A 144,179-nucleotide genomic window follows, 5' to 3' on the forward strand; every position below is an offset into this window, starting at 1 on the left:
AAAACTGTTAAATATGCTAATATTTTTATTACAAATATGCTAATATGTTTTAATCTATTATAACAACTGTTTTTGAGGTCATAATATGAACAATTTTTTTTGTATTTCTGTTTTGAAGTAACTTAAGCATCAGTTACATTACTTTACAACTTACTATATTTAATTGAACAACATTGTCAATTAATATTTATGAGAAGTAACAAAGAAATGATAAAGCTATATTTGAATAAAACATCTCAATTCCAATTTTGAAACCTAATCAGAAAAAAATAAGAAAAAATATATGATAATACAATAATAGTCCATTAAATGCACATCACCGTTAGGCTGTATCTGTTATGAAAACATTCATCAATATTAATAAGAACTATTCAGCTGACAATGGAAAACAAAATTTTCTTTAAAATAACTGCATTTTATCATTGCAATAATGTAGGTTTTTAAAAAAGATTTTATTTATTTTTAGACAGAGGGGAAGGGAGGGAGAAAGAGAAGGAGAGAACATCAATTTGTGGTTGCCTCTCACGTACCCTCAACTAGGGAACCTGGCCTGTAACCCAGGCATGTGCCCTGATTGGGAATTGAACCAGCAACCCTTTGGTTCACAAGCTGGTGCTCAATCCACTGAGCCACATCAGCCAGCGCTAATATAGATTTTTTTTAAAAAGCTATAAATATGTGCTTTGGAGTTAAAATGACCAAAATTACTTCCTGAAACTATTTTAACAGGTTTTACATGCTAAATAAAAATCTTAAGAAGTGACTCAGATTTTGAGCCAAGCAACTCATTTCCTATTAAAATATTGAAATATAGAAAAAAAAAAGTGACTCAGGAGGTAGGAGTGTAAAGATTTCTTCCTGAAACTATTTGACAACCTCAAAATGCCAAATAAAGATTTATGAAATCTTTAGATTCCCTAAAGAACTTGATATAAGATTCCCTAGTATGGTCTAATGGAAGAAGGCTTAGAATGAGAACCAGGTTCAGTTAGGAGAGTCACATTCCAGACCTAATTCTGTGAGTGTAGTGGGTTTAAAAATGTACTACATAAATATTCCAACTCAACCGTAAATATGGCAACTCTAGGAGAGAGTTGCCATTTCATGCTCCGTTGCAGGCATGGACACCAATATTATGTCGTGCCCAGGTTTGATCTTTAAAAGTCCTCACTGTCATAGCTAAAGAATGGGCTAACTCGATCTGAATAACTGAGTGTAGACCCCATTCCAGATGCACACGCATCCCAGGTCTCTGCTTTGTCTGCTCTGAAGGCAGCTGACTCTTGAGGAAAAGCCACAGTAGGTCGGATGGCCCTGCAGTCTCCTGGAATTTTCAAAGAAAGTGACATTGAAGGAGAGGCTGCCCTGCTGACTGCAGCTGGAAAGTCCAAGGCTTCCGGATAGATGGATATTGGGGTGTTTTCAGAAGCATAGTTACAGGCTGAAAGGTTCTTAGCTTCCCGTACATTGTTACAGTATTTCAGAGCAGGGGGCTGGTAGGCCTGGTAGGACACTTTGGTGGTGGTGGTGATCACGGTCTGTAGGGCGGGAGCACCTGGTGGGGGAGTGGTGAGATACCTGCAGGGAAGCTCAGGGTTACAGTAGGGGCGATTGGCTATGGCCTGGAGCTGCCTAGGGTCAGTCCTCTCCCCAAGGCCAGGTTTTCCAAGAGCTGGTTTCCAGCCATGTTGTTTACTGGTGAAATCACAGCTTTTCTGGAAGCTGCTATATGATTTGATGTTATATTGTAGTGCATTCAGATGAACCCAGTCTGATTCATTAGCATTATTGCTGGAATATGGGCTTATATTTGCATCATCAGGACCTGCCAATTCATAGCTGCAAGGTGGCTTAGGCAAATAGATTCTTGGGTTTGGATATTTCTGAAAGGGTAGCATCACATCTCCTTGAAAGGTGGCTGGGTCACAGGTAGCCTTGTAAGTATCAGAGTTTGGGCAGGAAACACGAGACTGCCCTACCACTGGAAAGCCAGTGCCAGTAATTATATCAAGTTCTTCTGTATTTTCCAGGGCATGTAGGCTGTTGAAATGTCCACTGTTGTCTTGATCCTCTCCTGCCTAAAAAGTGATATAAATTTTTATTTGTAAATAAAATGCAAATCGTATGGACACTCTCACCTGTAACAGAAGCCAACCAACCAAATGAAAATAAGCTTCCAATTGGTGGGTTCTGTGTTGTGAGCACTGCACAGCTCAGGTGCATGATTTGGGCACATGGGCCAGTGGTTGCATCACTTGAGCTTGCTCAGCCATCAATACGACACTGCTGCAGAGAGGAGTCCACAGCAGCCAGACAGGGTGGGTCTGAGTGTCACATTATACGGAAGCACAGGACCATTTGCTATACCATGTTCATAAAAGCGGAGACTCTGGAGTCTGACACAGATCAGGGTTCAAATGCTGACTCTGTTCCTCATTAATTGAACAAGTTACTTAACCTCTGTGAGTCTCAGCTTCCTAATATTTAAAATGGGGCTCAATAATAGTAACCTCCAAGCCTTTCGCAACATTTCATGTGTGAGACTTTAGACCTTATGTGCCTGGTACATAGAAAGTATGCAGACGGTGTCAGTTTCTCTTCTTATCCTCAGACTAACACTCTGCCTGCTTGGCATGCTCTGGTTAAACAGCTAACCTGGATCAAGTTGCATACACAAATTTGATCTGTTCTATGGACATAGTGTAAAGGATTCTCTCAAGGGCGAATGTTAACTCACTGTTGGTATGCACATTTCTTTCTTTAGAACCACTGCATCCTCTCCTGCCTAATGCCCTTGTATCAGGATGTCAGCATACATCCTCACTATATTATTATTGACTGTGGAGAGTTCGCTTTTTTTTTTTGAAAAGAAGATAAAATTAAAAAGACTATCCAAAATGTGGATTAAATGACACTTTGTTGGAGATATATAATTTTCACAGATAATCAAATCTTTAGAGTTAATGTATGACATTAACATTTTACGTAATTACACTGTATATTGTGATGAAAATAAACATAGATCAGAATGTAATGTCAGCTCCTCATTACCTCCGGTTCTTGAATTCTCTTTCTCTGGGGTTGGTAAAAAGAGGCCATTTGTCTCTTGATGGCATTTCTCCTAGCTTCTGTCTCTGATTTACTCTCTGGTCTTGGGTGATCATGAACTCCCTTGGCCTGCATAAGGAAGGTGGTAATGTTGGTCAAACGTTATCTCTTTCCCAAGGTCCCAAGTTGTTATTTGTCTTTTTCAAACTGACAGGGAAAAAAATTCTTGAACTAATATAACAGCATCAATAATAGACATCTTAAAAGATTACCTAACAGTCCTTTCACCATATTAAATAAACTATAACTACTACATGGTTCTTGATCTCTCACATTTCTGGAGCATATTCCTTCCTTTCATAGTAAGGAGCACACTAATTATCCTAGGAGCCTGGAAAGGCCCTGGGGGGCCCAGCACCCTTTTCTGGCCACGAGAGCTGTATTTGGTTTGGTCTAGAGTTCTTAAGGCATATCGCAGGTGGTTTGGTCCCTACTGTGTGATGAAAATATACATTACAAACAGTGGTGTCACCCCAGCCACCTGAAAAAATATGGCGTTGCCTTCAAGCCTCCAGAAGTTGGTTACAGGGTAGCCACTGTGCCCTCGACAAGGAATCAGTTCCAAAGCAGAATGGCAGTTGGGGCATGCTCTCTCTGCAAAGACAGAGGGGAGAAATATTAATAACAGCCCTGACCCCAGACCCCTTTGAAGGAAGAAAAGGTAAATGAGTTGGATAGAGGGAACTCAGGACTGCAGGGCTGCCCCACCCTAGGCCCATGGCCTCACTCTGCTGCTTCAGCCGCGCCTTGTCGCAGATTGCAGGCCGCAGCTGCAGGCCTGAGCCATCTGGCAGGGAACAGGCCCGCGCACACACCACCACGCCCAGGCAGGACTTCTTGAGGATGTGGCCATTGTGGTTGTTGGTGTTGCGCATGGCCCAGCCGCTCAGGTGGCGCTGCGCCTTCTTCTCATCGCTGCGATAGACGAAGCGCACATAGCCATCTGGCCACTCGCAGAAGTGGTCGAAGTGGGCTGGCTCCTGGAAAGGCACACAAAAGGAAGGATGGTCAAGTTCACCAAGACCAAACCCAACACATCGCACTAATAATTTTCTCAAGGACAATAGAATAAAAATTGGTTCTTTTTAGATCCAGAAATGTTGTAAAACTCAGAAACTATGCCATCACAAAACGCTACGCATCCTGTCTGCAATGACTTTCTGACAGTTGGCCTAGCTGATGTTAATACAGTGCTATCGTCTAAAGGCTGTACACTTATCAGTTCATCTATACTTCATAACACACAGACAGTAGGTGATATTATTATGCCCATTTTACCTAATAAGAAGTGGAGGCCAGAGAGGTTAACCAACTGGCCCAAAGTCACACAGCTAGTAAGACCTAGCTCTAGGATTTGAGCCCTAGCAGTCTGACTCCAGAGCCTGTTTTCCTTATCATCATGTCATAACACTTCTTGTGTGCTTCAATGTTGAAATCATTTTCAGATTAAGTATCAAAGTGCCAGGGCAAAAAGTGATTGGGATGCTCTCTCACTGACATGCAGTTGAATCTGTAAATAGCTTTACTTCAACGCAGCACTTTTTCTTCAAATGCTCTTGTCTCTCTCCCAAACCTGTCAGTCACTTCAGCAAGTGATACCCAGAGCAACATTAGAGGGGCGAGAACAGCTTCCCTCTTCCTCCCAACTTAGCTCTTCAAGTTTACAAGGGCATTGCAATGAAGGGCCTAAGCATAAAGGTAAACCCCGGCATGGAGAACTAGACCTCTACCCAGAGCAACAGCGATTGTCATTCTCAACAAAGAGCCACATGGCTCCAATAATAAGTTATATCTGAAATGCTGATCACTGCTTTACTGTTCATGTTTGGTGGTCTTTGTCCACATTATGCATTACTTATACTGCAATGTTATTCTTATATATAAGTTTAATATGAAATTACCCTTTAATTAGCACTTTCCGCTCTCTAAAGAGTACCTGGTACAGGGGTCAGTAAACAAGAGACCCTGGGCTAAGTCCAGCCTGCCACAGGTTTTAGTACAGCCTGCAAGCTAAGAATGACTTTTAATTATATTTTTATATAATTAAAATTTATTTATTTATTTATTTTTAGAGAGAGGAGAAGGGAGGGAGAAAGAGAGGGAGAGGAACATCAAAGTGTGGTTGCCTCTCATATGGCTACCACTGGGGACCTGGCCCACAACCCAGGCATGTGCCCTGACTGGGAATCGAACCGGTGACCCTTTGGTTCACAGCCCACACTCAATCCATTGAGCTATACCAGCCAGGGCTAATTAAAAATTTTTAACTATATTTTTAATTATATTTTTTGACATGAAAATTATATGAAATTCAAATTTCAGTACCTATAAGTCAAGTTTTATTGGGATATGGCCATGTTTATTTGTCTATGTATTGCCTGTGGTTTTTTTCCTACTACCACGCAGAATTGGGTGTTTGGGACAGAGATAGTATGGTCCACAAAGCCACATTATGCCATACTTATAATCCTTACAACAATGTTGCATGACGGGCATTGTTACTCTTATTTAATAGATAAGGAAATGGAAGAGAGAACCCTCTACAGTGGCATAGCTGGGATTTAAACAGAAGGCTGTGGCAGCCAGGCCCCACTGGCTTCACTGGTATGATGGAGGCACCGATGAGCATTATCACAGTAATAAGACATTTGCAACTTCTCTCCCTTCCACCACTCCAAGAAAATTAGATCCAACATTTGCAAAGTAAAAGTATTCTCAGTTGGACAGTTTGGACTTGTGTACATCATCAGCATTGTACAGTCTAACAGTAATAGGTAGGTAGACAATTTTGTGTCCAAAACCACAGGGGTATTGTTGAAATCATTATTATTATTAATAGGCACTATTATCTTTTCTAGAAATATTACAATTGGCATAAATTAATAGATTGACTTAGGATCAGTCACAAATGAAATATATAATGATGTGCTATCAACTCTAAGTTTATACTAAATGCTAATATCTTTGTTGTTAAAGTGAACATTAAAATTTAAAGAGCTTAGTAACAAATTGACAATTCTCCAGAGCAGAGTATTTTTTTAGTGCTGCCCTGTAAGTGTACCGATAGGCCCCACCTCTCACACCAGCTACCAAAGTAATGACACCAAAAATTAGGCTGTAGAGATGGTGTTTTTAAGTCAAAACAAGAATGGAGGACTCCAGGATTGGGTTTCATTTGCTCTAATGTGTGGGCATGTGTGAGTGCATGCACTCACACACAGACAAGCATGGACACACTGAACACGACCGCCCAGAGCCGAAGATTGTTATCTAGTTTTGCCCCTTGATGACAGGTGAGTAGCCTGAGACAGGCCAACTCAGTAACTATCTCAAGGTCATACAGCCGGTTTAGCTCTATTTCCTTCAATTAACCAAAACAGGGCTAGAAGCCTAAGTTTTTCCACTTCTCTTTATACAGCCCAGTGCACCTGCCCCTTTTGAGATGCCACACACACTCCCTGCTTAAGAACCAATCTCCAAAAGGAAAAATTACTCACATTCACATAGGAAGTCTAGAAAATGCTTGAAAGAGAAGCCATCTTTTCATTACTTGGATGTGGCTCTTTTCTAAAATACAAAATCACATTTTTTCCTATGAAGATTTGTGTGGACTAAAGTCAGTGAGAATGAGATGCCCTCGTTGTACTATGGTCCACTTTCACAATAATGGTAGTGTGGCTGTAAAGTAGGCAGACTTTAAAACAAACAAATAAAACAAACTTTCTACAAAAATGACATTCAAAACAGTGTTGATCTCTTTGAGAGGTTACACAACTTTGCTAATTAACTGCTATCCGTGCAAGCATCTACGTGGTGCGTAGTAGCTGCTGAATGAAGGAAAAGTCTCTCATTCCGGTGCTGCAATACTGTGGGGACTCCGTCTTTGCCAATGCTTGGGAAGCCATTCCCATGCTCTCTCCAGAACTTTAAATTTATTATAGGACCCAGAACTTTAAAGTCATTCCTCAGTTTTTGCCCCAAACCAGTATAACAAAGCATAAATTCCCTGGACCTGGCTTCAAACCACTTTGTTCCATTAAAACAAAACAAAACAAAGCAAATCCACCCTAAAAAGATAGAAATTTTCTTGTCATTAAAGAAAATTATTTTCTTGTCATGTTATGTCCAAAATCCGGATTCCAGGCCTCTAGGCACGGAAGACTTGGTTAGCATGACAATGCAGTTTCCTAGGAGCTGTGCTTCATCCAGGTATCCCCGGGCATCTGAACAAATTGCCTAAATCCTAAATCATGCTATTTAAGATTTCCGTCACGGTCACTGCGATTACAGCCTGTCTCACAGTTTTGCTGCATGAGAAGCAGTGGTATCCACCTTGGCAGAGATTCTCCCCTACCTTTCTCGTAGATTACAAAGAGTGGATGAGGAGAGAATCGCTTGATTTGTCTTAGTTAAAGGAAAGTAAGGGACGAGGCGTTCCCCTCCAGAGGACTGGAAACTTGGAGCCTGACTGCAAGTTTCCACTGCTTTCAGTGTTTTCCGACAGGCTCAAGGAAAGAGCTGGGTGAAGATACACCTCTAAACCCAGCTCTTCCCTTTGTAGAGTCCATTTACATTTGAGGACTCTCATCTGTTTGTTGGCGCGCGCGTCCTCTGTCCACAGTCTCTGCAAGGACTTGAATACCACCCTCCTGTAGTCAGCAGCACGTGTGCGCTCGGGCTGGGTATCACACACCTGAGGCATCTGCGGATCGTTGATGTCCCAACTGAGCTTCATCCCATAGGAGCGCACACAGTCCGCCTTCTGCCCCTCTCCCGTCGGCATCTGCCCACCTCGCTAGCGGTCGCTGGCAAGGATTCTGAAAGATAGAAGAGGAAAACAAATCTAGAAGTGCGCCAGGTGATTTCCCCCCTCTTTTAAAAGAAAGTGGCAAACGGGAGAGAGGGCGAGAGAGAGAATCAGAGAATGAGAATTAGGAAATCCACGGGGATTAACGACCCTGGCGGAGCCCTGTTCAGGGTGCGGTGCTGAAGGAGCCAGGCAGCTGTCCGCACACTTATAAAGATTCACCTCCCCCTGCTCCGCCTTTCCTCGCTCACTCTCCAGCTCCCACGCTCCCCGCACCAGCAAGCCTCGCTCTCCAGCTCCCTCTCCCCGACAGAACTAGGAACAGAGGGGAAGGTTGACCCGAGCCCTTGGGTGACAGAAAACTGAGGCCTAGATATTAAGGGGCGAGGGTGGGGGTGTGGATGTTGGAATACCTTGTTTAAATTGAAATTAATTCGTTTCTAACCTCGCCCTGCCTCTGGGGTTTCGGATTGGGTTTAGATGGCGGTTTTTTAGACGGAGGCTTTCGAGTCACCCCTGAGAGCCAACACTCAATTCACAGGCTGCTCCGGAGCGGAACTTCGCGGTGCACCCTGGTGACTCTGCCCACGCTCTCCGGGCTGGGGTCAGCCCTCTTTGGGCATCTACTCTAGTCTTTTGCTGTAGCCGGTGTCCGTGTCTGGGAGTTGTGCTCGTTTGTGTGTGTGTGTGGGGAGGGGCTGGGGGACAGGGTAACGTCAGAGAGCGAGCCCAAGGTCCCTGTGGGCTCGCAGGCCTAGGTGCACACAAGCTCCCAGGTTGAGGAGCGACCCAGTGGGCAGATAGTCTTGAAAGGTGGACCTGGAAAAGGTGAGGGAAGACTAGCTAGGGGTAGGTGGAGGAGGACGGAGGAAGTGACCTCTGCGGCCCCAGGCGCAGGAGCTCCCGCAGAACCCGTAGCCTCCTCTGTTGCCTTGGCTCCCTCTGAGCCAGTTTCCCTATCTGCTTACAGGAGGGGTCGGGGCTCGGCGAGCTTTCAGTCGCCATCTACCTGACACGACCCTTAACAAAACTTTATTGATATTGTCGTGGACACACCAGACAAAATCGTATTTACCCCCATTCCATCTCGGGAGGCTTTTCTAGAGGCTGCCGTGGCCAGGTGAGGGGGGTCGAGGTGCGCTCCTCGAGTTGAGATCAACCCTTCGTCTGTGTTTCCGTTTCATTAGAGTGATTCCAGGACCTGGAGGCGTCCATAAAAGAAAACAATTGAAGTGACTCAAGTCGCTCATTGTCCACTTTGGGCGGAGAGAAGATGGGTTCCCGGCATTTATTTTGTTTTGTGGGGGGCGTGCTTCTGTTCCCAGCCCTAGCCAGAGAAGAGTCAGCCCCTGAAGACCATCTCTGTTAGAGGAGGATGCTCCAAACCCACGTCCTTCTAAACCCCGAGACAAGCGCGCCCCACACCCTGGAATCTCCGAGCGCACGCCCGGCACCGGACTCCTGCCGCGCGGGGCGGCTGGGAGGGCGCCCAGGCCTGCACCTCTCGCAGTCTCGGTCTCCCGTTTGGCGAAAAGTGGGAAGAAGCGGATGAAAAACGCACTACCTGAGAAACCATCTATGCTCCTGATCCTCTTAACCTCCTGGGTCAAGGGCACTGGCAGGCGTGTTAGAAAAGTCAGTCCACGAGTGAGGTGCTTTTCAGAGCCGCCGGCCATTGGCAGCTGATTAGCGGAGAACTCTCGGGACGAGACGTGAAGTGGGCGTTTCCACCACTTACCTTCTTTCTCTAGGTTCAAGCTGGGATACCCCTCCCGAGTCTCCTCTGCCCCATCGTCCTTGTGTCCTGAGAGGTCGTATGGGTCTGGGTTTGTGACTAAAATCACTCTCACACAGTCCTCAGGAGGTTCTGGGAGGGAAGGGAGAGTATCCGCTCTTCACCTACTGGTTTCGTCCTCAGACTTTCGTCGTGTTAACCGACTGCCGAAGGTCACTGCGACCCTTTCATTCAGTTGCTTTTTATGCTGTTTTGTCTTTTAGAAGTTAAAATATTTGACAGTTTATTTTTTAAATAGCTATTTTGTTAATTTGATAGTGTAACAATGTATACTTTAAAATATTTTAATATAACTTCAAAAATAATTTAAAGTAACATCTCAGATGCATAGATATTAATTTCTAGTCTTCTTGTAAACATTTTAAGAATATTTCGTGTCTCTATAGTTTTGGAATATTCCTAGAGTTATATCCTTCAAAGACATAAAGAAATTCAGTTTTTAATGTTAAAGCCAAATCAATTAATCATATCCTTTTTTTCTAAATGGATTCTGGTGCCCAAAGAAATGTCATATGGTCTCCACCATATTTAGTTTGAGAAGAATTAAAATATACATGTTATAAATTGTCCTAAAATTGTGTCTGCATAAAATGTTAGTGAAACAAATCAAAGTGAAAGTATAAAACAATAAAAATAAATAAATGGAGGTGTTCTCTATTATATTATTTTTAATTTCTACTAAAAATTTGAATGCATTAACAATCATATTGTTTGGAAGGATATATTTTTCCTGAAAAGCCTGAAAATAATGAAATATAAAGTTTTAAAATCTAATAACTTTATTATATTATATGCTATATTATTACATTGTTTTATTTCCTAAAGTAAAATGTATTTAAACCATGTTTTGATTATTGCTTATTATCCTTCAATTCTTTCCTTCAGGAATATTTGCACTGATTCAGAACACTTTATATTCAAAGCTGGCTCTTCCTTAATTACTATTTTGATACTGTAAAAGCCAATTAATTCAAAAGTAAGGAAGAAGGTTTGAATTTGCTAGGTTGCGATTAATATAGGTAAATTAATGAAGTATATTTACCTCATATTTGCCAGTAAATGGATATGATGAGCTTTGAAATAAATATTTGGATTGGAGGTGCGTGCACAGTCTTGGGCCAACCCGCTGAGACTCTGATTATATTATGTTTTGCCAGGCTGTAAACAAGTATCTTCTGTAAATGTCAGAACATGAAATAATACCCTGAGCATCTAGTTATAATTCAAGTTGGTGTTTGAGTAAGGAATGTTTGGATTTGAGGGGTCATTTTTTTTGTTTTAATTAAACACCAGTCCAAATTATTTTTGCCGCGGTGTTCACGTGACAGGCCACTCGCTGGCCTAACGCTGGCGGTTAGTTCACATTCGTGTCCTGCTAAAGGACGTGGGCAGAAAACAAACTGGACGAAAACATTTGTTTGCTTGCTTTGGTTTTGTTTTGTTTTGACTGAGTACACCAAGGTTTTATGTTAGTTTGTTTTTATTTTGGGGTTTTTTTTTTACACTTCCTTTGTAATATCAAGAATACACTCAGATTTCAGGTACAATCTGGTTCTTGTGGTAAAAGTTCAGCTTTAGTCTATATTACTATTAATAGACCAAAAACAGCTCAGCAGCTGTTAAAGATGGAGAGCAAACTGCCTGCTGCCTCAAAGGGGACACCCATCAGTGTAGAAATTTGCACATGTAGAACGTTTAAATGACGTTTACATGCTTTGAGTAATCTCTTGAACTATGTGCCTGCGTCCAGGTGGCCTGACCAGGATGCTAATTGCCTGCAAGCGTACCTTCCGTCTCAAATACTGGATTCTGGTGGTTTGGGGGGGCGAATTCAGCAATTAGTCTCCTGACAAAGATTGGAATCCGGGAGCCATCGGCCTCTCCGGACGCGCAGCATCGCGGGAAGTGGAGGGCAGCGCCGGAGGGAGCCTTGGGATGCGGGAGGTGAGTGACACTGGGCGGGCCGGGCACCCTGTCAGCTCTGGCCTCCTCTCCGCGGTCCCTCCCGCTCTCGGCGCGGAGCCCTGCGTGCAGGCCCAGAGACCGGGGCTGGCTCCCATCCCCGTGCCCCGCCGGCCGAGGACTGGCCCTTCTCCGGGACCTTTCGGGCGCTTGCACCTCTTTAGATTTCTCTGGAGTTTATTGGAAGCTTTCAGTGAGACAACAAACCAGGTTAGAAACCTCTGGCCCCTTGCTGATAGAGCGCTGGGGGAAGGATAAGGTGTAGAATTACTGCTTGGAAGGCAATAATTAGTTCTTTTCAAGTTGCTTCGTTGTTTGCCCAGCCGAATGCACTGCTGGTGGGGGGAACAAAGAGTTTAGGTTTGGGTTTTTGAATTTAGCCTATTTTTCATATTTATGTTTAATGACGGTAATATTGTAAAATATGCTGACATTTAAGGAGTTGGGGGCAAGAATATATAGAAATAGGACTGTTAGCCCAAGCTAGGTTTTTAAAAAACTTTAGAAGACATTTAAAAAATATTTCTTTTTGTTATACTTTCCACTTCAATTAATTGTTGGGATGAAGTGAGCAGATGAGATGCTGTTACTGCACTGTGTTGTGGAAAACAGGACGGCACACCCAGGGGTCACTTTCTGAAGAAAATCCGTAACAACCCACTGCCGTTTCGTAGATTCTCTGTGAGGGGTGGTTGTTATTTGATCCTTGTAGTTTCAGTATAAGTCCTAGATCACGTTTAAAATTCATGTAAATCGGAAACATGAAGTTTAAACTCATGACTGGGCTTGAAATGAATCTTTTAAACCTTTATTTTACAAACTCTTGTTCTAAAATGTTCATTAATCAAAGCCTTTTATTTTATAGTTGTCTCTATACAGCTTAAATATACCTATTTTGTGTGGCTGTTTATTACAATGATGTTTGCTTTGCTTCTTGTGATAGTTGTGTTATAGTGCTAAAGAGTTTGGATAGATTTTTTTGTTTAAAATAATATCAGACTTAGACATAAAATCAGGGTCATGAGCAAGCAAAAAATGTTTTGTTCAAGAAAATAATATGAAACACTTAAAATGGGGCACAAGCAAACAAAAATATTTTTGTTTAAGAAATTAATATTAACTTTTATTTCTTTTATTTTAAAAACTTGAACTGTACTTGTTTTAAATAAAAATAAAAAAACTTTTTTACTGTACACAGGAAAAGGAGGGTCCGTTGCAGCCTGTTCAGGAAGATGATGGGAGTGAAATGGCCCTGGATGCCTTCTATGTAAAGATGAAGTTAATTTCATGTTCTGTCTGTCTGTCTTGTCTCTCTCCCTCCCTCTGTCTCTTCCTCTGCCCTCTCCCCTCCCAATATGTGTATACTCTTCCTAGTTCTCTGTTCCCTGGGCTTTCAGCATTGTTGTTCCTCTAGTTGCTCAAACCAGAGGCAGAGAAATCATCTTCACTGCTTCTCCTTCCCTAATTTCCAATGTCCAATTTAGCGTTGTGTCTTGTGATAAGTCTAAGCTATTTTGTGCTAGCCACTATTCTAAATGCAGGTACACAGTAGTGAACAAAGCAAACAGAGTCTGTGCCCTCTTGGAGCATGCAGCCTGGCACTGAGCCAGAGAAACAGGTTACCAACCAAAGGAGAGTAGAGGGAGGAAAGGAACAGGGTATTGTGATGGAGAATAATTGAGAGTGAAGGGAGATACTTGGCTTACTTTAGGCAAGGTCCTAGAAGACATACCTGAAAATGTGATACTGAAGCTGAGGTTTGAGGGGTGACAGGAGCCAGATGGGTAGAAAGTGGTGGGGAGAAGCAGTCTAGGCATTCAATAGCCAGTGCAGAGGCCCTGAGACAGGGAAGAGTTTGACTACGCTGGGACTCATTATAAGGGAAGTCAAGCAGAGGAAGCTGATAGAGAACAAATCGGGCAGAGCCCTACAGACCAAGGAAAAGGTTTGGGGTTTATCAGAGTGCAGACAAGCCAGGCAGAGTGTTGAGCAGACAGAGGCTGAGGTTCTGACTCAGAGAATCAGAGTGTGGATCTCAGCTGGGTGATCTCATTTGAGTTCTTGACCTTTCCCAGCCTTGCCATTATTATCCCCAGATAAAGAATGTAACCTATTAGGGTGGTGATGAAGACTAAATGAGAACATCTGCAGAACACTTAACACTTGGCTCAGAAAGGTTCACTGTGTGGTAACTTTATAAAGAAAATAATATTTGAATATTTAATTTCAAATGCTGTCTTCCTATTTAAATCAGTACTAAGGGTAAGTAGAATTTTGGGCTGCATGCAGTAAAATACCTTCTTATTAAAATAACTCTATATTGTAATTTAGCCTGTAGAATTGGACTGGATTTTTAAAAATAAAAAATCATATCTCCGTAGTACCGATATTTAAGGAAGAGTATTATTCAAGTATATAATTAGAAGTATGTCTTGGCTAATGTTCAGGCAGGAAAGATCAGTTTCATCATGGAAATTTGCATATTTATCAGCTTTCATGATCTGAAGTTACTAGTATTGGAGTCATTTTCTTCCTTTTATGAGCTTTCATGTCACTTAATGAGTGACAATAGGCTTAAAATTTTCAGTGTTTTAGAATTTCTAACATTATTGAGGATAAATGCTCTGCACCCCCAGATATCTGTAACTGAAGTGCAGGTTTCCTAAAGTCAGTGTTTCTCAGACTTAGCATCACGTTAATCACCTGAACACCACCCCGAGTTCCTGATTCCTAACGAGCCTCAGGTGGTGGCCATACTGCTGGTGGCTGGGGAGCCAAGAAACTGCAGATATAACTCAGTTTATTGTGTTTTGCTTTATTGCAGTTTACAGGTGTTGTATTTTTTACAAACTGAAGGCTACATGACTATGTGCTCTTCAAGATATAACCCTCTGTTTTATATTTACCCTAAAATATATTTAATATTTTCACACTGAATTATCATTGATAATGGTAGTTAGAAATGTTACTATGAAATAAATGTTCTTAGAGAAAAATAGTAATTTGCAAACTATCAACCTTTCAGCTTCAATCACTTATTATTGATGCATTCCATGGTAAAGGATTTCAGAAAATAAAAGAATATTTTCAACAGAGGGCGAGCCATATTCCTCAAAAATATAATCATCTGGTATTATACCATCTTGACAAATCAATAAATAAGGCAAGTAAGTTGTTTTGTTTTTTGACCAGAATACCAATATGTAAATTATACTTTGTAAAGCTTTCCCCCAGTTTTGTTGTAATTAACATACAGCACTGTGTAAGTTCAAGTTGTAGCATAGGGATTTGACACATGTATGGAGGTAAAATGATTGCCACAATAAGTTCAGTTAACATCTGTCATATAATACAAAAAAAAGAAAATTTAAAAATAAGTTCCTTTTTCCTTGTGATGAGAACACTTAAGATCTACTCTCAACTTTCATTGTAAGACTTTTAATTTAGTGTGGTCTCATCCCTAGGAACTGGACAAAAGTGAATTTCAGTATGTTTCACTGTTGCTGAAATGCATTCAGCGTTTCTTCATTGATGGCCTCAGAGAAGATGAGCCTTTGCTAATTCAGCAGGGACTGATCCCAAAGATAAGTCATGTTTTAATTTTGTATGGCTTTGGGTAACTTAAAGAACTAGAGAGGATTCAGTAATCTAGGTAAGTTTGGTATTTTCTGTTCCTTTAAAATCAAATTTGAAAAGAAATTGGTAACAGTGTTTATTGCCCATATCCAGTCAAAAATTGAGGTCAGCATATGTTTCCTGGTGTATGTTGGGCATGTACTTTGGGAGGCACAGCAGGAGTCAGACACCACCCATTTCTCCCCTTGACAAGCCAAAGCAATAATCACATGTTTTTATTATTTTAGTGAATTTGACTTAGGAATATAGGATGAGTAGGTGGTGGACTATTCCACACTTCTCCCCGCAACCCCTGCCAAGGCTCTATAAGTATTTTAATACACATAAACAATAAGATTGGACTTAAATAAGTTATCAAATACTTCCCCCCTTGCCACAGTCCACTTTTCCAACTTTCTAAAATCCCAGTTAAAGCTGAAAAAACAAATGGCAAAAACATTTTATATTTATTCTAAGTCATCCCAGTTATGAAGTTCTGTTCTGTCTTTTAATTAACTAGTAGGTAATATTACGAGTACCTTTATAATGGCATCTGGAAGCCAGCAGAGTTTGCAAAACCTCTGGCTGCAGTTCCCTTTTCATGATGAGATTTTTCATTCCTGAGACGATTTATTTATTGGGGAGGAGATGGGAGGAGGTAGAGGGCAGAAGGGTGATCTGGCTGGTAATGACATCTTTGATTTACCCCCTGGACTCTACTGCCTAAAATGTGTTCAGATCTGGTTGTGTCAGAAGATTTGTCTCTGCCTTTTCTTTAACTCGAAAATGCCTCTCTGCAGCTGCCTCTCCATGGGAGAAATAATAAACACCAGACTTTCCTTAAGTCCTCTCAGGGTTGGGAGGGGGTGGGGGTATAAGAAGTGCTTATACAAACTGTGTATATTTCATTTTGCACTTAGCCTCACCTAACTCCCTGGTACACACTCATGCAAGTAACAGGAAGTAGGGAAGAGAAAAATCGAACTTCAAAGGAAATGGAGCAGGACTTCCCAGGGGTACCTTGGAAACTTAAGCTGGTTATTGGGGGGATGAGTTGCCATCTGCCCCAACCAGAATTTCCCATTTTGACTTAAGAATTCCCTCCCAAAGGTTTAAAGTGTCAGATCAGATCTCCACTGGAGTCTTGAAATCATAGACATTTCTATATTCCATTGGAATTCTGATTGGTGATGGAAATTTCATAACCATAATTTAGACACATTTAAAGCAAGTGCTGTTGTTTCATGTAAGTTTTGGCCAAGAAGAAGAGACTGATATCAAAGTGGATGGGATATTAGGTTCTGTACTTCTAAACCCAGTTGTGTTTGCAGGTCAATACAAAATGTGCTGGGGTGTTACTCTCCACAGAATAAGAATTTCCTACAGAAAGGAATGTATTTAGTCCTGTACCCTAAGATCCAGGAGGATTAGACAACTTGTCATATACCATATACATAAATAACTGTATATACCATATACAGTTATTTACAGTAGCTACTGCATCTGTAAATAACTGTTTGTTGGGGCGTCTGGTAACGACACAGCTGTGGAGGGCAATTGGTGTTATCTCTTAGACCACGTAAGACCATGGCATGTAAATGGGTTCAGGAGTGACTTCCTGGTTCCAAGCCTTCATCAAATAATGTGGCATTTCCCCCACTTCTTTGTATCTCTACTCAACCAGTATATTTTCGTGGTCTTGGAAGGGGATAGGATTTGGGGGGATAAATGGCATGGTGGCAAAAATGTATTTAAAAAACATACACTTTTGAGTTTGAATATAGGGAACAGAAACTGTCACCTTAGCATTGAGTTCTGCTGCATAGAGGCACATTTCTTTACTCTGGCTGTTGGAGAAAAGTTTGCTTCAGAAGTGAATGATCATCAAGTCTAATACAAATATTTGTCTGATTTGAGATAAAAGAAACATTACTTGTAACCTAGTAGTGGCTCCAACCTGCTGTGCATTAGAATCACCTGGAGAACTTTAACAAGTACTACCTGGGTACATCTGCAGAGATTCTGATTTACTGGGTCTGCATGGGTCCTAGGCACAAGGGTGTTCCACAGCTCCCAGGGGTTCTCCTAAGCTGCAGCCAAGGGTGAGAGATGATTGATTTGTTCATGGTCTTTAGCTGGGGGTTGCCTTGTATTCTTGGCTCCAAATTGAACAGTATTCAAGGCCCTGCTCCTGATAAGAGTCAATCACCATGAACTCATGTTACCAACTTTGTGTTCAGCTGATGATTTCTAACTATGGGTGCAGAATTTTTTCCTCTCTTTTTCCTTTTTCTTTTTTATTAAGAGTGACCAGTCTCAGCAGCACTGGTCCAAAGAGGGCCTTTGATTTACTGAATAAATATGTTGTAGGAGGATTTATGGAAGTTTATTTTAAATCATAGTAATCTTAGCAACTTAATATGAGCTTGAAGATGTATGTCCTTATGGAAAGGACAAATTTTCAAGTAGCTGGAAGCTTTTGGCAAAAGAAAGGTAGCGAGATGTGGGCATGTTTACTATACTACATGTACTTTTGGAGCATGTTCCAAATTCTGCATCTCCTTTGACAGCTTGTCTTCTACAGCTTCCCAGAGGATGGGAACTTCTGTGTTGGGAGGCTCATTCTGTGTTGGGAAGGTCTTTACCCTTCCTCACTAGCCCCTTTATGTGGCTTTCTAGCCTTGCTTCATGGCCAAGTGTAAACCATTCTTGCTGGTGTCTGAGAATTTACCTATTGCAACTCTAGCAGTATGATTACATCCTGGAGTGTTCTAGATTGAGGCCTCAGAGCCAGGCCTAATTGAACTTGGTGATGTAATGGAGAAAGGTTTTTAAAATTATTTTGTTCTAGTGAAAGAATTATCTCATGAAATGTTATCGAATAGGGAGTAGTTATGCAGTCATGGGGGTTCCATCTGTGTTTCTTGTCTTGTGTACATGGTTACCTGGTTTGAAAGAACAGTAGGATTTCTGACCATGGAAGATCTAGCTTCAGACACATCCCTGATGAATGTTACAGAAGACTTCTTTGACACAGCACTGGTAAGGGTGGGGATGGACGCTTCCCTGAACAGATACCATTGGTAATTTGCAGGAATCTTTGAATTATTTCTAAAACTTGTATTTTTCTAAGATTGGGTTTTACTAAAAAAACTCCCATATTTTATTGTTAGAATATTATATGAAGTAGAAACAAACAATATAGGTAACCAGTGTTATGGAAAGATGACGTGTTTTATTCTCATACATAGCAATTTAATATATTATTCACCTGATAGTGATATGCTGATTTTAATAAAGTGATTGAACTTCACATAGGATTTCTCTAAATTTATTTCTGCTGTATTTAAAGTCAACTCCTGCCTGTTAGAGAAATATCAGTATTAGTGTATTAACATTATAGTTTATAATACTTTTAAAAAATTATTCAAGCCTCACTTTTTTTTCTTTTTATTAGATTATTTCCAGGAGGAGTAGTAAAGGTAAGTGTATTACTAACCACTAATTGGGTATTTACTTTTCATTAATAGACTATTCTGGTATAGAGAGAATATTTGTCTATGTGATATGTAAAAGTAAAGTGGGTTTAAATATTGTTTGGATTTATTGACCATATATGGTATTCAGATTGTGATGTTGAACTGACTTTTGTTGTAAAGTATGTCTCAGTTTTCCTCAGGTACATCTTAATTTAGCCACTCCGGTTGCCATTGGCTACTGTGCTCCATTCCAGTGTGGAGAGCCATCTTTGTCATTCCAAAGCAGCAAAGGCTGAGCTGTTACTGATTTAACCTGCAGCTGATTCAGATGCCTTCTCTGTCTTTCAAGAGTCTAGAAGGCAAATTTTTAGAATGTTTGGCAGTTAGAGTGCTGATTCTCTTCCATGTACTGAAGTTAAAGGTAATTTGATATCTTGAATTGTAATACTATGGATTAAAAAATACTGGAACATTCAGAAATTGACCTCATCTTAAATTGGGTATGTCCTCTTACCATTGTTTGTCTTCTTATTTTTCTCTTGAGAAATAAGCTGTTATTAAATTGACATTACATTCTACAATGGATGGTATCTCATAATTAAGGAAATTCAGTGCTAGAAACTTACATATACATGGTGCTTAATTGATATTTTTTTAAAGGTCTTCCTATTCTCCCCATCCCTCCGCCCCACCCCAGCTGAACCCACCACCCTCTCCCACCTCTACCCTCCCTCTTGATTTTGTCCATGTGTCCTTTATAGTAGTTCCTGTAATCCCCTCTCCTCACTGTCCCCTCCCCACTCCCCCCTGGTTATTGCTAGATTGTTCTTAACTTCAATGTCTCTGGTTATATTTTGTTTTGTTTTTTCTTCTGTTGATTATGTTCCAGTTAAAGGTGAGATCATATGGTATTTGTCCCTCAGCACCTGGCTTATTTCACTTAGCATTATGCTCTCCAGTTCCATCCATGCTGTTGCAAGGGGTATAAGCTCCTTCTTTCTCTCTGCTGCATAGAATTCCATTGTGTAAATATACCATAGTTTTTTGATCCACTCATTTGCTGATGGGCACTTAGGTTGCTTCTAGTACTTGGCTATTGTAAATTGTACTGTTATGAACATTGGGTGCATAGGTTCTTTTGGATTGGTGTTTCAGGGTTCTTAGGGTATAATCCCAGTAGCGGAATTGCTAGGTCAAAGGGCAGTTCCATTTTTAGTTTTGTGAGGAAATTCCATGCTGTTTTCCACAGCGGCCATACCAGTCTGCATTGCCACCAGCAATGTACTAGGGCTCCCTTTTCTCCACATCCTCTCCAACATTTGTGGATTTGTTTAAGTTGGCCACTCTGACTGGTGTGAGATGGTACCTCATTGTGGTTTTAATTTGTATCTCTCTGATGGCTAGTGATGCTGAGCATCTTTTCATATGTCTCTGGGCCCTCTGTATGTCTTCCTTGGAGAAGTGTCTGTTCAACTCCTTTGCCCATTTTTTAATTGGGTTGTTTGTCTTCCTGGAGTGGAGTTGTGTGAGTTCTTTATATATTTTGGAGATCAGGCCCTTGTCTGAGGTATCATTGGCAAATATATTTTCCCATACTGTTGGTTCTCTTTTCATTTTCATGTTGTTTTCTTTAGCCATGCAGAAACTTTTTATTTTGATGAGGTCCCATTTGTTTATTCTTTCCTTTATGTGCCTTGCTTTAGGGGACATGTCTGTGAGGTTGTTGCTGCGTGGAATGTCTGAGATTTTCCTGCCAATGTTTTCCTCGAGGACTTTTATGGTGTTACGACTTATATTTAAGTCTTTTATCCACCTTGACTTTATTTTTGTGTATGGCGTAAGTTGGTGATCGAGTTTCATTTTTTTGCACGTAGCTGTGCAGAGCTCCCAACACCATTTGTTGAAGAGGCTATTTTTGCTCCATTTTATGCTCCTGCCTCCTTTGTCAAATATTAATTGACCGTAAAGACTTGAGTTTATTTCTGGGCTCTCTGTTCTGTTCCATTGGTCTATGTGCCTGTTTTTATGCCAGTACCAGGCTATTTTGACTACAGTGGCCTTGTAATACAGTTTGATATCAGGTATTGTTCTTCTTTCTCAAAATTGCTGCAGCTATTTGGGGTTGTTTATGGTTCCATATAAATTTCTGAAATGTTTGTTCTCTATATGTGAAATATGTCATGGGTACTCTAATAGGTATTGCATTGAATCTATAAATGGCTTTGGGTAATATGGCCATTTAGATGATGTTAATTCTTCCAATCCATGAGCATGGTACATGCTTCCATTTGTTTGTGTCTTCCTTCATTTCCTTCTTCAGTGATGTGTAGTTTTCTGAGTACAGGTCTTTTACCTCCTTGGTTAGGTTTATTCCTAGGTACTTTATTTTCCTTGTTGCTATATCAAAGGTTTTTTTTTTCCCCCTGATTTCTGTTTCTGCTGTTTCAATGTTGGTATACAGGAATGCCTTTAATTTCTGAGTATTAACTTGTATCCAGCTGTTTTGCGAAATTCATTTATTAGGTCGAGTAGTTTTTTGGTGGAGTCCAGAGGATATTCCATGTACAGTATCATGCTATCTGCAAAGAGTGACAGTTTTGCTTCCACCTTTCCAATTTGGATGCCTTTTATTCCTTTTTCTTGTCTGATTGCTGTGGCTAGGACTTCCAATACTATGTTGAATAGGAGTGGTGAGAGAGGGCATCCTTGTCTTGTTCCTGATCTTAGTGGGAAAGCTCTATGTTTTTGTCTAAAGACTATGATGTTGGCTGAAGGTCTCTCATATATGGCCTTTATTATGTTAAGGAATGCTCCCTCTCTTCCCACTTTGCTGAGTGTTTTTATCAGAAATGTGTGCTGTATCTTATCAAATCCTTTTTCTGCATCTATTGATATGATCATGTAATTGTTATCTTTCATTTTGTATTATGTTTATTGTTTTGCGAATATTGTACCATCCTTGCATCCCTGGAATGAATCCCACTTGGTCATGGTATATGATCTTTTTAATGTATTGCTGGATGCGTTTTGCCAATATTTTGTTGAGAATTTTAGCGTCTATGTTCATCAGCGATATTGGCCTGAAGTTTTCTTTCTTCGTTGTGTCTTTATCTGGTTTTGGGATTAGGATGATGCTGGCTTCATAAAAAGAGTTTGGGAGTCTTCCATCAGTTTGGATTTTTTGGAATAGTCTGTGAAGGTTAGGGGTTAGCTCTTCCTTAAATGCTTTGTAGAATTCTCCTGTGAAACCATCTAGTCCAGGGCTTTTGTGTGTTGGGAGTTTTTTGATGACTGCTTCAATTTTCTCTGCTGTTATTGTTCTGTTCAGGTTTTCTGCTTCTTCTTCATTTGGTTTTGGAAGATTATATTTTTCTAGAAATGTGTCCATTTCACCTAGGTTTTCAAATTTCTTGGCATACAGTTCTTCATAGTAATTTCTTACAATCCTCTGTATTTCTGTGGTATCAGTCGTAATCTCTCCTCTTTCATTTCTTATTGTGTTTATTTAGATCCTCTTTCTTTTTTTCTTGATGAGCCTGCTTAAAGGCTTGTCAATTTTGTTTATCTTTTCAAAGAACCAGCTCCTGGATTCATTGATCCTTAGGATTGTGCTTTTAGTCTCTATGTGATTTAACTCTGCTCTGATCTTGGTTATATCCTTCCTTCTGCTTGCTCTGGGCTGTCTTTGTTGTTGTTCCTCAAGTTCTTGTAGGTGTAGGGTTAGGTTGTTTGTTTGAAATGTTTCTATCTTTTTAAGGTAGGCCTGTATTGCTATGAACTTCCCTCTCAGGACTGCCTTTGCTGTGTCCCATAAGTTTTTGTTGTTGTGAGTTTGTTTTCATTTGTTTCCAGAAACTTTTCGATTTCTTCCCTAATCTCATTCTTGACCCATTCATTGTTTAGTAGCGTGATATTCAATCTCCATGATTTTGAGTGTTTCTTGGGTTTTTTCCTTTGGCGTTGGTTTCTAGTTTCAGTGCCTTGTGGTCAGAGAAAATGCTTGATATGATTTCAGTTTTCTTGAAGTTGTTGAGGCTTGCTTTGTGTCCTATCGTGTGGTCTGTCTTTGAAAATGTTCCATGTACACTTGAAAAGAATGTGTATTTTGCTTCTTTGGGATTAAAAGCTCTCTATATATCAGTTAAGTCCATTTCATCTAGGGTATTGTTCAGTGACACAATATCTTTGTTGATATTTTGTTTGGAAGGTCTGTCTATTTTTGACAGTCGGTGTTAAAATCCCCTACTATAATTGTGTTGGTGTCAATCAATATCTTTCTTGAAGTCCTCCAAGATTTTCTTTATGTATTTGGGTGCTCCTATGTTGGATGCATATATATTTACAATGTTTATGTCTTCTTAGTGGGTTCTTCCTTTGAGTATTTTGAAGTGGCCTTCTGGGTATTTCTTTGTGTACCTTCTTTTGAAGTCTATTTTGTCTGATATGAGTATTGCTACCCTGGCCTTTTTTCCCTGTCCGTTTGCTTGGAAAATTTGTTTCTAGCCCTTTACTTGCAATCTGTGTAGGTCTTTTGTCCTCAGGTGGGTCTCTTGTAGGCAGCATATGTGTGGGTCATGCTTTCTTATTCATTCATGTATTCTATGTCTTTTGATTGGAGCATTTAATCCATTTACATTTAAGGTTATTATCGATAGGTAGTTATTCATTGCCATTTTTTCCTACCTGTGTTCCTCTCTCTTTCTCTTTTCCTTCCTTTCCTTAAAGCAGTCCCTTTAACATCTCTTGCAGAGCTGGTTTGGTGGAGGTGTATTCTTTCTGACTTCTTTTGTCTGGGAAGCTCCTTATTTGGCCTCCTATCTTGATTGAGCGCCTTACTGGGTAAAGTAGTCTTGGTTGCAGGCCTCTGTTTCTCATTACTGGAATATTTTTTGCCATTCTCTTCTGGCTTGGAGCATTTCCATTGAGAAGTCCGTTGCTAACCTTATTGGGGCTCCCTTGTATGTTACTTCCTTTTTCTCCCTTGCTGCCTTTAAGATCCTCTCTTTGTCTTGGAGATTTGCCATTTTAATCATGATGTGTCTTGCAGTGGGTCTCTTTGGGTTCCTCTTGCTTGGGACTCTCTGTGTTTCCTGGATTTGGGTGACTTTTTCTCTCCTCAGATAAGGGAAATTTCCCATCATTACTTTTTCAAACAGGTTTTCTATCCCTTGCACTTCTTCTTCTCCTTCTGGTATGCCTATTATAGATATACTATTATGTTTAGTGTGGTCCTGCATTTCCCTTAATCCCTCTTCTTTCTTTCTGAGCCTCTTTTCCTTTTCTTGCTCTTTCTGGGTGTTTTTTCTACTTTGTCCTCCAGCTCGCCGATCTGATCCTTTGCATCATCAAATCTGCTTTTGATTCCTTCTACTATGTTCTTCTGTTCAGAAATTGTATTCTTCATTTCCTCTTGGCCCTTGTTGATAGTTTCTATTTCCTTTTTCATGTAGATCTAGTTTGCAGTGAGTTCATTGTAGTTTCCCTGCAGTTTCTGGTAGTTCTCTGTGAGCTCAGTGAGCTTCCTGGTAACCATTACTTTGAATTCAGTATCTGATAGTTGACTTGCCTGTATTTCATTTAGCATTCTTTCTGAGGCTTCCTCCTTTCCTTTCATTTGAGGGTTGTTTCTTTGTCTTCCCATTGTTTGTGAGACTCTTCTTGTTTGCCTCTGCCTCTTAAATTGATCTGTTCTGACTCCCTGGGTTTATGGTATGAACTTCTGTGGTAGAATGCCAGTGGGATTCAGTGGTGCCGTCTCCTTAATCTCCTGAGCTTGCTGGTCTTGGGCTGTCATTTATGTTGGCTCTCTGTATGTGTTTGGGTTTTGATTGTTGTTGGGTCTTTATTTGACGGGTCCTTCCCTCGAGCTGGTTAATTGAGGGTCACTCCATCCACCGTGTCTTGTATTCTGTTGTGCAGATGTGGATAGTTTTTGTTGATGCTGATTCTTCTGTGTGTTCAAGGTTTTGAGGCTTCTCTCTTGCTCTTGTTCAGTTGTTTGTTCTGAGTAATTTCTCCACTATTTAGTTATATTTCCAGATCAGTCCTGGATTGAGGTTAGTGTGGCTTCCACTCCCTTCTTCACCTTCTTCCGTTGTTATCTGTTGGTGGGTTTCCTCTTCCAGTAAGTGTACTGGTGTTAACCGCTTTCACCTTGCAATTTCTGTGGAGTGCAAAGTGAAATTTGTCTTACCGTCTTGGTTATTAGGATGACCCCTGATTTGTTCTAACTCTGGTCTTTTCAGAGCTCTAGGTTTTATTGTCTCACCTGTGGGAAAAGGAGGGAAAAAAAGAAAAAGGGAAGGAAGGGGAAAGGATTAGAAAAGGAAAGGAAGAAAGGAAGGAAGAAGGAATAAAAAAAGATTGGAGGAAAGAAAAGAAGAAGAAATTTTAACAAAAATTAAAATAAATAAAAGAAGGCAGTAAGAAGGAATAAAAAAGTACAGGAAGGAAGGAAGAAGGAATAAAAAAAAGAAAGAAGGACAGAAAGGAAGAAGGAATTAAAAAAAAAAAAAAGTCTTCTGCTGGCTTTAAACTGGTCAGGTCAGTTCTGCTGGTCTTCCTGTCTGTGAAACAGGAGGGGGTGGGTGGAGGTATTGGTTTCACTTTTATCCCTTCCTGAGCCACACTCTTCCCTGTTGTCCATCCTCTAGTTCCTCAGGGTCCGTTTGCTCCCCCTAGGCCTTTAGTCCACCAGTTGTGCTGTCCTTGAGGTGCACCAATTAGGGGCAACTCACACTCCACCTTCTTGCTCTTTGGTGTCTTAGATGCTACAGGCTCTCAGTGCTCCTTCAGGGTAGTTCAGTCCCCTCCTGAGTCAAGTCTTTCCGGGGACTGCAGTCTCCCCTCATCCTGTAGCTCCCCTCTGCTGGGCATTCTGTCTTCCTACTAGAGAGTGAGTAGGCCCTGCTGGGCTCTGTTTGCAGGGGCTAGGTGGGAGGTGTTCAGTCCCTGGTGTTTCAGGTGCGGTCGCCCACAGGCTGCCAGGCCGTCCATTGGGGTGCGCACCCACCTGGGGGCTTTGGGTCTGTGCGCCCAGGCAGCCTGGCCGCTGATCTGGGTGCGCACAGACCTGAGCTTCAGGTGTGTGCTGGGGCTGCTTATCCAGTGTTCACAGTCCAGGGGCTGAGTGAGTGGGGGCACAAAAGACCATGGCTGCTGTGGAGAATTCTCTAAACAGCCGCTGAGTGCCTCTCTTTTCTCTTTTTCTTTTCGAGAAATTCCTCCTATTCAAGCCCCTCAGTCCAAACAAGCACCTGGCCTCTCACACAGCCTAGCCTGGCTCTCTCCCAAGAATCCTGCAGCAGACCCTATGCCCAGCCAGGGGCTTCTGCTGCCCTGGTCCCTGCGCTGGTCCCAGGGACCTTATTGTCCTTAAGCACTCTTCTTACTGTCTGATTTTTCAATGTCCTCTACAATTTTTGGTCTCTGATGTTCATATATGCTGGAATACCGTTGGCTATTCTCTCTGATCCTCAGATCAGCTAGGCGTGTCACTGGTGCTGAGGAGAAGTGGACTCTGCTCCTACCTATCTCGCTACCATCTTCCTCTGCTTAGTTGTATTTTTTCTGGAGCTTCGATCTGTTCTTTTCTTTGGGCCATGTGTGTGTGTGTGTGTGTGCGCGTGTGTGTTGGCGCACCTATTATGTAACGGGGAGGAGCCTTAGGTGTTCACCAGGGTGGGGCAACCCTTGGCTCTGTGCTGTGATGCTGTACATGGGAGAGGGGTCTAAGAGAGAACAATGGCGCTTGCTCTGCTCTCTGCCAGCTTTCAGTCACTTCCCCCGCTACCCACAAGCAAAGTGGGCCCTTCTGGTGTTGATTCCCAGGTGGGTGGGTTTGTGTACCTTCTGGGACCCTGTGGGTCTCTCCAATGAACTCTCCTGTGAGGCTGGGAGTTTCTTCAGCTGCCACCTCAACCCCCAAAGGGTTTTCAATCAGTGGTTTGAGTCTTTATTTCCCCATGCTGGAGCCCTGGGGTTGTGCTTTTGCTCCCCCTTTGTTCCTCCTGGTTTATCTGCATGTAAATGTGGGACCAGAGGGTCCACCAGCCACTGCCTGATGGGGTCGGCCAGCTACCATTTTGCCTCAAGTCCTCTCTGCCCAGCTACGCCTCTCCGCCCCTCCTACCGGTCTGGATGAATGTTTCTTCTTTAACTCCTTGGTTGTCGGACTTCCATACAGTTCGATTTTCTGTCAGTTCTGGTTGTTTTTTGTTTTTAAATTGTCATGGTCCTTCTTTTGCTTGTGTGAGGAGGCACAGTGTGTCTACCTGTGCCTCCATCTTGGCTGGCAGTCTCCTGGCTTCACAACTTTTAAAAATTATCTTTGTAATTAATTTCCTGTATTAAATTCCCTCAGATTGAAATATCTAGAATGGTTTTAATTTTCATATTATGTATTTCTTTCTCATTTACAATTGTATTCTCTATATTCATCTTAGACTGTTAGCTTTTCTTGCAGATCTATGTTTTTATTTCATAGAATTCATGTTCTTTTGAGATTTGAGATGATAAATCAGATGCCTCAAAAAATTTTGTTTCCTGAAAGAAGCATATTTTCAAAAGTCATTTTTCTGCTACTGCTTGACTTAATCTGCTTCTCTTTCCTTTTCCATTGGGCAATGTTCATTAGTTTTTCTTTATTACCCTTTAAATTAAAAGGTCTAATGATGGCTGATATTTGCTAATAGGTTGCATAAGTATCTTTAGGATCCTGGCTGTCAACCTGGGTTCTGTTAGAATCTTTCTCTCCAGTTTTAAGCTGATAGGCAAATTATTGCCATAGCCCCTAGCCAAATACCTGGTTTCTAGAGATTATCTGGCAGTACTAATCTGGCTGCTTTGGAACTGAACAGTGATCTTTTAAATGTCTACTTTCTGGTTTGGGTTTCTATAGTTTTCATCAGTTACTTAGGGGTTTAAAAGTGTATGAAATGTGATGAATAATTCATATATCAAAATTGCATATCTGAGCCTGTCAAAATAATGCTATGATCCTAGTATAAGTTTTTGCAATGTACCCTAACACTGTCATTTCATATCTTAATGTAATATGCTTAAGTAATATCAAAATAATAGTTCACTTAATATGCATAAAGTATTACCACATAGCTTTTCAAGTTTCTGTGATTATGTTATTTAATAAAGGCCAACACTTTAAAGAATTCCTGTTTCTGTTAGTATAAGACCTTATAAAATTTTAATTTATTTAAAACATGTAAATGTAAGAAACAGCAGGACACTGTGTGAGGAGTTGCTCTTTGCCTGTGGCTCAGTCTGGACAGAAAAGTAGCTTTGTTTGAGCTGTGAGCATCACAACAGGTGCACTTGGCACATGCCGGTCTTATTTTCCTTGGTGGGATCTATGCAGTGCAAGGGTGCTGTGGCCTGCTGGTTTCTAGACCTCAAAGCACGCTGTCCTTTGTCTCTTGCCCTAACTATACAACTTCTGAAATGTTTACTGCTCTCATGCCTTTTCCAGTCTTTGCCTGTTCCTGCTGTGTGGGAGACATTTCCTTATTCTTTCTAGCATCAATTTGATTGTTTTAAAATTATGCTTTCAGGGAAAATTCAGATGTTGGGTTCCTTCATGTTTACCTTAGGATTTCTGGTGACAGAAAAGATGGTAAATCATTTGATTCAACAAGAGGTGAGTTGCAAATAACAAAACAGGAAACTGTTGCTGTAGAAACCTAGGAGAAGGTTGTGCACTGTCCCTCTGTGTTTCTTCCCCGTGAATGCCTTTCTTCAATCTGACCAGGCTTTGAAGACTTTGAACAGCATTTTGCATGCTGTACCTCGGGAGGAGAGAAAACAGCTCCCCTCGTCAGAAGGAGTGTGTCAGCTTATGTAAGTGACCTTGTACTTAACTGTGTGATGATGTAAAGTGCAGTCTCTCTGATTGCACTGCCTCAGTCTCTGTTCTCCTTAGGCCTGATTGCATGATGCCTTCCTTCAGGAAATGCTGTTCTTATTTCCTTATGCTAAACAGTGAAGAAGGACTGAGGAAAAAAGCCAGACTTTGTTAAGCTCTTCTTTTTTAGCACTATGACTTTTTGAATTTTTTTCATCAAGTTTGTGAGGTAAAAACTTCCTCGGGCTATAGATTATTTTTTCACTGTCACTGTGAACTAAGTTAGTTATTATTCATGGGGGAATGTTGAGTACAAATCCTGCTGGTAAACTGCTTGGCTTCAGACCATGGTTTTGCCATTTATGCTCATTGCATTATCTAGAGCACAGTCTTAACCTCGCTGTGTCTCAGTTTGCTTGCCTGTGAAACGAAGCCAACATTAAATATATCTGATTGATAGGTATGTACAGGTTAAATCAGGCAATCCATTGAAAATGATTCTCACATTGCCTGGCAGAGAGCAAATATCCAAAGGTTACCAACTATTAGCTATACCAATAGTGCATGAAATTTGTATTGCTTTTCAAGTGATAGATTTTTTAAAAATCCTCACCTAAGAACTTTTTTATTGCTTTTAGAGAGAGAAGAAAGGGGGGAGAGAGAGTAAGAAAGAGAGAGAAAAACATCAATGTAAGAGACAAACCTTGATTGGTTGCCTCTTGTAGGCTCCTCAACCTGGGATCAAACCCACAATGTAGGTACATGTACTGACTGGGAATCGAACCTACAATCTTTCGGTGTACAGGATGATGCTCCAACCAACTGAGCCACACCAGCCAGGACTCAAGTGATTGTTTTTTTGTGTGTTTTGGCGCCCTAGTCACAATTATGTAGTTCTGGGACATTGAAATTTGGAGGTAGAGTTGTTATGTGTGAAGATGGAAAGAAGAAAACAAGCACCCTATTTTGAAATTTGAATCAAAACCCGTGGCTGTGAGCCAACCACTAACACACACTGATGACACTGTTGTAGCACCCAGTGATTCATGGGACACGCAGCCATGACTGTGTGAGGAAAGGTGACCAGGTTTACTATAGTGTAGGCCTGAGAGGTGGCTGGTGAACATGGGGCTCATTGCTGTCATATTTGTCCATTTAATGAGTCTGTGCAGGATTCAGCTTTTTGCACTGAATTTTTCCTAAAAAATATTTTTTGAATACATTAGCAAAATCACGATTCTTAGTAGTGTATTTAGACCTGGAGAGTAGCTGACTGGAATTTTCTCCTAAGTTTTCAGTCTAATCCTATGGTCTTACCTTATTGCTTGTGTGTTCTACCAAGTCTGGAATATTCTAGACTTCAAGTAAAATGTGCAAGTATAAAATTAAGCAGAACTCTCAGTGGTGCTGTTTTAAGGCTTCTGTTTAGCAGTAACAAATCAATTGTTTATTATAAGAAACTGAACCACTAGAAAATTTCTTAATAAATGTGTTCTCTAAAATGAGAGTTATTTCAAACATTAAAAAAGATCTACATCACATTTAATTAAAATTGTTAAATAAACACAGATGCTCCTTGACTTGCAGTGGAGTTACATCCCATTAATCCTATGGTAACTGAATATGTTTTACGTCGAAAATGCAGTGAATATATCTAACCTACTGAACATCATAGTTTAGCGTAGCCTAGACTTTAGACTTATGTTAATCTAAAGTTGGGCACAATTATCTAACACAAAGCCTATTTTGTAATAAAGTGTTGAATATCTCATGTAGTTTATTATGTATATCATTTTCTGTCATTGTGAAGTTGAAAAATCGTAAGTCAAAGAATTATAAGTTGGAGACAGTCTGCATACAAAATGGGAGTCTCTGTTTGTTTCAATAATATAATAACTTAGTTTTTAAAATAAGTTCAAAAAGCTTACTGGAAAGAATCTCCGCACCTATTGTTAATATTTCTTCCTGATGTTAAACTATGTAAAAAAGGGGCACACGTCCTGACAAGGCAGGTGAGGTGATTACAAAATTCTAGACTCTTAACTTTTGCTGAATCCTCAGCCATCAAGTTGAATTCACTTTACAGATGGAGAAGTAGAACTGCAGCATTTTTTGAACAAAACAAAGTCAAAACATTTAAGTCATTAACATACAAACTTGAGAAAATTTTTCCATTAAAATCTATTTTGGACATTGAAAAAATGCTGATGCTGAATTTGAAATAAATAATTTTAAAAATATATATGTTGGTTTAAAATTTTAATGCCAATATAATGAAGTTTGATTATTTAGGTTGATTTTAGTAACATGCAGTTTATCTAAATGTTTTTCAGGAAAGATCTCTCAAGGACAATTTTGACTGTGGGTGGTAAGAAATGTTTAGAATTTTAAGTATAATAATATTAAATATTGGACATTAGGGTTTTATGAACATTTTGGAACTATGGGGAATAAATTATGGTCAAATGGGAAATAGGAATTAAGATTTTGTTTTTGATTCATTATGATAAATTTCAGCATGCTGAAAACCATAAAAAGTAATTAATGAATACTCATTTACTCACCAACGAGCTTAGTCAAATTTTATCATTTTGCTACATTTGGTTAGTTTTTAAAACTAAATCTGTGCCCATGACCCTGATCCCAGTCCCCTCTCCACAGGGAGGGGTAGTCCTTGACTTGGATTTGGTTTTCATTCCTAAGTATATTATTCTACTTTTTCACTGTGTATTCAAAAGCAACATACATCATTGTTTTGCAGATTTTAAAAGCATTTTATAAATTTCATTCTGTTGTACATATCCAGCTGCGACTTTCTTTTTATCCTTAAAATTGAGATTTAAACATGTTGGTATATGTAATTTTTGTGTTTCTGCTGTGAAATGTCACAATCGATGTGGAAACTTCATCTTTGCAATAGAAGTATTTTTGAAAGGCTATTTGATGAGCTGTTTCTGATGAATGTTTTAATATATGTATATATATGTATATATATATACATACAATATAAAATGCAGAGATATCATTTATTTAAGTTATATGCTGACATACTGTTTAGATATTCTCCTAATGTTTCTTAATGTTGAATTTAAATAACTATAATTACTCTGAGATATATCTTGCTGCTAATAAGTCACAATGCTAGTCTTTTAAAGTGGGATTTCTTTGAGTGGGTGCTAATTTCTGGAACTCATTTCTACCTTTGCTTTGTGCCCAGAATTGTCCATATTTTTAATTTCTAGATTATGGTCAGCAGGTGGCTCTTTCTGAAGCATTGTGCAGACTGACAACTAAAACATCAAGAGATGACCTTGTCCATCAGTGGTTTGAAGATGATGTTATTGCTGAATCTTTCAAAAAAATTAAGGATCGAGAATTTGAGACGGTGAGGTGCCGGATCCTCAAAATTCCATTTAGTCTATGCTTACTGAGCATCCTCTCAGTAGTTTTCCTGTTCTGGGGGAGGGTTTTTCCTTAAATGTGATTAAGTTACCATTCTTAAACTTTCTGTTTCCCACCTACGTGAAACAATTTGAGGACAGTACAAATAAAATTTTTGTGGGTCAAATATGTGGATACAGATAGGACTTCTTTATAGGTAACTTAGAAGTTATTATATGTGAATTTGATGGATCCAGGCAGAGAAAATGTCATGGCGTGGGAGGAGCAATTGTTCAACGAACCTCAAAGAGTGGGCAGAGTTGGAGGAGAAAAGAAAGTGAATTTCAGCCTTGCAGAGAGCAGCCAGTACGATAATAGGAGGCTTAAATTGGTACCCTGTACTCCAGTGGTAGAGGAGTGACACAGGGTGTTTGTGTTGGGACAGTTTGGAGGGACAGTAATTTTCAGTGTGTCCCATGAAGCTGGGTTCACTGTGACTATCTCCTCAAGTGGCACAAAAATAGCTTATGGCTTTGTTTCATACTCACCTTCATCTTAAATAGCTAAAATGTTTTCCCTCTTCTTTGTAAAAGTTCTGAAAATGAGGGTTGGACACTTAGGAAAAGGTAATGAACAAAGGCTCTTAGGTTTAAACAGTTGTGCAATTAGGATTCTATTAAATCCAAACCTTTAAATATCATTAAGTATATTACAGTTGACTTTGAGGCTATTGCCAGATCTACAATAGCATTCAGTTTGTTCTAAATAGAAAGACCATGAGCCCTGGGAGTCCCCACTCCCTGATCTATATGTATTTTGATGTTTGCATTTTGGGAAGTTGACTTACAAAACCTGAGTCCTCATCTAGAAAATGGAAATGAAGCTGACCTCAACATTTGGAGAATTAAATGAGAGAAAATGGAAGTGCCAGGCATGTTTCTTTTCTCCTCTGTGTTGTTCCCTTATCAGTGTGGAAGTTTGATGAAAACAGGACAAAAGTAGTTACCTAGTTTTTTAAATCATACTCGCCACTCCAGAGCTATCAATTTCTTAACGGAATTCCTGTTGTTCCTGTTGTCTACTTAGTGCTCAATATAGATACAGAGTGTAGGACTCAATACTATCAACAGCCAGTTCTTGCTGGCAAGAGCCTGGATCAGAGTCTCCTTGGCTTTTGAATTCTGGAGGCAACAAATTTACCTTCCTAATAGCTGTAGGATAGGAGAGCTCTAAAAGTATTCTTTATTATTAGAACATATACTGGGAGAGAAAATCCAGGAAGTAGCATCCAGAGTGTTCTGGATAAGGAAAATGGCAGGTGATGTGTAAGTTTTATGGGTTTGTGGTTGGTTTGTGCTGGACAGGTGTTAGGGAGATGGATGCCCAGTGGGCTAATCAAATACTGTAATCTGTCTCCTCAATAAGATGTAGTTTCTATTGCTACTTTTCTAACCAAGGGATACATAATTGTGCATGGAACTTTCAGGGATCTATACATTCCTCAGCTGAAAATCTACTGGCTCAGGAATTCCTTCTAGAACATATGTCTGGGGCCTCCTCTGTTGACATAAAGTATTGCTTTAGTTAACATGTAATACTGAATCTCTGTGAAGCCTTGTGATGTTACTAGATACTAGAAATTTAGAGGCAAACACTGGCTTCTAACATGCTGGTGAGGATAGTACTATTTAACTAAGACATCTTGATGTTTTATTTAAAAGTTTGCATTATTTACTTTGAAGGACAGTAGACTGTTTCTTAATTACCTGAACAACAGACTCGGTGACCAAAGAAGGTAAGATGTTTCCCTGAGCCTTATTTTATTGACTAGTTATATTCTGAAAATGTTTAATATAAAAAAATCTAGGATCTATTTTGTAATATTTTGGGACAGAATATACTGCATATGAGTGAGTTACTCATTGCATAGAAACCTTAGAAGATTAGACACATTCTGACTATTGACTCATTTGTGTGATTAAAAATAATCTCTATCAGCCCTGGCTGGTGTGGCTCAGTGATGTGAGCACTGGCCTGGGGACTGAAAGATTGCCAGTTCATTTCCCTGTCACGGAACATGCCTGGGTTGTGGGCCAGGTTCCTGTTGGTGGCAAGCAAGAGACAAGCAATCGATGTTTCTGTCACACATAGATGTTTCTCTCCCTTTCTTTCTCCCTCCCTTCTCCTCTCTCTGAAAATAAATGTAGATTAAAAAAATAATCTCTATCAGTCTTTCATCACATTTATGATTTGGAATATTTTTAACATACATCCTCTGGGAAGATTTTATGAAGAGTGATTTCCTACAGCCTAGAGGTCTCAAGGGGAAGGCACATTATGGACAGTAAAGTCCTTGATGGGAAGATATTTGCTAAATTCACTCCTTTCATTGGTAATTTTGCCAAACGACTGGGCTGAGGTATAGTACCAATAAACCTGGCTTGTAGACTGCCAGATGGAGACTTCAACTCTAGCCATAGAAGATCCCCACTTGCAGAGTTGAGGTCCCCTTCCATATCTTGCACAAGGAGACTTGATGGCATACCCTACTCATAAATGTTTGTCTGTGGAACATCTGTAGGTTGTGCTTGGGTTCCACCCATAGTTTTACTTTTCAATTGTGAATTGTTTTACAGGGTCTATTCATTTCCATGTATTGCCGCTTTTGCTGATGGGCATGAGGTATGTTTGTATTTCTTGGGGGTGGTGAGGGTGGTGTGTGATGAAACCCAGAGTTAGGTTTACTCGGTCAGTAAGTGGCCATGCTGCTTTTGCCACTCAGAAGGACTTTGTAGAAAAGGCAGCTCCCTTCTGGCTGAGGCCTCAACTCTGAAGCTTATTGTTCCTTTCCCCTGTCTTCTCATACTGTAACTGGGGTGCCAGTGAGTTTAAGGGTCCTATTGCTACTACTAGATAAAGAAATTTTAGGATTTATATGTGTTTATGTGGTGAATTACAGGAATCCAGCCTTTATTTTACTCTGTTAGTGGGTAACATTATTCATGTCTGGGTAAAAGGGAAAAAGGCAATTATTTTGCTTCTTCCCACACAGTTGATGCTTCTTACTCCAACCGCAGCAAGTGGGGCCACTTTCCTTTTCATAGATAATTCTACTATGTACTTTATAGTCCAAAGTTGAGCAGCCACTTTTTACTCCTTCCTTTGGTTTCTAAAGGAACAAGGTCCTTCATGTATAGGTGCCCCAATCTGCAATATCTCAATTTTGGTGTAAAATCTTAAAAGATCTCTGAACTTTCACCTTGTTGGAGGTTTTCTGAACCATGTCTTCAGAGTTTCCTAATTAATGATTTCTTTGTTTTGGGTTCAAAACATGTTCTTGGCCTCTGTGAACTGTGTCCGCAACTCATGACCACTCTACAGATTTCCCTTTAGAACTGATTTTGATGACTTGATTTCTGTATCCACATTCTATTTTTCCTTCTAGTTGTCTGAGGAGTTCAATCTCTGCTTGGTTCTTCTTCTTTCTTGGACTTCTAAATTTCCATCAGCAGCAGTCGGAGCCTGTCCATTGGATTCTAGTAACATACATTGTGGGTTAAAACCTTTATTCAACTCTATAGCTGTAAAAAAGTAGGCATGTATGATGGTGTCCAGGAAATACTATTTATTGGAAAAACAGGAGATGGAATAGTAAGTCTAGTGTTTGCTTCATTGTTGTGGAATAAAAACTGTATTTCCTGCTATATGTCTACAGTACATCTGGGAGAAAACAAAGGCATTGTTAATGGTGCCTATGGGAAGGTACCTATGTACAGTAGGGAGGCAGAGAAGGAGAGGCTTGCTGTTTCTATAAACACCATACTGTTTGACTCTTTCTTTTTGCTGTAAGCATATATTTATTTTGTAATAAGTAAGATGAAGGTAACTTGAAATCTTCAATCTTAGCTCTATCCTAATAGTAAGTTAGAAGACAAATCACCACTTCTGTTTAATCACAGTGCTTCCTTTGCTAGAAGTTTCTATCTGTATGCAGTGTGGATTGTCACTGCTTGAACAGAACTGTCATCTCTGTGATTTCACTAGGAAAACAAGTTTGTGTGGATAGAGCCATCTGACATTTTTAAATATCTTATGAAATGGCTAAAGATAGTGGACTTTTTTTCAGAAATAGCTTAGTTGTATAAAATTGACATCTTCCTTTTGTTTTGTTGAAATGGCTAAGGCAATAAAGACACCCTATAATATTAGGGTAGTGTTTTAGGAAAAGCAGAAGTTCTGTTTTTAATGGAAAAGTTTTCATCTGAACCTTTGGCATAATATTTATGTGTGTAATTAATGCTGAAATTTTATTTTACAGATGAGAAAACCAGCAGATGAAAAATTAGAGAAATTTTGGATTGATTTCAACCTAGGAAGTCAGAGTGTAACTTTTTATATAAATAGTACTGAGGTAATCACATTTGACTTCTGTTTAAACTTAAGCACTTAGAGATTGTTTATATGCAAGTGGTGTCATGTGCTCAAGAATTTCACTTATTTTTCTTCCAAGAGTGCTTTGTGGGACTCAGTAATACTTTTGAAGGAAGACGTGATTAACTTCAGCATAATAGGTAAGATGATAAACTATCCAACATTTAGTTCAGAGTATTATTTCTGTTCATAGTTGTGGTATGTGTTTAGTTACTTACAGAGCAGACTTTGTGCCTTGATGTGGGAGTGTAGTGGGAGGAGCAGTGGGCTGAGGACCAGGAGGCAGGGGCACGGGACTGCTGACTCCTTCGCTTTGTGACCTCTGGGTTCCATTACTTGCCTACTTTTTTCTACTTGTCTGATTTTCTCATTGTGAAAATGGTCTAGTTTTTCAAAATATTAAAAATAAAACTACTATGTGATCTAGCAATTTCACTTCTGGGTATATATCTAGAAGAATTGAAAGCAGGACTTGAAGAGATATGAGTATTTAGGGACCCATGTTCATTGTAGCATTATTCACAATACCTAACATGTAGAAGCAACCTAAGAGCCCCTCAGTGGATGAACAGATAAGCAGAATGGGGCATATACATACAAGACAATACTACTTCAGCTTTGAAAAGGAAAGAAACTCTGACACATGCGACAACATGCATGACCCTTGGGGACGTTATGCTCAGTGAAATAGGCCAGTCACAAAAGCACAAATACTGTATGATTCCACTTATATAAGGTACCTAAAGAACTCAGATTGATAGAGACAATAGAATGGTGGTTACCAAGGACTGTGGGGAGGGGAAAGTGGGAGTGGTTGTTTAATGGGTACTGTTTCAGATTTATAAAATGAAAATGTCCTGGAGAGCAGTTGTACAATGATATATACTTAGCACCACTGAACTATACACATAAGAATGCTTAACTATATGCATAAGAATGGCTAATATTATTTTTTGTACCACAATTTTAAAAAAAGGGTGTAGTACCTGTCCTTTCCTTCCTACAGATTTATAGTAATAATGACTGCATATGCCATGAGTGTATAAGCACAGAGGTGGTTATGTGCCACCTCTGTCTAAATATCATTCCCCTGGTGCCCTCCTCTTAAACCTCCATCACTCACCTCTCTTCTCAAATTAGGTAGGTTTGAGAGACATGAAATCCAGAGCGATCCTTTTCTGGGTGGATACAAGTAGCCTGTTAGTCCAGTTCAGCATTTCAGCTATATTCATGCTTGAACAGCTATCAGGATTCCTAAACTGGGTCTTCAAAAAATGAAAGCATGTTTTTGAAAGTAATTTAATATATTTAACATTTGAAAAGTAATTGGGTTTACTAAAGATTGAAAACTAAATATTATGTGATAATATGGATATTATACTTTACTTCTTTCCACAGAGAATTTAGGCCAGCTTGCATATTTATACCAAAATAATAAAAATGGAAAATTGATAACACAGACAGGAATAAAAACGTCTGCCATGAAGGCTAGTCTAAAGTAGCCACCATGGAGATTTAGATTTGGTGCTTAGCTTCTTGAAAATAGGGTGAAAAGTGAAACCTAATGTGTAACACAATTCTTTCTCATCATACAAGTCCTGGAGAGAACAAATCCTTCTTAACCTTGAACCCATAACTGAAGGGTCTCCCATGGACCACTTAGGATGAGGTAATTCTTTCTCAGCCCTGAGTTTCCCTGAAATTTTTTGTGTACGTAAGGTAAATTCATCATTTTGTTAAATGATAATTTTTGAAAAGATGTAATCATGATCCTCATACAAATTTATTAAATGAGTGTGAGTTGCAGATTTTATTTAATTCACTAATTAATGAGGAAGTCAGTGAGATGTAATAAATAGTTCAAAGGAGAATTCAAAACCACACATATATAAGCAATGATGAAATTAGTTTACAAATAGATTTAAGACTAGGCAATTGCATTCCACAGACACAATTAATTTGAATTTCTAAGGACAAGAATCCTTTTCATTATTACCAGTTTTCTATAACTCACAGATTTGTAAAATAGCTCAAAGACCATGGAAAGTACAAATAATCCAGAAAGGATTGTAGACAGTCACCCAGGAACTTTTTGGCCCATTTGAAATATTTCATTTTTCTATATTCTTTTCAATGCATATGAGAGTTTGTTTTAATGTGCAGGCATTTTTAGTTTCTCCTGTTGGATATTATTAGAAAAAGAGGGAAACTTTGGGACTGTGATATATGAAGTGGTAAAGTAGATGGTAGAAGAGGAGGAGAGACTTTTCCAGTGGAGCTCTGGGAAATGAAGGGAAGATAAAAAGAAGGGAGCCTAGTTTTTGGAACTCTACCAGTTGACATCTGAGGAGTCTGGGCGTTGGAAGAACTGAGAGAGAGGGTAAAAGAAAATTCTTCACTCACAACACTTCTGACAACAAACGTATAGTTTCTCCCTCACATTAAGCAATTCTGAGGCTAACTACCTGGAGTTAGTGCAGACCCCACAGGTTGAGGGCTCAGTCCCACAAACTGCTCCCGCTAATCATAAGGCCCAGGTGGCCACCTGTACTTCTGACCAACTAGCTACAAATTGGGGTTCCCACAATCTTCTCCTCAGGTTTTATAATTTCCTGTAATAGCTCACAGAACTCAGAGAAACACTTATTTAAATTACCAGTTTACTATAAAGGATATATTAAAGGGTATAGATGAATAGCTAGGTAAAAGAGGTACACAGGGCGAGATCCAGGTGTGTCCTGAATACAGGAGCTTCTGTTGCTGTAAAATTGGGGTGCTCCATCCTCCAGACCCAAAGATGCATTTACCAACCTTGAAACTCTACAAACCCCTATCTTAGGGATGTTTGTGGAGGCCTTATCACATAGGCATAGTAGATTATTAACTCAATGTCTGGCTCCTTCCCCTGGAGCTTGAGTGGTAGGTCTAAAAGTTCCAACCCTCTAATCATGCCTTAGTCTTTCTGGGACCAGCCCCCATCCTGATGCCATCTAGGATCCTCCAGCCACCAGTCACCTCATTAGCATACAAAAGACAGTCATCACTTGGGGGATGCTAAGGGTCTTAGCTCTTGTGTCAGGAACAGGGGTCAAAGACCAAATATTAGAAGAAAAAATGTTTCTAGCACTCAGGAAATTACAAAGATTTTAGGAGCTCTGTGTCAGGAACCTGGGCAGAAGCTGAATATATAGTTCTTATGATGTCACAGATGAGAAGACTTAGCAGTTATGTAATCACAGAATTAAAAAGACAGGATACACTAGTTGGGAGTACCTCCTATCTGTAGTACAGAGAAGGGGGTTATAAATAGCTCACTAGAAATGTAAATTAAGTGTAATCATAAATATAAATTAAAAGTAACTTATGTTGTTGTTATCTGTTACTATAGACGTAACAAAGATGCTACTCAGCACCCATTTATGATAAAACTCTCAGCAAAGTGGGAATACAGGGATCGTGCTGTTACCAAAACCAGGCAGTGGGAGTCCCACCACTTGCTGCCGAACAGGCAAAACTCTGGAGACAGAGTTCGGTGGAAAGGAAAAGGAATCTTTTATTTAATGACCATACTATTTGAAATAAAGGCAAGTTTGTGATTCAAAAAGCCTATTCTTCCTAAAATATCCAAATAAGATTACCCTGTCATTCTCTGCCAGGCCAGACCAGTTGTAGGCTGCACCCAGAATTCCTTTCCCCATTTAAAAGTACTGTCCTTGGGAAAATGCAGGTGGCTACAGCATGCTACTTGTCACATGGTCTGCCCCAGGCATCCTTTGGAGTCTGTGTACACTGGCTGAAGTCCCACTTGTGGCATGCTGCTCCTTCCTTGGCTTCTGCCCACCAGTCCAGCACTTGCTCCCTGTCTCTTCAGTGTCAGCTTACCAGTTCAGCTGTGCTCCTGGTCAGGCAGGTCTGCACAGCTCTCACTCCAGTCACCAGTGCTGCTGCAGCTTCCCATGTGTGGGAAGGGTGTGAGGCTTACTGCGCCACCATATGGCTTCTAGGGTCCACCCACCCCAGCCTCCTTCCCTTGCACCCCACCTGCCCAGCGCCTGCTGTGCTTCTAGCCAGGCAGGCTATGGAGCACTTGGGGAGGGGTGCTGGGAATGCTTCAGGACCATGTGGTCTGCAAGAATCACTGGCCTGGGAATCAAGCCCCTCGCGGCCAGCCAGACCAGCAAGGTGAAAGGAAAGCAAAGAGTTCTTGTTTCCATACTCTCTGCTCTTTTAAAGATGTCCCCCAGAATACCCTGTGTGGTAGTAGCAGATAGGAGGGTATGTCCCTCTGTCCAATCACCTCCCTAGCCCGACATGCACCCTATACACTTCTTCCTGCTGAATCATGATGTGTTGCTCTGGTTGACAGGACAACACATGCTCCTTGGCATAGCCACCCTGTAGCTGCTGCTCATGCACAGTCCTCCATGCTTCCCAACCCTTTCCCCATTTCCAGGAGGGGGTCCCCCTGCTATAATACCTTAACTTAGTAAAGACTACATATGGAAAACCTACAGCCAGCATCATACTCAATGAGCAAAAACTAAACGCATTTCCTTTAAGATCAGGAACAAGACAGTGGTGTCTGCTTTCACCAATCTTATTCAACATGGTACTGAAATCCTAGCCACAGTGGTCAGTCATGAAGAAGAAATAAAAGGCATCCAAACTGTTACTATTAATTTAAGATACATAAAATACTGTTGATATTTACCCTAAATGAACATTTTCGAAGAACTTCACGGGTTTTCTGACTACGGTACCCCTAGCATTGTTTTTCGTTGTTTAAGTCCCTGAACTCCAAACCTTGCTACTGTAATGATTCTCAGGAACCAACGTGCCACAGTTAATATTCTGTACTTCATTAACATATCGCTTTCCTGTGAGACTCTGTGATTTACTATGTGCCTCACGGTATCTGAAGGAGGTAGGTATTACTTTCTATTTTTATAGCCAAGGACACTGAAGACTGTCTAGTAAATTCTCCAAGCAACACCTTAGTTTTGTATGCAACTTCTTGCTAAGAAGTTGATAGTGTTTTAGTAGTATGTTGAGTGCTTGATGCAGCCTTCAGGTAATTTCTTTTGACGCTTATATGTTTGCATTGAGCTGTGCAGCCCAACTAGATGTATCCTTTTAGATATTGTTTGAATTACTTTCCTTGCAGTGCTTCATAGACTTTTCCTGCAGTAACTAGATATTCAGCAAGACCAGTATTTTGGAGGATTACTGAGCTTTTCTCCAGGTCAACATTGTCCTATAGAAACATAATGTGAGCCACACATTTAATGTTAAATTTTCACATAACCACATTAAGAAGTTGTTTTAAGTGGACTAATTTTAATGATATACACTTAACCCAATATATAAAAATATCAACTTTTTAACATGTAATTAATATGAAAAATTGATGAGATATTTTGCTCTCTCTTTTTTGTACTAAGCCTTCACAGACTGATGTGTAATTTATGCTTATGGCACACTTCAGTTTGTACTAGCCATGTTTTAAATACTCAGTAGCCACAGATCCAGACCAGGTGTGTCTCACTCTGTTTTCCTGTTTCCATTCTCATCAGTTTGTGACTTTAGCTTTGCCCACTCTTTCATAGACTGTACTCTTTTTCCCTCTGCTGTTTCCAACTCAGCATGCACTTATTGTGGCTTATTCTTGGACTCCCCTTGAATTTTTGTCTAAGCCTACAATCTTCAATATTTTTCATCTCATGGCACACATAAACTAATTATTAAAATTCTGTGGCACACCAAAAAATAGATATTTTGCTGATCTGACAAAAATAGGTAACATTTTGATACCTATAATTTTTGCTCCAAAGTGACTTTTTAAAAAAGCAGGTACCTATACTTGTATAAAAGGATTTTTGGCACCAAGAATTAACCAATCAGATTCAATCTTGTGATGAGATGTGACCAACAGAATGTCACTCTATTAAGACATATATGTTTATGGTTCAAGACACGGCATTCACTCTAGATGGCTATTGTTACGTTGGCTATTGTCATTTAAAAAAATTAATCTTCATTGTATTTTTTCCCACTACCATTTAGTCCCCTTATGGCTATTGTCATTTTTTTGTTTGACAATCTAAGGGAAAAGAGGTCAGTGCCCCTGACTAAATAGTTAGGTATTGCAAGTTTTAAAAACTTCTTGCAGCACCGTGGTTAAAAATCACTGGTCCAAGCTATTTTCTGTTCTAAACCAATTGCTATTTGTCAGTAAAGGGCTGGTGTCCTGGAAGGGGACCATCAAGGAGACTGTTGTCTGAGGAACAGGCCTGTCTGTAATGTTTCCATCTCTCCTGTTTAAGTGGAGGCCATTGAAAGGAAGGTAGATTATTCCATTTTGCATATTGTGACCATTGACATTTAACTTGAATTTTAGAAATGAGTGGGACAGAGATAGTATGAGAATGAATGTTATCCTTATTATATTGGCATGTAAAACATCTGTTGTAAATGATTGCTTTATATTTATAAAATACGCTTTGAAAAATGGATTGAATTTTACGAGACAAAGCCATCTCCATTGCCGTGTGGCTAAGATCAGTTACTTTCTGCCAAATTAACCACTTAATCATATTGTGTGTGTCTATAAACACACATGTGAATCTAGTAAAAGTAAATCAAAGGAACTTTTAAAATACTTGTTTCCACCCTGGCTGGTGTGGCTCAACAGATTAGATGTTAGCCTGCAATACAAAGGGTTGCTGGATTCGATTCCCAGTCAGGGCACATGCCTGGGTTATGGGCCAGGTCCTCAGTGGTGGGGAGGGGGGAAGCTGTGAGAGGCAACCACACATTAATGTTTCTCATCCTCTCTTTCTCCCACCCTTCACCTTTGTCAAAATAAATAAAACACATTATTAAAATATTTCTTTTCAACCAATAATTGCAGGAAAATCTGGACAGTTGACAAATATCACAGTACACTTATTTAAAATTATAAAAATTTAAAACTTACAGTGTGTTGATATGCATTGGTATATTTATTTTTTTCTAGAAGCTGAAAAGAAGATATTCATTATTTACTTGAAGCCTATTAATATCAGAAACCAAGAAGTGAGGAAAATAGAAATCCATTTTGACTTGCAATTCAGCATATCACAAGCTTCCATTAAGGCTTTAGGAGAAGACAAACAGGTGGCAGGTTTAATTCTCTTTAATTATTTTACTGTGTTAGCATGTTTTCATGTCTCTTAAATTTCCATGTTGGGTTTTTTAATTGAAATATAATTGACATATAATATGTCACATAACAATGTTTCAGTCAGTGATAGACTTGATAGATGAGGGTGGTTCTACAATATTATCACGGAGCTGAAAAAATTCCTATCACCTAGAGACATTGTGCCTTCATAACATCATTGTCATAGTGCCATGCGTTACATAGGTGTTTGTGGTGATACTGGTGGAAACAAGCCTGCTGCACAGCTGGTTATAAAGAAGTATAACACATAATACTTGATAATGATAAGCAACAATATTACTGATTTATATATTTACTACACTATATTTTTGTTTCTTTAGAATACTCTTTCTCCGTAGTAAAAAAACCTTTGCTGTAGAACAGTATGCTATTCTACACCAAACAGTATGGCAGCAGCCTCATACATCTGGTGTTTACTGTGTCTTTTGATTGCATCACTTTAGGTTGTGTTTGTTTTAATCTTGTGTTGTTTTCTACATTAACATGCTGTACAGGATAGTGGCCTAAGATCAGTAGACTCTACCATATAGTATAGGTGTGTAGTAGGCCACACCATCTAGGTCTGTGTAAGTGTACTCGATGTTCACACAGTGATGACATCACCTAATGATGCATTTCTCAGAACGGAGCAAGTGGTGCATGACTGTATCAGTTTCAGGTGTACAGCATAGTGATTCAGTATTTGTGTATATAGCAAAATGATCACCACAATAAGTCTAGTCAGCCATTGCCATCATTAAAGATTTTTTCTTGTGATGAGACTTTTAATTTACTACCAGCAATTTTAAAATATGCAATTTCTAATTCTCCCTTTAGGTCTTTTAATATTTGCTTTATATAGGTAGGCGTTCCTATGTTAGGTGCATAAACATGTATAAATATTGTGTTATGCTGATAGGCTTGACCCCTTTATCACTAACTAATAACCTTCTTTGTTTCTTATTATAACCTTTGTTTTAAAGTCTACTTTGTCTGATATAAGTAGAGCTACTCAAGCTTTCTTTTGCTTTCCATTTGCTTGGAATATCTTTTCCATCCCTTCTCTTTCAGTGTATGTGTGTCCTTACATCTGAGGTGAGTTTCTTGAAGGCAGTATATAGATGAGTCTTTAAAAAAACATCTATTCAGTGACTACGTCTTTTCATTGGAAAATTGAATTTATTTACATTTAAAGTTATTGATATGTACATGCTGATTGCCATTTTGTTAATTGTTTTGTGGCTGTTTTGTATGTCCTCTGTTCCTTTCTTCCCTTGTATTTCTGTGTGATTTGATGATTTTCTGTAGTGGTATGCTCAGATTCCTTTTTTAAAAATCTTTTTTTGTGTCTAATATAGTTTTTTGCTTTGTTACAATGAGGCTTATATAAAACAACTTGTGACAGTCTATTTTCAAGTTGATAGCAATTTAAGATGAACTACATTCAGCTGCTCTACATTTTTACTCTTCCTCCCATGTTTTATATTTTGATGTTAAAATTAAATATTTTTTTCTTTTTTTAAATTTTAATTTCTTATTTTTATTGAATTACAGTTGTGTGCCTTTTCTCCCCATGCCTCCACCCCACCCCAGCTGAACCCCCCTCCCTCCCACCCCTCCACCCTTGACTTTGTCCATGTGTCCTTTATAGTAGTTCCTGTAATCCCCTCTCCTCACTGTCCCTTCCCCACTCCCCCCTGACCATTGTTAGATTGTTCTTAACTTCAATGTCTCTGGTTATATTTTGTTTCCTTTTTTCTTCTATTTATTATGTTCCAGTTAAAGGTGAGATCATATGGTATTTGTCCCTCACCACCTGGCTTATTTCACTTAGCATAATGCTCTCCAGTTCCATCCATATTGTTGCAAAGGGTATAAGCTCCTTCTTTCTCTCTGCTGCATAGAATTCCATTGTGTAAATATACCATAGTTTTTGGATCCACTCGTTTGCTGATGGGCACTTAGGTTGCTTCCAGTACTTGGCTATTGTAAATTGTGCTGCTATGAACATTGGGGTGCACAGGTTCTTTTGGATGGGTGTTTCAGGGTTCTTAGGGTATAATCCCAGCAGTGGAATTGCTGGGTCAAAGGGCAGTTCCACTTTTAGTTTTCTGAGGAAATTCCATACTGTTTTCCACAGTGGCCTCACCAGTCTGCATTCCCACCAACAGTGCACTAGGGTTCCCTTTTCTCCGCATCCTCTCCAACATTTGTTTGTGGATCTGTTTATGTTGGCCACTCTAACCGGTGTGAGATGATACCTCATTGTAGTTTTCATTTGCATCTCTCTGATGACTAGTGATGCTGAGCATCTTTTCATATGTCTCTTGGCCCCCTGTATGTCTTCCTTGGAGAAGTGTCTGTTCAAGTCCTTTGCCCATTTTTTAATTGGGTTGTTTGTCTTCCTGGAGTGGAGTCGTGTGAGTTCTTTATATATTTTGGAGATCAGGCCCTTGTCTGAGGTATCATTGGCAAATATGTTTTCCCATACTGTTGGTTCTCTTTTCATTTTCATGTTGTTTTCTTTAGCCATGCAGGAGCTTTTTATTTTGATGAGGTCCCATTTGTTTATTCTCTCCTTTATGTCCCTTGCTTTAGGGGACGTGTCTGTGAGGATGTTGCTGCATGGAATGTCTGAGATTTTCCTGCTAATGTTTTCCTCTAGGACTTTTATGGTGTTATGACTTATATTGAAGTCTTTTATCCATCTTGAGTTTATTTTTGTGTATGACGTAAGTTGATGATCGAGTTTCATTTTTTTTGCACGTAGCTGTCCAGATCTCCCAACACCATCTGTTGAAGAGGCTGTTTTTGCTCCATTCTATGCTTCTGCCTCCTTTGTCGAATATTAATTGACCATATAGACTTGAGTTTATTTCTGGGCTCTCTGTTCTGTTCCATTGGTCTATGTGCCTGTTTTTATGCCAGTACCAGGCTGTTTTGATTACAGTGGCCTTGTAACACAGTTTGATGTCAGGTATTGTGATCCCTCCTGCTTTGTTCTTCTTTCTCAAAATTGCTGCAGCTATTCGGGGTCATTTATGGTTCCATATAAATTTCTGAAATGTTTGTTCTCTATCTGTGAAATATGTCATTGGTACTCTAATAGGGATTGCATTGAATCTATAAATGGCTTTGGATACTATGGCCATTTTGGTAATGTTAATTCTTCCAATCCATGAGCATGGTACATGTTTCCATTTGTTTCTGTCTTCCTTAATTTCTTCCTTCAGTGTTGTGTAGATTACTGAGTACAGGTCTTTTTACCTCCTTGGTTAGGTTTATTCCTAGGTACTTTATGTTTCTTGTTGCTATATCAAATGGGATTTTTTTTTCCTGATTTCTGTTTCTGCACTTTCGTTGTTGGTATACAGGAATGCCTTTGATTTCTGAGTATTGACTTTGTATCCAGCTGTTTTGCCAAATTCATTTATTAGGTCGAGTAGTTTTTTGGTGGAGTCTATAGGATTTTCCATGTACACTATCATGTCGTCTACAAACAGTGACAGTTTCATTTCCTCCTTTCCAATTTGGATTCCTTTTATTTCTTTTTCTTTTCTGATTGCTGTGGCTAGGACTTCCAATACTATGTTGAATAGGAGTGGTGAGAGAGGGCATCCTTGTCTTGTTCCTGATCTTAGTGGGAAAGCTCTAAGTTTCTGTCCATTGAGTATGATGTTGGCTGTAGGTCTCTCAAAAATGGCCTTTATTATGTTGAGGAATGCTCCCTCTATTTCCACTTTGCTGAGTGTTTTTATCATAAATGGATGCTGTATCTTATCAAATGCTTTTCCCGCATCTATTGATATGATCATGTGATTTTTGTCTTTGCTGTTGTTGATGTGATGTATTATGTTTATTGATTTGCGAATATTGTGCCATCCTTGCATCCCTGGGATGAGTCCCACATGGTCATGGTGTATGATCTTGTTAATGTATTGCTGGATGTGGTTTGCTAATATTTTGTTGAGAAATTTAATGTCTATGTTCATCAGCGATATAGGCCTGAAGTTTTCTTTCTTCGTTGTGTCTTTATCTGGTTTTGGGATTAGGATGATGCTGGCTTCATAAAAAGAGTTTAGGAGTCTTCCATCAGTTTGGATTTTTTCGAATACTCTGTGAGGGATAGGGGTTAGCTCTTCCTTAAATGCTTTGTAGAATTCTCCTGTGAAACCATCTAGTCCAGGGCTTTTGTGTGTTGGGAGTCTTTTGATGACTGCTTCAATTTTGCTTGATGTTATTGTTCTGTTCAGGTTTTCTGCTTCTTCTTCAGTCAGTTTTGGAAGATTATATTTTTCTAGAAATGTGTCCATTTCACCTAGGTTTTCAAATTTCTTGGCATACAGTTCTTCGTAGTAATTTCTTACAATCCTTTGTATTTCTGTGGTATCGGTTGTAATCTCTCCTCTTTCATTTCTAATTGTGTTTATTTGGATCCTCTCTCTTTTTTTCTTGATGAGCCTACATAAAGGATTGTTGATTTTGTTTATCTTTTCAAAGAACCAGCTCCTGGATTCATTGATCCTTAGAATTGTGCTTTTAGTCTCTATGTGATTTAACTCTGCTCTGATCTTGGTTATTTCCTTCCTTCTGCTTGCTCTGGGCTGTCTTTGTTGTTGTTCCTCAAGTTCTTGTAGGTGTAGGGTTAGGTTGTTTGTTTGAAATGTTTCTGTCTTTTTAAGGTAGGCCTGTATTTCTATGAACTTCCCTCTCAGGACTGCCTTTGCTGTGTCTCATAGGATTTGGGTTGTTGTGAGTTCATTTTCATTTGTTTCCAGAAAGTTTTTGATTTCTTCCCTAATCTCGTTCTTGACCCATTCATTGTTTAATAGCATGCTATTCAGTCTCCATGATTTTGAGTGTTTTGGGTTTTTTCTTTGGGGTTGGTTTCTAGTTTCAGTGCCTTGTGGTCAGAGAAAATGCTTGATATGATTTCAATTTTCTTGAAGTTGTTGAGGCTTGCTTTGTGTCCTATCATGTGGTGTATCTTTGAAAAAGTTCCATGTACACTTGAAAAGAATGTGTATTTTGCTTCTTTGGGTTGAAAAGCTCTCTATATATCAGTTAAGTCCATTTCATCTAGGGTATTGTTAAGTGACACAATATCCTTCTTGATATTTTGTTTGGAAGACCTGTCCATTTTTGACAGTGGGGTGTTAAAGTCCACTACTATAATTGTGTTGCTGTCAATATCTTTCTTGAAGTCCTCCAAGATTTTCTTTATGCATTTGGGTGCTCCTATGTTGAGTGCATACATATTTACAATGTTTATGTCTTCCTGGTGGATTCTTCCTTTGAGTATTATGAAGTGACCTTCTGGGTCTCTCTTTATGGCCCTTCTTTGGAAGTCTATTTTGTCTGATATGAGTATTGCTACCCCTGTTTTTTTTTCCTGTCCGTTTGCTTGGAAAATTTGTTTCTAGGCTTTCAGTTTCAGTCTGTGTAGGTCTTTTGTCCTGAGATGGGTCTCTTGTAGGCAGCATATGTGTGGGTCATGTTTTCTTATCCATTCAGCTATTCTATGTCTTTCTATTGGAGCATTTAATCCATTTACATTGAAGGTTATTATCGATAGGTAGTTATTCATTGCCATTTTTCCTACCTGTGTTCCTCTCTCTTTCTCTTTTCCTTCCTTTCCTTAAAGCAGTCCCTTTAACATCTCTTGCAGAGCTGGTTTGGTGGAAGTGTATTCTTTTAGACTTCTTTTGTCTGGGAAACTCTTTATTTGGCTTTCTATCTTGATTGAGAGCCTTGCTGGGTAAAGTAATTTTGGTTGCAGGCCTCTGGTTCTCATTACTTGGAATATTTTTTGCCATTCTCTTCTGGCTTGGAGCGTTTCCATTGAGAAGTCAGTTGCTAACCTTATTGGGGCTCCCTTGTATGTTACTTCCTGTTTCTCCCTTGCTGCCTTTAAGATACTCTCTTTGTCTTGGAATTTTGCTATTTTAATTATGATATGTCTTGCAGTGGGCCTCTTTGGGTTCCTCTTGTTTGGGACTCTCTGTGTTTCCTGGATTTGGGTGACTTTTTCTCTCATCAGATTAGGGAAATTTTGCATCATTACTTTTTCAAACAGGTTTTCTATCCTTTGCTCTTCTTCTTCTCCTTCTGGTATGCCTATTATACGGATATTGTTGTGTTTCATGTTGCCCTGCATTTCCCTTAATCCGTCTTCATTCTTTCTGAGCCTCTTTTCCTTTTCTTGCTCTTTCTGGGTGTTTTTTTCTACTTTGTCTTCCAGCTCACTGATCTGATCCTCTGCTTCATCAAGTCTGCTTTTCATTCCTTCTACTGTGTTCTTCAATTCAGAAATTGTATTCTTCATTTCCTCTTGGCCCTTGTTGATAGTTTCTATTTCCTTTTTCATGTTGATATAGTTTGCAGTGAGTTCATTGTAGTTTCCCTATAGTTTCTGGTAGTTCTCTGTGAGCTCAGTGAGCTTCTTGATAACCATTGCTTTGAACTCAGTATCTGATAGTTGACTTGCCTCTTTTTCAGTTAGCATTCTTTCTGAGGCTTCCTCCTTTCTTTTCATTTGGGGATTGTTTCTTTGTTTTCCCATTGTTTGTGATACTCTTCTTGTTAGCCTCTGCTTCTTAAATTGATCTATTCTGACTCCCTGGGTTTATGGTATGAACTTCTGTGGTAGAATGCCAGTGGGATTCAGTGGTGCCGTCTCCTTAATCTCCTGTGCTCACTGGTCTTGAGCTGACGTTATGGGTGTAACACAGTCTAACTCTGGTCTTTTCAGCACTCCAGGTTTTCTTGTCTCACCTGTGGGAAAAAGAGAAAGGGGACCAAAAAAAAAAAAAAAAAAAAAAAAAGGAGAAGGGAAGGAGGGAAAAAGGGAATAGAAAAGGAAAGGAAGGAAGTTAGAAGGAATAAAGAAAGATTGGAGGCAAGATACGAAGGAATTTTAACAAAAATTAAAAGAAAACAATAAATATAAGAAGGCAGGAAGAAGCAATAAAAAAAGTAAAGGATGGAAGGAAGAAGGAATAAAAAAAGAAAGAAGGACAGAAAGGAAGAAGGAATTCAGGGGAAAGGAGGGAAAAAAAAAAGAGTCTTCTGCTGGCTTTAAACCGGTCAGGTTAGGTCTGCTGGTCTTCCTGTGGTCAGTCTTTCAATGTTCTCTATCTTTGGTCTCCGATCTTCATATATGCTGGAATACTGTTGGCTGTTCGCTCTGTTCCTCAGATCAGCTAGGTGTTTCACTGGTGCTGAGGGGAAGTGGACACCGCTCCCGCCTAACTCGCCGCCATCTTCCCCCCTAGAATGTTTTCATTGTGTTGGAAAACAGTATGTTGTGGCCTTTTTCCCCATTCCTCTTCCTCTTCTCTTGTGTCCCCTGCCCTCCCAGCCCCGATCTCTGGGGGCTCCTTGGACTAATGCGCTTTTAATGCAGCACTGTTTATAGGACTGAAATGAGAGCCTGTCTGCTTATTTTATGTGGAGGTTTACAGCTCTACCTTTTAAAAATCCTACCTCCCTCACTCTCAAAATATTTTTTCTTGTGTATTCCTTAACAAAGTATTGTAGTTATAGTTACCTTTATTCTTTTATCTTTTTTAACTTTTATATAAGCTTTATAAGTAATTATAACATTACATTATTTACATTAGATTTTTCTGAATTTTACTATATATCTACCTTTATCAGTGAAATTTATAGTTTTATATATTTTCCTGTTAATACTAAGCACCCTTTCATTTAAGCTTAGAGAGACCATTTAACATTTCTTGTAAAGATTGTTTAGTAATGATGAACTCCTTTAGCTTTTGCTTTTCTGGAATAATTTATCTCCAAATTTGTCAGGTAGGGTATTGTTGGTTGGAAGTTTTTTTTCTTTTAACATTTTTAATATATTGTGCCACATACCCTTGGCCTGCAATTTTTTTTTCAAATTTTCAGTTGAGAAAACTGATAGTCTTAGATGGGTTCCTTTATATGTAACAAGTTGTTTTTCTCTTGCTGCTTTTAAGATTCTTTTTTTGTCTTTAACTTTTGACACTTTAAGTATAATGTATCATGGTGTGGGTCTTTTGGGTTTCTTTTTCTTTTTTTTCTTTTGAATCTCTTTGGGTTTCCTGGATCTGGATTTCTATTTCCTACTCCATGTTAAGAGAAGTTTTGTGCCATTATTTCTTCAAATAAATTTTCTGTCCCTTTCTCTCTTTCTCCTCCTTCTGACCCCTACAGTGAATGTTTGTCCATTTGATGTTGTCTCATAAACCCCTTATACTATCCTCACCTTTTTCATTGTTTTTTTTCTTTTTGCTGTTCTGATTGGGTGAGTTCTACTGTCTTCAGGTTCAGTGACCCTTTCTTTTGTTTCATCTACCCTGCTGGTGAACATCTTTAGTGTGTTTTTCAGTTTAGTTACTGTATTCTTAAGGTCTGTGACTTCTGTTTGGTATTTTCTTATATTTTCAGTGTTTTTTATGAATTTCTCACTGAGTTCATCCATTATTCTACCAAGTTTGGTGAGCATTTGTGACCATTATTTTGAACTCTTTATCAGGTAAATCACTTATATCCTTTTCATTTAGGTCTTCTTCTGAGGCTTATTTTGTTTATTTGGAACATATCCTGTGTTCCTGCATTCTATTTTACTCTCTGTGTTACTTTCTATTCATTAGATAAAATAGCCACCCCTCCCAATCTGCAGGAGTGGCCTCATAAAGAGATAAGCCTTGTTTCTCAACCCTGCCCTAGCTCTTCATTTTCTCTCAATCCTGTGATATGTCTTTCAATCCTGAGAAAGTCCAAGCAGCCTCTTTCATTTTTAGTGGCTCCTAGTATTTGAAGTTGTGCCAAGAGCTGTCAGTATCCCAAAGGGAAAGATCTCAGTCAACACCTAGATTCAGGCTGATTGGAAAACACACCATCAGCCAGCAGCTTTTAAAGTATGAAGATATTTACAGTCCTGTGGGACTGTGATTGTGAGTGCAAGCCCCACTGTCCACAAGAACCAGGTGATCTAGAGGTGTCCCCTGGGTGGCAGCCACAAAAATTGGGGTGCCAAGTGACAGGACAAGTCCTTTCTGGCAGATACTAGTGAGCTGTAGTGAGGCAGAGATAGAAAAGGCAAAGGTGGCATCCACTGGCCTCTTTTTTGGAGAGTACCTCAGTAGCCTCTATACATGTGCTCAACCAGAAATCTGCCCCTCTCGCCAGATCTTCAGGAAAGCAAATAGGCCTTTTTCAAAGAAAGACTGGGGGTGTGTTTTAGTCTGCTGTGTGTGCTGTGCTCTGGGGGTGATAGCCAGACAAGAACTCTCTCTCCAGCTGTTACAGTCCTATGGGACACAGAAATGCAAGCCCTGATGACCATCATAACCAGGCAATCCAGGGGCATACCCTGGGTTGCAGCCACCAAAACTGGGGCACCAGATGTAGAAATGGGCATCAGGTATGTGTACAAGCTGCTGTCTGGGAGATCTTGGTACTCTGATGCATGGCAGAGGGAGAGTATGAAGATAACACCTGCCCTCCATGGCCCCTGGAGAGGTTCACAGTCAGCCCTAAGTTGTGTGTTTAATTAGAAACCTGCCTCTCAGGCAGCAGCTATGACGATAAGTGAATAGGCCTTTCTTGCATAAAGACTGGACATCTCAATCTTTTGTGTGTCCTGAGGGTGGCAGCTGGTTAAGAACAGCCTTCATTGGTTGCAGTCCTGAGTTTGAGGCCTGCTGGTGACAAGAGCCAGGCAATTTAGAGGTATCCCATGGGTTGCAGCTTTAAAAATCAGGGCACTAGTTGAGGGTACAAGCTCCTGTCCAGAGACATTTGCAAGCTAGAGCAAGACAAGGTAGAGTATAAAGATGGTGCTTTCTGGCCTCTGTCCTTAGATGCCTGCCACTCAGACTGAAGTTTTAAGATAAGCAAAACAACTTCTTTTCAGTTGGTTGCCTCCATTCTGGGCCTTGGGGAAGGTGAGTGAGCCCTTTAAGAACTGTTTTTTGGTTTGTTATAGCTTTGTAGGTCTCATGGACTCAAGTCCCAATGACTTTCAAAGCTAGATAGTTGGGGGGTTTGTATCTCAGGTGCAAATCTTGAAAGTCGGAGTACCAGATGTGGGGGTTCATACCCTTTACTCCTCATTGAGAAATGTGCAGCTTGAGTTCCTCCCTGATTGTGAGTTACCATGCTAGTGATAGGGTTTATGGTGAGATTTTGTCGTAACATTTCCTGCCTTCTTCTCTGTAGCTTTTTTCTAGTTCACCTGATCTGTAGGAAACATTTAGCTACATTTGGTGGGGGGTTTTCCAGAGGAAATTGTACTATATGTAGCTGAAGATCAGTGTGCCTGTGGGAGGGGGTGAGTTTAGGATCTTCCTATGTTGCCATCGTGAGCCAGAACTCCTTGTTGGGTGTTGATGTGAACATTTGATTAAGCAGAAAGATTGATCTCTTTCATATCATGTAATAAGAGCTGAGAGTTCTGAGTTTTAATTCAAGTTTTTTTTCATGTATCGTCCTAACTATGTAGGACACAAGGCCTCTTTGTGCCCCAAAATGCTTCATTTTATTTATTTTGAATAGTTGAAAAATTTTCTAGGATATTATCATCTTCTTACCATATTATTCCAGAAGTCCTGAGGATACCTGCTGTGGACTTGTTGGCTCTTCCTTATTTCTCAGCTCCTTGAGGATGAGGGGAATCACTAGGAATACGGTCTTTTTGGGAATTTTGAATAGTTCTATCTATCGGTCTTTTCTTGTGGAAATGATCTGAGCCTTATATAGGCTGCTATGGTTTCACTAAGTATAATATTTCCTATTTATATACAACAGCAAGGAAACTTTATCATGGACAGTAGGCACAGCAAAGAAATTTGTGACAAGAAAACACAAAACACTATGGTAAGGTCAATAGGGGTGGAATTAAGATATTAGAGACCTGAGGGAGCATGCTTTTGACTATTATCCTTTTGGCTTTAGTTGTATAGAAAATCATTTTATGCACGCTAAAGTGCATTATAAATATAATTTCCAAAGACTTACCCATGAGAAGACCATTTCATGAAGATGAGGAATAGAAGTAGAATCAATCAATTAATGAAAATACCTCTTCCATCATACTTCATATGAGTTGGCCTGACACTATAGGTTTGCCTTCATTCATGAAAAACATCAGAATTACATGTACCTCCACATTTCACAAAGTGAATAAAATATTTTGGGAGATAATTGGGCTTTGCATGCTATTAAGCCACAGTTCCTCGGGCACGAGCCTGCATGAGGAAGGGGTGGGGATGATGAGAGCCTACAGTTGGGAAATTACCACAGACTCATCCTGAGAGCTTCTCATTCCCTGAGTAAAGCAGGGATAGAAGTTACAGGGCTCACACCTGGGATACAGGAAGCAAAGGCTATGAAGACTCCAGGATGGGAGTGGCTGAGAGCAGGGAAGTGGTCAGCCAGAGCTGTTCTAGAGGATGGAGGTAGGCCAGAAGCTGGAAACAGTGAAATGATCCTTCAAAAGAAGACAAGATAAGGATGAACTTCTAGTTTGTCAGTGTGCTATTTCTGAGCTTTAAATTTTCCTTAAAAATTTTTTAAAAGATTACTGGTTTTAAAAGTCATTTGGCTTCTTTCAGATGTTGCCTGTCCAGACAGAAATCTCCTCAGAACTTGTTGATAACTTTAAGAAAGAAGACACTGAGATTCCTATCAACCATGAAAGAGAGACAGGTATATTAGAAGATACACATTTTCTTACTCTGAATATTTGTAAAAATCATTATAAAACCTTACATGGAAGAGGTCACTGAAAACCTATGATCACGTAAGAATAATAAATTAATTATTGTACCTTTAGAGAAAGAAAACCTAATAGCCTTAAATCATTTCACCTACCTAATACAGTCTCTTTTCTGGGTCAACTGGAAATGACAAAGGAGAAAAAAATGATGTGGGTGGCAGGCAGCAGGGGACAGGGTGTGCAGGGACCTGTCTACCTACAAGGCTGGCTCTGCACAGATCAGGTAGCCCTTGCGAGTTACAGCCCAAAGCTGTTTTCTGCAGTTCCTATAGATCTCCAGTCTGAGATTGGAGACCTGACCTAATTTACCAGCTTTTACCAAAAGATGGTGATGTCCTTGCACTGAGGGTCCCACAAAGAGCAATTGGAGATTGTGCCCACTGTTGTGTGTGAATACTGTTATCACTTTTATATATTCTTTTCTTAATGAGATAGGCCAGGCAGAAGAATCCACTGAGCTGGCAGAGGTAACGTGTGCTGAAGTTGACAACTGCCTAACAACTCTCCCCTTAAATGACCAGTCTGAGCTTGCTGTGAGTACGGGGAGCTGGAGACAAGATTCTGAACTCTGTCCACCAGGTGGAAGCTGCCTCTCCTGGCATGTAGTCCATTTTCTCCTGGCCAAACCATCTGTCTTATTTTGACCATCCCCTCCTTTAGATTATTTTTGTCTGCCTTGTTTATGCATTCTCTCTTTTTTTTTCAATTTGGCTTTCCTATGGAATGAGTGACTTGGCTGGGTCTGCCTCATTCCCTCATTTGGGATCTGGCAACTGAGATGAAGGGAAAGGAACCTAATCTTTGGAGATAGGTCTGGTTTTTACTTACTACCTGTGGGAACTGGGCAAATTACTTAACATCACTGAGCCTGAAGACTCTCATCTACAAAATGGAGGTAATATCTGGTTCTCAGTATGGACCTTTTAGATTAAAAACAGAATGTGTGTATAGCACCTAACACACTGCTTAGCGTATGAAGCGTTCTGCCCCTTTCTCCTTTACTTACATTGGATTACCCAGACACATCGTACTGAACTGTGATGATAGTGTAATGATTTTTTAAAAAAGCAAACATACCAAAGGTTATTCCTCCAGATAGTTAGTCCCCTTGGGAAGTTCTGTGCTTAGTCCAACAATTCTGACACTATTGAAGACATTTTTGTAAGTTTTCCTTTTGTTTCCCTTAGTAAATTTGGAACACTCTGATTGTCTTTGATAATGGCAAATTTCTTCTGAGGGTGAATATTGATTTTTTGGAACAGCTAACTGTAATGAACAAAGAGCCTGGTATCTTAGTATTCAATGGAAATGCTTTTCTTTGGAGGTGTATAGTGGCTCCAATCAAATGATAAAAGAGGGCTTCAAAGGCACCATAATTAAATACATATTTTTTTCTGCAGCAAACAAAGATAGCTGAGGGTTTGCCTGAAAAATTGAAATTGGGTGATACACAGCAAGGTCAGATTTTTAAATCTATCATAAATAAGGCTTGGATAGTATATTTATATTTAAATATTTACTTGAAAAACTTAACATTTTCGTTTCTAATTTTCACCATTAGAAGTTACTTCAGGACATGAATTTTCTTCAGATTTACGAGAACAATCAGTAGAAATTCTGGTTCCTAAATTAAAAGACAAATCTAGGTAAGTGTTTTTCAAAACAAATATAAATCATGTAGATTTCTGTTAATGTGACTGCTTAATGAACAAGTCAGCTAAGTTATCCCCCTTTTCTGCATGTGGCCACGCCCTACACAAGGAGAGAGCATTGTGTGCAGTGTCTATAGAATGATTTGAGCAGTGGTAGAATGTTCTCCTGACCTACAGGTCAGCTATTATACCCCCAGTATTATCTTTGGTGATGTATTTCTCTGCAGCAAAACATTGAATAACCCCAGCCAAAAAACTTATATCCTTGGCATTAATTTACTTGCCACTGTGCCTCTGAAGCATTGGTCTAGGACAAGTGATGTTTTTATAGCTTTGAGATATAATTAAAATGAAGGAAACTGTACATATTTTAAGTGTATATATTTTATTGAGTTTTAACATATGTCTGTGACCACAAGCAGATAATGAACCATATCCATCATCACCAAGAACTTTTTCCTGCCCCTTTGAAATCCCTCCCTTCTGCCCTATTTCATCCCCCTCCCACCACCACTGCAATTGCTGATCTGCTTTCTGCCACTGCAGATAAGTTTGCAGAGTTAACAATCTTATATAAATGGAACCAAACACTATGCACTCTTTTTCTGTAGCTTCTTTTACTTAATTATGTTGAGATTCATCCATGCTGTATGTATCAGCAGTTCATTCTTTTATATTGCCCAGTAGTATTCCACGGTATGGCTGCGCTGCGAGTTGTTTATCTGATCACCTGTTGATGACATTTGGGTTGTTTCTGTTTTTTTGTTGTTGCAAGTCCTTAGGATTCGTGTATAAGTCTTTGTATGGACATGTGCTTTCTTTTCTCTTGGGTAAATACATAGGAGTGGAATGGTTGGATCATTGTTGGTGCATGTTAATTAAAAAAAAATACTGTTTCCCAAAGTGGTTGCAGCATTTTACATTCCCACCAGTAGTCTTTGAGAGTTCTGGATGCTAGACGTTCTTACCAATGCTTGGTAATGTCTTCTTTATCTTAGCCATTGCAGCGGAAGTCTAGTGCAAGTGGTGTCGAGCATCTTTTCATATGTTTGTTTTCCATCTATGTATCTTGTTCAGTAAAGTATCTTCAAATCTTTTGCTCATTTAAAAAATGGATTATTATTTTTTCTTTCTTATTGAGTTATAATAGTTCTCTATATATTACACGTACAAGTTTTTTTAATCAGATGTATGTTTGCATATATTTTGTGTCTTAATTATTTTTATAACTGTGTTTTTAAGAAGTAAAAGTTTAAAATTTTTGTAACATCTGATTTATTGATTTCTTTTTTAATACTTTATGCTTTTCTGAGACACACTTAAGAAATCTTAGACAAACTCATGATCAGTAGTATTGTTTCTTATGTTTTCTTTTAGAATTTTTAATTTTAGATTTTATTTCAGTTTGTGAGTAATTTTTATGTTAATTTTATATATTATGTGAGGTAGGGGTTGAGGATCTTTTTCCTTCCTTGCTCCCTCTCTCCCACCCTCCCTTTTTTCTCTGTCTTCTCACCTCTCCTCTCTTCTTTCTTTCATATGTTTGTCCTACTGTTCCAGACCATTTATTGAGACAATTATTTTTTCCCCATTTAATTTTCTTGGAATCTTTGTTGATGATCAAAGATCTATCACTGTGTAGATCTATCTCTGGACTCTATATTCTATTCCATTGATCTGTTTGTCTGTCTTTCCTTATTATCTGAATTACTATAACTTTGCTACTGTAAGTACTATATCCCATCTTGAAATGAGGTGGTCTTCCATCTTTGTCATTTTTTTTCTAAGTTGCTTTGAATATACTAGGTTCTTTGAACTTTCATAAAAATTTTAGAATCAACTTTACAAAAAAGTCTGTTGGGATTTTGACTGGGATTGTGTTGGCTTTATAGATCAATTTAGGAAGAAGCAACATCATATACATAGTATATCTTTTTATTTATTTAAAACTTTTCCTCTCAGTAATGTTTTATTGTTTTCAGTGTGTAAATCTTGCATATATTTTGCTGAATTAATCCCTATTTCATATTATTTGCTATTTTAAATTTTTTAATTTCAGTTTTTGAATGTTTTTTCTACAGAAATGCAGTTGATATGTGTATATTGATATTATATCCTTCTTAAACCCACTTACTAATTTTTTTATACTCCATTTGATAGAATTTTAGTTGCTGTGCACATTTTAAGTACTTAATTCCCAGTAAAATACGAGAAGTGAGCAGCTTGTTTTCTTCACTCCCGTAGCACAGCCCCAGAAGCAGTTGTGAGCATGACTGAAACAATTGTGCTTGTAGATGATATGATCACCTAAGTAGCCAGTTTGGTGAAATCTACAAGAAGGCTGCTAGAACTAATACGTAAAATTTTAAATGTGTAGTTATAGTTTTTAAAATTGTGGCAAAATATATATAATTTAAAGTTTATCATCTTAACCATTTTTAATTTTTTAATTTTTAATTACAGTTGATATACAATATTGTATTAATTTCAAGTGTACAGCATACTGGTTACACATTTATATAACTTACAAAGTGATCCCCCTAGTAGGTCTTGCGTGCTCACCTGACACCATAAATAGTTATTGCAGTATCACTGCCTATATTTCCTATGCTGTAGTTTACGTCCCCCTGATTATTTTGTAACTGCCAGTTTGTACTTCCTAATCTCTTCACTTTTCTCACCCAGCTCTCCAACCTCACTTCCATCTGGCAACCATCAGTTTGTTCTGTGTCTATGACTTTCTTTCTTTAGATTGCACATATAAATTAAATCATATGGTATTTGTTTTTCTCCCTCTGAATTATTTTGATCAGCATAATGCCCTCTATGTCCTCTATGTTCTCTCAGATGGAAATATTTCATTCCTTATTAAGACCGAGTAATATTCCATTGTTTAGATGTATGACTTCTTCTTTGTACAGTTGTCTCTTGATGGACACTTGGTAATTTCCATGTTTGGCCATTGTAAATAATGCTTCTTTGAACATAAGATGTATAAATCTTTTTGAATTAAGTATTTTGTGTTTCTTTAGATAAATACCTTGGGGTAGGATTGCTGAGACATATGGTAGTTCTAGTTTTCAATCTTTTAAAGTATGTTTTATTATGCTATTACAGTTGTCCAATATTTTTTCTCCCCTTTATTTCCCTCTGCCCAGCATCACCCCTCCTACCACCATTACCCACTGCCCTCCGCCTTAGCTCATGTTCATGGATTATACATATAAGTTCTTTGGCTTCTGTATTTCCTGTACTATTCTTAACCTTATCCTGTCTATTTTGTACCTACCAATTATACTTGTTATTCTCTCTACCTTTTCTCCCGTCCTCCTCTCTCCCCCTCCCTGCTGATAACCCTCCAAGTGATCTCCATTTCTGTGATTCTGTTCCTGTTCTAGTTGTTTGCTTAGCTTGTTTTTTATTTTTTAAGGTTCAGTTGTTGATAGTTTTGAGTTTGTTGTGATTTTACTGGTCATAGTTTTGATCTTCTTTTTCTTAGTTAAGTCCCTCTAACATTTCATATAAGGGCTTGGTGATGATGAACTCCTTTAACTTGACCTTATCTGGGAAGCACTTTATCTGCCCTTGTATTCTAAATGATAGCTGTGCTGGATGGAGTAATATTAGATGTAGGTCCTTGCTTTTCATGACTTTGAATACTTCTTTCCAGACCTTTCTTGACTGTAAGGTTTCTTTTGAGAAATCAGCTGACAGTCTTATGGGAACTCCTTTGTATGTAACTCTCTCCTTTTCTCTTGCTGCTTTTAGGATTCTTTCCTTATCTTTAATATTGGGTAACTTAATTATGATGTGTCTTGGTGAGTGCTTCCTTGGGTCCAACTTCTTTGGGACTCTCTGAGCTTCCTGGAGCTTCCTGGACTTCCTGGAAGTCTATTTTCTTTTCCAGATTGGGAAAGTTCTCCTTCATTATGTTTTCATATAAGTTTTCAATTTCTTGCTCTTCTGCTTCTCCTTCTGGCACCCCTATGATCAGATGTTGGAATATTTAAAGTTTCCTGGAGGTTTCTAAGCCTATCCTCATTTTTTTGAATTCTTGTTTCTTCATTCTGTTCTGGTTGAATGTTCATTTCTTACTTCTGGTCCAAATCGTTGATTTGAATCCTGGTTTCCTTCACTTGACTGTGGGTTCCCTGTACATTTTCCTTTATTTCACTTTGTACAGCCTTCAGTTCTTCCCCTATTTTGTGTCTGCACTCAACCATTTCTGTAAGAATCCTTATTACCAGTGTTTTGAACTCTGCATCTGATAGGTTGGCTATCCCCTCATTGCTTAGTTCTTTTTCTAGAGTTTTGATCTGTTCTTTCATTTGGGCCATATTTCTCTGTCTCATTGCACCTGTTGCATTGTAAGGGACAGAGCCTTGGCTACTCTCCTGGGTGGGGCAAGCCTCTTTGCTGCATTGTGTCACTGTATGTGGGGGAGGGATCAGAGAGGGGTTAACAAACAATGCTGCTTGTTCCACTCTTGCCCCTCTTTCATTTTCCCTGCTACCCACCAGCCAATTGGGCCCTTCTGGTGCTGACTCCTGGGTGGGTGGCTGGGTTTGTGTACGTTCTAGGACTTTTGGGCCCCTCTAACAGAGTCTCCTGTGAGACTGGGAGTTTCTCTCACCACCACACTGACCACAGGTTTTTATAGCCAGAGATATTGAGGCATTCTTTTACCGCCTTGAACCCTAGTTTACATGGCCCATCTCACTTCCCAGTTGTTCCTCCTGGTTTATCCACATGCAAATGTGGGGCCACCAGCTGCCACCTCACCCACCAGGTCCTCCAGATACTGCCTTGCTGTGCATCCTCTCCACTCTGACTGCCCATCTCCATCCCTCCTTCCAGTCTGGACAAATGTTTCTTCTTTAACTCCTTGGTTGTCAGTCTTCCAAATAGTTAGATTTTCTGGCAGTTCTGGTTGTTTTTTGTTTTTGAATTTGTTGTTGTCCTTCTGGTTCTGTGAGGAGGCAAAGTGTATTTACCTATGCCTCCATCTTGGCCAGAAGTCCTATTTTTAATTGTTTCAGGTAACTCCATACTGTTTTCCACAGTGGCTGCACAAATCTGCATTCTACCAGTACTTCACAAGGTTCCTTTTTCTCTGCATCCTCTCCAGCACTTGTTTGTTGTTTTATTGATGATAGCCATTCTGACAGGTATAAGTGATATCTCATTGTGGTTTTAATTTGTGTTTCTCTGATGATTAGTGATATTGAGCATCTTTTCATATGTCTATTGGCCATCTCTACATCCTCTTTGTAGAAATATCTATTCAAGTAGACAATATTTTTAAGATGCCAATTCTTCCCAAGTTATCTGTATAGAGTCTATGCAAATTCAACTCAAATCCCAGCAGAGTTTTTCATTTGTTTGTTAGTTGTTTGTTTTGTTGTTTTGGATGTGGAGAAAAGGGAACCCTAGTGCACTGTTGGTGGGAATGCAGACTGGTGCAGCCACTGTGGAAAATAATATGGAATTTCCTCAGAAAACTAAAAATGGAACTGCTTTTTGACCTGGCAATTCTATTGTTGGGATTATACCCTAAGAATCCTGAAACACCAATTCAAAAGAACCTATGCACACCAATGTTCATAGCAGCACAGTTTACAATAGCCAAGGGTTGGAAGCAACCTAAGTGCCCATCGGTAAATGAATGGATCAAAAAACTATGGTACATTTACACAATGGAATGCCATGCAGCAGAAAGAAAGGAAGAACTCCTACCCTTTGCAACAGCATGGATGGAACTGGAGAACATTGTGCTTAGTGAAATAAGCCAGGAGCTGAAAGACAAATACCATATGATCTCACCTATAAGTGGAACCTAATTAACAAACAAACAAGCAAGCAAAATATAATCAGAGACATTGAAATTAAGAACAAACTGACAGTAATGAGAGGGGAGGTGGGAAGGGATAATGGGGGGAAAGGGAGTAGGGTTTTCAGGAACATCTATGAAGGACACCTGGAGAAAGCCAAAGAGGGGTGGGATCGAGGGTGGGAAGTAGGGATGGCTGGGGTTGGGGGGGAATTGGAGGAGGGTAAAATGGAGACAACTGTACTTGAACAAAAATTAAATAAAAAATTTAATTAAAAAATATCAATAGGTATATATATAAAAAAAAGAAATTGCAGGTTATTTCTAAATTTCAGATGGAAATTTAAACATCTAATAATTGCCAAAACAGATTTCATAAAGAACTACAAAATGGGAGGGCTAACACACTACCTGTTTTCAAGACTTTTTATAAAGCTACAGTAATCAAGAGAGTATGGTTTTGACATAAAGATATATAAATAAATGGAATAGACTAGGAGGTCCAGAAATAGACCTACCCATATATGAACAACTGATCTGTGAAAAAAATGCAAAGACATTTCAGTGGCAAAAGGATAGGTTGTTTCTTCCCAAAAAGTGATGTTACAACAATCAAATATCCATACATACAATAAAATAAATGATTTTTGATCTTTACCTTCTACCATATAAAAAAATCACTAAAGAAATTGATAATAGACTGAAGTCTAAAACTTACATGAGAGAAAAGTTAAGAAAAAATATTTGTGAGCTTGGGTTAGCAAAGATTTCTTAGCTGTGGCACCAAAGATATTGCCTATAAAAGAACAAATTGATAAATTGGACTTAATTAAAATCAACAACTTCTGCCCTTTGGAATATATATAGTGTTAGGGGAATGAAAAGACTAGCCACATACTTGGAGAAATATTTGTAAGGCATATATCTAATGAAGAACTTAGACCCAAAATATATTAAGTATTCTCAAAATAATGCCAAGTCAAAGAAGTCAGGCCAAAAAAAGAGTACATATTGTATGATTCCATTTACAAAAAATACTAGAAAATGCAAACTAACCTACAGAAACAGAAAGTATATCAATGGTTGCCTGGAAATGGAAGTTCATTGGCTGTTTCATTCTTTTTTTTTTTAAATTGTGTTAAGAACACCTGACATGAACTCTGCTCTCTTAACAAAATTTTATGTGCCCAATATAGTGTTGATGCCTATAAGCACAATATTGTATGAAAAACCTGTAGAATGTGTTTATCTTACATTACTGAAACTTTATACTTGTTGAATAGCAACTCCACATTTCCCCCTCCCCTCAGCCCCTGGACATCAGCATCCTATTCACCCTATCTACAATTTTGACTCTTTTAGATGCCTCGTGTAAGGGGAATCATACAGTATTTGTCTTTCTGTGACCAGCTTATTTCACTTAGCACAATGCCCAAGTTCATCCATGTTGTTGCCTATCACAGGATTTCCTTCTTTTTAAAGGCTGACCAGTATTCCATTGTATGTATATACCATATTTTGTGTATCCCTTCACTCATCATGAGCATTTGGATTGTTTCCATATCTTGACTATTGTAAATAATGATGCAGTAAATGTTACTGAAGAGTGAAGGTATCTATTCAAGATCATGATTTCAATTCCATGGAATTGCTGGATCATGTAATGGCTCTATTTTTAATTTTTTTAAAAAACTGCCATACTGTTTTCTATAGTGGCTACATCATTTTACATTCTTACAAACAGTATGCAAGGGTCCAGTTGCTCCACATCTTCACCAACACTTAATTTTTTTTATAATAGCAAACCATAAAAGGCAAAATAGCACACCAAAAAATATAAGGAACTCTTACAATTCAGTAGCAAAAAATGAAGAATCATCTGATTAAAAATATAGGGAAAGGCTTTGAATAGACATTTTTGCAAAGAAGACATACAAATGGCAAACAGGAGTATGAAAAGATGCTCAGCATTACTACTCATCAGTTGATTCTAAAGTAGAGCCAGACAAACACTGCTCTGCAGCTTTGCCACAGCTCACTGCTTGCTTGTGGTCATACCCTGCCTTCCTCTTTACATGCCTGACAGAGAAAGGCTCAACAAAGGTTGGTTTTGCTTTAAATAACAAGTTGTTGTCGGGCAGAGGATCTATGGCAATGGATTGAAAGATAAGTTTGTCTATGTGATGCGGTATTCGCATGCACTGGGCTCACATTCAACAAAGGGCACATAAAGGAGAAAAGAAGTAGGGGCTGTGAAATGAGGGAAGGAGAAGGTGAAGGTGGTACAGTTCTGCTGATTCAATATATTTTGTTTTAGGAAAGAATCTGCTTTCAAGAGAGACAGTAAGCAAGAAACAAGGATGTTGGTAATAAAACAACTTTTATTGTTTGGGGCATTACTCCCAAATTTTAGGTATTTGCATACCATCTTAAAAATTCATCATGACTCTGCTCTTTGTCTGTATTTTTCTCAAATTTATCTTAAACTTATTTTAAAGGGAATTATTTCACTTTCAAATGGAAAATCAGCATTAGTTGAAACAAATGGTATATAAGCCCCCAAATAAATAGAATGGAAAATAACAAAGTTATCAAATCGAGATGTAGTTTCACTTATATTAGGCTTTGAGGCTAAAACCTATTATTGCTTTTTAAAAAAAGATTAGTAAGCAGAAGAGAAGTGTTAAAAACCTACAAACACTTGAGATTTATCCTGAATGGAAGCAGATATGTTAATGAATAGAATTCTTTTCCTCTGAGTCAGTGACTTGGTTTTGTTTCTCTGTGCACCAACTTACACATCTCCAGTTTGCCTCCCACTGTGGCTCTATGAATATGTAGTCATAGCATTTTAAAAAATCTCTATAATGAACATTAAATGGAATTAAAAAATTTTTGAGATCATGAGCTTCAAACAAATGAGTTAAGGTTCTTTCTGGCTTGCTTTTGGCAATGGTTCTTACTCTCCACTGCCCAGTCTTTTAACTGGAATCACCAGGGGAGCTGATGCAACTGCTGAAGCCTGGATCCCCCCCTGGATGATCCTGACTTAACTGGTCCAGGGTAAAGCCCAGGCATTGGGATTTTTTAAAAACCCCCCTCCTGGTGATTCTAGTATGCAGCCAACTTTAAAAACAACTGCTCTGGATACTTGTGTTTTTGTAAGTAACTTTCAACACTTTTTATTATTATATAAAACTAAAGAAACTGGGAAGCCTTGCTGTGTGATATTTTTATTGGACACATTCAGTGAAGCGATGCTTGCTCTTTACAAGACGCTGGGTTGAGGAGCCTTGGAACAAATGTGGGTGGTTCCGCCAACTATTCATATTCTTCTCGGAAGAGGAAGATGCAGATAGGCCTGGCTCCCAGAGTTCCTTTCAAAAATGAGTTCTCTACAAAATGTTGAGCTGCTAAACATTTTAAATTGGGTCTTCAAAAATAAATTCCTCTTAAAAACAGATAGTTTACCATCACCCACCTTAAAGGTTATGGGTTGTATTTTCAAAAATAAGGCTGAGGCTGGTTCCCTCCCTAAGGTGATTCTACACTTTCCATTTTAGGCACAGGGTGGAGGCTCCAGCTGATAGGTGTCAGGTCGAGAAGAGCATGTGAGGTACTGTCACCATTCAGGACTGTGCATTCATGAGAATCCTCCCTGGCCTGAAATGAGGAGTCGTTAGGAGCTGAGTGCTGCATCTCCTCTAGAGGCATGGCGGTGTAAGGACCGGGACCCCGGAGGGGCACCGCAGACAGGGCTCAAAGACAGATATATTATGTTAAAGTCAAAGCATATTTCTTATTAAAATTGAGCATAAATATTTATTTGTTATAGCATTTATAAAAACAAATCCAAACACAAAAGGATTTAAAAGTATATAGATATCAATGTACAGTTGAATAACCCACCAGAACAGATTAAATTTGCCCAAATCTCTAAACTTTATAGTCCAGGTCCAATTTCAAAAGGCTAAGGTTTAAATAGAAATGACCCCCTTATTTTTATTTTAGTTCCTCTAAAATGTAGACATGCATGTCTTCACAAAAAATTATTTTTATACTTTGTTTTGTTGTTCAGGTTAATATTTTGAAGTGACAGTGTTGACCATACTGAGGTGCCTCAGCACAGTTACCCAGCAGCATCTCTTCAGTTGCAATATCTGATTAGACAGGATTTTGTCATCCTTTACAACAGTGGTTTGGTTGAGAATTGACTAATGAAATAATCTGTTTCTTCTTCCCCTCCTTCTGCCTCTTTATTATGTAAGAAACCCTGTTATTTCTCTGTTGTCTAACTTTGTAGTGATATGTTTGTTTATTGTTACATAAAGAGTACCCACACCCCTTTAATAGTGCTCATTTGCTATCTGTGTCTGTAGAAGCTCAATTACAGGAAACACAGGAAACACCTCTTCTCGGAGAGCAATCAAGATTCAAGTTCTAGTACCACTGCACTATCTTGGACCGATGACCAAGATAGGAAATCCCTAAAACCATATCCTGGTAGAAGAAAGACAAGAACTAGAAGTAGCTTAAAAAGTAAGTTTGGTATATGTCTTCTTCCAGATCACTTTTCAAGTAAGCCAGTGGGTATTTATTTTTCCATATGTGATGAGAGCGGGTGCCAAAGAATTGTATGATCATGTGGATCTCCTTCCCTGCTACAATTACATTGAAAAGGCAAAACGTACCTATGTGAAACAGTATAACAATATGGACATGGCCAATGACTGTTAACATGTACTGTAGATGGGTGGAGTTAGGAGGTCAGATGGAGTTAGGAGAGGAATGTGATATGAGCTGGAATCATCAGGAAGAGTTTCAGGGGAGAGGTGGGTGGGACTTGAGCTCATCCTTGGGGAAAACCAGGTTTGGAGAAGGAGAAGCGCTGTAAGTTAGGTAAAACTGCAAGGGCAACCTGAGGGCATGAGGACAGCGTTCAGGAACACCATCCAGAGCAGAAGTTTGTGCTGGGTAGTGAGGAGCACAGTTGAATCATTACAAAGGGATCTTAAGAGCCAGACATTCGAGCCAGTTGTAGTAAATAAGAATTACTTCTCACCAGGACATGAGTAATTGGGAGAGGAATAAGTGAATTTTTGTATTTCTCCTAAGTAAATGTATCCATTGTACATGTTTCCCTTTCATTTTAGTCTTGCCACTCTCCCCTCCCAGTCTGCGCAGTGACCATGAGAAAGACCAAGTAAGTAAATTTTACCCGGGCTGCCTGCACAGTAGCGTGGCACAGGTCCATCTGTTTAGGGTTAAACTGCATCATTTTTTTTCTAAAAAGAAAACAAAACCTTTCAGAAATATGAGAATAACAAGCACTGGTATGTAAACCAGAGTCAGCAGAAACTGGAAGGACTTCTAAACGTTTAGCGTGAATCTTGAGTAAAGGTTTAGGCACTTTTTTCATTGTTCTCAAATGTTACTGACAGATAATCACAGTGCATACAATCTGGGCTGTTCTGATTTACTGCAAATGTGTGCTCTTTTGAATTTACTTTTAAAAATAAGCTTCTTGGTTTAATTCTTCCCTTACTGTTCAGTTTGTTGATGTGTTACTTCCAAAGCTTTTAGAGATTTAAACATTTAAATCTTTATTTTGCAAGTGGTTGAAATGCCTTCAGGGCTATATAAATATTGAGTAAACCCTCAAAGTTTCTTAATTCCCTTCACTTATCCTTGTTTTATAGCAAAATGGTTAAGAGAATGAACATCAGTGACCTCCAGACCAATTTTGAATTGCCTGATTTTTCCTGTGATTAGCTGAATTGTCTCTCTGAGCAGTTGGCTTTTCTTCCTTGTTAATTCAATGAGACCTGTCTGTCTGGCTGCCGGGGTCCTGAGGGGTGGACTGCGATGTGTTTAGAGCTCCAGTCAGAAGTGGATGGATACCTGCCCTAACCTGCCTTCCTCCTTCCACCAGGGAGCTGTGGCTCTCTGGGAATCTTAGGGTCTCTGGGGTTCTGCAAGGACAGAGGCTACAGATTAAACCTGTGAGCCAGAGGAAGTACCCAAAATATTTGTTTAACCTGAAATAATGTTGTCAGAAATAGAACAAACGAACAGTTTTTAGTAAATGCATCCTTTATTTTAAATAAGCACCAAAGAAACATCAAAGCTTTGAGAATCCGTAAATTGAAGCTGTGTAAGTGATAAGAACTCCATGCTAATTTTCAGTGAAGGCATTGCTGACTTTGTACAAATACTGGTTTTCAAAGTTCACCTCTCTGTGTTGGAGTATAAGAGAATAATTTCGAGCAGGGGTCAGCAGACTTTTTCTGTAAAGGGCCAGCGAGTAAATATGTTTGACTCCGTGGCCACAGGGTTTCCGTGGCGACTACGCCCCACTGCCGTTGCAGCACGCAGGCTGCCGTGGACACCACCGGGATGCACGGGTGTGCTGTGTTCCGATAAAATTTTATTTACCAGAACCTGATTTAGAGCAGCAGTTAACTTGGTATAAGGAGACTAAATGGTAATGGGAAAAAAAAGTACCATGAAGTTAAAAAAAAAACCTTTAGTAGTTATCAGAATGACCAGGGTGACTTGTTAAAACATGGGTAGCTGGGTCCTGTCCGCAGAGTTTCTGACTGAGTAGATCACAGGTGGGGCTGGAGAATTTGCATTTCCCTCAGGTTCCCAGTGTTGCTGATGCTGTGGTCTGGGACCTCACTTTGAGATCTTTGCTTTGGAATTACTTTTGATTTAGAATTATCAATTGATATATGACCTAATGTGCTCCAGTTCTGGGATCTTACAGTTTTAGTTTCAAGTGGAACAAATCTAGTATATAAACCTATATAAAGGATATTGGAAATGTCTTGGAATTTTTTGATAACTTGTCTTGAAAGATTATGAATGTTAACACTTCTAAAAAGTACTACATTTTAGGCTAAACTTCTAACACCATTATGGAAAGATACCACCAAGCAAAATAATGCCATGCCTCCAATTTCTGGAACAAAATTTAAGGGTAGTTCTGCCCTTTTAACTCCTGAAGTTTCTGCCCAGAAAACAGGTACCTGCTTTCTGTTGATTTACATAGAAAAAAATATTTTGGGAAAGGCAGTTTGAAGTAAATAAAACACTTGTCATATATGTTGAAGAAAGTGTGAAGATATGATTTTTCTTCTCTTGAATAATCTCATTGGCAAAAGACGGGATAATTATGTTTTAATTTTACTTTAACATTTGAGATCAGCTTGTACATAAGAATTGCTGGTTCTCCTTTTTTAAAGAGGCAAGAAACTCAAATGATCACTTGCTAGCAGAGGCTGGTAAACTTTTCCTGTCAAGGCCTGGGTAGTAAATATTATTTTGCTTTTTGGTCCCGATTGTTTCTGCCGCATCTGTTTAACTCTGCAGTGGTTGCGCAAAATCAGCCACGGACAAGATGCAAACCAATGAGCATGGCTGTGTTTTCATAAAACTTTAATTCTAAAACTACATGGCAGAAGGGCCTGAGGGGTCACAGTTTGCCAGCCCTTGACCTCTAAGGTATCTTAACCCCCACTGAATTTTATTAAAACTATTTGCATCTTTTAAAGGTTTCGTTCACCTTCATCGTTCTTCAGCTTAGCACATTGCCAGGCAGAGAATGGCTCTAAGTAAGCAGAACTGACGACCTCTTAGCATGGCTGTGGCTGGCAGAAAAGAAGTAAGGGAGAGAGACAAGCAGAGAGGAAAATGAGCATTAGAGAATAAGAGGAAATAGGGGAGTAGAACTAAGAGAGAGAAGAAGGAGAGGGGTTACAGGCTGGGGCAGTAGAATTCTTGCCCATGAATTTGGGGCCAGATGGGCAGCTATGAAAGGTGCTGATCTGAACTGGCTATTTATTTTATGTTCAGAGCTACAAACCTGATAACCACACATACCATGAGAGATACAGTCAAGTTTTTTTTGTTGTTGTTTCAGTAGGTACTGTGTACCCCCTTTTTTTGGTGGTGAAATTTCATATATAAAGGGATAGTGAAATGTTAGTGCCTAAAGTTACTTCTTAGTCTGTTTATTCCCTTGAAACTGTTCTCTCTAATACTCAGAACTGCAAAGTCCCCACCCATTGAGCAGTCTCTCTTCATTGGAGCACTCAGAAGTTGAAGAAAATTTATCTAAGGTACTCTTTAATTGTTGGGTTTTTATCTGATTTTCAAGGATTAATGTTATATTTGCATAATGTACTGTTTATTCCTTAAGGGATAATACAATGTTTTTTATTTTGATACAAATACATATATCTGTGGCCTGTTTTTTACTTTTTTTAAGACTGTGAACCAAGAGCTATTGATGAAAAGTGCTAACCTCAAACATAAACTGGAAAATCTGGAAGACAGAGGTGAGAGAAGTCGATACTCTTTTTGCAGAGTAAAGCAAAATTAATTGGATTTTGCAGGCTGGGTAGTTATTCAGATTGCAGCAGATAAACTCACTTTACAGAATGACAATTGCCAGGCCCTGGAGAGAGCAGCTTGACCAGCTCCAAATGTGCACGAAGGTCAGGGGAGGGACAGGGGGCTTCACTCAGGAACAAGAGTGTCTTCACATCAAGCATATAACTTGGGGACCCTAATCCCATTAACCAGCACACCTCCTTTTTGGCCTCAGAGAAGAGTTTAGTGGGGGAACTTACAGTTTATCACAAATGCTTCAAAAAGTTGTATGCCAAGTTATGAAAACTTCCAAATTCACTTTTCACAGTAACAGTAATATGCAGGTTTCCAGGCTAATTCACGATGTGGTGAATGAGCTCAGTGCCTAACCACTGTTTAGGGTGTTTGTGAACTGTGTGTGTTTTTCCTTACGTTTTAAATTAAATTTTAGGAAGATTCAAATAGTTATGACTTATGTGCAGAATGTTTAGTATATCAACACAACAAACATCTGCGAACTACCATACAGTTTAAGAACATTATTATTTCCAAATCCCGGTACGCTCCACCCCAAGCCATCCCCAATACTTCCCCTCTCTCGGGGGCGCATTAAGTTTAGTTTTGCATTTGATTCCACTGCTTTTATTGTTTTCACTTTCACACTATGAAGAATATGACACATTCAGGAGAGAACACAGAACATGTATACAGTATAAAGAGTGATTCTAAGGTGAACACATATGTAACCGCAACTCAGAGTGAGAAGTGGGACCCCATCACTGACTTAGGGTCCCCAGCACAGGGCCCTGCCCTGTTTGTTCCCTTTGTCCCTCACAGAGGCAATGGCAGTCCTGACTTGTGGAAACACTTCTGTCGCTTTTCTTCATAATTTTACTTTCTTTGTGTGCATCCCTAATAATATGTAGTCTGTATTTGATTTGAAATTTAAACAAATGGCATCATACTGTGTATATCTGATGCAGTTTGTACTTTTGCTCATAATCATTTGTAAGATCCATTTATGCTGATGCATGTAGGTGAAGTATATTCTCATCACAATACAGCATTCGGTTGCATGAGTACACCATTATCTATTTATTCATTCTAGTACTGCGCAGTCTTTGAATTGTTTACAGTTTTAGTTGTTAGAAATAGTGCCACGATGAAAATCATGTACATTTAGTTCATCATGCAGGTAGAGAAAAATGTTTGCTAGGTGTTTTTTAGAAATAGAATTGCTGGACCACAGAGTATATAATAATCTTTTAACAGTTTTAAAGGTGTAAAACATTTTCCAAAGTGATTGTATCAATTTGCTCTCTTACCATCTGTGTATGAGAGTTCTGCTGCTTCACTTTCTTGCCATCACTTGGAATTTAAAATTTTTGATGTGTGTGTATACATGTATGTTTACGTATATATTGAAGTTTTAATTAGAATATCCCTGATAAAATTTAAGCATCATCTTATATGTTTATTAGCTATTTGAATTTCCTTTTTTGGGTAGTGTCTAAACATGTCTTGCCGATTTGCCAAGAGGATTGTCTTTCTATAAATTCCTAGGAATTCCTCCTATACTCTGGACTTGGTTATGTGTTTTATAAATATCTTCTTCCATGTCATGGTGTATCTTCTTCTACTTTGTGGTTTGCACTTCTCACTCTGCATGATGCTGTCCGTGTATGTCTTTATGACTTCTTTTTCAAAAAATGAAAGTTTTTAACTTTAATGAATTCCACATTATTTATCTTTTCTCTATAGTTAGTACATTTTTAGTCTTGAGAAATTCTTCCCTATCAAAAGTGAAAGATATTCTCATATACTATTTTCTATATTATATACATTTAATGCTATACATTTCTAAGTACTATTCTAGGTGAATCCCACCCATTGTAATGTATATTTGTTCTTATTTATTTTAAAAGTTTTTCTGTTTTTTCTTTTAAAAGTTTTTAATTAAAGTATTGGGGTGACATTGGTTAATATGTCATATAGGTTTCAAGTGTACATTTTTATGATTCAAGATCTGTACATTGCACTGTGTGCCCACCACCTACAGTCAAACCATCTTCCGTCACCATATATTAGGCTCCCTCCACTCCCCACCACTCCACTACCCTTCCCGCCAGTAACCAGCACACTGCTGTCTATGTCCACTAGTTTCAGTTTTATATCCCACATATGAATGAAATCATATGGTTCTTAGCTTTTTCTGACTCACTGCTTTCACTTACCATAATATTCTCAAGATCCATCCATGCCATTGCAAATGGCAGTATTAGGTTAAATGAAAAGTTCATTTGTTTTTTTCTGTAAGATGGCTATAGTAGTGCTTAGTTGTCTTTAACTTCATTTGAAACAATTTCGTTAGATTGTATTGTGACAACTGGTATATCAGCATGCATTAAAAAAACCTTATCTCAAAATTGGTGAATATTTGTGCAGCCATTTTAATATTGAATATGGGAGAAAATATGCAACATTTTTGGCATATTATGCTTTATTATTTCAAGAGGGGTAAAAATGCAACTGAAATGCAAAAAAAGATTTGTGCAGTTTCTGGAGAAGGTGCTATAACTGGTCAAACATGTCGAAAGTGGTTTGCAAAATTTCATGCTGGAGATTTATCACTGGATGATGCTCAACAGTTGGGTAGATCAGTTGAAGTTGATTATAATCAAATTGAAACATTAATTGAGAACAATCAATGTTATACTATGTGGGAGATAGCCAACATACTCAAAATAGCCACATCAATAAAATTATTGGTGAAAATGAAAACTATGTCTTTTGGAAGTCTCAGCCACAGCAATCAGATAAAGAGAAGAAATAAATTTAGTTGCTTAATAAATCAAGTTGCTTAATCATTGATATATTCACCAACTATACCTAGCAGTCTGGTGTGAGCTCTACAGGGTAGGGTGACACAGATTGCTGCAGGTGGGGCAATTGCTTCCTCTCAGGCTGATGTTACTTGGAGGGGAATTCTCTGCTGGAGAGAGATGCCTTCTGCAGTATGGGGAATGACTCAGCACAGGGATCCTGGCAGCTCATCCCTCTGCTTTCTCACCAGAGCCACCAATCCCAGACTCTCTTCACACAACTCTAGTTCACTCTGCCTTCCTTCCGCTGGATCCCAAAGTGTGGGGCTGCAAACAGAAAATTTTGTGTTGGCCCTCAAGAGGCTCCCTGTTTCTCTAGCTGTCTCTCCCTGGTGGACAGAAACTGCAATGCTTTTCACACCCGTATGTTATTTGGGTTTCTTTCCCAGTTCTGGTGCTTAGGGTGGGGGCCCAGCTTGGGGTCTTGATCTGACACTTCTAAAGGGGAGCCCGCCTGTGACTAAAATACCCCTCCAGAACTTCATCTGCTGCCTGCAGGAGCCCCACCAGCCCTCTCACACCTCCACACTCCCTACCAGTCTTGTTGTGGTGGGGTGGTTTCTTCTGTCTGTCCTTCGATATAAGGCTTCTCCCTCCAGCTAGTGTTCAGTTTGCTATTCAGGATGATTTTTCTTTAATTTAGTTATAATTCCAGTTTGGTCCTGAGAGGTGGTTAGTGTCGCTCCCACTCATTCATTCCTCTGCCATCTTGGTTAGTTATCATGTTTGAGATGCCTTTAATTTCAGAAATGATGTGTTTACTGTTTGTGTTCATTTGGAGATGTTTCGTGTATGTAGTTTTGGGATTTTTGTTTTTGTTTTTGTTTTTTTGGAGACTGGGGAAGGGAGGGAGAAAGTGAAGGAGAGAAAGAAACATGATTGTGACAGAGAAACATCAACATATGGTTTCCTCACATATACACCCCTCCTGGGGATCAAACCCACAAATCAGCCATGTACCTTGACTGGGAATGAAACCTGCGAACTTTTGTTTGTGGTATGTTGCCAACTAAGCCACTCTAGCCAGGGCTATATATGGAGTTTTAACCCCTTTATGAGAATGTCAAAATGTCCCGATTAAAAGAGGCATATAGTTAATGTGGAAACAACACTGAGCCGATGGCATGACTATTCTGTAACAAATGTGTACTCCTAATCCTTTTACCTTTTTCATCCATCCCCTCAACCCCCTCCCATCTGGCAACTGTCCATATGTTCTCTGTATATATGAGTCTGTTTCTGTTCTGCTTGTTTGTTTTTTTAGATTCAATTGTTGATAGATTATGTATTTATTGCCATTTTGTTGTTCAAATTTTTTGTCTCTTTTTTTTCTTTTTCTTCTTAAAGAAGACCCTTTAATATTCTATACAATACTGGTTTGGTGATTGTGGACTCCTTTAGCTTTTTCTTGTCTGGGAAATTCTTTGTCCTTAGATTCTAAATAATAGCTTTGCTGGGCAAAGTAATCTTGGTTGTAGGTCCTTGCTTTTCATTACTTTGAGTATTGCTTACCAACTCTGCGGGCCAAAAATCATCTGACAGTCTTATGGGAACTCCCTTGTAGGTAATGAACTGCTTTTCTCTTGCTGCTTTTAGATTTTCTCTTTGCCTTTAAACTTTGGCATTTTGATTGTGAGTCTTGGTGTGAGCCTCTTTTGGTTCATCTTGTTTGGGACTCTCTGTGCTTCCTGGACTTTTATATCTATTTCCTTCACTGGTTAGGGACATTTTTGTCTTTATTTTTTCAAATAGGTTTTCAATTTCTTGCTCTATTTTCCTTCTGGCACCCCTATGATGTGAATGTTGGTATGCTTGAAGTTGTCCCAGAGGCTCCTTACACTGTCCTCATTTGGGGGGACTCTTTTTTCTTTTTGCTGCTCTGATTGGGTGTTTTTCACTTCCTTATATTCCAAATTGCTAATTTGATTCTCAGTTTCATCTACTCTACTGCTGATTTCTTGTGAATTACTGTGTTTTTCCGACTATAAGATGCACCCCCCTCAAATTTGGGAGGAAAATGGGGGTGCGTCTTATAGTCCGAATGTAGCTTACATTTACATTGGTGAAATACTATGTTATTTATGTTATTAAATATTTTACCACATTTTTTGCTTTAAAATTTTTTTCCTATTTTCCTCTAAAATCTAGGTGCATCTTATGGTCTGAAAAATACAGTATTCTTTGTTTTAGTTAGTGTATCCTTCATTTCTGATTGGTTATTTTTTATGCTGTTAAAGTTTTTACTAAGTTAATTGAGCATCCTTATAACCAGTGGTTTGAACTCTGCATCTAGTACATTGCTTGTCTCCATTTTGTATAGTTCTTTTTCTAGAGTTTTGTTCTTTCACTTGGGATATGTTACTTTGTCTCCTCATTTTGGAGGTCTCCAAGTTTGTTTCTATGTATTAGGTAGAGCTGCTATGTCTCCCAGACTTGGTAGAGTGGCCTAATGTAGTAGATGTCCTGTAGGGTCCAGTGGCACAGCCTCCACTATCATCTAAGCTGGGTACTCGAGTGTGCCCTGTGTGGGCTGTGTACACCCTCCTCTTGTAGTTTAACCTTGATTGCTGTTGGCACATCAATGGGAGGAATTTACCACCAGACAAATCAACTGCAAGGACTGGCTGTGAGCACTGATCACTGAGGACGATCAGCTGTGCAGGGGGCCCCTCCACAGAGCAGGACTTACTTCAGCAGGGCTCTGGTGCCCATGGGGTTTGCCCTTTTAGTGTATTGCTTGTGGAAGTGGTTGGATAGTGGTGCTCTGATGTGGTCCGAAGCTATCAGCTGACTATGGGGCCTCCTGGGAGGTGCAGGCCAAGGTCAGCTACTGCCTGAAGGAACACCCAGCATGAGCTACAGAGAAATCTGCAGATGGCTGCTACTTGTGCTGGGCTCAGAAGTGCCCAGTTGAGGGCAAGCTGTTAACCAAGGCCAGCTGCTGCCAGTGCTGGGCCTGGGGCCACTTAGTGAAAGGTATGGGGTTCACTGAGGACAGATGTTGCTTGTTTAAGAGATTTTAGGGACATCTGAAGAATGAGTTGTGACAAGCCATTCGTATTGAAAAGCCACTGGAAACAGCTTGGGTGGAGATGAAGGTTGGGTGGGGTAGAGCCTCCGAGAATCACCAGGGTAGGGAAAACAGTGTGAGTCAGGTTGATGGAATCTCATGGTACCTGTCTGTGAAATCTGTGAGAGGAGCGTTCAGCAAAGGAACAGTGGCCTCTGCTAGCACTTTTATTTTGGAGAAAAATGCCCCCAACTCTTGCCCTGATGCGGGATAATTCAGTTCCTCTGCATATGTCCCTGGTGCCTTTCAAGTTGCTGCCCCAACTCGAGCTCAGAGGGAGTGAGTCTGAGTAAGTCTGTGCATGGGTCCTTTAAGAGGTACTTCCTGGGACTCCAAAAGCCCTTTGTCTCCCTCAACCACAATTCCTGCTGGATTTTACAGCCAGAAGTTATGGGGACTTCCCTTCCTGGCACTGGAGCCTTGGGTTAGGGGGCCTGATGTAGGGTTGGGTTCCCTTGCTTCTCAGGGGGGACTTTTGTAGCCGAGATATCCCTTCTGATTTTGATCCACCATACGTGGGTGTAGGACCAGCCCATTCCGCGTCTCTGCTTTCTTATCAGTCTCCATGTGGCTTCTTTAATTCTGTAGTTGTAGGACTTCCATTCAGCCAGATTTCAAGCAATTCTGAATGATGGTTGTTCTGTAGTTGTAATTTTGATGTGGTCTGGGAGTAAGCAAGTACCATATTTACCAACACCCCCATCTTGACTGGAAGTTAAGATGTCATTTCTTAGGTTGTAGAGGCTTGGATATTCTGCAGCATTTATTCATTTGTTTGGTCTATAAATGCCTATTGAATGTCTACTATGTGCGAGCCATTTTACGTGTTAGACATTCTAGGGCAGCAGTCGCCAACAACTTTGGCACCAGGGACCATTTTTGTGGAAGACAGTTTTTCCACAAATGGGGGATGAGTCAAGCACATTACATTCAAGCTCACCTTTGCTGTGTGGCCTGGTTCCTAACAGGCCTGGAATGATACCAGTCTGTAGCCCAGAGGATGGGGAGCCCCTGTTCTAGAGAACAAAACGGACACAATGCCTGACCTCACTGGAGCTTACCTTCTAGTGGGGGAGAAATAACACACACACAAAATAAAACATGTAGTATATTCTATTGCGATAAAGGCTAAGAAAAAATCAGGAAAGGGGATTAAAAGTTGGGAGATGGTATTAAGTGTTGTGATAAAGGCTACGAAAAAATTAATTACAGAAGAAGTTTAAACGTTGGGAGGGGGGTATTGAAATTTAAGTTGGATGGCCATAGGAAAAATTAGTGCAGAAATGTGGGGAAAGGACTCAAGTTGGATGAACAGCAAGGGCAAAGGTCTTTAGGTTAAAACGTGTCTGGGGTGTCTGAGGAAGTTCAAGGAGACTAGGGTAGAAGAGCAGAGTGGAGAAAGAGAAACTTTCTTCTTTGCTTCTCTGTTGTTTGCCCACCATAGCGCACAACTCCTTGCACATAGAATATTAAAAAATGTTTAAGCATATTAATGAAATTAGATTCCAAAACTTTCAAAGGGAAAACCAATAGTGGTTAGCTGGATATGTGAGGAGAAGGGGGAAAAGCAGATGACTTACCAGAGAAGTGTGTGCATAGGGACTATGTGTGTGGTGGGAAAGAAAGTGGTTAGGATGCAGAGGAACAGAAAAGAGAAGGTTCAAGATGGAGATGTTGAGTAGGTAATTGGAAACACAACTTTGCTACCTAGGAGAGCTCAGGGAAGAGAGGTATTTGACAGATGACAGCTGGAGGTATGGGATTGATGAGATCCTCCAGGGTCATGGTGTAGGAATTCAGGTGTGGACGAAGCCATGGTGTGGGAATGCAGAAACAGATATGGATTCATTTTGTAGGCAGACTTTCAGGCCTTGGTAACAGAAGTGAAGTAGATGGTAAAGAAAAGCAAGAGTCAGGTGAATGCTAGTGCACTGTTGACAATGGTGGTGACATTGATAAAAATCAGGAGGGCCTGGATGGGGTAAAAGTGAATATCAGAATAGAAAATACTTAGTAAATGCCGAGTTGAAAAGAGAATCTATTTTTAAGTCTCATAAACTGAAGCCTTCAAAGTCACTTGAGCTAGTGAGGAGCCAAAATGACCTTATTTATAAGGTAGCCCTTATTACAACTCTGAAGCTCCAGTGTTACCAGCAGGTGGCGCACTCCATAGAGTGATCAGATGAGCTTCCAAAACCCATTTGCCTGGAAACCTTTCTACTTTGCCATTAAGCCTGGAGCCTGGGAAATTTTTTTTTTTTTTCCTGGGTTGGGAGGGGGTGTTTGATGCCGATCATTACTGCTTTTTGTTTGAGTCAGTCCGTACCTTGATAAGCAGAGTGGTGTTCCTAAATGGTACAGAACTCATCAAAGGGAGGCCTATTCCCATGTGTCCTTTTTAGGCATCATTAGACTTAGTGCTTTGATACTTGTTGAATGTGTCAAATAATAAGTAGTTAGTAACAGGACACAACTTTCACTTGCTGCTTATCAAGATTAGATATTAACTGGCAAAAAGAGGACAAGATAAACTTGGGACAAAATAAATGTGTGCGTGGTTATTAACATGTGCTTACTTACCTTTAGAGACATCAGATGGTAGTTTTGCTAAGTGGAAGCAGTCAAAATTGGAAGAAGATGATGCTCCAGGATCCCCTTTCTCAGTGACAGAAGAAACAAACTTGTCAGGTAACATTAAGCACCCAGCCAGCCAGTCAAGCAAGAGTGGGACAAAGTGTGACTGAATGTAGCAATATGAATGACAAGAGTTACAGTCTGAAGTTTATAGCAGCCACAAAAACCTAAAACCTAAGCATTCTCTCCTTTCAGAGACAAGTAAATTGTTGCATAAATTACAGATAAAAGTGAGCACATCCCCTACTAGCCTTTTGGTTTCTGCCACTTAACTCTTTGTGGCAATTTTCAGGGCCAAAGGTTCCTAAACTTACAGGTCACTGCTTTAGTTGATAGTTATTAACTAAATTTTTGTGTTGTATATTTTTACTCTAAAGCAATGAAGGAGAATGACCTGAGATGGTTTATAGGTGGGGTTAGCCTTCTGGATGAGTGATGCCACTACATTTTGAACCAAAAGGCTCCAAGAAGGCATACTGGGAAGCCCAGAGGTGCTAGGGGGTGGTAGTTAAGAGCCAGGCGGCCCGGGTTCCAATCCTGAAGCAATTGGTGTGAGCTTGCACACCAATTATTTGATCTCCCTACTAAATGTGGACAGTAACAGTGCCTACTTCACATGGTTTTTAAGAGGATTAAAGAAGTTGACACATGTAAGTCCCTTAGAATGGTGTCAGACCCCTCATGTGCCCTAATGAAACTTCTGCTATCCATAAGTTGTTATGCCAGCGTTTCCCTTACAGCAGGGGTGTCAAACTCATATTCACCAGAGGCCATATCAGCCTCGTGGTTGCCTTCAAAGGGCCAAAATAATTTGAGGACTGTATAAATGTAACTACTTCTTAACTGGTAAGGAGTTGAAATTACATTCGGCCCTTTGAAGGCAACTGCGAGGCTGATGTGGCCCTTGGTGAAAATGAGTTTGACACCCCTGTCTTATAGAAATGCCCTACCCACCACGTCCTCCTTAAAACTCCTTACGACACCGCAGCCTGCTTCTTAGACATAATACCAATTGCACTGATTTAAAGTGCTGGGAAAGTTTGAATTAAATGGGCACTTGCTAGAGAGTGAAGTTCGATGGGAAGCAACATGAAGTGCCTTCTGCAAGGACTCTTGGCTTGAGTGGCCTTGTTGGCCTCAGTCAGAGTCAGCCCTGCTGCGGTCACCACCAGGCAGCTGTGCAGCTTGGTGGATTGAATTTGCGCTTCTGCCTGCGTGTGCATCCTCAGGTCAGCTAATGGACTGAGCACATCTACGTCAAGCACTTTATTAATTTTACTTCATGTTTTATTTTTATTGTTCAGAAGGCATTTCTCCTCCACCCCTGGCAGTTGTGCCAGAGAACTTGAATAGTTCTTCTGTTATCACAACCTTTGAAAACTTCACTAGAGAACTGAAAAGAAAATATGAGGTAATGATCCGCTAACAACGAAAAGTTAGGCTGTGATGAGTTTAAAGTAATAGGTTCATATTATTTATTAATCCCATTGTCTTTCATGTGTGAAAGTGTTCCTGAGTGTTTTGGGAAGGTAGATTGGTCTTAGCTGTGGTCACTGACTTTAGAGCTTTTGTGAATTGTGGTTTGTATTTATAAGACAGCTAATTCATGCTCATTTGCTACCATGAGACCAGATGGACTATATGGAAATCAGACTCTTGGTCTGGTTTCATTGATAGCATTCTAGACAGCTGAACTACTAGGAGGCAATGATTTGGTCACGATGATAGACAAAGAGGAGTGGGGTGGAGGCATGTGGATAACAGAGGTGTCTGGGACAGAGATGGAGTTAGGCTTTGGGTGGGTGTTGAGCAGAGTGGTAGCTTCTCTTCGTGACACTGCACATACAGGCTGTCCCCAAACTTTTATCTGCCAGATGAATTTTAGAACCAGTTCAGTGCCCCCTTTTGTCCTATTTTTATATATCCCTAGAGTTATTTAATAGCACATTTGAGAGAACTATCTTACCCTAACATACAGTCATATACCTAAGTTGAAAGATCTCTAATGTCTCATTTTTTGCAGTACAATGTAAGCCAGTTTATAATGGAGATTTGTACGTGATATGCAATATGTGTAGCAATAGTATGAATGTGAGCTTTTCTATTTTAGCTTATTGTTCTTTATTGGTACTGACCCGGAGGTAATGCATGGAAGGTGTATAGCATGGAACCTTATCACTATTCTCTAGCCGCAATGTTTGCAATGGATATGATATGCTGTCAGCATCTTTTTAGTACAAAGCCTGCACTCAATTTGTGTGGCTATGGTTAACCCAAATGTGACCCTTTTTATTGTTGTTATGGTTCAGCTTAGGTACAGGAGGAGTACACTTTATTCAAAATATGTGAAGCAAGCACCAAGTTGCCTAATAAAAATTTTAAACCAGATACATCACTGCAGGTAAGTGCATAAAAGTTCAAAACAAGTTCATAAAAGTGTGATCGCTTACACACATTTGTCTCCTGACCACTGTGCTGGCCTGTGAGGAGCTGAAGCCAGGCAGATGTGAGGTCTGATACGTGGCTTAACCCTTGCAGGGGTGTGATTCTTCACTCATAAGATGGGGGTTGAACTAAAGGCCTTCCTTAAGCCTCTGTATCGTCTTCCATTATATGATTCTAAGATACTATTCTTAAAAAATCCATAATCCAATTGTGAAGACAGGGTAGGTGTGCATATATATATAAAAGATGCTGGATGAGTGATATGTGGTATAGACATACAGTGGATATTAGTCAGCCTTAAAAAGGAGTGAAATTCTGATACAGGCTATGATATTGATGAACTGTGAGGCCATTACGCTAAGTGTAATATATATAAAAAGACAATTACTATATGATTCCACTTATATCATGTACCTAGAATAGGCAAATTCATACAGATGGAAGGTAGAATAGAGGTCACCAGCAGCGGGGGGAGTAGGAAACAGGTAGTTGTTTACTCAATGCAGGGTTTTTGTTTGGGACAATGGGAAAGTTTTGGAAATGGGTGGTGGTGATGGTAGCACAACATTGCGAATGGCCTCATCACGCTACCGAATGGTACACCTAAAATGGTTAAAAGGGTAAATTTTGTGTTGTGTACATTTTGCCACAATAGAAAATACTACACACTCATGCACAGGAAATGCACATGTGTGCGCACACACGTACCCCTATCACCATGTAGCAAGACGCACAAGGGCGCTGAGATTTCAGAGAGGCGTGAAGGATGAGAAATGTGAGGGCATGAAAGGTGGGTTTCTGTAGTGACTGGAGTTAATCCAGAGTGATTACAATGGAAGTGTTTCTGCAGTGAGGGCTGGGAAATGAAGGTTTGGATGGTATAGGGAAAACGAGTATAGAGATCGTGTTTGTTGGAGAGAATGGCCTTAAACGAAGGTGGGGAAGATAGTGATGGCAGGTGGGTTTGCTTAATTGAAGTAGAAAGTTTCCTAGGGTGGGTTACATCATGGGAATAGAAATTTATAACTGTTTTCAAACATTTATACATGTACTTGCCATTTGATTCTTAAAACAAGCCCGAGGAGGACTTTGGACTTCTGGAACTTCCATTATCTTCTAGGGGCATACATTTATTCACTTTTTGTTTGGCACATGCCCGTGAACATGCCAGGCGCCAGGTCTGTGCCACAGGCAAGAGTGCAGGGGAGGGAACGTCAAGAGCGTCTTGCCTTTGTGGAATTTCTGCATGACGGAGAAGACAGACAAGAAGCAAGCACACAAACAATCAGTTTATATGGTGGTTAGACACCATAGTAAGTGTTAGAAATTTCAGAACTAAAACGGAGAGATGGAAAAAGTTTGTTAGCCAATTTCAGCTGTTAGAGCCAGCTTACTCAAGAAAAGGGGTGCAAGTGGAAGGTAGGAAGCATCAGGGAGCCGTGGTTGGTGGTACAGTGGCTTCTAGCCCAGGTCTGGTATTGGCCCCCTTTTCCCTGGCATTATTTCTCCTTTGCTCTCTGCAAATTATGGATTGAAATACCAGCTTTCTCAGGGCTTCTGTTGAAAGGGTAAAATCAAAGTTTGCAGTTAAGTTTCAGGGGGTGAGGATGGGCTGGCAGGGAGGGGAGGGAAGAGAAGAAAGATGTGAATTCTTAAAAACAAGAAACATCTAGAGTCAAACATGAAGTATCCTTGCAATAAGAGGATTAATCAAGAGTGTATTTTGTCACAGCCAAGCAGCCCCAGTGAAATCTGTTGCTTTTGCATTTACAGACTGAATATACTAGAGCAGTTTCACAATTTTGTTCTTCAAGAGCTGACCAATCTTGAGAAGGATTTTCAGGCTCTGAAACACCTTGAGAAAGATGTTCTGGTAAGTTCTTTTTGTTTACAACATTCTCTGTGACTTTCAAGAATCTGTTCCAGGGTAGAATAACTGCTTACTGCCTAAACACACCTATTACTCAATTTTAGGAATTTCTGGGGAAACAGGCTGATGATCTGAAGTCATTCTGTGACCTGCAGATGATCAGGTAATTTTTTAAAGTATTTTTCCTAGAAGTATCTCAGTTGAATGTGAGCTGATGCTTTAGCTAGAGTATGGGGGTTGATGTTGGTAGAACTTCACGTAAGGAGCTAAATGGCTACTTCTTTTTAAACCAGCTGCTCCTGTGGTACTGCCTGAGTGTGGTACCTAGAGGGATAAATTTTCAAAAGCAGAAACAGGATCATCCAAATTTCAGTGTTTGTGATTCAAATTGTTTTTATTTTTAAGCAGTATTTAAAAAAATTAAAATCAGTAGATTTTCAGCAAAAGATTTAGATTTGTGAGTAAACAGTTGATTTTCAGTTATATACTGACTTGTGTTCTTCATACAACATACTCTATCAAGAACACACATATATATGTATAAAACAACAAATGGGCTTATCCCATCCCACATTCTGAGGCTGCTGCTTCTATCCATTGGGAGTCCCATTCTCTGGAGTGTAGGGAGTGGTTGTAGTAGAGGGCAGAGTCCTGCACTCCTCTGCTTCTGCCCTGGGAGGAATTCTAGTGTTTTCTTCCAGCTTGAACTATCAAAAGGGATCCCTACGTATACTTGCAATGGCTAAAGCTTTATCTCCCAGTTGAGAATCAGCTTCTGTCACAGAAATCTAAGTCAAATGGTTTTAGGATGGATATTATTCTTTTTGCACCATATTATTTCAAACAGCAACACTTTTGAAATTTGGGTTACCACTCCTCTGTTATTCCATTTAACACAATTAATAATAATGCCAGTATTGACTATAGATTTTCAAAATTCTAGTGCATGCACATCTCCCTCCATGCACCCTTATTTAATAATTAAAGGCAATATGCTTTTAAAGCCTCTTTAGTGAATGCCCCAGATTGTGAATGGTTCTCAAACTTCTTGGAACTGGTACCTCTTAAACTTTTACTTAAAAAAATTCGGAGAGAGAACCAAGATGGCGGCGTAGGTAGACACACTGTGCCTCCTCGCACAACCAGAACTGACAGAAAATCGAACGGCAAGGAAGTCCGACACCAAGGAGATAAAAAATAAACATTCATCCAGACTGGTAGGAGGGGAGGAGATGGGCAGCCAGGGTGGAGAGGACTCGCGTTGCCATGACAGTACTGAGACTGGCGGAGTGTTGGATCAACGGGGCAGGCAGTCCAACCACTAGCAGACCCTGCGGCCCCACATTCACGCACAGATAAACCTAGAGGGCCGGACTCAGAGTGGAGGAGAACAGGGCAGGCAGAGAGGTGGGTAGCACCCCGCGGCCCCACATTCATGCACAGATAAACTGGACAAACGGTGGGGAGCAAAGCAGACTGAGGAACCCAGGGCTCCAACGGGAGGAAATAAAGCCTCAAACCTCTGATTGAAAATCCCCATGGGGGTTGGGGTGGCAGCAGGAGAGACTCCCAGCCTCACAGGAAAGGTCGTTGGAGAGACCCACAGGGGCCTAGAGCATGCACAAGCCCTCCCACTCGGGAACTGGCACCAGAGGGGCCCAATTTGATTGTGGGGAGCAGAGGGAGTGACTTAATTCTGGTGGAGAGGGGAGCGGGCGCCATTGCTCTCTCTCGGCCCCTCTCCCACTTACAGCATCACAGAGTAGCGACCAGCGTTACCCTGCCCCGGTGAACACCTAAGGCTCTGCCCCTTTAAGTAACAGACTTGCCAAGAGAAAAAAAAAATGGCCCAAATGACAAAACATTTCAAAGCTCCAGAAAAAATACAACTAAGCAAGGAAGAGATAGCCAACCTATCGGATGCACAGTTCAAAACACTGGTTATCAAGATGCTCACAGAATTGGTTGAATCTGTTTGAAAACCAGATGAAAAAATGAAGCCTATGCCAAGAGAAACAAAGGAAAATGTACAGGGAACCAATAGTGATGTGAAGGAAACTGGGACTCAAATCAACAGTTTGGACCAGAAGGAAGAAAGAAACATCCAACCAGAAAAGAATGAAGAAACAAGAATTCAAACAAATGAGGAGAGGCTTAGGAACCTCCAGGACATCTTTAAATGTTCCAACATCTGAATTATAGGGGTGCCAGAAGGAGAAGAGGAAGAACAAAAAATTGAAAACTTATTTGAACAAACAATGAAGAACTTCCCTCATCTGGCAAAGGAAATAGACTTCAGGAAGTCCAGGAAGCTCAGAGAGTCCCAAAGAAGCTGGACCCAAGGAGGAACACACCAAGGCACATCATAATTACATTACCTAAGATTAAACAGGAGAGAATCTTAGAAGCAGCAAGAGAAAAGGAGACAGTTACCTACAAAGGACTTTCCATAAAACTGTCAGCTGATTTCTCCAAAGAGACCTTACTGGCAAGAAGGGACTGGCAAGAAGTATTCCAAGTCATGAAAGGCAAGGACCTACATCCAAGATTACTCTATCCAGCAAAGTGATCATTTAGAATGGAAGGGCAGATAAAGTGCTTCTCAGATAAGGTCAAGTTAAAGGAGTTCATCATCACCAAGCCCTTATTATATGAAATGTTAAAGGGATTTATCCAAGAAAAAGAAGATAAAAAATAGGAACAGTAAAAATGACAGCAAACTCAGTTATTAACGACCACACCTGAAACAAAAACAAGAGCAAACTAGGCAAACAACTAGAACAGGAACAGAACCATAGAGATGGAGATCACATGGAGGGTTGTCAATAGGGGAGTGAGAGGGGGAGAGGGGGGGAAAGGTACAGAGAATAAGTAGCATAGATAATAGGTGGAAAATAGACAGGGGGAGGGTAAGAATAGTGTAGGAAATGTAGAAGCCAAAGAACTTATAAGTATGACCCATGGATGTGAACTATGGTGGGGGGAGTGTGGGAGGGAGGGGGTGGGCGGGATGGAGTGAGGGGGGGGAAATGGGACAACTGTAATAGCATAATTAATAAATATATTTAAAAAATTTAAGTATAATTTTCATTTAATTTTTTTCCAGAGAACTTTTCTTCCATCTTTAAGGACTTATCTCCTTATATGGGCTATGGTGGAGGTTGCCCACAGGTCTAAATCGGGGTGGGGGTGTTTGGTCATTCTGGGCTTCACGAGCATGATTCCTGTCTACCTTGCTGTGAACAGCACATTCACACAGTAATGTAGTTTCACATACAGCTTGGGAAGCACCTAGGCATCGAAGACACTCACTTCAGAAATGTCCCTAATAGCTTCAGCCTCTAATGTATTTCCAGTGATGAGCTTCTTAATGGCCTTGCCCTTGGGCACACATAGGGTACAGCTGGTGCGGCGAATGAGCTGCGTATGTCTGTGGCCCTTTATGGCATAACAGTTGTTCCTTCTTTTCTTGGTCATCTCAGAAGAGAAGACCCAAGAGAGGCTTAAACTTTTAAAATTTATTGAGAATCCCCAAAGAGCTTTTGATTTATGGGTTACAGCCTGGAAAATTTTTCATATTAAAAATCAAGACTGAGATTTAAAACATGTATTTATTTAAAAATAGCAAATAAATCTGTATATATTGATGTAAGTAATAGATTTTTATGAAAAATAACCAGACTTTTCAAAACAGGGAATGTGAGAACAGTAGTACTCTTTTATGTTTTTGCAAATCTGTTTAATGTCTGGCTTAATAGAAGAAAGCTGCGTTCTCATGTCTGCTTCTGAATTCAGTCTGTTGTGATATCACATGTCATGTAACCTCTGGAAAATTCAACTGTATATTTGTGGGAAAGTAAAAATTTAAAAAAAGCAAATATTGTCTTAGTATAGTTACCTTTTTCCAAAATAAATGTTCACCTTACAGAACCAAGGATAGGGGGTCCCTTAAGGGTCCAAAGGTTCACAATTTGGTAACAACTAGTATAAAGCAGCACTGTAATAAGTATTAGAGAAGATTATACCCCCTAGCCTTCTGAAACAGAGAATTTACTTATTTTAACTTAAGCCCACATTTTAGACAACTATTTCATTGATTCATACAGATTACATTGTTAGATATTAATTACCATTTACATTCATCTCCCTTGATAATAGCCCCCTGTGTGAATCTAGAATAAGAACAGAATTTCTTCTAAATATACATATCTCAGAGTTCTGCATTTGTTCTCCTTTTTCCCAAACGCCTAAGGAAACCACCCAGTGGCTTGCAGATGAGAGAGGATAGTGATGCTCTTAGCTGAGTACACTGAGTGTGTACTGGACACCAGGCTCTGGGCTAAGTGCTTGAAGTGCCTATGAGATATAGAGTGTTTAAGTAGCTTGGTAGAGATCCAGTATCTGAATCTGGTCAGGATCTGGTGTCTGTCTTTCTGTCATGTTTGCACATTAGTGTTGGCTTTATACAATTTTCTAGAGAGACAAGAAGGACATTTCTCAAACTAGATCCTGGCACAGTGCTACAGAGGGACTGGAATTCAGTGCTATGAGATGTAGTCATGAAATATCTCTGCACAAGTTCCAGCCAAGATGGAAGTGTAGGTAGATGCATTTCACCTTCTCACACAACCAAAAGAAGGACAACAACAAATTTAAAAACAATAAACAGCCCGAACTGCCAGAAGATCAAACTATATTAAAGTCTGACAACCAAGGAGTTAAAGAAGAAACATTCATCCAGACTGGTAGGAGGGGCGGAGACAGGCAGCCAGAGTGGAGAGGACACACGGCAAGGCAGTGGCTGGTGGACTGGGTATGCAAGGCGACCATTGCTGACTGGGCAGTCCCACATTCCTGTATGGATAAACTGGGAGGATCAATTCAGAACAAGACACACTGCACAATCCAGGGTTCCATTGTGGGGAAAATAATACCTCAGAATTTCTGGCTGTAAAAACCTGTGGGGGTGTGGTGGCAGGAGAAACTGCCAGTCTCTAGAAAGAGGGGGCAAGAGCCAAGCAAGTGGCATTGTTCCCTCTATGACCCCTCCCCCACATACAGCACCACAACACAGCAAAGTGGGTTGTCCTGCCCTGGAGAATACCTACGGCTCTGCCCCTTACAATGTAACAGGTGTGCTGAGACAAAGGAATATGGCCTGAATGAAATAACAGATCAAAACTCTAGAAAAAGATCTAAGTGACAAAGAGACAGCCAACCTATCAGATGCAGAGTTCAAAAACATAGGTAATCAGGATGCTCACAGAAATGATTGAGTGTAGCCTGAAAATAAAGGAAGAAGTGAAGGTTATACAGGTGAAATAAAGAAAAATATACAGGAAACCAACAGTCAAGGGAAGGAAACTGGGACTCAAATCAACGATTTGGAACAAAAGGAAGAAGTAAACATTTAACCAGAACAGAATGAAGAAATGAATTCAAAAAAATGAGGAGAGGCTGAGGAACCTCTGAGACAACTTTAAACACTCCAGCATCCAAATCATAGGGGTGACAGAGGAAGAAGAGGGAGAGCAAGAAACTGAAAACTTAGTTGAAAAAAATGAAAGAAAATGAAAGAAAAATTCCCCAATCTGGCGAAGGAAATAGACCTACATGTCCAGGAGGCTTAGAGAGTCCCAAACAAGTTGGACCCAATGAGGAACACACCAAGACATAACCATAATCAAATTCCCAAAGATTAAAGATAAGGAGAGAATCTTAAATGCAGCAAGAGAAAAGGAGACAGTTACCTACAAAGGAGTGTCCATAAGACCATCAGCTGATTTCTCAAAAGAAACCGTGCAGGCAAGAAGGGTTGGAAAGAAGTATTCCAAGTCATGAAAGGCAAGGACCTACATCCAAGATTACTCTCTCCAGCAAAGCTATCATTTAGAATGGAAGGGCAGATAAAGTGCTTCCCAGATAAAGTCAAGTTAAAGGAGTTCATCATCACCAAACCCTTGTTGTATGAAATGTTAAAGGAACTTATCCAAGAAAAAGAAGAAGATCAAAACTATGACCAGTAAAATGACAACTCACAACTATCAACAACTGACCCTAAAAACAAAAACAAACTAAGCAAACAACTAGAACAGGAACAGAACCACAGAAATGGAGATACATGGAGGGTTATTAGCTGGGAGGAGGAAGGGGGAGAATGAAGGAAAAGGTACAGGGAATAAGAAGCATAATTGGTAGGTACAAAATGGACAGAGAGTGGTTAAGAATAGTATAGGAAATGGAGAAGCGAAAGAACTTATGTGTACAATCCATGGACATGAACTAAGGTGGGGGGGAATGCTGGAGGGAATGGAGGTACCCAGCAGAGGAGGATAAAGGGGAGAAAAAAGAATGGGACAACTGTAATACCATAATCAATAAAATATACTTAAAAAAAAGAAATACTTCTGCACAGGTGAGGACTAGTATTGATAGATGATACAAAAATAGAATCAAGTAAAATATTAATTTCTTATGTCAATATTTTAGATTGACCCTTGACCCCCCTCAGCTAACACTGGTAACATAATCTATGAAATAACTCTATGGTATATGCATATACATATATGTATAATCCTATTTTTAATTGTCTAATGTGAATATAATGAGATGGACCAATTTCTTCCAGGCTTAATGCAATTCAGCCTTCCTGAGGAAAGCTGAAGACCAGTTTTATTATTGCATCCTAGGGTAGGTACAAAGTTTTGCTTTGTTCAGTTGATGTGAATTGGAGTGGGGAAAGCAAACACTGAAAGATACTTTGCCCATATTACAGCTCTTCCACTGAGTTTTCTCCTCTTTCACAATATCTTCCATCTTAGCTATTATCCTTTTGGATCTGGGTCATTCATTCATTCATTCATTCAGTAAATGTTTATAATTGAGTCTTGGTTCTGCATCAAGCACTATGCTAAATAGGGAAATATGGTGGTTAACACACATGCTCCCACCTCCATAAAGGCAAATTCCCTGATGAAATACAGAAAAAAGACAAGTAAACAAAATAATTGCAGGTTTACTTAGTACTTTGAGGGATACTAACCAGGTGCTTTGACAGAGCTAAATGGTGTTAAGTGTCAATTTCAGATAGGATGGTCATCAAAGGTCTCTCTAAGGAAGTGACATTTAAGGTGGTGTTTCAAGAGTAGAAAAAACCTGGACTTGTGAACAGTTTAAAACAACCAGATCAGGTAGGAAGAACTTGACATCTTTGAGGAACTGAAATTTCTTGGATCACGGTGGTGTAAGGGGGTCTATTACTTGAAATCAAGTTGGGAACATGGTCGACCCTCGATGAGGAAAGGCTTCTTTGACCTTCTTGAGGAATTTGAATTTTATACGAAGGGTGAAGGAAAATATGGATGGGTTTTGAGCAAAGGCATTGAGGATGAGGGTAATATAATCTGATGTATATTTTAAGAGAATCATTCTAGCTATTATGTTGAGAATTGATTGGGGAAGGGAAGAATAGAAGAGGGAAAAATGAATGGAAGAAGAAAGCTCAACTGGAGGGCATTGGAGATAGGGAGAAGTGGAGAGATTCCAGATCCATTTTGGAGGTAGAATTATTAAATCACTGATAGATGGAAGGAAGGGGTAGAGGAAGGAGAAATACAGGTGCCTCCCGGACTTCTGTCTTTTAAGAATTAGATGGATGGTGTTACCATCATACAGATAGGGAAGACGTGGGGTGGAAGGAATGTGTGGGTTGAGCAGAAATTAGCATTAATTTGTTAACATTTTAACTTTCAGATGTCTATGCAATCCAAGTTTTGATGTGAACCTGGAATAATGGACACTTTTCCAGGAAAATGCAATTTAACTAAAGAGGCTCCTGAATACATGGAATAACTGGCAGTCATAAAAGAAATAAAGTTGATAAAGAAGTACCCTACAGATGTGTATGGTCCAGATTGCTGCACAGAGGAGTTCTACTGGTTCTTTAAAGAAGAATAACTTTAGTGCTATTCAGGTTGATTGGCACCAGTGAATTCATTATAGGAAATGGCCACATGACTTCCTCCTGGGGAGAGAATGCTCTGACAGGAGGGAAGGCGACACTGAGATATATTTAGCCTCATAAGAGGCATAGGGGGTTCTAAACCCATGTGCTCCTGGGGTTGAGTCAGACTGGCTCTACTCCTCTGTGAGGTCCTCAGGCATCATTTTATCTACTGAGTGAGTTATACTCTATGGCTCAATTTCTCCATTTGAATGTAAGATTTACTCTGTGAGAATAGAGGCTGGACCACATTTATATTCCAACCAAAAATATGAGTGCGTGGCATTTGATAGGTATGAAATAAAAACTGTGTCAGGTGGATGAACAGGATGGATGGTGGATGGGGTGAGGTGAAATGTACTGATGTTCCATTTTTCAGTTGGGGTGCTTTATTGAAGTGATGAACCCAGATTTCACTCTTGCACACCACAAATGTTAGGCTTCTCATTAGCCAGTATTTGTTCTCAGTTGTGATAGGAACCAGGTAATAACCTCCTCTGATTTCTCTCCATTCTTTGTAAAATATTCAAGTTGCTCACTAAACAACAGCAACACCACCAAAAACATAGGACACAATCTCTGCTGCCCATCCACCGCCTGCCAGGGGCCTCCAGCTTGGTAGGATCCATCTACCAAGCCATCTGCATTTGTCCATTAGGCTCACACACGTGCATCCCTCAGGTCAGGCATCCAGCAGGGACCAACCCCATTTCAGCCCTGAGGTAATGTGACCCCAGCCCAACCATGAGGCCACCAGCACCCACTCACTTCAGGTGCCTAGATGGGCAGCCTTTGCCCTTGTAGTCAGTGGGCCTGTGCCCCTCTGTGGCTGCCAGTTTGCTTCCTTTCTCAGAAAAAAAGTTTATAGGGGGGTCTGGGCCAAAAGCAAAGAAACTAAGCTTTGAGGTCATTTTATTATAGTCACATGAGATATGGGTCAACTTTTTAAAAAAGTTGAAACCCATATAGGACTTTGATTATCATCTTGGCATATTTCTTAGGAGTCTGACCACACTTCCATCATTGAAGGTCCACCTTATCAGACAGTAGCAGGCAATACTCAAGTGACACCTGCCTTTAGTTTAATTCAATAAAAGTATATTGAGGACTAAATGTGCCAGATACTATGAATTTTTGCTTACACAGAATTTACTGTTTCATTGGAGAGAAAAGATCATGTGATTGTAGATCACAAGGCAAGATCGACTCAGGAGGTTAACCCCGGGCTCTCCTAGTCCCAGAGGGAAGGAGTGCCTTTCTCTGCTTTCAGACATAGACTCATCCAGCAACACTTAAAGAAAATCTCTCTATAGAAGGGGAGGTTTTAAAGATGTAAAATGTAGGCCCTGGCATGGTGAGTTGGTTAGAGCATTGTCCCCGATATGCAAAGGTTGCAGGTTTGATGTTTAGTCAGGGCACATGTAAGAGTCAACCAGCGGATGCATAAATAAGTGGAACAACTAATAGATGTCTCTCTCTCTAAATTCCTCTCTCTCTAAAATCAATTAAAAAAATTTTAAATGTAATGATGTCACACAGAGAATAATGCCAATATGTCAAAAATGTTAATAAAATTAATTGGAACCACCTACCAAACCAAAAATTCAAGGCTTTAGGCTCTAACTTTAATTATCTGAAATTCAGTTACAAATTTAGGCATAAATGATTAAAGACCTCTAAGCAGAAAATCATGCAAAAAAAGTCTGTGCACTGTTCGTGAGTGAGCCAAATCTATTTACTTTTTTTGCACAGTTCTAACAAGTATAATATTTCTGTTTACTAATCAAAAACTGGTTAACAGACAGTATTTAAAAGAGAAAAAAAATGCTGCTAGAGATGGAAACTGAATTTAGGAGAATAAAGGAGATACTTGGAAGTGAAGAATATAAGACTTTAAAAATATTAGGCACAAGAGCTCAAAAGGCAGAACAGTCTAAGACAATTTACTATTCAAGCAACCAGTCATACCTTCATGGCTCCTGCAAGGATGGTATACTTCAAACACTGCCTGATTTTCTCATGCGATTGCGATGTATGTGTATGTATGTATATATATATATATATATATACACACACACACACATACATATATATTTATATATATCTAAAAATATAAACAGTAAGCTAGATGCTTGGAACCCTCAGAAATTTCTCTTAGATAGCGTGATACAAAATGTGATTTTGCTTTCAGAATAGCCTCTAAGAGTCAGTGACCTCCATGATACAAGTGCAGTGTTTATGAACTGCAGTAAACATTACAGAAAACAATTCTAGAGCCATTTTTTAAAACATAAAAGCCATAGGGTAATACCAATAAAATAGGTCCATATCTTGCAATGCTCCCCAAACTGCTTGTCTGGTCCAGAGCCCAGGCCCACTTGGTGGAGACTGAGTCTCCCTTAGGCTTTGCCTGACTTCCCACACAGACCACTGGAATCTGAAATGGAGAAGTATGGGTTGGGGATGCTTTATGTGAAAGAATGGAGGGAGGGCTAGCACTTGCCTCAATTACACCAGAAGGTACCTGATTTGCCACTAGGACAAGGTTAAGGGCATTCTCATTGATTTGATGTATCCAGTCAAAGAGCATCTATTCTTTACTAGACCACAAAGGGCAGTGTCAGACCTTCCTGAACCCCAGCACCTACTGACTGGAACACTGTAGACAAATGTATTTTGAGCAAAGGAATCAATGCATGGATGATATTTCTTCCTAAGAAGGCCACCACTGAGAGAATGATGAAGATAGAGTTCTCCATTGCCTACACTCAGGTTGGCCAAGCTGTGGTTCTAGAAGCCAGAGAGCTAGGCACAGAGCAGCAGCTATGAGCCAGCAGGAGCTCCCACACTTGGTGCAGCAGGAATTTCTAGGGAGGCAGCAGCTGATAAGGGAAAAGAGAAGAGAGAGAAGAGGACTTGTTCTCATGAGAAATATCCAGGATACTCAGAGTCAACTGGTGGTGGCAGGAGACAGTGAAGGTCTGTCCCAACTGGCAGTGGGAAGTGAACTCATGTAGACCAGGGACCTGTTCAAACAAATGTTCCTACTGGAAAAATCTCTTGAGCCATAGAAAAAAATTAAGCTGTGTTTTGTTTCCTCTGGGAGACAGAAAAAAAATGTATTCAATTTACTTTAGAAAGAATGCCATCAAAATGAGTTAAAATTTTAAAAGAATACATTATTTCTCAAGGCAGGAAGCTTTTGTTATTTGGAAAATGCACTGATGTGCTAGACAAATGGGGTATCATCATTTCTTCCATGTTGAAGGCTATTTTAATAGCTGATTAGAATTTTAAAAAGTGGGACTCAACATTAGGATGTCTTCCATTCCAGTCTAACGCTAGAATATATCTATGCAGGTTTTTAAAATGTCACTTAATTTTCAGGTTCGTAAACAATGAAATGATCTTCAGCTGTACCCAGTACAGATAAACAGCTGTAATAACCAAACGTCACTGCAACACATAGAACCAAAACTAATACAGCTGGAAGTAGGTTGTGCTTTATAGGTTCATTTCATTGTTGAATACCTTGGACAAGCAGGAGAAAGTAGATAATAGCAAAGAAGAATGAAATGGCATGTTTCCTAACAGTCCCTTTAGTCATTCAGATAAATCATGCTATTTCTTTATTAGAATCCCATCTGAGGGTCATTGTTCTAGGAACTAAGGAATTTTGGTCAGCATGAGTCAGTCTGATTATTCCTCAAGATATAAAAACAGTAGAAAAAGAGCAGCCTACCAAAAAATAGACTAAAGGTTAATATTAATCATCAGAGGGATGCAAATTAAAACCACAATGAGATATCACCTCATACCTGTCAGAAGGGCTATCATTAACAAGCCAACAAACAACACATGTTGGTCAGGATGTGGAGAAAGGGGAACCCTCATGTACTGTTGGAAGGAATGCAGGTTGGTGCTGCCACTGTGGAAAACAGTATGGAGTTCCCTCAAAAAATTAAATATGGAACTACCTTTTGACCCAGTGATCCCAATTTTGGGAATTTACCTGAAGAAGCCTGAAACACTGGTTCAAAAGAAAAATGCACTCCTATGTTCACTGCAGCATTATTTACAGTAACAAGTCTGAAAACAGCCCAAGTGCCCATCAGTAGATGAATGGGTAAGAAAGCTGTGGTACATTTACACAGTGGAATACTACTTGGCTATTAAAATAGAGGAAATCTTACCTCTTGCAACAGCATGGGTAGATCTGGAGATTATTTTGCTAAGTGAAATAAACCAATCAGAGGAAGATAAATACCATATGATCTCACTTATATGTGGAGTCTAATAAACAAAATAAAATGAAACAGACTGATAGCTGTCGGAGGGGAGGGGCTTTGGGAAGGCTGGATGAAATAAGGTGAAGGGATTAAGCAAAAAACATAGATATAGATACACACACAGTATATGTAAAACACATAGATACAACGAAGAGTCAGAGGGAAAAGGGGGTGGGGCTAGGTTGAGGTGAGCCAACCTGGGGAAATGGGGACAGAAAGAGACTTCGCTTGGGGCAATGGGCACACAATGCAGTGTGTGGATGATATTTGGTTGCATTGTACACTTGAAACCTGTAACCCAATAAATTCAATATGTAAATTTTTTTAAAATCATGAACAAAAAAGCTTCTAAAGTCTATTAAAAACACAAACAACTCAATTTTTAAAAATGACAAAGAATATGAGTATGAGTAGGCAATTCACAGAACTACAAACGGCTAATCAAAATTTTAAGATTCCCAACTCCCTGAGTATCAGGGGTGTGCAAATCTAATAACAAGACAGTATTTCCACTTATCAGATCAAAAATTTAAAAGATTGCTAATATCCACTTTTGTGGAGACTGTAGGGCATTTCTTCTCTATGCATGATTTGAGGATCATTTGCATCAGAATCTTTCGGTGGTTTATTTAAAAAGCAATCACCAAAACTCAGAAACAACCTAAATGTACTTTAGTGGTTGAACTGACAAACCAGCATATCTACACAGGGAATATTTCTCAGCATGAAAAAGAAAATATATATGTATTATATATACATGTATATATCAATAAATATATTTTATATAAATTTATATTTTTATGTATAAATATATAAATATATATAAATATAAGTTTGGATGTCAGCTTATATGTTTCTTTTTCAATTTTCATATATATGAACATATATGAAATATATTTCACATAAATATATAAATATACATTCATTAATATATATCATAAATATATAATATATACTTTTTCATTGCTGAGAAATAATATAAATTATATGTATATATAATATATATATTATATATTTTTTTAAGCAAATCTTGCATTTGTTTAATCCCATATCTCAGTTGCCATTGATACAGGAAACAACCTGAATGAATCTCAGTGGGATTATTCTGAGTGAAAGAAGTCAGCCTCACCAGAAAATGTCAATAATCACAGAGAAAATGTTGCTGTTCACCAGGAGTTTGAGGTGGGAGTAGGGTGTGACTATAACTGAATAGCAAGAGAGAATTCATTGGGATGATGGGACTCTTCTGTGTACTGATTGTGGTGGTTACACAAACCTACTACCTATGTTAAAATTCACAGAACCACGCACTCCACCTTCTCCAAAGTCAAAGTTATGGTGTGAAAATTGAAAACAAACAAAAAAGAAATATATAAGGAGCTCACCTCAGAACTAACAATCAAAATCTCTGGGCAGGTGGGGCCGAGCCTGTGGCTTGTACAACAAACTCCCAGTGATTCTCATTGGCACTAAATTTTAAGAATCACTGGTTCTCATAATTATTCATATAAGTGTAAATTTGTACCATACTCTGGGACAAAATTAGGAATATGTATCAGAGTGTAATGTGTATACTTTTACTCAGCAGTCCACTTTTAGGAGTTTGTTATGTGGATGTACTCACAGGAGTTTGAAAAAACATGACAAATGTGTACTGTGGCAATGTTGTAGTGGACATTAGGAACTACTTAGATTTCCATCAATAGCAAACAGTAGAATAAATTATGCTACAGGCATATTGTGCATTAGGAGGCCAGAGGCCTGTGGGTAGTCCTGCACAAGAGCTCACCTCTGTGATCAACTTTCTTTCTCCCTTCAATTCATATGTTGTTCCCTTTATTCAGCATGTGGTTCTCTTCTGGGGACAATTGTGACTTTGAGGTGAGCAGGAGATAGGAAGGAGGTAACTCTGGAGGTGCCCCAAGGCTAAGATAAAGGACATGGATACAGGACAGAGACCCTGTTTTAAGAGCGGTTGTTCCTGCTTTCTGGAAAAGCACTGAATCATGGTGACTTGTGAATGCACCTAAGCAGAAGATGCTACGTGACCCCTGCTTCATTATAATAGCATTATAATAAATTAACATTGTGCAACCCCCTTCTCTGGTGGTCAATCAAGGAAAATCATGGGAGACCAAATGAGCAGTAGCTTTAAAGTAATATAACTACTTGTACGTGTCCAATAAAAGTCCACCAAACCTAGCCAGGAAATATCCACCCTATAAGAATAGAATCCTCCAGCCCGTGAGGTCAATCTCTGCTTGGAGTTGGCCTGCTCCCCTGTTCTGTGGAGTGTACTATCACTTAATAAATCTGTTCTCTCTCTTTCTGCTATAAACTCTGTGTGTTTGGTTCAATTCTTTGTCCACAATCACCAAGAACCTGGTTACCTGTGCCCACCTGTGACAGAGGGATATGTAGAAATATCAGCAGAGAGGTTTTTGGTTGTCACAACTGGGGAATGGGTGCTACTGGCATCTAGTGGGTGGAGGCCAGGGGTGCTGCATCACATCCTACCATGCAGAGGACCGCCCTCATGTCAAAGAATTTTCTGGCCCCAAAGGTCTGAGGTGGAGAAGCCCTGTCCTGCAGGGTCCTTTCCACCAAGACTTGATCCCAAACCTCTTCTTCAAGTCCTACTTCCTCATTGAAACTTTCCCAGCTCCCCACACCCCAGAAATTAGCACTTGACACCTAAATAGTTGTCACCAAATCTAACATTTGTTTTATCCCATATCCTCAGGTTAAGTGTAAATGTGTAGTAAATTGAGAACAATGTAAATGTGTAGTAAACACTTGTTGACCCAAGTAGGCACCTGAAGCACAGAATAAGACCTAAACACACTTATATTTACTGGCTCCTCTTAAGAGTTTTGGGATATGGAAGCAGAGGAATATTACTGAAATGTAAAAGGGAAGTTCTAGAATTTCCACAGAGTTGAAACTTCTTATTCTGAAGAGCATACCTGGATATGAATTCAAGTATCAAGCTAGAGTCACACTGTCCTTTGAAATTTAAATAAAATGTCAAAACACCTCGACAATGAGAAAATCAGCACTTTTTCTGTCCGATGTCATGGGTGTGGAACAAGGTTCAGAACAGGGTAGAGGCTGGGAAGCCCCTGGGGAATATAGAAAAAATAAAAATCCCAAGCCAAGTGGAAAAGTTGAGCACAGCAACTGGGAGATTTTACATAACTATGGCAACTTGGCGGGCTTCATAGTTATGTTAAAAAGCCGTGCTGTAAGGAGATGGGTGTGACTTTAACCTCTGCTGTAGCCACGGTTACAGAACCTGCTCAACATCTTGGAGGTGGTTTGCTCTGCCTCAGGGGGCCACACCCGCCCAGACTAACAAGGCAGCCAGAGAAAGAAGATACCAGAGAATGGGCAGATGTAGCTGATTGTGGGAGGAGTCGGAGATGGGGTTACAGAGGAAGCCGGGATTTAAACTACATGTGGCAGTCATTCTCTCTTTGGCCATCAGTGTTGAAAGGGTGCAGAAGGACCCCGCCAGCCTGCCATGAGGACGTGCCTGGCAGTTTTGGATTAAGAACTGGAGAATATGGCGACATGACTGGTGGTGGTGGGGAACTGCAGGTCCTGTCCAGCTGAGCATGGATTACTGGGAGATGCCTGAGATACTGAACTGAAACCTGGGGAATGCTGAACTGCAGATACCTGGTTTTTTTTTTTTTTTCCTTGAGAGATGGTACCTCTAACTGGCCTGATGTGGCAAAAGGGAGGCAGTAGTGTGTGTGTGTGTGTGTGTATTCGTGGGTACTTTAAAGGGAGTGGGACTTAATGGCAGAATTTCACCATTGTTCTAAATCTGTACAACTTTTAAATAAATGATTCCTTTCCTTTTTTACCAAACTCTGGCATTGGGAGTCTTGGTGGCGCGCAATCGGGCCCACACATCTCTTTCAGAATCGCATAGAGGCTGGCATTGTGTTAACTCAAAGACTCTGGAAAGCTGTATGCCAGAAGCCGCTTCTGCCTCCATGCATCTGTTCTGCTGACACTCCTCTCCTCCAGCCTTCATCTGCCAGGGCCAGGCTCTCCTTTCCTGGGCAGGGCCTGTCTTGGCAGTCAGCTCCTTTTCCCTAATGTCCCCTAAAGTCTCTCACATAGGACATTAATATGTCTAGAAGTCTTTTTAATCATTTTTTTAAAATTAATGTTCAAATACAGTTGTCTCTATTTTCCCACCAGCACTTTCCCCAGCCCCACCAACCCCCACCTCCCACTCTCAATCCCACCTCCTTTGGCTTTGACCATGGGTCATTTATACATGTTTATTGAGGACCCTTTTCCTGCTCTCCCCCTTTTTTTCCCTCACCCCTCCCCTCTGTCAGTTTGTTCTTAATTTCAATGTCTCTGGTTATACATTGCTTGCTTGTTTGTTTTCTTAATTATATTCCACTTATAGGTGAGATCATATGGTATTTATCTTTCACTTCCTGGCCTATTTCACTCAGCATAATGTTCTCCATTTCCATTCATGCTATCACAAAGGGTAGGAGCTCCTTCTTTCTTTCTGCTGTGTACATAGAATTCCATTGTGTAAATGTACCATAGTTTTTTGATCCACTCATTTACTGATGGCCACCTAGGCTGCTTCCAGCACTTGGCTATTGTAAATTGTGCTGCTATGAACATTGGGGTGGATAGGTTCTTTTGAATTAGGATTTCAGGATTCTTAGGGTATAATTCCAGCAGTGGAATTGCTGGGTTAAAAGGCAATTCCATTTTTAGTATTTTGAGGAAATTCCATACTGTTTTCCACAGTGTCCTCACCAGTCTGTATTCCCACCAAAATGTACTAGGGTTCCCTTTTCTCCACAGCCTTACCAGAATTTGTTGTTTGTTGCTTTGTTTATGATGGCCATTCTGACAGGTTTGAGGTGATATCCCATTGTGGTTTTAATTTGCATTTCTCTGATGGCTAATGATGCTGAGCATCCTTTCATATGTTTCAGGACCCTCCGTATGTCCTCCTTGGAGAAGTGTCTGTTCAGGTCCTTTGCCCATTTTTTAATTGGATTGTTTATCTTCCTGGTGTGGAGTTGTTTGAGTTCTTTATATATTTTGGAGATCAAACCCTTGTCCAAGATACCATTGGCAAATATATTTTCCCATACTGTTGGTTCTCTTTTCATTTTGCTAATGTTTTCTTTAGTTGTGCAGAAGCTTTTTATTTTGATGAAGTCCCATTTGTTTATTCTTTCCTTTATGTCCCTTGCTCTAGGGGACCTATCAGTGAAAATATTGCTGCATGGGATATCTGAGATTTTCCTGCCTATCTTCTCCTCTAGGGTTTTTATGGTATCATGACTTATATTTGAGTCTTTAATCCATCTTGAGTTTATTTTTGTGTATGGTGTAAGTTGGTGGTCTAATTTCATTCTTTTCCATGTAGCTGTCCAATCCCCAACACCATTTGTTGAAGAGGCTATTTTTACTCCATTTTATGCTTCTCCTCCCTTTGTCGAATATTAATTAACCATAGAGACTTGGGTTTATTTCTGGGTGCTCTATTCTGTTCCATTGATCTATGTGTCTGTTCTTATGCCAGTACCAGATTGTTTTGATTACCATAGCCTTGTAATATAGTTTGATGTCAGGTATGGTGATCTCTTCTACTTTGTTCTTCTTTCTCAAAATTTCTGTGCCTATTTGGGGTCACTTATGTTTCCACATAAATTTTTGAAATGTTTGTTCTATATCTATGAAATATGTCATTAGTATTTTAATAGGTATTGTATTGAATCTATAAATTGCTCTGGGTATATGGACATTTTGATGATGCTAATTCTTCCAATCCATGAACATGGTATATGCTTCCATTTGTTTGTGTCTTCCTTAATTTCTTTCTTCAGTGTTGTGTAGTTTTCTGAATACAGGTCTTTTACCTGTTTGGTTAGGTTTGTTCCTAGGTACTTTATTTTTCTTGTTGCTGTAGCAAATGGGATCTTTTTCCTGATTGCTGTTTGTGATATTTCATTGTTGGTGTACAAAAATGCCTTTGATTTCTGAATACTGACTTTGTATCCTAATGTTTTGCAAAATTCACTTAATAGGTCGAGTAGGTTTTTTGGTGGAGTCTATAGGGTTTTCTATGTACACTATCATGTGTGCAAATAATGATAGCTTTACTTCCTGCTTTCCAATTTGGATGCGTTTTATTTAATTTTCTTTGTCTGATCTTGTGGCTGGAACTTTCAGTACTCTGTTGAATAAGAATGGTGAAAGCACCCTTGTCTTGTTCCTGGTCTTAAGGAAAAAGCTGTTAGCTTTTGCGCGTTGAGTATGGTGTTGGCAGTAGGTTTCTTGTATAAGGCTGTTAATATGTTGAGGTATGCTCCCTCTACTCCCACTTTGATGAGCATTTTTGCATAAATAGGTGCTGTGCCTTATCAAATGCTTTTTCTGCATCTATTGATATGAGCATATGATTTTTGTCTTTTATTATGTGATGTATTACATTTATTGATTTGTGAATATTGTACCATTCTTGCATTCCTGGGATGAATCCCATTTGATCATGGGGTATGATCTTTTTAATGTATTGCTGGATGTGGTATTCCAGTACTTTGTTGAGGATTTTACCATCTATGGTCATCAGCGATATTGGCCTGTAGTTTTCTTTCTTTGTTGTGTCTTTCTCTGGCTTTGGAATTAGGATGATGCTGGCTTTATAAAAAGAGTGGAAGTTTTCCCTTTTCTTGGATTTTTTGGAATAGTCTGAGAAATATAGGGGTTGCTCTTCCTTAAAAATTTTGTAAAATTCTCCTCTGCAACCATCTGGTCCAGAGCTTTTGTGTGCCAGGAATTTTTTGATTACTGCTTCAATTTCGTCAGCTTTATTGGTCTGTTCAGGCTTTCTGACTCTTCTTGATTCAGTTTGGGAAGATTATATTGTTCTAGAAATTTGTCCATTTCACCTAGGTTTTTAAATTTCTTGGCATACAGTTCTTCGTAGTAATTTCTTACAATTCTTTGTATTTCTGTGGTATCAGTGGTAATCTCTCCTCTTTCCTTTCTGATTTTGTTTATTTGGATCCTCTCTTTTTTTTCTTGATGAGCCTACTTAAAGGCTTGTCAACTTTGTTCATCTTTTCAAAGAACCAGCTCCTGGATTTATTAATCCTTAGAATTGTTCTTTTAGTCTCTATGTTGTTTAATTCTGCTCTGATCTTGGGTATTTCCTTCCTTCTACTCACTCTGGGCTTTGTTTGTTGTTCCTCCAGTTGTAGTTGTAGGGTTAGGGTTTTTATTTGAAATGTTTCTGTCTTTTTTAGGTAGGCCTGGATTGCTATGGACTTCCCTCTCAGGACTGCCTTAACTGTGTCCCATAAGTTTTGGACTGTTGTGAGTTCATTTTCATTTGTTTCTAGAAACTTTTGATTTCTCCCTTGATCTTATTCTTAAACCATTCATTGTTTAATAGCATGCTTTTCAATCTCCATGAGTTTGAATGTTTTTAAGTTTTTTCCTTGAAGTCGGTTTCTTGTTTCAGGCCCTTGTGGTCTGAGAAGATGCTTAATATGATTTCAATTTTCTTGAACTTTTTGAGGCTTGTTTTGTGTCCTATCATGTAGTCTATATTTGAAAATGTGCCACGTGCATTTGAAAAGCATGTGTATTTTGCTTCCTTGGGATGAAAGGTTCTATATATCAGTTAAGTTCATTTGATCTGTCCAATGCCATAATATACTTGTTGACATTTTTTTTGGAAGATCTATCCATTTTTGACAGTGGGATGTTAAAATCCCCTAGTATAAGTGTGTTTCAGTCTATATCTTTCTTGAAGTCCTCCACGATTTTCCTTATATATTTGGGTGCTCCTGTGTTGAGGGCATATATGTTTATAATGTTTATGTCTTCTTGATGGATTTATTCCTTGAGTATTATGAAGCGTCCTTCTGGGTCTCTTTTTATGGCCTTTGTTTTAAAGTCTGTTTTGTCAGATATAAGTATTGCTACCTCGGCTTTTTTTCCTGTCCATTTGCTTGGAATGTTTTTTTCCAGCCCTTCACTTTCAGTCTGTATATGTCTTTTGTTCTGAGGTAGGTCACTTGTAGGCAGCATATGTGCAGGTCATGCTTTCTTATCCATTCAGCTATTCTGTCTTTTGATTGGAGCATTTAGTCCATTTACATTTAACATTATTATTGATAGGTACTTATTCAGTGCCATTTTACTCCATATGTACCTTTGTTTCTTTCTCTCTTAAAGCAGTCTCCTTAGCATATCTTGCATAGCTGGTTTAGTGGAGGTGTATTCTTTTAGCCTTCTTTTGTCTGGGAAGCTCTTTATTGCTCCTTCCATTTTAATTGAGAGTCTTGCTGGATAGCGTAGTCTCAGTTGCAGGCCTTTGTTTTTCATTACTTGGAATATTTCTTGCCTTTCCCTTCTGGTTTGTAATGTTTCTGTTGAGAAGTCAGCTGCTAACCTTATCGGAGCTCCCTTGTATGTTACTTCCTGTGTCTCCCTTGCTGCCTTTAAGATTCTCTCTTTGTCTTGGAATTTTGCCATTTTAATTATGATGTGTCTGCAGTTGGCCTCTTTGGGTTCATCTGGATTGAGTCCCTCTCTGCTTCCTGGACTTGTGTGACTTTTTCTCTCATCAAATTAAGGAAGTTTTCCATCATTACTTTTTCCAACAGGTTTTCTATTCCTTGCTCCTTTTCTTCTCCTTCTGGTATCCCTGTTATACAGGTATTATTCCATTTCATATTTTCCTGCATTTCCCTTAACTCCTCTTTGGTTTTTTTTTGTCTTTTTTCCTTTTCTTACTATTTTTGGGATTTTTTTTCTACCAGTCCTCCTGCTCACTGATTCAATCCTATACTTCATCAAGCCTGCTTTTGATTCCTTCTACTGTGTTCTTTAATTCAGAAATTATATACTTCATTTCCTTTTGTCCCTTGTTGATTGTTTCTATGTCATTTTTTATGCTGATACAGTTTGCAGTAAGTTCCTTGTAGGTTCCCTGTGGTTTTTGGTAATTTGCACTGAGCTCATTGGAATTCTTTATAACCATTGTTTTGAATTCAATATCTGATGGTGGACTTGCCTCTATTTCATTTAGCATTCTTTCTGAGGATTCCTCCTTTCCTTTTGATTGGGGGTTGTTTCTTTGTCTTCCCATTATTTGTGAGACTCTTCTTGTTTGCTTCTGCTTCTTAAATTGATCTGTTTTGACTTTCTGACTTTGTGGTGTGAACTTCTATGGTAGGAGGCCTGTGAGATTCAGTGGGGCAGTCTCCTTGATCATCTGAACTTGATGCTCTTGGGATGCACTTTATGCCTTTTATGGTGGTTCTCTGGATGTAATTGGGTTTTGATTGTTGTTGGGTCTTTCTTTGGTGGGTCCTTTCCTCCATCTGGTTGACAGGGTCACTCCGTCCAACCTGTCTTGTGTACTGTTTTGCAGGTATTACCAGAACAAAACCATAAAGCTCAGGAAACAAATCAACACCAGCAATATAACTCCCCTCGCAATCCCACTATCAACAGCAGATGAACCAGATTTAATAATGGTATAAAGACCGTTATAAGAAAGGAGAACGGATATGAGATGACCTGTTGAAATAAAAATGATTTTGAGTCCTAGCTGGTGTGGCTCAGTGCATTTAGTGCCATCCTGCAAATCAAAAGGTCCATGGTGATTCCCAGTCTAGGGCACATGCCTGGGTTTCAGGCCAGGTCCTCAGTAAGGGGCACATGAGAGGCAACCACACATTGGTGTTTCTCTCCCTCTTTTCTCCCCCCTCTTCCCTCTCTTAAATAAATAAATAAAATCTCTAAAACAAGAGGAAAATGATTTTGAGAGGGTAGAAGGAGGAGCACTAATAAGAGTTGGAAGTTGGAGCAATGGAAAAGGAAGGTAAAAATTACATCATGAGTAAAAAAGGGAATGAAGAGTGGAATGGAGTATGAGAAGGGAAATGTATAATATTAGGTTTAAACAGAAATTAGAATAAGGAAAAATAAAATAGAGAAAGACAAAGGAAGGCAAAACAGTAAATAATTAATAAAAATATAGGAGCCAAATTGGAGAAAGATCCACCAAAGTACTATCAACAACAAATGAGCTAAAATTAATATACCATATTTTTTGGACTATAAGACACATCATACCATAAGACATACCTATATTTTAGAGGAGGAAAATAGGAAAAAAACCCCTACTCCACCCCCCCCCACCATCAGCAAGCCAGGTACTCTACGTTCGGACTATAAGACGCACCCCCATTTTCTCCCAAATTTGGGGGGGAAAGTGTGTCTTATAGTCTGAAAAATATGGTATGTGGTATGGGAATGAGAGAGAAAAACAAAACAAAGAAAAGTCTAAGAAATGTTTAGAGGAATGGGAAGTGATTTTGAAATGGAATAGAGGGAGAGGGAATACTAAGAGTGAGGAACAAAAACCAGGCTAAGAAAGAGAAAAGTTAAAATTTGGCATGTAAGGATAAAGAAACAAGAAAAAAAATGGAGGATATGGGAAAATAAAAGGGCAGGATGAAAGAGAAGTAGACGAAAGCCAGAAAAAAAAAGAACAGGCTAAAATGGCAAAATAAAAATTTGAGATGAAAAAAGGAGTAGGAGAGACCACTAAAGTTTGATATTTGAAATACAGAATTAGTGAAGCTCTAGAGATAAAATTGAAAAAACAATGCAACAACACCTAGCCTAACCACAACCAACTAGCAAAGATTGTTAAAGGTGGAGAGAGAACATGGGTATTTTAAGAGCAGGGCAAAAGGAGGTCAAATGACCCTTGACAAGAACATTGGTTTTGTGTGTCTGGAAGGGGGAGAAATAGTAAGAGTGTGAAATGGAAACAAGTAGCTAGAGAGAAAACAAAATTTTAAATGAAAATAATGTGAGGAAAGAGGAAGGTAAAATGGGCTGAGAGGACAGAGGGGCAAAATATGTGAACTGAATTACACTGTAGTATAAAATCTAGTGACTTAGTATGTACAATCTTGCTGGACAAGAAATGAATGTTAAAAAGCTATGCAGGAAAGAAAATATCGCAAATCATGAAGAAGACCACAGTGGCTTTTGCCTGGGTAGTCTCTTGTATTTACCACTTTTTTCCTTTCTGGATCTGCCTCTGGTGATGTCAGATGTTGACCTCATCTGACTTTAGGCAGCCTGTTTGATATTTCCAGTGATCTGCTGTCCCTGGCTGTCTCCTTCAGTTGTTAATCTGGTCACTCCGCACTCAGCAGTCAGGATTAAGCACTATAGGGCAGGGCCGAATCCCTCCTGGGTTGGGGGTTATTGTTTCCCCTCAGGCTGCTGCTGCCTAGAAGGGAGATGTCTGCCTGAACAGGATGGCTACTGCCATATGGGGGGTGTCTCAGCTTTGGGATACTGGCCTCTACACTCTCTACTCTCTCCCCAAAGCTTCTGTCCCCAGTCTCTCCTCAGGTGTCATCAGCCCACTCTGCCCCCCCCACCCTTTGCCAGAGCCCAGGGTAAGTGGCTGCAAATGAAAATTTGTGTGTGGCCCTTTAAACAGCTCTTGAGCCTCCAGCCATCTGTCTCTGTAAACATGCCACTTTTTGCTGCTGGTTGTAGTCTGTGTACTTTTTGGGCTCTGGTGCCCTAGTCTGGGAACCCTAGCTTAGGGTTTAGACCCCAATATTCCCCAGGGGATCCAACTGGCTGCTTAATTATTCCTCCAGCACTGCCACCTGTGGGCGCCCAGCCAGCCCTCTCAACTCTCTACCACACTCCTTACCAGACAGGTTGTGTTGAAGCTGGTTCTTCTGACTGCCCAAAGGTAGACAGCTTCTTTCTGGCTATTGCTCAGTTGTTTGCTTTGGGCAGTTTCTCCACAATTGAGTTGTAATTCCAGTTTGGCCCTGGGAGGAGGTCAGTGTGACTTCCATCCACTCCTCCGCCATCTTCCCTCTTCCCTAATTCTTATTTTTTAATACAAGCTCATTACAAAAATTTTTAAAGATGAAAACTCCTAATCTTTGTGAATATTTTAGTATTTTTCCTGCTCTGAGAAGGAGCTTTAGAATATAAAGGATTTTTTTAATCTCCAGAAAAATGTTTGGGTCAGTTTTACCCCAGAAAAAGACCTTTCTTCTCTCACAGGGTCAGAACTGGAATTCAAAAATCCCTTCACCTGCCCCTGGGAGGTGTCACATCCCACACTTTAAGTTGATGTGGACAGCCACTGGCAATCTCAGGGGGGTTTCTCAGCCCTCTTGCTCCTTAAAAGTAATTGTTCAATGAATATTTATTGAATGCTAACTATTGTTACCAGACCCTTGTAGACAGTGGGAATACATCATAGAGAACAAAACAGAAATCTCTGCTCAAGGAGGAGCTCTTCCTTATAGGGTGAGATATAAAGAAGATGGGCAAGTCTTCTCATTTCTCTAGGCCTCAACTTCCTCCCTGAGAAAATAAACTGAGGAGGTTGGATCAGAATTTACATGTTTTCAGAGCTTGGAAAAATCATCTGAAACGCCTATGTGAATGGAAATTGCCCATATGGGATCATTTATGTCAAGGGAACCAAAATGAAGGCAGGAGGCCATGAAAAAGTCTGCCTTATGCATGTTCCACCCATAAACTTTGAACTTCTAGGCCAATCATGTAACCATATCTTGGGCTTTACTTCCTCCTTACCACGACAACCAGACCATTTGCATTCTTCTTGAGAGGAGCCCATCCTTCCCAGAATCCTCTGTATGATGGCCCTAACCAATCCCTGCTAACCAAGCATCCTTCATGTACGTGGAGAACCTAAATGGAAACACTTGTGGTTTCCAGCGTTATAAATCCTGCTTGTGTTCTTTTTGGAGCACATTTTAGGTTGCTAGCTGCATCTATGCCTTCAGAATCTTATTCTCTGCACAAATGCTTTTTATTCTTATTACAGTCTAAATGTTTGTTGTTGTTGACATCATATGGTGTCAGTATTGGGATCCAGAGTGACGGTCCTCCGATTTTGGTGACACCATAGGTTTGTGCAAGGTACTTACTTACAAGAGACCATTGTTCTTCACTGTCTCCTTCAGCAGTCCCAGCTTTCAGTGGTATGTCCTCCTGGACCCAAATTTCCCTGCTTGGTTGAACTTCCAGCCTTTATTTAAGCATTTTCTCTTTTTTGTGTCTGCCAGTTTCTGTCTCTGCTCCTTAAGGGTGGGAGATTTGGGTTACAGGATTCTGTTTCTACCCATCCGAACAAGAGATTGATTGATTGAGGTTTCAGGTGTTAGTAATGTGAAAGACAATTCTTCTAAGGGTCTTCAAGTGGCCAGCCCCTCCAAAGACTGATGCAGTATTTATGTTCAAGGAATATGGTCCTTCTTGTAACTTTCTGTCCCATTGGACTCAGGTTACTCAGGATGACTTGCACCTCCACTGGCCAAAATAGTGCCCATTTGAACTCTCTAAATTGATTAATTTGCCTACTCAATTACAAAAAAAATTGCAAAACTGAACAAGAAATGGGAAGCTTATTTTAATTGATAGATAGAGGCCTCTGAATGTAAGACCAAAAGAGGTGGTTTCCCTACAAGCTGTTAATGCTAAACTTTCTGAGTCAAACTTTGACATTTCCAGGAGGCTTTCCAAATCAGAAAAATCAGCTGAAGCCTCATGGGCTCCTTCCTGTGTTCCTTCACCAAGTTCTCCTCCTCCTGAATCCTCAGCTCCCTCCTCCCTTATACTCTTCTCTGTAGGAAATACTTTTCTTTCCTAGTAACCCAGACCCAGCTTCAAACCCCACAGAACCTAAATCCTCCCTTGATCCTCTGCTTAAAACATTTTGTCACTGCTATGAACAATGATGACCAGGTATTTATACTAAATGATGCTCATCATTTAGTCAGTTATAAACTTTGGTCCCCCCAAGAACTTAGAACACTTGCTAAGGACTTCCCCAAGGATGCTGCTATTCATTTTGCTGATGAATTTAACTTAATATCCAGACTTATGAAGCTGGCTGTCCTGACCTTTATCAACTAATATGGCTTTTGATCAGTGAAGGGCAAGCTAGCCAATGGTATAGAACTTCTGGCTGGAACCATCCCTTAGCTTGGCAGTCCCCAACCTTTTTGGCATCAGGGACTAGTTTTGTGGAATTGGGGGAGGGGGCGGGAGGATGTAGGAGGTGGAGCTTAGGTGAGCTTCCTTCATTCACACACAGTGTGTGGGGCAGGTGGAGGGACAGGAGGCAGAGCTTAGGTGGGCTTTGCTTATGGCTTGTCCATGGCCAGAGGGTTGGGGACTCCTGCCTTAGATGACATTCCTAGAACTCCAGTTGATGTCAGGGAGCCCTCTTAAAACTTGGCTTGTACCTTATATAAAGCCATACCATGAATTTTTCCCAGAACTACTGGTTGGGGAAAAATTAAACCACCCCTCAACACCCCAATGAATCAGTTCATAATAATTATATGCTAGACTTTAACAGATGATCAGAGAAAACTTCAGTCTTCCAGTGGGAAACACTAATACCCAAAGCCTTGTCGATTCCATTTCTGTGTATTGGTTAGATATAGATCTCTTTGTTCTTGTTAAGTGAGCCCAGCGTAAGGGGCAGATAATGCAAACTCCTGTCCTAGTTTATTTGCACAATCAAGTAGCTCAAACTATACACAGAACTAATAAGAAAAAAGCTACCCAAATAATAAGCCTTCAACTCCAACAATTAACCACCCACCAATGCATGCCTCCTTTCCAAAATTCTGGAAACCTTTCAAAGGGCCCTAATTTCAGTCTTTACCATAGTACTGCTACTATTGTAAGAAACTGGGGCATTTCAAAAAAATGTCTAAGATTACAGAAATCACCCCAAACCAGCAATAACCAATTTTAACCCCAACATTTCAACAAAAGGCTCCCTTTTGCTCACCCTAACAATGGACCTACTGACATGACGTAAGGGGATTGGAATCTTTCCTTTTCTCGAAACTAAATTGTCTTAACTCGAGGGAACGAGGTGACTAAAGCTCTAATAGATACAGGAGCTACTTTATCAGTCTTTATCCATTGAACCCCACTAGCCCCTTGCCTCAGAGTACTCAGGTCAAGGTTTCTAAAACTGCTATTAATAATTGTGCAAGAACAATTAAGAAACGCATGAGGTTAATACTGGCTTTTCAAGTTTTCTCATACTAGAGGTGTAATTGTTGATCATAAGGTAAGGTTTGTGTAGCTTTGGAAAAAACTATCAAACTATCTTTCAAGGTGGCTGTACTTGCATTCCACCCACAATGAAGAAGAACACCTGTTGTTCCTCATTTTCCAGAAATTGATTGTCATTGTTTTAGAGTTTAGCAGTTTTAATAGGTGTGTAGTGGTATCTCATTGTTGCATTGATTTGTAACACCCCAATGATATATGATGAACATATTTGTGTGCTTTCATATTATCTGTAAGCAAGGTATCTATTTTGAAATTTATTCATTGGTCTTGTTTTAGAATTCTTTATATTTTGAGCAGAAATTCTTCTCAGATAATACATGTTTTGCAAATATTTTCTTCCCTTTTGTATCTTGTCTTTGGTTCTCTGAACAAGTCTTTCACAGTGTAGAAAATTTTAATTCCATGAAATTTCATGTTGCTATTATTTTTTTAATTTTGTGGATTTATTTTGGTATTGTGTGTTAAAACTCCTCACCAAACCCAAGGTCATATTTATTTTCTTCTAGATATTTTGTAGTTTTGCATTTTAAATTTTTCTGTGGACAATTCTGAGTGAATTTTGTTGTAAGTTGTAAAGTTTGTGTTCACATTTATTTCATTCCATGAGGTTTCTCTTGAGTTATTCCTTAACTAGTTTTGGAGAAGTCAGGGGCTATTTGACTACATTTCAGTTTGAAGTTCCAAAATTTAATTCATTCAGCAGGACTGCCAGTAGGGGTTCTGTCTCCACTGAACTGTGATGAGGTGCGCCCTGCACTGCCCTAAGGACCCGCAGGGAGCATCAGTGTTGGCCTCTCTGGAATCTAGCGGTGCCTGTGCCTTCTGCCTGTGGATGTGGCTCAGTGCCCATGCTGAGAAGAACTTTTTATCCTCAGAATCAGTGGAGAGATGACATTGTGGCTTTGCCACAAAGTGATGCTGTGTCTGGGTTGACATAACCTGCCTTCCTCAGGAGCCAACTGGAGACTCCACTGCAGGAAGAAAAGGTGAGGAAAAGTGAGGAGAGGATTCCTGTGCATGGAGGACTACTGAGAGGCTGTCAGTCTTCAGAAGACCAAACAGACAAAGGGCTAATACAGAAAATTTGGGGTATTTCTAGTTAGTTTTTGTGTGGCGTAAGGTGGTGTCCAATTTTCCCAGCACCATTTGTGAGGGTTGGTATCTGGGCTGTCCATTCTGCTCCTTTGATCTGTGTATCTGTTTTTCAGTCAATACCACACTGTTTCAGTAACTGGAACTTTGTAATATAGTTTGGAGCCAGGAAGCACGATGCCTCCTGTTTTGTTCCTTCTGAAGGTTGCTTTGGGTATTTGAAGTTCTTTGTGGTTCCCCAATATTAGGATTTTGAGTTCTATTTCTGCGAAAAATGCCATTGGACTTTGGATATGGATTGAATTGAATCTGTGGATTGCTTTGGGTAGTATGGACATTTTTAATAATATATATTCTTCTAATCCATGAGCAGGGAATAGCTTTCCATCTATTTGTGTCATGTTCAGCTTCTTTCATCAGTGTTTTGTAGTTTTCAGTGTACAGGCCTTTCAACGCTGCTTCAATTTATTGCTAGGTATTTTATCCTTTTTGATGCAATTGTAAATGACATTGTTTTCTCCACTTCACTTTTAATGAGTCATTATTAATGTATAGAAATACAATTGATTTTTGTATATTGATTTTGTATCCTGCAACTTTACTGGATATTTGCTTGTTCCAATAGTTTTTTTGGTAGAGTGATGTGAACAGTTGGAATTTCCAAACCTCACTGTGTCTACCTCATCCCAGGTCATCCACAACACCCAAGACATAGTGGTTACTAATGTAATCTTCCCCAGCACCTCTTAATGCCATGTGCATTGCTATAAGCGCAGTTAGCTTCCCTACTCTGGGAGAGCTGGATCTGCGTTATGCTTGGTCTCTGTAAGGAGGGTGGATGTCTTATCCGCTTTCCATACCTGGTATTGATATGGTTGTTTTGAAAAAATCTACTTTCCAGTAACTTCAAATGTGCAGAAAACTTGCAATAGTAGTGCAAATATTCTCTCTACACTCAGATTCCCCAGCTGTGTTTGTTTTTACCAGCGTTGCCATTTCACATGAAGTACTTGCAGGGGCCGCATGCAGCTCAGGAGGGCTATGAATGCTGCCCAACATAAAATCGTAAGTTTACTTAAAACATCATGAGATATTTTTGTGATTACCTGTATCAGTGTATTTAATGTGTGGCCCAAGACAACTCTTCTTCCGTTGTGGCCCAGAGATGCCAAAGGGTTGGAAACCCGTTTTTCAGGGTGTTTTATCCAAAACAGGTGCTCTGTCCCAGGAAACTACCACATAACCCCTAAAGGAAAGAATTATTATGATTTCCACATTATAATCCAATCCACCAGACCACTTCAACTTTAACCACCTGCCCAAACTACATGAAAATATTTTTATCCTTTCTGATAAAATTTTCATTTTCTGGAACTGTTTCTGAGAGTTTCCCTCATTTTCATCACCTTGATGTACTTCAAGTGCACAGATGACTCCGATCAGGCTGACCCTTTCACTTAGGATATTTTAAATGTTCATCCATGTGGTATCATCAGTACTTCATGTTTTTCACTGTGACTAAATATATGCATAGAACAACATTTACTTTTTTCTATTTCCTTTTTAAAATAATTTTTTAATAGTTTATATTTGATTGTATTTTTTCATTACCATTTATTACCCTTGTACCCTCTTCTACCTCCACTCATACTTTTCCCACTGCAATCACCACACTGTTGTCCATGTCCATGAGTTCTTTTTCTCTTTTGCTTTATCCTGCCACAACCCCGAATCCCCTGGAGCTGTCAGCCTGCTCTCTACTTATGAGTCTGTCTCTATTTTGCTTGTTAGGTCAGTTTGTTCATTAGATTCCACATAGAGTGAAATCTTATGGTATTTGTCTTTGTCTGACTGGTTTATTTCACTTAGCATAATGTTCTCCAGGTCCATCTATGCTGTCCCAAAGGGTAAAATTTTCTTCCTGTTTATAGCTGAGTAGTATTTCATTGCATAAATGTACCATAGCTATTTTATCCACTTATCTACTGATGGACACTTGGGATGCTTCCAAATCTTGGCTATTGTAAGTAATGCCACAGTGAAGATATGGGTGCGTATGTTCTTTCAAGTAAGTGTTTTGGGTTTCTTTGGATAAATCCCCAGAAGTGGAATTATTGTGTCAAAAGGGAGTTCCATTTTGAATTTTTTGAGGAAGCTCATATTGCTTCCAATCTGCCTTCCCACCAAAGGTGTGGAGGGGTTCCTCTTTCTCCACATCCTTGTCAGCACTTGTTATTTTTTGATTTATTGATCATAGCCATTATGACAGGTATGAGATTATCTTTCTCTGTGGTTTTAACTTGCATTTCTCCGACAATTAATGATGTTAAGCATCTTTTCATATTGGTCATCTGTATGTCCTGTCTGGAAAAGTGTCTAGTCAGGTCTGTTGCCCATTTTTAAATTGGATTGTTTTATTTTTTTTGGTGTTGAGTTTCATAAATTCTCTATAAATTTTGGATATTAACCTGTTATCAGATGTATTGGTAAATATGTTCTGCCATTCAGTATGTTGTCTTTTCATTTTGTTGATGGTTTCCTTTACTGTGCAAAACCTTTTTCTTTTGATGTAGTCCCATTTGTTTATATTTTCTTTTGTTTCCCTTGCCAGAGGAGATATATCAGAAAAAATATCACTGTGAGAAACATCTGAGATTTTTCTATGTTTGCTTCTAGGATATTTATGGTTTTTAGCCCAACATTTAAATCTTTGATCCATTTTGAATTTATTCTTGTGTGTGACATAAGAAGTGGTCTAGTTTCATTTTTCTGCATGTATCTGTCCAATTTTCCCAACACCATTTATTGAATAAACTATTGTAGCCCATTGTATATTTTTGCCTTGTCTATCAAATATTAATTGACTCTAAAGGCATGGGTTCTGGGCTCTCTATTCTGTTCCATTGATCTATGTGTCTGTTTTTATGCCAGTGCCATGCTGTTTTGATTACTGTTGCCTCATAGCCTTAGTTCGATGTTAGATAATATGATTCCTGCAACTTTGTTCTTTCTCAGAATTGCTATTGCTATGCAGGGCCTTCTGTGGTTCCATATAAACTTGTGGAATATTATTTTTAGTTCTGTGAAATATGTCATTGGAATCTTGATAGGAAATGCATTGAATCTATAGAGTGCTTTGAGCAGTATGTACATTTTTATGATGTTAATTCTTCTTATCCATGAACATGGTATGTGTTTCTACTTATTTGTATCTTCTTCAATTTCTTTCTTTAATGCCTTATAATTTTCTAAATACAGTGTTTTACATCCTTGGTTAAATTTATTCCTAAGTATTTTAGCTTTTGAAGCAATTAGGAATGGGATTTTCTTAATTTCCCTTTCTGATAGTTCATTATTGGTGTATACAAATGCAACTGATTTTTGGATATTAATTCTGTATCCTGCTACTTTACAGAATTTGTTGATCAGTTCTAGTAGTTTCCTGGTGAAATCTTTAGGGTTCTCTGTATACAGTATCATTTCATCTGCAAACAATGACAGTTTTACTTCTTTTCAAATTTGGATGCCTTTTATTTCTTTTTCTTTTTTGATTGCTGTGGCTAGGACATCCAGTACTACGTTGAATAAGAATAGTGAAAGTAGATAGCCCTTCTTGTTTCTGATATGAAAGGGAATACTTGTAGTTTTTGCTAATTGAGTATGATGTTGACTGTGGGTTTATCATATAAGGCCTTTATTATGTTTAGGTATATTCCCTCAATTCCCACTTTGCTGAGAGTTTTTATCATACATGGGGGCTGGATTTTATCAAATGCTTTTCTGCATCTATTGATATGATTATGTGGCTTTTATCCTTCTCTTGTTAATGTGGTATATCATGCTTATTGATTTGCAGATATGGTACCAGCCTTGCATCCCTGGAACAAATCCCACTTGATCATGGTGTATGCTATTTTTGATGTATTTCTGTATTCTGTTTGCTAATATTTTGTTGAGGATTTTAGCCTCTATGTTTATCAGGTATATTGGTCTATAGTTTTCTTTTTCTGGTTTTGGAATTAGGGTAATGCTGGCCTTGTAAATGAGCTTCCCTCCTCTTGAATTTTTTGGAATAGTTTGAGAAGGAGGGGTGTTTAGTTCTTCTTTGAATGTTTGATAGGATTTACCTGTGAAGCCATCCAGTCAGGGCTTTTGTTGTTGGGAGTTCTTGATTACTGCTCCAATTTCACAAATGTAATTTTTCTATTCAGATATTCTGATTCTTCCTGATTCAGTTTGGGGAGATTGTATGTTTCTAGGAATTTATCCATTATGTTCAGATTGTGCAATTTGTTGGCATATGCTTGTTCATAATATTTTCTTACAATCCTTTATATTTCTTTGATGTCCATCATTACTTCCCCTCTTCCATTTCTGTTTATTTATTTGGTCCCTCTGTTTTTCTTGATGAGTCTGGTTAAAGTTTTTATCAGTGTTGTTTCTCTTTTAAAAGAACTAGCTCTTGATTTCATTGATCTTTTTTATTGTTTTTTTTTTACTCTATTTTGTTTATTTCTGCCCTGATCTTAATTATTTCTTTCTACTCATTTTAGGCTTTGTTGTTCTTTTTGAAGTTCCTTTAAGTGTAAAGTTAAATTATTTATTTATATTTATTGAGCCTTTTTTTGTCTCCTTAGATATGTTTGTAATGCTATGAATTTCCTTCTTAGGCCAACTTTCGATGTGTCCCATATGGATGGTTGTATTCTCATTTTTATTTATTTCAAGGTAATTTTTGATTTCATCTTGATCTCATTGTTAACCTGTTCATTGTTTAGTAACAGATTATTTAGCCTCCATGTCTTTGTGTGTCCTTTTTAGTTTTTTCTTGTGATTGATTTCTGGTTTCATGGCATCGAGGTCAGCGAAGATGCTTAATATGATTTCAACCTCAAATTTGTTGAGATTTGTGTTGTGTTTTAATATGTGGCCTATCCTAGAAAATGTTTCATGTGCACTTGAAAATAATGTATATTCTCGTGCTTTGAGGTGAAATGCTCTGAAAGTATCAATTAAATCCATTTGTCCTAGCGTGTCATTTAATGCCACTGTTTCATCGTTGATTTTCTGTCTGGGTAATCTATTCATTGGTGTCAATGGAGTGTTAAACCTCCCCTAGTAGTGCTGTCAATTTCTCTCTTTCTGTCCATCAATATTTGCTTTACATTTTTAAGGGCTCCTATGTTAGATACATAAATGTTTGCAAGGGTTATATCCTTTTGCTGGATTGTTCCCTTTATCATTATGTAGTGCCCTTCTGTATCTCTTACTATGGCCTTTGTTTTAAAGTCCATTTTGTCAGATATAAGTTGCCATGTCAGCTTTATTTTCCTTTCCATTTGCATAAAATATCTTTATCCATGCCTTTACTTTTAGACTGTGTGTGTCTTTTCTGAGGTGGGTCTCTTGTAGACAGCATATATATTGATAATTGTTTTCTTTTCCATTCAGCTACCCTATGTCTTTTGATTGGAGCATTTAAGCCATTTACATTTAAAGTGATTATTGATAGGTGTGTACTTATTGCCATTTTATTCTTTCAACTATGTTCCCCTTTCCTCCTCCTCCTCCCCCTCCTCCTTCCCCTCCTCCTCATTCTAACAAGCCCTTTAACATTTCTTATAATACTGGTTTGGTGCTAACAACCTCCTTTAGCTTTTTCTTGTCTGGGAAGCTCTATTTCTCCTTCAAATTTTACATGAAAACCTTGCAGGGTAAATTAGTCTTGATTGTAGGTCCTTGCTCTTTACCACTGTGAATATTTCATGGCAGTTCCTTCTGGCCTGAAATGTTTCTTTTGAGAAATCAGCTGACAGTCTTATGGGAGCTCCTTTGTAGCTAACTAACTGTCTTTCTCCTGAGGCTTTTAAGATTCTCTTCTTGTCTTTAAGCTTTGCTATTTCAATTATGATGTGTCTTGTGTAGGCCCCTTTGGGTCCATCTTGTTTGGGACTCTGTGCTTTTTGGACCTGTGTGTATTTTTTCCTCAGCAAGATAGCAAAGTTTTTGTCATTATTTCTTAGGTTTTTGATCCCTTGCTTTTTCTCTTCTCCTTCTGGTACCCCTATGATGTGGATGTTCTTATGCCTCATGTTGTCTCAAAGGTCCCTTAAATTATTCTCATTTAAAAAAATTCCTTATTTTTACTGCTCAGATTTGATGTTTTTTCCACCTTGTTTTCCAAATCACTGATTTTATCTTCTACCCCATTCAACCTATGCTTTATTCTTTCCAGTGTATTCTTCATTTCAACTATTGTATTTTTCATTTCTGATTTATCCTTTTTATGATATCTATTTCCTTTATTTTTACATTGTTGAGCATCCTTATAATGATTACTTTGAACTCTATATCTGATAAATTGATTGCCTCAGTTTCATTTAGCTCTTTTTCTGGAGATTTCTCCTGTTCTTGCATTTGGGGCATTTTTCATCTCCCCATTTGGGTTGCTTCTTTGTGTTTATTTCTATGGATTAGGTTGGTCTGCTATTATTCCCAGTCTGTGTGTGATGGCATTATGTAGTAGGTGCCATGTGGGGTCCAGTGGTGCTGTCTCCTTGATCCCCTAAGTTGGGTGCTCCATGAATGTCCCTTGTGTGGGTTACATGGGTCCTCATGTTGTAATTGAGTCTTCATTGCTCTTGGCCTGGTCATATGTGGGACTGACCCTCAGGCTGGCTGATGGTGAGGCTCAACCCCAACCATGGAATGTGAGCTGCTGTGCAAGTGTTGACAATATGAAGTGGAATTTGCCTCAAAAGGATCTGGTGCCTGCCAAGATCTCCTTTTGGTTATGCTTGTGAAGCTTATCGGATCCTGTTCTGATGATGTCTGAAGCTGGCCACTGGGTGTGTTGGTTCTGGGTCTTTTGGGAGGGATTCTTATACAGGCCAATGTAAGACACTGCCTATGATTAGCCCTCAGCAACCTGTTTGGAGCTACAAGCTTTCCACAGTTTGTGGCTACCTCAGCCGGGCCAGGATGTGTGTGGGAAGGAACAAGCTATGCACCAATGCCAGTTTTACCAGCTCTGGGCCTAGGGATAGGGCAGCAAAAGTCCCAAGGCACTCTGATGAGATCCTCCTATACCTGCCTCTGCCCACTGGCTGCTTGTTAGGCTCATTAACTGAAAGAGCCTCTGGCTCTACTCCTCAGGAGGGAGTAAGCTCCACAGGATGGGACAAGAAGAAGGCCAGAGGGTGGGGCTATTGCTTTCCTTCAGGCTGATGCCACATGAGGAGAGTGCTGTACCCAAAAATATGGCATCTGTGGGGAATGCATGAGTATAGATATGGGGAATGGTATGGGGAATGACTGAGTATAGATATCCTGGCAGCTGTCCCTTCAGCTCCCTTCCCAAAGCCACAAACCCCAGGCTCTCCTTACATAACTCTAATCCACTCCACCCTCATTTCACAGGAGCCCAGCATGAGTAGCTACAAATAAAATTTTGTGCATTGGCCCTTCAAGAGGATACTTGTGTCGCAGACTCTGGCCTCTAGTGGACAAAATCGTGCTGCTTTTTACAGCTAGATTTTGTGTGGGCACTTCTTCCTGGCTCTGGTGTTCTGGGTTTGGGAGCCTGGTTTGGCGGTTAGGCCCCATACTTCTCAGACGGACCCCCTCACAGCTGATATATCCCTTGGTACCCCAGCTGCCACCTTGGAGAACAGGGCCAGACCTTTTTGTCTCTGCCCTTCCTGCCATTCTCAATGCATTTTCTTCTGTAAGTCCTTGTTTATAAGCTTTCTTTTTAGCTAGTCTTCAGTTGGTTTTTCAGGATTATTTTTCTATACTTTAGTTGTGATTCCAGTTTGGCCTTTGGAAGGAGATAACTGTAGCTCCCACCTGCTCTGCTGCCATCTTGGATCTATATTTAATAGAAAAAATTTGATCGTAGTTCTGAAGAAAAGAAGAAAAAGGGCAGTTCCTACACATAGCTTTGTCCTTCCACATTTATCAGAATTCTGTTTTTAATTTAAAAGGCCAAACACATCATGAACTTGAATGTGCCCCTGGTAGCCATAAGTATCTCAGCAGGAGGAGCAGATATGAACTCCACTAAGCATTCTTTGAGGGTGGAAAAGAGAGTCTTCCTCTGAAAGGAAAGTTTTAAAGTGCAGTGAGAAAGAGCAAGGTTGTGGAAGAAAGAGCATCTGGTAGACAAGGACCTACTTTGTTCCAGGCCAGCCCTGACCACATTGTGCCACTCTGTGTGCAGGTATTTGGCTTTATTGAGTTTGTGAAGATACTGGAGATGGTTTGCTTGCTTGCTTGCTTGATTGTTTGTTTTTCTATGGTGGCTAAAGGAGAAAACTGTAATTGGTCTTCTGTATAACTACAGTATATAAATAACCAAAATCATAAAAAGGGAAGTCTTCAAAAAGTTTCTTTGGTTATAAACCCCAGCTCCTAAGGTTGGTTCTTAGTTCATATTAAGTTTCTCAGAGCTATAAGGGCTTCACAGAAATTAAAAAATTCCTTTTTTAAAACCAGAAGGCCTTTTGCACAAACACACACACACACACACTAGGAATGGCCTTTAGAGATAGATCTTCATTATCATAATGAACCCAATAAAGCCTTCATCAGTGAAGAAAAGACAGGCCTGGACTTGATAGGTTGCAGGAATTGTAAATTTGGTTGCAGAAGTACTTCATTGAACAGAATTTGTAAAAGATATGGGTGTAGAGGAGGAGTGCAGATCAGACAGTGAAGGGGCTCACACGTCAGACTGAGGGATTTGTTTTGGAAAAAAAACACGAAAAACTAGGGAGCAATAGGAAAAGTGTCTATAGAGATTAATTTACAATTATTTCATGGGTTGCATGAAACACTAATCCAAAGAAATGCCTCTTGAAAAAAGGCTTCCATGGACAAATACTTTTCAGACACCCAGCCCACTCTAGTGCTGCAATCTCCTGGACATTCATAAGAACGTTTGTTTTCTTCCTTCCTTCCTTTCTTTCTTTTTTTTTCTTTTTTTTTTTTTTTTGAGTTACTCTACTATTTTAATAGAATTGGGACAGAATCTATTTGAAAAATAGGGTATAAACAGGCTCAGTTTCTTTTCGAGCAGGATGTTTTAATATAAAATCTGTCTTTTTTTTCCCTGAAACTTTGGGACATAATGTACTTGCTGTGAGCACAAATCCAAGAAATTATAGTAAGATTTGCCTTAATCCACACTTAATCCCCATATATGATTACTTTTTTCTACAAATTTTACATTATATTTATTTTTATTTAATCTTTATTGTGTTTTTTCCATTACCATTTGGTCCTCTTATACCCAACCCCCCAGCAATCACCATACTGTTGTCCATGTCCATGAGTCCTTTTTCCTTTTAGCTCAATCCCTCTACTCATTACTTACCCCCCACCAGCTGTCTTCCTGCTCTCCATCTATGAATATTTTAAAGTCTCGGAGAAGTCTTTTTTTTTTTTTTTAAATTTATTTATTGTTATTTAATTACAGTTGTATGCCTTTTCCTCACAGACACATCCCCTAAAGCAAGGGACATAAAGGAAAGAATAAACAAATGGGACCTCATCAAAATAAAAAGCTTCTGCATGGCTAAAGAAAACAGCACCAAATTACAAAGAGAACCAACAATATGGGAAAGCATATTTGCCAATGATACCTCGGAGAAGTCTTAAGAAACTGACTTTACTCTGTTTCACTCAGGGAGAGAGAAAAATGGAGACAATATTGCCAAGAATCTGATTAGATGTTTTTAGGCAACCCCACGACAAAAGAATTGCCCTCTTCAATAATGCAGGCAATTTGTAGGTAGCTTCTTTATTTGTACCAGAATATTGTCCAATCAATTTAGTAGCAGGCAAATATGGCTTGCATGTTCAAACTCCATCAGCAAGTGACCTCAAAATAGTTTTATTGATGGCAATGTCACTAAATTCAATGCTCATTGTTTCTAACAAAGTGTTGTGTTTGTTGAGATTCTCCTCTGCAAATATTCCTGGATGCTCACAGGTATAGTCTCAATGCCCTGGAGGCTAGAGCAGTTTGTGGTCCTAGTTAAGTTCTAGTTTGGAGAACGAAAGGGCAAGAGGGTAGTTCCGTCCCATGTTCAGCCTGCACCCAGCTCACATGGCCCTGCTCCACAGGCTGCTGCTGCTCCCTGCTGTCCACTCAGTGCCTTTCCTCATTCATGGAGACCTTCCAGATGGCTGGTGCACTTGTCTCTCTCTGCCAGTAGGAAAAGTCACTTCAGAGGATGCTCCCAGGAGAGCTGCAGGGCCCCCATGGCAGTTTTCCCTTTTATGCTGCACTTCTCTTGTCCTCAGGCATGAAACACACTGACACCCCACACGTGAGCAGTGGAGGCAGGCTGGGTCTGGGGCATCACCTTCTGTGCCAGGAGTTCTCCAGAGAAATAACCAATAGGATGCATATAATAAAATAGACCCTGGAAAAAGTTGATGCCGCAGTCTCAAGTCTGAAGACAGTGTGGAGGCAGAATTCCTTCTTTCTTGGGACACCTCAGCCTTTGCTCTTTAAGGCCGTCATCTGACTGATGAGGTCTACTCACATATGGAAGGCAATTTGTTTTACTCAAAGTCAGCTACTTTAAATCTTAATCTTATCTAACAAATATCTTCATAGTGACATCTATGCCGGTATACAAAAAAACTGGGTACAGTGTCAAAATAACCAAGTTGACACAAAATTAACTATCATACCCAGGTGTGCTGTGGAGGTGGGCCCACTTTGCTGGGCTCCTGAGTCATTTGTGGTGAGATTCCTCTGAGGCTGCTTACCCCTCTCTGCAATCTGATGTCTACAGGGTCAGGCCCTGGCTAAATACTTAACTCAGGTACAGCCAAGGTAGTGTGTAAAGTGGAGAGCCCTTCTCTCTCTCTTTTTTTAAATTTTATTTTTAAAATATTTAGAAAGATTTTATTTATTTATTTTTAGAGAGAGGGGAAGAGAGAGAGAAAGAGAGGGAGAGAAACATCAATGTGTGGCTGCCTCTCGCACACCCTCGACGGGGGACTCGGCCCATAACCCAGGCATGAGCCCTGACTGGGAATAGAGCCTGCCACTCTTCTGTAAGCAGGCTGGCACTCAATCTATTGAGCCACACCAGTCAGGACAGGAGCCCTTCTTTTAAACCCATTAAACCAGCTTTAGTTTGCAACAAAAAATGATTTTTAAACTTCAAGGAAATGAGACCTGGAAAAATGTAGGTGGACTATATGGCTCAGACTTGCAGAAACGCAAACAGCTGGGGACAGTGCTGGACACCCTGTGGGTACTTAGAATTAGCCATCTGACCTGAACTGAAACTCAAGAGGAAGCACCCTGACCTTAAGTCTAAATTTCCTACCAAAGTCTAAGCACATTCTAGGCATGGTGAGAAGAATCCTGCTGGCCCCCCGGGCAGCCTTAGCATAAGCCCCAAATTGAGACTTAACTGAGGAGGAAGCAATACTGCAGGTGAGAGGTACCTATCAAACTGGCCTTTTAATTTGCAAGTGAGGAGGAATGTGCTGGGGAAGTAGGGGCAGGGTGTGCAGCGTGGCTTTCTGTGGAAGTTCGGTGACAGCATTGTCCCCAGGCTAGAAAACGATTTTTCAGTCACTTTATTCCAGCACATTTCAGGTGCTGTTCAACTGGCCAGACACATGTCTGTGGTAACTCTTGGGAAATAAAAGCTTTGCAACTATCATTTCCTGTGAGGCTGCGAGGAAGGGGGAAGCCAGGAGATGAGAAGACCATCTGTTTCTGCTTCCTCAGCGATGAAAGGCATCTACTGAAGGACCCTGTCCCTGTCTGCGTTCCCATTCATCACCTCCCACCCCCAATCTCTGCACAGGTCAGCACAGGGGGTGAGAACCTACTGTAGGGAATGGAGTAATATGATTACAGCACAAAAAATTGCAACCCGGAAACCTGAATATGGCGTTTGGTGGTGTTCACACGGTTACAGGATTATGTATCTTGGCAAATAACTCTCGCTCCCTGCCTGGCAATATGGAGGGTGTGTATGTCTGTGTGTGTGTGAGTGTACACCACGGGTAGGTTTCTAAAGTATTTAAAAGGTGCTTCCTGGATCAGCAAAGAATACTGCTTCCCAACATACGTGTGCATGCTCTGTACTAAAAACTACAATGTAACTCCTGGTTGAGATAGATCATTAGCTGATACATAGATGACAGATAGATAGATTGATAGATAGAATGATTTGAGAGGCTTTAGAAATCACCATCATTTTACAGTAAGGAAGTTGGTGATTTGGGGCCTTTCAGATAAACACCAATGTAAGTGTCAAAAATGTGAATTCTGAGTTATTTTCTCCCTGATTACCTGTGTGTCTTCTCTCAGGGCCTTAGTTTTCTATTCATGAATTTATTTGGAATGTCCTAAAGAGGTTTAACAAATCATATGTACTTATATATTAATACATCAGTTTTATTACAAAAAATTTATGAAATCAGAAAAGAGACCTTCACTGCTGAACTCATTCAACATGTGTGTGCCATCCGCTCTGCTGTGGCCCTCGCTCCGCCTGGGTCCTGGGGGTGAGGCCTTCACAGGTTACCTTTCAGGTGCTAAGAGGGTCTGGGAGACAGACAGGTTTCAGAGAACATGGCCCTGATGACACCCTGATTTTGGACTTCTGGCCTCCAGAATTGTTTAGAGAATAAATTTCTGTTGTTGGAAGCCACCCAGTATGAGTTTGTGACACTTTGCAAGATGGCCACCCAAGGACACTGAGACCCCTGTGAGGGCACATGGTTCATTGGTGACATATACAGTATCTGGAAGCAGAACACCCATGTCCAAGTGTCTCTAGACCAGCCACACCGCAGCTCTCTACCAGTGAGCCAATGACTCAGCCTCTCTGCACCTAAATGTTCTTTTTGTAGCAGGCACTAGTGGTAATGTGTTAGGTAGCTCCTAGTAGTCTTTTAAGCATGCACATATTTTGCATGAAAAGCACTTGGCACAGAGTCTGGCACACAGGAGGCCAGTGGAATAGTCTCTGTCCCACACTCTGCACACCCTTTGACATTTCGACCTTCGCCTCTGGCCTTCTCCGCTGCATTACAAACATGGTCAGAAACGGTGGCCAGAACAACCCAGCATTCTGTGGGCAAAAGCATATCATGGTTTAATTCAAGAGCAGAATAACAAGTTGTTTGTCCTTTCAGTACAAAAGGCCGTGCAAATGCTTTGCTTATCACTGTTTAGGATAAGTTCAGTCACTCAGCACCTGTGCTATTAGATGGGGTTGTGAGCAAGCACTCCTGGGTAAGATCCATCTGGGATCTAGACTCAGCAAAGAATAATCACCTGCTGTGTACATTTGAGTATTATTTTTTAATTTGTACAAATGGAGTTTTACTTGCTTTCCAAGTTTCCTACAAGGAATGAGTGATATCAGGATGCAGAAGATGCCTAACCCTGGGCCCAACCTACAGCACGCACTTCTAATGTTTTCTATTTGAAACGTTAAAGAATAATACTTCATTCTTTTGACACTTTTTAAATCCTCACCTGAGGATATGTTTATTGATTTTAGAGAGGGGGTGGAGAGAGAGAGTGAGAAACACTGATGTGAAAGAGAAACATCGATCGGTTGCCTGTCATCCATGCCCAACTGGGGGTGGAACTCACAACCTAGGCATGTGCCCTGACTGGGGATTAAACCTACAACCTTTTTGGGTATGGGCCGATGCTCCAACCGACTGGACAACCCAGCCAGGGTTGTTTTAGAAGCTATTTTTAAAATATATAGTACTGTTCATAATTTTTGATCTTCTATTTCTTGGATAAGTCCCTTTAACATTTCATATAATAAGGGCTTGGTGATGATGAACTCCTTGAACTTGACCTTGTCTGGGAAACACTTTATTTATCCTTCCATTCTAAATGATAGCTTTGCTGGATAGAGCAATCTTGGCTGTAGGTCCTTGCCTTTCATGACTTGGAATACTTCTTTCCAGCCCCTTCTTGCCTGTAAGTTTTCTTTTGAGAAATCAGCTGATAGGCTTATGGGAACTCCTTTGTAGGTAACTGTCTCCTTTTCTCTTGCTGCTTTTAAGATTCTCTCCTTATCTCTAATCTTGGGTAACTTAATTATGATGTGTCTTGGTGTGTAAAAGGACAACAAACTCACGACTATCAACAACTGAACTTACATGTGCAAACCATGGACAGGAACTAAGGGGGGGATGCTGGAGGGTGGGGGTATGCAGGGTGGAGGGGAATAAAGAGGAGAAAAAAATTGGGACAACTGTAATAGCATAATCAGTAAAGTACATTTAAAAATATATAGTGAACATTGTTCCATATCTAGCATATGTATATGTACAACTATGTATTTATATGTATATGAGTAGTTATTGTCTACACATATTTTAATCAACAACTTTATTTGTTCCAGAGTATGTCATTTAATAAAATATAGTTTATATAAACAGCCTGGTAGAGTAAAAAATTATTGTTTTTTGCTATTATAAAAATATTAGTGGGGAGTACTCCTCTAATTTATTTCTTTATGGTAATTGCTTAGAACTTCTAAGACAGAAATGTATAAGGCTCAAAAAGGTGCTTCCATCCTGGCTTCAGGTACTGCTTCGGGCCAGGCCAGACCTAGGCAGGGCCTCTGGCTGGACCAGGTTCTAGCCTGGAGCAGGCCTTTCCTCTGGCTCTGGAGCTCTGGAGGTGGATATGCAGCAGGAGAAAGACACAAATTCACACACATACCTGATTTTCCTGTGTCTTTCCCGAGACAGGAAAGGTGCCACTGCCTTTAAGGAAACTCTGGCCCATGAACCCCACCACACCTCCCCAATCATCTTGCCAGACTACAGCCCCTCACATTCCAGTGTTGCCTCAGTGGGCTCTAGATGCTCCAGCTTGATCCACACAAGGTGGGCATGGCCCACACAGCATGAGTCAGGGAAGTTGACCTGTACCTAGGCCTGCTTCAGCTCCAGCAAGGGAAACGTAAAGCCTGGCCAAAACCCTTCACTTCCTCTGGCCAGGATCACAGCATAGAAGCAATGGCTCTGGGGGAAGGCAGGTGGGCAGCAGAGTTGGAGTCCTGATCTTTCCTTCCACACTGTCTTCCCATAGCTCCTTTGTTAGGGACCAGGCCTCTGTGCCTGCCCCGCCCATCCGGGGGATTGTGTAGAGGGGCAGGCAGAGCCAGATGGGTCTGTGGTGGCTTTGAGACTCTGGGGAACAACTCATCTCAGCCTCCCCTTTAGTTCTACAAACCCCATCCACAGTCCTCTTTCTGTCCTGTCCTCCTGGAATAGAAGCCTCCAGAGCTCAGGGCTCCCTTGGGAATCAGCAGATGTGTAAGATCGAGGCCTTTCCAACCCACAGCTGCTACTCTGTTGACACAGCAGACCCTCCATCTGGACCCAAAGACCACTCACTACTTGGCCCTGTGGTGTGTCACCCTGGAGTTATGCTTCCAGAGGTAAAAGAAGACACTGATGGCATTAGATCTGATGGATGGTAGACAGCACCTGTGAGTGGTATCTAGTGTGACTGTCTGATTTACTGTGTAGAACTGAGGCCTGGGGATTTTGTCTGCTTCATTCACTGAGTTATGCTAAATGTCTTCAAAAGTGCCTGCTGATAGTAGGTGCTTGATATACATTGTTGGATAAATGAACTCCAACCAGAACCATCCCAGATATTTACATGGGCCTAGCACCCCTGCTATCCCTAGAGATTTCTAATGTGGTCACACCAAAGACAAGGACAAGGATCAGCTAAATGGATTCCCAAACTCTTTGACTGATTGTTTTTCATGTGCTTTTCCAAATTCAGAAAGCCACAGGCCAGGGGGAAAAACCAAATAGCACAGGCCACTTATGGGTGAAGCGGGTGACTTCCGAGTGGGATAGAGAGAAATAATTGCCATAAACAACCACAGCACATCCAGCAGCCCTTTCTGCAGCCAGGGAGCAGGTAAGACCTTCCAAGGCTTGTCCTCACAGTAGTCTCTACAAGAATCTTATTAGGTTTACCCTCTATCACCCACTTTTCAGAGGAGCAAACTGGGACTCAGAGAGATGTGGTGACATTTTGAAGACTCACAGTTAGCCGTGGGCTGAGTCACCAATGTGCCTAAGCAGGGGTGGTGGGGGGGAGGCATGGGGCCATGGGGCAGCGCATGCTTACCTAGGAAACAGCTGGTCCAGGAACTGTTGGGCTCTGGAGAAGGCAGGGTGGGTGGACATAAGGGCGGAGATGTGGGGCACATTTCCACCTGGGAAAGCTGGCACTATGGATGCTGCTACCTTCGCCAGTGTGCCTCCCTGGAGGCTCGCATCCTGCAGGCCTCATGTAGGTTAAACGTTAATTCAGCTGCACACTGGGTGGGACAAAGAGGGATCAGTCACCAGCATCACCATGAATCTCCAGGAGGATTGAGGTCCAGAGCTCACCCAGGAACTCCCAGTCCCTCAAGGACTTGTGCAGGAGGAGGGACAGGAGTGCCCACGCTGAACAAGGTTCTAGGTTTCAGTATCATTTAAGTTTGGTGGGTTAATGGGGCATGTTTATACAATTGTTACCTTCTAGACATTTTTCTTTTTTAGCTCAGAACAACAGATTTCCCCACATTAACAGTCTATATGAAGAGCATTGTTTCCATGAGACCTTAAGAAACATCCCCATTATAGAGATGAGAACACAGAGGCTTAGGGATATTGAATGGCTGCTCAAGGTTATGCAGGTCAGAACTGAGAACTGTCCAAAGCTAGGACTGCACGGCATTCCCTCTCAGCTACCTGGCATTTACCTTCTGCTGACATGGATGGAAAGGGTCTGGGGAATCTTGTCCCCCTCCAGTTTGGGGAGAGTGTACAGGAGAGACATGGCCTATGGAAACCATTGACTTCCAAAAGGACACTTAAGTTTCTTCCTTTGACATTAAAGGGCATTTTGAGACCCTCATTATGGAGATCCCAGATTCCACAAAGGGGCAAATGCCTGGAGACTCAGACTGGAGAAAGCCAATCACCAGGCAGGAATCTGAGCTGATGAGTAGGGAAGGAGCAAATCCAGGTGGTTGGTGACAAGCTGACAGGTGAGTCAAAGTATCCATGAGGCAACTGCAAATCAAGGAACACTGGGATTGCCTTGGGCAACTTGACATTGGATTGGTAAAAATTTAAATGAGTGAGAAATCCCTGGCTGGGCTGAGTGCAAGGCAGTGGCAGTCATCAGAAATTGCTGTTGGCAAGGTCACTGCTATAGCTATAGCCTTTTTGATCTGGAATCTGGCTGCAGTTGTTAAAATGTTATGTGCATGTGTCCTTCCATGAGCAGTGGGCATTTATCTCCATCAGGAGATGGTATATTTATTGTGATCTGAATTGTGGCACCCAAGTGCCTTGACTTTGGAACCTCTAGAACTTCAGAACTTGCCTGTATTTGAGTTTTAGTGGTATGGGTCTGAACTCAGTATGACCAGTGTGCTTAGAAGAGGAGTGGAGGACACATGGAAGCACAGAGGGGGCTCTGTGAGACACATAGAGTTCTGGAAGATGGCCCAACAAGCTGAGGAGAGACCCCTCAGGAGGAAGCAGCTGAACCACCACCCTCACCTCTCACTTCTAGCCTCAGGAATTGTGAGAAAATAAGTGTCTGCTGTTTACACTACTTGCTGTGGTCCTGTGTTATGGCAACCTGAGCAAAGCAATTCAGTCCATTCAGACACACTTAAGTTTCCTTAGCAGTACTGCCAAGGTGGCACCTGAATTGAATGATGCCAATGTCCACCAGCACTGAGAGGCTGCATTGCTGTGGCAAATAATCTCCAGTATCGGAGAAGGTCTGCAAGGGCAGTGGAGCTGACTCCTTTACAGGATACCTGGGATAGGTAGTTAAAACAACAAAAACAGCAAAATGCAAATGTGCTCATAGTCTACTGTGAAATTAAACAATATATTTTTTCTCTAATCCAGGTGGTTGGTGACAAGCTGACAGGTGAGTCAAAGTATCCATGAGGCAACTGCAAATCAAGGAACAAAAATGTGAGAATTGTCTTTTTATGCTCCCCTATAGCTGGAGGCAGAAATGGATGTCCAGATTCCTTTGTGCATAGGACTGTGGACACTCCAGGGAAATTCCTGGGAGGGTCCTGGCAGAGTCCCCAGATTTGAATCTGAATTCTTGCCCCTTTCTGGTCATCTCAGGGTCCTGGGTGTGGAGATCCCTCTCCCCTGGGCAAGCTCTCGCCTCAATGCAGCACCTGATGGTGTCGTTAGCCTGGTGCACCTGCACCCTGACCCAGTAGATGGTGTAGTAGGACCCATGGACCAGCTCCTTGACCATGTCCTCATTGGAGCTCTGCAAAGACAGCTGGGTACTGAGCCAGTAGACATCAGGAACCCTCCACTCAATCTGTGGTCTTATGTATGGCAGACACAGCAAACTAGTACACAGTCTATTAAGATACAGTGAGGATGTTCCTGGCAGCCCTACTGAAATGACAGTAGACATGAATCATGTCAATATCCAACAACAGTTGAAGGCTGAATCATGAGAAAAATTATCTCCTTTATGGGATATTATGGAGATGAATAAGTCCACAGCTCCTGACCTGACCAGCCTACAATGGTTTGCCATGCTGAGAGATGACAAGTTGCTGAGAAATGTGTCTAATACCTTAATTTTTCTCCATTTCATTTTTTTGTATAAACCACCCTGCTCTGCAGGATACCTGGGGCAGGCGGTTGAACAATCGAAACTAGCCAAAGGCAAAGATGGCAAGATTTTTTTTCTCTACAGTTTCAACAAATGTGTGAAGACGGTATTTCTGCCCTATGAAAAACTTGGTTGAGAGGATTGGAGATACAGATTTCTCTGGGAGTGGGCCTGTGAAAACTTTGAGGCCCCAGATTTGCATCTGCATTCTGGTTTCATCCCAGTCATCTCAGAGTGCTGGATATGGGCCAGCTCTCACCTCAGACCGGCACTGGATGGTGTTCCTGGCTGGGTGCACTTGTCCCTTGTATCAGGTGATGGTATAAGTGAATCCATCAGCCAACCCATCTATGATGTTCTTGTTGGGGTTCTATAAAGAGAGAGCTGGGTTCTAGGCCAGGAAGCATCAGGGGCCTGCTTGGGCATTGCCATTGACATAGAGGGGCTTCTACAAAGACCTCTAGCAGGGGAGGAACGAGATGACACCTTGAGAACTCTCAATTAGCAAGTGGGTAGAGGGGCTTGTTCCCCTGCACTCTCCTTCCCATCCTGTCGGCGATGCCTGGTGGCTGAACATGACAGACCCACCAGGCTTCCAACCCCTAACAACCTGCTCCTGCCCGGGATGAGCACCTCTCGTTCCACACTTTCCGTCTCTACCCCCAAAACATACACATACACAGAATGAGAGGTAAAGGGTGTGAGGCTGCCCAAGTGGCATCCAAGTTGCCTTGGATGGGCCTTCCTTGGGCTGCCCTCAGTTACATGAGTGTGCTCATATCAGAGGGCCACAGGTGTCAGTGGCAGTGCTTGCACCAATGCCTACTGTGAGAGAAACATCTCTCACTCGGGCTTTCTTCAGCCCAGAACCTTGGAATGTTGGGAAGCAACAAAGAAACACTACTCTCCTGACTGTCTCCAGTCAAGTGAGCTGGGTAGGACACTGTCTTTAGAAAGTGGGTGCCAGTTTACCAGACTTCTAATTTCCATTGGGGGTCCATCACCAAGGAAGTGAGGTCACCTCTTCAAAGTTCCATGACCTGGGCATTTTCTTCCAATCAGAGCCACCCAAAGCCTTCCCTGGACTGTTGACCACTCAACCTCCTCACTCATGTCATCTCCACACCCATACACCAGTACCTACCATAGCCCTCCCTACCGCTCCCTGGAAATGTACCAGGTCCCCAGCTTGGGGGAAAGAGCTGAGTTCAGACCTCCTTTTTCTCACCAGTTTTGTGTCTTGGAAAACCTTTGTGCTTCTCAGGGACTCTCCAGTTCTATTCCCAATGAAGACGATGCAAGTCTAAGGACTTCCTCAGGTGTGGATGAGATAATACCTCTAACACCCGTGGGCTGGTGTCCTGTGAATCTGATGCACAAATATAGAGGTGGAAGAGTTACAAGAATGAGTGGGATAGAGCATGGAACACTAATCAAAATAGGCCGGGGGTCCAGTGTGTGATCTTGGGGAAGTCTCTGCCTACTTGACCTCATTTTCAGGTATGTACCTTGAAGGGATTTAAGTAACAGAATATTCAGATATTGTCACCCACTGGCCTCAAAACTTCCAGTAATCTCTTGTTAAACTCCGAATCAGACCAAGTGCCTCTTGTCTGTCCATGTGGTGGGAGCCTTCACAGTGGCTTCTACTGATTCCTGCCTCCTGGTAGAAACATCCTTATGTATCCACTAAGTGTTAGTAACTGGTTTCTGAACACCTTAGAATAGAGCCAAGGTGATGGGATGTCAGGTCCTCTCACTTTCTTGTATTCTTATTTTTGTGTTCCCTTCCTTTCTGTCAACCTCCCTTTCATTTTCAGTCTACATGTCTCTGTCTGTCATATCTCTGTAAGATACATAATACACACAGCCACACCCCACTCTGTTAATCAGTGACACCAAAATTTCTATCAATTGGGCTTGGATTGAGTCTTATTTAAAAGGCAAAGACAGAATAGGAGCCTTGTATTGGGATGGCTGTTTGATTTAATTAATAAATCTTGCTCCACACTACTGAAAAAGAAAAGTAAACAGTGCTTGAACATGTCTTACATGTGTTAATTTTTTTACATGTGTTAATTTTTAAGGAAAGCTGGCAGTGAAGGAAAGGTAGAAGCAAAATGGGAGAAGTGGGTTATGATGAGGAACTCCATGTGGCTGGGAATATGGTGACCTGGAGAAAGGAAGTAAAAGCCAGGCAGTGGCTGTTTATAAAGCATCTACAGTTGATAGTTTTTTCAACAGGTGAGTCGATTGGAATTTGAGCATTTGGTTTATTATAGAACACTTAACAAAAATAGCTTTTGTCTTAAAATTTAATGGAAATGATAACAGAGCATAAGGATCCCAGGAGCTGAGTGTACATTTTAACATGTAATGAAGTGATAGGGAAATAAAAATTTTCTTTATTTTCTATATTATGACTTTTTTTACACTATCCTTTGTCAATTTAATGATAATCTTTAAACACTTGACTGATTTGTTATTGTCAATAACAATTTATAAGACTTTAACTTAAGGATTCAAAAGTATATTAACACATGATGATTATATTTGATTGCAGAATGTTGAATAAATGACAATTAGGTTCAGAGTAATACTCAGAGAGTAAGGGAAAGGACAAAAGCTAATTTGCTGTCATTGTTCTTGCCTGTTACACCTAACTCTATTCTAAAAATTGAGAATTAAAGGGACAGAATTAAGCATTTGCCTTGCCTTTTTAGGAAGACATGCAGGTCATCTCCAGTTAGTGAAGGAAAACCCTTATTTAAAGAAGAATACCAGCTAGCAAATATAAAAGGAGTGGTAAAATTAGAAAATCACCATGTTATACCCTCCAGCATAAAAACTGGTTCAGAGAAGAATTGATAATGGATGTTAATGCTGATCTGTGAAAGGCTGTTAGCATGGCGCCAAGGTGAAGGAACAGATGTGTCTGTACTGTAGACCTATGTGTTGGTCTCCAATTCAATGACATGGTGGGTTTACTGTCACTAATAGTGGGACAGAGGAAGACATGATGTCATCTACTTAGTTTTCTTCCCAAAAATATTTGATCTGAGTATGTAGACCTAACTTCCAGTTCCAGGAAATATGGGGGCTAGAGGATCAATGTGTAAAATGTCATGAGATGAGGAGCGGGTGGAGGGAGGCACAGGTGAAACAAGAACAGCCAGAAGTTGATAATTATTCAAGCTGGCTGATGGGGATTCATTATGTTACTCTGTTTACTTTGTATATATTTGAAATTTTTCATAATAAAAACAAACTTAAAGGAAAAACACCAGGAGGAAACAATTAGACAAATCTGGAATATGGTATGGTCTACATTCTGGTCTCTTTAAAGTGTCAATCTCAACCCTGGCTGGTGTGACTCAGTGGATTGAGTGCCAGCCTGTGAACCAAAGGGTAGCCTGTTCAATTTTATGGACATAGTGAAGAAAGCCCTGTGGGTGGTGGAGAAGACCCTAGAAAAGCACATGTGGTCGTAAGGGCTGTGGGCTGGGTCTTTCTTTTATCTTTTCAAGTGGGGAGGGAGACTACGCTCCGCAGCACAGTGAAACTACGAAAGCTCCAAGAATGAGAAGAAGCCCTGGAAGCCAGGCTTGGTGTTCTGGAAGATCAGTGAGTGGCAGAACATCAACACAGATCCCTGTCTCCTACTGCAGTGGTTGAGTCAGAGTCAGAGGAAGATGACATCGAAGCAGGACCCAGTTCCCAGAAGGCCCGCCCCATAGTGATACAAAAGATGAAATCCCAGCAGCCCATGGCACCTGGGGGGAACCCACTGGGCCCTGTACAAATGGTGGAACATACCACTAATAGACCTTACATGAAGGCCAAGCTGGTCAATCTCGTGAATCAGTTTCACCAGTGACCTGGGGATCCCTTGGCTGTGTGGCTCTTGCACTTGTGGGACGAATGGGTGGATAGCATCATGTGTTCTGATGCAGAGATGGAAAAGTTAGCATCCATTGCAAAACACCCCTCCTGCACCAGTGGCTGCAGAATATCTGGAGACATGCTGGGGAGCAAGGGCCACAATGTGTCCCACACAGAGACATGCAGGAAGACACACAGCTTGCAGTGTGCATGGCTCACACACCCATGAATAAAGGCATGCCAGACATCCCAACAGCTCCATGAATATTCTTCCGTCTGCCTGAATACCATGAATCTGTCAGGCCTTGAACGGTCACAACACAATAGAGTAATCTTAGATGTAGGGCCTTGCCTCTCATGACTTGGAATACTTCTTTCCAGCCCCTTCTGGCCTGCAAGGTTTCTCTTGAGAAATCAGCTGACAGTCTTATGGGAACTCCTTTGTAGGTAACTGTCTCCTTTTCTCTTGCTGCTTCTAAGATTCTCTCCTTATTTTTAATCTTATGTAATATAATTATGATGTGCCTTGGTGTGTTCCTCCTTGGGTCCAGCTTCTTTGGGACTCTCTGAGCTTCCTGGACTTCCTGGAAGTCTATTTCCTTTTCCAGATTGGGGAAGTTCTCCTTCATTATTTGTTCAAATAAGTTTTCATTTTTTTGTTCTTCCTCTTCTCCTTCTGGTACCCCTATAATTCGGATGTTGGAACATTTCAAGATGTCCTGGAGGTTCCTAAGCCTCTCCTCATTTTTTTTGAATTCTTGTTTCTTCATTCTTTTCTGGTTGGGTGTTTCTTTCTTCCTTCTGGTCCACACCGTTGAGTTGGGTTCCAGTTTCCTTCTCATCACTATTGGTGCCCTGTACATTTTTCTTTGTTTCTCTTAGCATAGCCTTCACTTTTTGCCTAATTTGTGACCAAATTCAACCAATTCTGTGAGCATCCCAATTACCAGTGTTTTGAACTGTGCATCTGATAGGTTGGCTATCTCTTCGTTGCTTAGTTGTATTTTTTCTGGAGCTTTGATCTGTTTTTTTCATTTGGGCCATTTTTTTTTTTGTCTTGGTGCATCTGTTAGTAAAGGGGTGAGGCCTTAGGTATTCACCAGGGTGCGACAGCCCACGTTGGTGTGCTGTGACGTTGTATGTGGGGGAGGGGTCCTAGACGGAATGATGGCAGTTGCTCCACTCTCTGCCGGTTTTCAGTCACTTCCCCTGCTACCCACAATCAAATTGGGCCCTTCTGGTGCTGCTTCCTGAGTGGGTGGGTTTGTGTATGGTCTAGGACCCTGGGGGTCTCTCCAACAAACTCTCCTATGGGGCTGGGAGTTTCTCCCACTGCTGCCTCAACCCCCACAGGTGTTTTCAATCAGTGGTTTGAGGCTTTATTTCCCCACCCTGGAACTGTGGGTTGTGTCATCTGTTGCCAGATCTGCCAGCTCTGCCTCGCCAGTCAGCTGCAGCTTTGCCTCGCCAGTCAGCTGCAGCTTTGCCCACCCCACTCCACAATCCGCCACCTCGCTGGGTCCGCCAGCTGCCACCTTGCCACGAATCCTCTCTGCCCAGCTGCCGGTCTCTGCCCCTCCTATTGGTCTGGATGAATGTTTCTTGTTTAACTCCTTGGTTGTCAGACTTCCATACAGTTTGATTTTCTGTCAGTTCTGGTTGTTCTTTGTTTTTAAATTGTTGTCCTTCTTTTGGTTGTGTGAGGAGGCATAGTGTGTCTACCTACACCTCCATCTTGGTCAGAAGTCTAATATTTTAATAGTATTTTCATAAAGATGCCGTGGAGAAGCTCATTCCCAACTGTGTGTTTGGGATTTTAAAGGAACATAATCAGTCAAGAGAGTCTATGGGAGGAGCTAGGGCTCATGAGAGGAGTTCTCCACTCTATCTAATCACGAGAACCCTGCAGGAACAACTCTATGCTCACAATACTGCCCTCCCCTTAACTTCCTTTTTCCCTTCTATAAATACCACCCTGTCTTGCCACACAGGGCAGTGTGCACCTGGCTTGCCCACATCTGTATGCACTGGGTTGGACCCTTCTTTTTCCGGGATAAGGTGATGAAACACCTAGTCAATATTATTTTTCAGCTGATAGTACTAAATCCATCCCTGAGGGCTCCACCCTCATAACTTAAGCATCTCCCAAAGGCCCTCCCTCCCAATACCATCACCTTTGGAGGTTAGGATTTCAACATGAATTTGGTGGGGATGCAAACATCAGACCGTAGCAGGAGTCCACCAACTTGCTTTGCCCAGATCATCTTATTCGGGGCTCTCAGCATCTGTGTGAAGCAGTTGGGCTAGTGACATGAGCTACCCATAGGCCAACAGTGACATAGCTCTCAAGAGACAAAGTCTGGATTTAATATGTCTTCCAGACACAGCAGACTGTCTCTAAAACCTTATTCACATACCACAATTTCCACCTACTATAGCCATGTCAGTAATTTTCAGGGGAGCTGGAGAGAGGGCAGGCAGAGGCTCCATCTCTGGCTCATTGCAGACTCGACCCAGCTTCCATCAGGGAACAGGCAGGCTGGTCACCTCAGTGCAGGGATGTTGGGAGGGAGAACAGTTCCTTTCCCCTTCTTCCAAGCTGTGCATTCCGTTTGCCCAAATGGTATTGCTCATTTTACCTAGAGAAGCTTTTGCCAGCAACTGTAATTTGTAGAGAAATTTTTCAAGGAAAATAATTTTGCTTTATTTTCAAAATCTGCAAGACACCCCCATTTGCCCAATTACAAATTTGGGGTTTTATTTGCAGAGAAGACAGACAAGAATGGCAATTTAGGGGTAAAGGGCAATATTTGCCATCTTTGTCCTCTAAAAGAGTGCTTCTCAAACTGAAAGTAGCTGAGGATCCTGTTTAAATGCAGATTCTGATTTAGGAGACATGGAGAGGACCCCAGGATTTTGCCAACTGTATCTTGAAAACAGAAGGAAAAGAAGAGTAGAGTAGGTGTTTGGTAATTCACAGGGCAAAGTAGACCAAAAAATCACTAAAATAATGGCCAGTTGGGCCCCAGTCACCATCCCTTCTGACTGGCCAGTGTCCCTGCCCTGAAGCTACAGCTATTTGAATGTGTGCCCTTGTTCTTAGCTTTTTGCCACTGCTCTCAGGCCTGTTGCTCTCCAAAAGGGCCTGCACTGTAAAATCCTCACCCACTGTCCAGGAAAACACATCTCCAACGCTCAGCACCCCTTTCTGCAAGAGTAAGTGTCCACAGTGAGTTATTCTGTCTAAAATAATACACTTGATCCACAGAAGGGGTGACAATGATCCTTGGCAAACCAAATCCTATGAGGTGGGCACAGACATACCAAGTGGGTCCCCTCTGAGATGGCAACAACAGGTGAGCTGAGCTGCAGGTCTGTGACTTTGTGACTTTATTTTTCCATCTATGCAGGGGTAACAGCTACCTTCTCTCTCTCTCTCTCTCTCTCTCTCTCTCTCTCTCTCTCTCTCTCTCACACACACACACACACACACACACACACGTCTCAATGGCAAGTATCCATTCTCACACAGCATAGTCAAACCCTTGCGGAGGGGAAGCCTCTTTCTACCTGCTCTGTACTAATGCAGCCTGGATCACCATAGAGTAAGCACTTCACAAACTTTTACATCATTTTGCAAAATATGAGTGGTGCTCTTTCTTTTACCCTCGGTGAAGTTTCAAATATGCTGCCAGGGTATTTAAAAGTAAGGAAAAGTGTCATACTTGAGTATAAACTTCTGAAAGACCAATCCATAGCCACATAAGAGTCAGCAGGAGCTTCCAAATCCCTTGGGGTGAGGACCCATCCCTGCACATCCCTTACATTACTGGACTGGATGCTCCCCACTTCACCCGCTGTCTGTGGTTTAGAGGAAGGCTGATAGCATTGTCCTTCCAGTTGAAGGATACACATCAGACATAGAACAGGGCATGTTCAATCTATCCCATGGAGACAACAATCTCATTTGCAAGAAATGGTGTATCTGAGGGTGTCCCATTTAGAGATTATCAGGACCAGGAGAACTCAGAGCAAGGCCAGCCCTGAGAGGGGTCAACACCAAGGAAAAATAATGACAAAACAGATGTTGATAGAGGTGATACAGTCAAGCAGGTAAAATATGGCATCGAATTGGTTCACTGGTGTCTGTTTATGGGCTTGGCAAATGGTCAGAGTGAGAGAGAGAGTAGAATTTGAGGCATGTCAATGGGAAATCCTGAGCAGTTGGTGTTCAGCAGATAAGGCAGGGAACAGCATTGGGTGGCCTGCCCACAGTGACCCAGCTCCTGGTTGGGGTGTTGGTGGGGACCAAGAGTTGAGCACTGTGCCATAGAGCCTCCAAGTTGTCCCATTGCTTCTCTAGTATAAACAAATCTAGCAAAGGGACAAGTTACAGGAGTGATGAAGTAATTAGTTCACTCCAGATATCTTTAGGAGTCCTGATCTGCTAAACAGGGTGTGTGCTAATAACTTTATCTACCAGGAATGTTTAGGAAGCAACAAAAAATAGTGCCACTGAGAACCCATTTTTAAGCAAGCAGACACACATGTACATTTAGAGAAAGTGACTGTATCACTTAAGGTTGGATAACAGCAAAAGAAGGGAGCCCTGGGCATGTCTGTGGTAGGCATGATTAGTTCTCACCACCCTCCATCTCTCCTGTCATGCAAGGACTTAGAAGACTGCATTTCACAGCCCCCCTGTATTTGGGTGGGTGGGTCCAACAGAAGGATGAGCAGTAATGACATGGGTCATGTTCAGGGCGAGATAGTGAAGAATTCATGTAATGTTATACAGAGTCTCTGCCATAGGAAAAAGAATTGAAGGAGCCTGTGTTATCAAGTCAGTGCATAGAGGATGTGACCTTGAAGAGCAGACAAAACCCACAGTGTAAGTGAGAATGTGCTCTCGTGTGTACGGTTTGTGAGGTTTGCACTTGTGTGCTACACAGCATCCTGTTACCTCACCGAACTAATGTAACTGATTTCAAGAAATTCAGAAACACATTAAAGCATAAGCCCATATCTAGAGGCTTCAAGAGAGAAAATATCTCAGGAGTAATTAAAAGGTAAAAAAACACAAACTAAACAGACCCCTCTGACTACAAATAAAAATTACCCAATGAGTAAGCAATGAGTGGAGATGCCTAAAGTGATAGATATTGTTTAATCAATGAGGTCTTTGATAAATGTTGGTATAAAATTGACAGGTATATAAAATGGATATGGCTAACCATAAATGCAAATGAGGGGTATTGAAAAGGATTGTTTCAGGAAAGCTAGTTTTTAAAAAGAACTAAACCTTGTTGAAAAGGCCATGGGCTGTGAAAAGCCCTTGCATGATTAAGTATGAGCAAAAGAAAAAGGACTACAGTCTGAGGGTCACCAAAAGAAAAAAAAAAAAGCACAACTGCTTGGCTGGTATTTTGCTTCCAATTTCTCTTTAAGGGAAAGTAGAACCAATTTTAAGAAGCCATGGTGGGTGGAGACAGGTGATGAATTAGGAAGGAAACACGCATCTATTATATTGATTGCATTCCAAGCAGAGGAGGTGGGCGGTTTTGCTTTCCTGCTCCCACTGGTGGGAACTCCTCTGGATTCTTGTGCTTGATGCTGCACACAGCCTTTTTAAAGGAAATAGAACAAGTTAGCTTTATCTAGGGAAAAATTAATAGGAAAGCAAAAGATCTGAGAATCCTTTTATAAGAGGACAAGTTGAAGAAATACAAGGTTCTAGTTTGGGAAGACCTGATTAATGGGACCTACGGGAACAGTCATTGAGCATTAGGCATGAACCTTGGACTGAAGTATCCAAAATCGAACTGAAACTATGCTAAAGGGGGAAAAATGTATCACAGAAACACACATTCTAGACTAACACCAAGCATAGATGGATCCCAGCCCTCGTGTGTTTTCTCAGACTCATCTCCTTGCCCCCTCCTCCCATTTCCTTCCACCCTTTCACCTGTTTGCTTTGCTTTTTCTTAAGTATTGTTTTTTTTTCATTTCAGGAAGGCACATTCCATATGGTAGAAAATATGACCACCACCAGCTCCAGACTCACTGCACTCCTGCTCATGGTGTGAGCCATGTTTCCAGATAGCTCCAGGGTCACACTGAGAAGCAGAGGGTCTTCTGCCCTTATTAGATGAATCACTGTGGTCAGGGAGATGATGTAATCCTGCTAGCATGGCTGGTCCCTGCGCCCACACTGGGGGAGGCAGAGGGAGAGCCCAAAACCACCGACACAGAACTAAGGGGGAGGGAAGGATGATTCTCTACAGTAAGGATTATGGATGAGAAAAAGTAAACACAGTAAGTCCAGTTTAATATATCTGAAGATTCCATGTGGAAGTGATTTGATTTGAATTACTCATTTCTAAGAGGCATTACTCAGTCCAAGTGGCAATAAATGTTATTTAATCTAAGGGAACTCTTAAAAAAAAATCAGAACTGTTTAAAAAGAGAAGAAAAGAAATGCTCTGCTCCATTTCTTAGATAGAGAACATGGCTGTTTATCTAAGATACTGGGGGAAGTTCTTGCCTCTGGAAGGGAGAGTGAGTCAGAAGACTTTCAAAGTCAAGTTCCACATGGATACTCAGATCCTAGGATGTTATTGTGAGTTCAAAAAGCGAAAGCATATAACCATTAGTACAAACATGGAGGCAATCTTCAGCAGGATGTTGCTGTTAGAAATGTTTTTTTCTTTTTTTTTTTCCAGAAGATTAAACCCTCACACTATGTAGCCCATCTAGAGCCCACAGTGGGCTTGCCATACTCGGGGAGCCACTGTGATGGACTGACTTGTATTCCAGAGAGTTTTGAGGTGGCTTCCTGTGGACACCACACTTTTGTTTTGCAATAGAGCCTTTCCTTATATGATTTTGGTTTTGCTGCTCCTGAGAGTGAGAAGTGCTGCTCATACCTCATTGTGAGTGATTCCAGAGTACAGGATCACACCCATCATCCAGTTGACCGGGCATCCTTGGTTTCTAGCATGAGCAATGCCCCTTCAGCAACATGAGTTAGTTGTCCATCCAAATTAGTTATTTGAGTCTTGGTGTGGACATACAAGGTCTGGGCAGAAAAAGTCCAGCCATTGTTAATATAACGAGAATGGTTTGCATGACATTGATGTAACCTGGCAGCCAAGGAGAGTGGACTAGAATGTGCATGTGTGAACAATGAAGACTTCACTGTACTAGTCAGAGGTGGAGGTGGGAGCCATTGAGTAAACATGTGTGCTGTGTGGCCATCACATTGGAAATGACTGAGCAAGTAGAGCAATGAATCTGCATCAAATTTTGTATTAAGCTTGAACATTCCTCTGTGGAAATATTTGGGTGATTCAGAAGGCCACAGCTGTGGGCAACTGGTGATTGGTGCTTCATCAACAATGCACCTCTTCATGTATCACATCTTGTGCAGAGTTTTTGGCAAAACATCAAATCACTGAGGTGACTCATTCCCCCTATAGCCCAAATTTGGCACCCTGTGACTTCTGGCTTTTTTTCAAAACTAAAATCACCTTTGTACGGGAAGAGATTTCAGATTATTAATGAAATTCAGGAAAATTTGACAGGGTAGCTGCTGGCTATTGAGAGCACTGTGTGAGGTCCCAAGGTGCCTAATTTGATGGGGACTGAGGTGTCATTGTCCTATGTAAAATGTGTCTTGTATCTTCCTCAATAATTGTCTCTATTTTTCGTAGTACATGGCTGGATATTTTCTGGACAGACCTCACGTGTTTTGGTTAAATACCTTGGAGTGGAATGGCTTGATCATGTGGTAGATGTATGTTGAATATTTAAAAAATGATATTCCTGCCATGGCTGGATGGCTTAGTTGGTTGGAAACTCGTCCTGTAAACACAAAGGTTGTAGATTTGATATCTGGTTGGGGGGTGTTTGGGAGACAGTTGATTGATGTTTCTCTCTCATACCATTGTTTCTCTCTCTCTCTCCCCTACTTCCTTTCCTCTCTCTCTAAAATCAGTAAACACATCATCAAGTGAGGATTAAAAAAATAGTCCAACTATTTTCCAAAGTGGTTTTACCAAGTCCCACCAGAATGTAAGAATATAAAAGATTGTCATTTGCACTACATCCTCAGCAATACGTGGTGTGGCCAGTCTTTTTAATTTTACCCTCTAATGGCTCTGGAATGTATGTTGCTGTGGGTTTAATTTGCAGTTCCTTAACAACTAATGATGTTGCAGGGGTGTGCAACCTTTTGGTGTCTCTGGACCACACTGGAAGAAGAAGAGTTGTCTTGGGCCACGCATTAAATATGCAAAAAATATATATCCAATGATGTTTTAAGTAAATTTAGGATTTTGTGTTGGGCCACATTCATAGCCATCCTGTGCTACATGCAGCCTGTGGGCTGAGGGTTAAACATCCCTGATAGAATCTTTTTATGTGTTTATTTCCATCTCTTTTTCTTTTTAGGTGAAATATCTGTCCAAAGCTTTTCCCAATTTTTTATTGGGATGTTGTTTTCTTATTGTTTAGTGTTCAGAGTCTTGTTTCATTCAACGACATAGATTAGTAGGACCTACTATGTGCCACACAATGTGCACATCAGAGAAAAGTCAGACAAAAATCTCTTGCCTCAAAGAGATGACAGTCCTCTAGCACAAGACATCTTGACCTGCCCTTGGTCCTGCCCATGGCTGTTTTTATGAAAAGGATGTGGCAGAAGTGACACCAAAAGATTTTGGATTTTGGAGATTAGGTCATAAAAAGTAATAGACTTCCACCTGGCTATCTCTCTCTCTTTCTTATCCCTTAAAATCCATCCCCCAAATCATGAGAGTCTCACATGGTGAGGCCACGTCTTCCAGCCTGCAGCCCCC

At 40.2% G+C, this 144,179-nt stretch overlaps 2 protein-coding genes across 2 annotated transcripts; one reads left to right on the forward strand and one right to left on the reverse strand.

Annotated features, from left to right (window-relative positions):
- Nucleotides 1-1,157: 1,157 nt before the first annotated feature.
- Nucleotides 1,158-7,891, reverse strand: GCM2 (glial cells missing transcription factor 2). Its single transcript, XM_024552374.2, has 5 exons — nucleotides 7,802-7,891; nucleotides 3,836-4,088; nucleotides 3,590-3,702; nucleotides 3,052-3,177; nucleotides 1,158-2,078 (listed from the first exon to the last, which is right to left on the reverse strand). Exons 1-5 carry the CDS (start codon nucleotides 7,889-7,891, stop codon nucleotides 1,158-1,160), a joined length of 1,503 nt encoding a protein of 500 aa, XP_024408142.2.
- A 5,022-nt stretch (nucleotides 7,892-12,913) lies between these two features.
- On the forward strand, nucleotides 12,914-90,842 carry SYCP2L (synaptonemal complex protein 2 like). Its single transcript, XM_045189165.2, has 30 exons — nucleotides 12,914-12,939; nucleotides 14,698-14,835; nucleotides 15,137-15,256; nucleotides 18,225-18,329; nucleotides 18,745-18,769; nucleotides 28,333-28,418; nucleotides 28,530-28,618; nucleotides 30,956-30,990; nucleotides 31,865-32,007; nucleotides 33,746-33,798; nucleotides 34,640-34,685; nucleotides 36,322-36,414; nucleotides 36,514-36,574; nucleotides 43,450-43,589; nucleotides 55,239-55,332; nucleotides 55,838-56,034; nucleotides 56,803-56,860; nucleotides 56,964-57,048; nucleotides 65,202-65,250; nucleotides 67,264-67,423; nucleotides 68,038-68,087; nucleotides 69,785-69,911; nucleotides 70,934-71,007; nucleotides 71,157-71,226; nucleotides 79,799-79,900; nucleotides 81,151-81,257; nucleotides 82,156-82,247; nucleotides 84,065-84,164; nucleotides 84,266-84,324; nucleotides 90,790-90,842. The coding sequence occupies exons 1-30, from the start codon at nucleotides 12,919-12,921 to the stop codon at nucleotides 90,812-90,814; spliced, it is 2,604 nt and encodes an 867-aa protein (XP_045045100.2). The 5' UTR covers nucleotides 12,914-12,918; the 3' UTR covers nucleotides 90,815-90,842.
- Nucleotides 90,843-144,179: the final 53,337 nt, after the last annotated feature.

This window comes from Desmodus rotundus, chromosome 3, assembly GCF_022682495.2.
Source record: "Desmodus rotundus isolate HL8 chromosome 3, HLdesRot8A.1, whole genome shotgun sequence".
NCBI classification, from domain to species: domain Eukaryota; kingdom Metazoa; phylum Chordata; class Mammalia; order Chiroptera; family Phyllostomidae; genus Desmodus; species Desmodus rotundus.

Excerpts from the sequence above, each read along its gene's own strand:
- GCM2 (XM_024552374.2), bottom strand. The coding sequence starts at position 7,891 with ATGCCGACGGGAGAGGGGCAGAAGGCGGACTGTGTGCGCTCCTATGGG. Across the intron at positions 4,089-7,801 it reads ACGATCCGCAGATGCCTCAG|GAGCCAGCCCACTTCGACCA; the intron begins GTGTGTGATACC and ends GTGCCTTTCCAG. Across the intron at positions 3,703-3,835 it reads GGCGCGGCTGAAGCAGCAGA|AGAGAGCATGCCCCAACTGC; the intron begins GTGAGGCCATGG and ends CTGTCTTTGCAG.
- SYCP2L (XM_045189165.2), top strand. The coding sequence starts at position 12,919 with ATGGCCCTGGATGCCTTCTAT. Across the intron at positions 15,257-18,224 it reads AGCAGGGACTGATCCCAAAG|ATGGTTACCTGGTTTGAAAG; the intron begins ATAAGTCATGTT and ends TGTCTTGTGTAC. Across the intron at positions 67,424-68,037 it reads AACTAGAAGTAGCTTAAAAA|TCTTGCCACTCTCCCCTCCC; the intron begins GTAAGTTTGGTA and ends CTTTCATTTTAG.